Genomic DNA, 144,179 nt, shown 5'->3' on the forward strand with positions numbered 1-144,179 from the left:
GAGCAGCTATCTATGCCGGAACGACTTCAGACAGCGGAATCCACACTTCCTTGTCAGCCGCCAAATCACGATTCGCACCAAAGAAGAAAGTTTGCAATCCAAAACTTGAGCTTTGATCAATGGTTCTGCCTTGAACTAGTGACCCCTGTAACAAAATAGCAAAAAAAAATTATTGCAAAAAACATGGGATGGGGATTTAAAATGTAATGATGATGTTGGGGCACATACACCGAACCAGTTCCAACACTGGATTGATATCCTAGGACTTTTGTCTTCCCTGGCTGTACTTCGGTACTTGGTCAAGTACAGTTTTCGGCAAGTCAATCTTCGTCTCTTCTTCGATGCATCGAAGCTGACTTATGGAGCAGCCATCTATGCCAGAACGACTTCAGACACAGGACTCCACACCTCCTTGTCGTTTTGCACCAAAGAAGAAAGTTTGCATTCCAAAGCTTGTGCTTTGATTAAGGGTTCTGGGCGGTAAACTCCTGAAGTTTGTCTTGAAGTCAATACGGACTTTGCAATTGGTGGTAGATGTCACCACTTGGAGTGATTCAACAACAGCTCTTGCTTGGATCAGATTATTTCCAAACAGGTATTCTATTTTTGTGACCAACCATGTTATCAAAGTTCAACAGATACTACCAGTCGTCATAACCCAGGCGATTATACAAAGCTACCCGTAGCAGCAGCTGAACTACAAAATTTGCAGCTTTTGTGGTCAGGGCTCTCTTGGTTGCAGACAAATGAAATTTCTATTCCATCAAAACCAACAATTCTCGAAGCAAATGAAGAAAAGAACGAGCTCAAACTGTTATTCGACGAAACCATCCTGGTCACTCAGGCAAGCAGCATCATGCAAGCAGCAACAGCAAACAAGACTAAGCGTCGGACAGACAAAAAGAGCGGAAAGTTCATCGATTGGGAACGATGGCGATTTTTTAATAAAAAGTTCTGCGCATTGGAGCTTCAGTCGCAAGTTACGACCTGAAGCTTCTGAAGAAGAACACCGACGATCGTAATCAGCTTCGAATGTTAGGACTCAAACCTTCTTCAACGAGACGTTCAGGAGCAACATTTCGACGCAGATATGAAAACAATCAGAAACGGACAAGATGTTAGCCGGCCATCCAATCTCCTTCAGCTATATCCATTCATGGATTGCTAAAATTTGGTGGACGACTCACAGCTGCTGATTACTTAAATAAGACAGGAAAAACTCAGATGATCTTGCCTCCAAGCAGTCGTTTTTCGAGAATTTTGATCTGTTATAGTCACATTATTCAATTACACTGTGGACTGAATGCCACTGTTGCTCATTTTTGGCAGCAGTTCTGGATCATTCGAGTCAAGACGATGACGCGAGCAAGGATAGGCAACTGCGTCACTTGCTTCAGGTTCCTAAGCAGAGCAATGAAATAGCTGATCGGAGATTACCCCAGTGAGACAGTCAACCCATCGCCACCATTCTCATATGTTGGTATCGACTTAGCCGGACCAATGTACTATGAGGAATCCGATCAACTACTCGAGTGTTACATAGTAGTTTGCATTTGCTTTTCTACTAAAAAGTCTACTTGGATATTTCAAAAGCCTTGGACACTGAAGAATGCTTGAAGGTTATCAAGCAGATCTTTTCCGATAATGGAACCAATTTCATCGGATCACTCAACGAGCTAATTCAAGTAAAGAGACTTTTACAGGATAGACACAAGATTGACAGCCTACCTGATCATTTTTGAGACTTAGGTATCAATTAGAATACTATACCTGCAACCACTTAATGTTCTTTTTTGATGCTTCAACGTCTGTAAATCACTTTATATCAACTTGTTTAACCTGACGATGGACATTGTTCTGAAAACGTTTGAATTCACATTTTAATAAACTTTCTTCTTTTACCTGTAATGACTCTTAGCTTCGGAGGGTTATGGGAAGCTGCTGTTTATTCAATGAAACTAATGAATCTACTCTATCGCAAGACAATAGGCAATGGAGGAAAAATTAATCTTGATGAGATGTACACAGTGCTTTGTTAGATAGAAGCTATACTCAGCTCAAGACCGATCATAACGATCTCGGATGATGAAAAGACACTGTGCCACTCACTCCATCAGTGCTGCTAAACGGCTTCAATTTAAGTCAATTGCTCATTGTTGCTGATTGTACTTGAAAAGGGCTTAGTGAAAAAAAAAGCACTAGAAAACAATTCAACTACCTGCACAAACTGATTGCAGAATTCTGGAAGAAATGGACTTTAAAATATCTAACCGCTATGCAACAACGGTTAGATGAGTAGTTGATGATGCTAACCGCCTTTATCGTGGCTACTTGAAATAGTGTAAAATGTATATGCCGGCAGCGATAGTCTAGTGGGGTAGTGCAAGTAAAAACAGGGATTGGGAAGCTTAGTACACGACTTAGATCAGAAACAAAAGTCAAAAACAATGATTCGTCATCCAACTCCTCTTCCTAAGCCATCCTTCGAAATTTCCTATAACGATTTTTCTACTCCTTTTCTTCACCACAGTATCAGGGGGTTGCATCAACCAACTCCAGCCGCCTGAGGGCCACCCGAAACTTTCAATACACCTTCTCCACAACCTCCACCTTCCCCGCAATCAGTCAAGACAACTTCACACCCACCTTTTTTTTTACTGCATCCAAGTTTCATCTCCATCTGAAATATGAAAAAACTGATCAAATATCACCGGAGAAGGCCTTGTTGGAACAAACAAAGCATGTTTTAAACGGCAAGATAATTTGTTCACATGTAAACTGAATTAAAAACTCACCCATAAAATATTCATTTCATTTACCCGCAATTTATGGTAACTAAATCATCATTAATTCAATTTTCATACAATACAGTCGCTTTCCAGCTATCGCGAAGTATTCAGTTATTATATTTTTGCATCGAGTTTTGCCTTTGTAAATAAAGTAGTTCTTCTTTCTAGAATTTTACTGCGGCTGAATTTAATGCCTACTCCCTGTCAGCCTGGTTGGTCGTTTACCCCGTTGTAGAAAAGCTTGTAGAGTAACAGCTCTCGTAATTTCGATTAGTCGCGAGCCTTCATCTTGGTAACGTATTTTTCTTGCAAGTTTTTTTTTCAGTTTCGTGATGACTTGGGGTGCTTGTGCGTTAGTGTACCGATTCGGCTTGTAGAAGTGTTCTTACATTCCAAATAGCGGAACGTAATGATAGTTTGGATAGGTTTTAGATGTCGTCTTTGCTTGTTCACAAGGTACCACAGGTTCAAAATGTCCGAGTTCCCGTCCGGCACAGGTTTTTTTTTGATATGTTTTGTTGTAGTCAGAATTTTTTGATCCCGGAACCTCGTCAGCTTCCTACTTCTAACCTCGTCGCGCGTGTTAATTGCCGGTCTCACTTTCCGAATGTGCAACCCCTGAGGTAAGTAACTTAATGTTGCTGAGTCTAGGACAACAAGCCGACGTGATTTCAAGCCGAAGGGACTTCAGGCCGAAATTGAAACTTTATAAGCATTTCAATTTGTAAGAAATTTAAAATGTTATTTCAAACGTTTTCGCACATTTTGTGCATCATCAAGATTAAATTTTTTACAATATTTACAAAACGATCAAAGATCTGAAGAATGACAAACATGTCTAAGAATGCTTTAAAACGTTTTGACCAATCAAATTTAAACAACTGTAATTGCATAATAAGTTACGTAATCAATAGTTACGTTTTCCTGTGAATTTCTGATATTTCTTTTTCGCTTTTCGTTCTTTCATAGTTATAAAATTCAATTTGGGATTGTTTTTGAGTTTGACATGTCAGTTTTTTAACTTTTAGCCATGTTATTTGTAGACTTTTAGCAATTTGAGAGTTATACATTGACTTTTAGCAACTTTAGGGTTAACTGCCCGCTCCTGAATTCATCGCGTGTGTTGATCCTCAGCCTCTCACTCCAAATATGCAAAGCCTCTAGTGTGAGTAGCTTATGAGTGTTGGCTGTTTGTTTTATAATCTCTGACTTCGACTCAGCAGTACCGCCTACCTCCTTATTACACTCTACGCACTACTGGGGAGCCCCTTTGCGGTGTTCATCGACCCTCGTGGCTAAATGTCGGACTGTCTGGCCGACATAGGTGGAGTTACATCCACTACATGTAAGCTTATACACCACTTTGGATCTCAGTTCATGAGCAAAGGAAGTTTTGAAAGATGGCAAGCATGTTTTCAATTTTCTTGTTGTAAGAATTGTTTGTGCCCCTGATATTTGCCGAACCTTTGCAGCTAACAGTTGAGATGGATTGCCTCGATATTGCTTTGTGAAAAGGGGGGGAGAGACATCTAACCATTTATCATTTCTCGGTTCTGATGCCTTCACCTCTAATTTTTTCTTTCCCTCAAGGATCTTGTGAAGAGTTTCAAACACTACTCTTTCCGACCAATTTTTCGGATATTGATTTTCAATCAAATGTTTCCGATTACTTTCCAATACCTGCTCAAAATTTTCCTATGTTGAGGTACTTCTGAAAACTCTATGAACCGTCCCTTCAATGACGTTTTTTTTGTACTGCAAAGGTACGCAACCTCTGAAAAGTAGAATGGTGCCGGTATCAGTGGGTTTTTGGTACCACCCACGTGTGACCTTTTTTCCTGAGTCCACATAGACATTTAAATTCAAATAGGCCAAATTATTGTTACTATCAAGTTCTTCTATGGTGAACTGCAAGTTTGGATGCAACTCATTGGCAGCCACGAGAACTAACCCAGAATCAACCTTGACAGTTCTAATTATGCACCTTGTGGAAGTCAAAATTTTTCCACATATCTTAGAAAAATTTTGACGCCATTCTCAGCCCGATCTGCTTCCTTTTGTTTTTGCCAGCAATGCAATACCATACTGTTTCAGCGATGTCTGCGTATTCAGATTCCGATTTGTTACCACCCTAAAAGGTAATAATTCAAACAAACTTCGCATTCTACCCCTTTAGTCCGATATGTCACCTTTTTTGACATTCAGGGCAGACCTCTTTGTTACCCTCATTTAGTACAGTCAATTTTGGTATTTCTTTCTTTAATGCAGGTTTGTATTCTTTGAGCCACAAATTGGCCAGTATTACTGCAAGGGAGGCGCCCATTGCTAAACCGTACCTTACTCATTGCCAAATTCAGTAGTTTTTTCATATTCTTGCGAGATGTTTCATGAGAGTTGACTTGCTCATATAATCTCCTAAGGGCTATTTCAGGCGCTTGCTTGAGCGGGACATTAGTGTAAAAACTCTTTACATCAAGGGAGATTATACTCTGATCAGAAACCAGTTCAGTTTTCCCTAAGATCTCCCTTGCCAATTTAGTAATCGTTTCTATGTTTTCCCCGTCAATTTCATCAAAGTACTTCGCCAATGTTTTATTTAGGTTGTCATATGAGCTACCAGGTAAAGAAAAGACGGGACGAAATGGTGTACCTTGTTTATGTACTTTTGCTAATCCATGCAGCCTAGCCGGCTGTGCCTCCATTGATCTCAACCTAGTTTACAGCGCTTCGCTAATCTCGTCCTTCTTCTTAATGGCGAGTAATTCCTTGTTTATGTCTTTTTCCTTTTTTTTTTCATTATCACGCGGTCTGTCAGATTCTTCCTAGCACTAAATTGTTCTATATGTAATACATCTTTCAGTCTCTTCTCATATGTCTCCTTTTCAATAGACAGAACCCACGCCCTTATCAAACGGCACTGCCAGAAGACCGTTGTCCTTCAGATACTTTCTGGCTTTTTCAACATCTTTTTCAGAGGGGGTCTGTTTCACTTTCTTAGCATATCTTTTCGCAGCTGCTTCAATCTCAGTAATTTTTATCCGGGTAATCTATTTAATTCAATTCAGACAAAAAACTGTCAATGTCCGCAAGGAAGTGAATTTCTTTAAATTTGTCTCGTACCGGATGTTTTGGTCCAAAACTTAAAACTTCCCGCACCCAAACCGGCAAAACCAACATGTAAAACTTCATCTAAAATTCTAACTGACCTTTCAGCCAACTTATTAATGGAAGGTTCGCCCTTGGAAGGTTTTTTAATGGAAGGTTCGCCCTTGGCGTCTAGTAAGTGGTACCAAAAATCTATCCTATTACGAACGCCTTAAAGAACTGAATCTATCATCGCTGGAATACAGAAGGAAAAGAGGGACAATGGTAGAAATGTATAAAATCTGTTGTGGTTTTTATGATAGGAATGTCACTGCGGGACTATTCGAGCGGAATGATAGGGATTCTAGAGGTAACGCATATAAAGTAGTAGTACGTAAAGCAAATCTAGAAATGCGAAAAAATTTCTTCGCGATAAGAGCACCTCTCGACTGGAACAATCTGCCACAGGAAACAGTGCAAAGCAAGACAATCGACGAATTCAAGTGGAAACAGAAGGTCAAAAGTATCATAGTAACCGAGGTTACAGTCATAAGTCCCTTCATCATGTATTCCAGTCAAAATCCTTGGAATTTTTTCGATATGGAAGTGATAATGATAAAAGAAGATGACAAGTGTTTAAGTCCTTTTCAATTAAAATCGATACCGGTTACGTTTCTTCAATAAGAACACGCAACTCGACAAGAGATAATATAATATACAAGTGTTACAAGTAAAAATTTTCGTCGAAAGTTATTTTGTCATTTATTGTTCCGAGTACGCAAGCGGCGTTCGCAATCTGTATTGCCGGGGAGATTCTCTGTTTTAAAAAGCTGCCTGCTCCGGGTTCCTCAGTGCATATGCTTAAGTTCTTACAAAGCTTGCTCAAAAAAACTTCTGTGCTGGGGCCGGCCGCGCCCTGAATTTCAAAAGCTAGCGGTTGAAAAAGATATCCATCATTTACAAGATCTTTATACTTGTCAATTTTTTGCTCTTCCGCTTCAGCGGCAGCCGTACCAGGGTTACAAACAGACCCGGCATTAATCCTATAAGGAGCTAAGGAGCTACTACCGTTACATCCCACAAGAGCTGCTTACCATCAGCCCATGGAACGAGCGTCAAACCGTCTGGTCGCTTCTGATCGGTCGAGGTGTCGTGGTTCTAAAACAGACGGAATGTGAGTAGATGATAGACTCTGCTTTACAAGGGCATTCAGGTTTGAATGCCTAGAGAATCTCCCTGCACTTTTGAGGCAAGAAAGACCAAGCCAACCATCCTCGGTAACGTCTTTTCCGCACACGCATTTATGCAGTTCGCATATTTTTGATCCTAATCGAAGTCCTATCGCAATTCTGAGTTGTTGGTTTGACAGTTTTAACCTTAAATTTTTGCACGGGATGACGTTCAACCATTGGGAGCCAAATCTATCTTGGAACGCGTTGAACCTTTTTACGTCCGTTGGTTCGAGTCGTAAAATCAACTCTGCAATTTCGCTGTCAAAAATTGGCTCCGTATAATTTTTTTGGATTTCATTTTCCGGAGCCATTTCAATTTTTTCAAGGTCAAAGCACCGTTTAAGCGCATCATCATAGGTTCCATCTACATGCTCCAAACCAAAGATTTTGCTCAAGGCATCTTTCGATCCTACTGCTGAGGCTCAGAAAGCGGGTAAAGCGAGTAGACGAGCGGAAGAAACGCCCAAGCCACCTTTGGCTGCCGGGAGAACTGCTTGTAAAAACTGGTTATCATCCATTTTCACGTTAGTGACCTTGCATAACGAATTTCTTAGTAATTTATCGTAGCGTTCCAAAAAATCATTTTGCAAAAAACAAGGGCTCGTACGCAAAAAATATAAGAGTTTTGGAAAAACAAGGGCTCGTACGCAAAAAATATAGGAGTTTTGGTCTGGCATGGACAAAAAAAATAGGAGTTTTGGTCTGGAAACTGGACAAACAGTGGATAGCGATTGGAATTGACATGTGCGAATTCGAACGGAGATAGGAAAAAGAAACATTTGAAATGACCACAAGAGGCACTGCCTAATGGTCATAAAAAGTTGACTTGACTTGGAAGGTTTTTTAATGTCAAGCAACTCTTCGAAAAAATATCCGATCCTCTTTATGATTAAGTGCAAAATTTTTATTCCAGCTAGCGTTTTATTGTCAGTTTAATGAGATCAGGCGTTATCTGTGCATGCTAGAGTTGTAACTGACCTTTCATTCAAGTTTTTTAATAGAAGGTTCGCCCTTGGAAGGTTTTTTAATGGATGGTTCGCCCTTGGAAGGTTTTTTTAATGTCAAGCAACTCTTCGAAAGGATATCCGGTCCTCTTTACGGTTAAGTGCAAAATTTTTGTTCCAGCTAGCGTTTTATTGTCAGTTTGATGTGATGTTCATGCTAGAATTCTAACTGACATTTCATCCAAATTTGCCCGGAAGATACATATCGACGGAAAACAAAACTAAGTTTTAAGACGACTGGCTAACGTCTAAACAGAGCTTTATATGCTTTTCACCGTCTCTACCAAGCCAGTACTTTCGGTGGTCTTTCTAACATCGGGTCGACAAAAACGTTACTGCTTTCGCCTTCGGTCAAAACACTCAAACTAATTTAATTACATGCAGAAATAGTGAGCTCATGGCTGGGTCTCAGTATCCCCAGACCACGAGGTCACTCCTAAAAACAGGGCTACTACTACTTATTGAATTATTATTGTTTTTGCTCAGTAGATAAAAATCATCATCTCCATCGAAGATGGATCAACCTTTTCCCCCAACTCCTAGCTTCTCATCTTAGTAGAATGAATTCGGATGTTAATTAAATTCAATTCAGGACATGACAGGGAAGCTAAAAATTCATATAATATGATAAAAGTTTCAGTCCCGAAACCCCTCCGGATTCTCGAATCCACTGAATCAAGCACGTTAAGCTTGATTCCTCTGCAACCCGGAAGGCTGGTTTCCACCCCTCAGTGTTGTTAGCAACTGCCTTGCAACTATTGTAGCGACACAATAGTTGCAACTTGGAGCGGTCTCTGCTACTTCTGTTTTTCTCTGATTTTGATTCTCGATTTTCTCGTTGTTGTCGTCGTCGCAACTATCGTTGTTGTGTTGCTTTTCAGCTTTTCTGCCAAAATGGCCGTTTTTGACGTTTCTGAGAATTGTTACGTCATCACTTCGAAAATTTAAAATTTAGGAATTTCCGAATCCTTCAGCCTTCACGATTTGTCCAATCGTTCGAATAACGTTCTTATTCCTTCTAAATCGCCAATTCGGAAGGTTCGCTGCTAAAAACTCCAAATCGCCGAATCTGCATTTTGGCACATTCTGGTCGAATGTCACATACTCCCCGGACAGTCCGGTCAATGTCCTCATTGAATCTCGCAATGTTCGTAAAATAGATACAGTGTCATCGAACAGAATTTACAAAATGCACGAAATTACTTTTATCCACGTCATATCGACTCACTGCAGAATATAAATGGCATCATACTACCTCACTTTAGCCTTCAAATTCTTTCATCAATCTGCACATTGAGGATATGACCTAAGATAAAACATATTTTCCGACTTCCAATGTCAATGTCCTGATTAACAATTTTTTCTCCTAGATTTAAAAGGTGTTGGTTTGCAGGACATTCCAGCCAACCAACAAGCTATTATGCCTCTTCCCTTCGGAAATCTTGCTTGTTATTGTCCTGAATATTAAAACTAAGAAACTCTGTGGTTAGAAAGAACAATGAAACAATCTCCCTCTTCGAGAGATTACCCAAGCCTTTCATGTCACCACAAAGTGATCAGTTCTCCTAGCTGATTAAAAACAGTCATGTAGGCTGGAATATTTAAATATACTCCTTCACTCAAGCCTTTCTAAATAAATAGTAAGTAAGTGTCTCTAAAGCCACTCAACTAAAATCAAAATGCAAATTTATAAATGCAACAATTTCAAAACTCAACTAAATGTTTCAGTTTTCAATTACAACTTGGTTGCTTGGTTTCTCACTTGAGTTTTTTCACACACATAAAACAATTCTGAGTTTTAACTTTTTCATCATCACTCCTTTGTTTTCTTCTTTTTTCGTCGTTTAGAAGTTCTAAAACTTCTAAATTCTTCTAATTTCGTCTCTTTTTGCATCTCGTTTTTCGGCCATTCGTCAATGTTCCATTTCCTCCTCCTGTGATAATGACTCTGCACTCTCAGTTTCTGTGTCCTGCAACACGTCGTTAGCTATCCTGACGCTGTTGGAAGCCGTCCTCCAACACTTCTGCTCTTCTACTCTCTGTTTGCAACAAGGTAGGGGATCCACGTTAGATTCTCTGTTCCTGCAGAAGCTGTTGTGGAGACACAACGTCACATTTCTCTCCAAATCTTCCTTTAATATCTCTGCCTTCTCCTTTCCACTACGTTCGATTGTCCTGAAAATTCTTTTCACAACGGTGGTCACTGCATTCCGATGAGTCACGGGAGCTCGCTTGAAAGCTCCTGCTCCAATGTCCAGCTGATATTCACTGTACACTCTGCCGTGCTTCGACATATGCTTTTTCGCATATTCGTACAACCATGCAGTCATGTTAGCTCTGAACCATGGCATCAATCGTTTTCTTGCCCATATCTTCTTCACTTCCATCGGAATGTTTAGAATTTTGCACATTGTCTCAAAAAGGTCTAAATCTTTTAGACAGTCTAATTTCCGCAACTGTTCTCTCGTCGGTGCCTCCTGTCTATTATTTTCTCTCACATGAGCTTCCAGCCATCGTATCGCCATCATAACTCCCACTATCACTATTGTTATGGGCTGTGATGAGTCTGGTAAACCCATGGAGAGCAGCTCTCCAGAGTCCCAGATCAACATCAGATTACTACGCTTGGGATACCACCAGGTCTGCAGCAAGCAGTGGCAAGGAAACTCGTCATGTGTCAACATGATGCTCCTCCAATTACGTTTTCCCGAAGCTTCCAGTAATCATCACTCGGTGGACTTCATCATTCTCGTCTACTGTATTGTAATCTGTGACAGTTGATCCTCTCTGTTTCTGTCTCTCAAAGTCACTGAAGTTCCCGCTCACGTATCCCATGAACTTCTTTCCTAGTATTGATTCCAACTCTTCCTTGGTTCTCTCTGGAACTGCTGAGAACATCTTACATAGCAACTCGTAAGATTTCTCGAACATTCTCGCCAGTCTCACACACTTCGGCACTGAGAAGGCTTGGTCCCCGATCGTTCTCGTACTCTTTATGTCCACAGCTGCGAAATGTACCGGGTATCTGCTCGTGCACATTGGAGCCAATGTTGAACCCACCAAATATCGTGCTCCTCCTGATGGTCTACAATAAGTCTCACTGTATCTGATGTTCATTTCCGTCTCGATCGCTTCCCTCTATTTTCCTATGTATTTTTGCTCGGTTTGCAGAACTCCTGGGAACACTTCTACACTGATGGCTGTGACCATCTCATGTTTCTGCTCTAGATTCAATAGTGACTCTAAAGAACCAAAGATGCTGTAGAATCCTAGTGCAGTCACTAGAATCACCTCGGTTCTTTCATGGCAATCTGCTATCAGTTCCGTTTCTGTTCTTGCTTTCATCACGACGTTTCCAAACAGTACCGTCAATTGCTTGTGTTGTTTCTCTAGGGTCTTCACACAGTCCAGACCTCCACAAACGTGACCCTCCAGTCCACAGACTTCCGCCATACAGCTACCAGGTTTGACCCAGTCTTCTGGTCCCCAGCCAGGCAACTCCACTTTATCTTCTTCGTTGCTCCTAGAGGCCGTTATCATCACATTATACATGATGTTAAGGTCACGCAGGTTACAGTCTGCATTCAGTTCCCTCTGCACATCTTGTGTCGCCCGTAATATCGAGTCAGCATTGGGACTAGGACACCGTGATGGCCTCATCAATTCCCACACTGTCATCAAGCTCGTTCTCAGTAATTCATCTGAGAATCCCAACCCAAACTCCACTCTTTTGTCGGATTTTGGTACGGAAGGTGCAGTCACCTCTTCTTTCAAGACCAGTCCCAATTTGGCCTGTGGCTTGTTAACGCTCTTAATCGTTACAATTCTGGACGTCCAGAATCTTAGTAACACCGCCTGCTCGTAATCGAAGAAGCAATCGCGTATGTCTTCACTCAGGAAAGGGTTGTACGCTATCCCTATGATCCCGGATACGTAGCTATACGATTTCTTCTTGATCGGTCCACAGTATTCACTGGACTTCGGCAGTGCCCCCATAGATTCTTTAGCGAGTCTCAGCTCCTTGTTTGAGAATCTCCTGATTTCGTTTATCTTTCTCATGGGTTCTAATTCCTCGGGTTCTTTCAAGTTCACCCTCATCGGTTTGCTTTGCTGCATATCCAGCAGTGCTAGCAAGAGTAAGGCTTTCGCACGCTCATCGCCTTCCCTCAACATCTTAACACAAGTGTTCAATGCAGGTACTGAAATCTGCTCTATCAGGAATCGAATGAAACAGAGGGCATCTCTCCGCTTCGCACACGCTACTGCTGCTCCCTCTTGGACTATCAGATCCCTCGGGTTCGTCATAAGGAAAACCTTCTCTTCTTTTGACCTCTTCCTTTCTTCTGAATCATATTCTTCGCGAGTCAGTCCCATCATGCACCAGGCGAACCTGAGTTGTAACTCTGTTCTTACGTAAGGTACTGCCACGAGAGCATGTATTCTTGGCGTAGTCCTTATCTCTTCTTCGAAGTACCTTAATACCACTGCTTTCCATGGAAGGCTCACCAACTGCTCCATCGTTTCTGCCTGTATCTCAGACGACGCTAAAGTCGCGTACGCCTTCTGCCTGAGGGTGGTGCCTTGCAACATCGTTTCCAGATAACCTTCCATGGCCTTTTCGTCTTCCAGGGCCATCACATACCCTCTAGCCGAGTTTCGGTAATCTAACATCTCCATGTATCCACCGGTGGGTTCATCTATCGACACAGTCTCCGACACTGTTAGTCGGTTATATTCCACTGGTACTAATTGTCCTGCGACACTTCCCTTTCCGTGTTTCATGGGAGATGGCTTAAAGTCTTTCATTGTGCTCTCCCCACATTGGCTGAGTATTTCCATTTCTAAGGTTGCTCCAGTCAGAGTGCGGTCACTCCTTTTGGATTTATAACCCGTTGACTTTATCCCCGCCATGAGTGCCAGGCAATTGATAATCACCTTGTCCCAAATCCATGACCTCCTCGATTCGTTTCCTTTTCGCTGAGTTAACAGCTTTCATCGATATCTCCGAATCCACCTTTGTCTTTCCGACTCTCCTCGGTATCACTCTGCTGCCCAACTTCATTTTCATCGCATTGATTTTATCAATCACCAATTTTGATCGCATTGTCCCTCTCCTGGTTCTTGACAAATAGACCACCTCTCCTTTATCTTCCTGCGGTGTCATCTTGATGGGAGAATTCGCTTCACTCTCATCAGTGGCTGAGTCGATCAACAACTCACTCAGTCTCCCTTCACACTCATCAAGCTTGTCAAGCACTTTTCTCATCAAGGGTTGGTTGAGACCCGTTTTTAGAATAGACTGGTCCCATAGCTTTGAACCACTGTCCAGACTTCTTCCATGAACGCCACTCTGTTCAATTTGCGTCCCGTCCTACTCTTGTGGTCTCGGTGATGTACTTCCCATTCTTCTTCGGGCAGCGTTCCCAAGAAAGGTACTCTGGCTGAGGCCTCTATTCTTCTCCTTCTAGGTGATCCCATGAGGATTCTTTGGTCGTTATTTCTTGAATTGCCAGGAGAGCTGCTCTCCGGCAAATTCCGTTTCATTTCCATAAAGGCGGACGGAGGCTCCAGTGTCGAGATGCCTTCATCCGCTGGCTCAGTGGTCTCCAACGTATCTGCATTGTTCTCAAGATCACTGAAGATATTGAAATCCAGGCTGGATGCTCCTCCTGTCGATGCCCTGTCGTCTTCCCCATCAGCTTGATTTGCATCTTGTTGCATCGGTTCTTCGGTTTGACGGCTTCCTCCCTGACCGTCATCTCCTTCTGACATATCCTTGTTTGAGCTCGAGGGTCCTTGTTCATCATTGTCGGCTCCTTCCGGAAATCTCGGTATGATCAATGTAGGTCTCGCCTGCAGTGTTCCTCCCACTTTCAACTCCGGTTTCACACTAGTCAGGATCAAGGAGGCTTCAGGCAGTTCGGTCCTGCCTCTCATCTTCATCGGAGCTAAGCCTAATCCCGTCCATTCCTCGTCAAATCTTCCAGGCTTGGGAGTCGCAGCGTTGCTTATTCGCCTTCTCGTCGCTTGATCCGTATATGCAAATCGTGTGTATTGTAACACGGCGGCATTTCTCCCTACAAAGTATAGATCTATCGTTCCCATGAAATTCCCTACTCTCCTTTCATTGGTTTCGAATGCTCTCAACCTAGGAGCTTGTACCACGGAGACTGCTCCGAGCAACATCCTTCTTATCAGAGGGAATTCAGGGATTGCCTCCGGCAGCTTCTCGTAATCACCCCAGTCCTTTGTCTCTTCTCTCACTTTATGATATGCTGCAGTGAGACGAGGCACTCTGGTTATTTCACCATTCGTTTTATCATAGGGTCTCAGATTCCAAAGCTTCGGAAACACTTCGATGGACTTCGCCGTGATCCCTCGATGGTCGTCGTCTATTCCCGGTTTCAGCTTGAGCTGTCGACTGAAGTTGGACAGTTCCAATCCCAGCACCTCGTCCAACACTAACATGTGTAGCGCAGGGTCCTTGAATCCTCTCATCGCGTTTGAGATATCTGACCACACTGCAGATAGTTCAGCCTTGAGTGGCCTCAGGTTCTCCATCTCTATCATGCGATTCGGGGCTGATATGATCACATCATACTTTCCTTCCGAAAGCAAGGTCACAATCGCATACACAAATTTCAGTCCATCCGGGAGATGTGCATACCCCGGAGACAACGCGAATACTATTCTCGGTGTCACTTTGGTGAACGACCCCTCCTTCGTCGCATCCACCACTTCACACATCGACTCAAGGATATCTTTTATCGCTGGCCACACAGCGTTCTCTGCCGTTGTAGGATCTCTGATTCTGCTCAGAAAACCTCTACTGTGTAGATGGTCATTGATGCCAGCGAACACGATCGTAATTGGGTTCATGTCCGTCTGCCTTTGTACCCCTATAGCCAGAGATATCGATTGCAGTAGATCCAGGTCGACCGCTGCCAACATTATGACGTCCGGCCAAAACAGAGACTTGGAGGTGTACACGAACTCTGAATTCGCTACTATCATAATCTTGGCCTTCCTCATTTCTGCTTTGTCATAGGCGGCGAAGATGGTCTCATCTTTCTTTATCGCTTTCAATCCGCCGTATCTTTGTGCATCACCATCGTGATTCACTAGTTTTGGGTATATCCTCTCCTTCGCATGACCAGGGGTTGAGCTTACTTGCCAAAACATCTTCACATGTTGTCCGATCGGCGGCCTTGTCACTAGAAATCTTCCAGGTCTCTCTTCTCGATTCCCTTCGTCATGATTCAACCTCACGTCTTGCAATGGTCTCGCGTTCACTGGTCCCATTGTGTTGTTAGAGGGCAGTCCCTCTAGGTCAGCAAATCTCAAGGCTGTCGTGGAGCTGAAATTTATGCTAGCGGCTATCAACCAGTCTACGCCGGTTATCGAATACAATCTGCTGACGGATAGCGTCGCTCCATTCAGCATCCTCCTTGCATCTTCGATGAAGCTTACCCTCTGGAGATCCAGCTTCATTAACTCGTCTTTGTATACATGCCAGGGAGACGGTATGGGTCTTGACCACATCAACGAGCCTCTACCCGAGCGTCTCTCCTGTCGACTGGTACTTGTCGTCTCCGATCTAGTGTCCGATCTAGACGTGCCGGCTGTCTCTTCGATTGGTTTGACAGGTCCTAATCTTCTCCTAGGATGGATGGTCCTCCTCATCGGCGCTTCTCCCAATCGATCCTTTACGTCTGTCCTTTGACCTGGTTCGCTGGAGCTCTGTTGCCTGTAGTTCGTGACGGCCGGGACCGTACCCAAGCGTGTTTTCAGGCTAGGAGGCACAAAGGTGGTAATCACCGCGTCACTCGCTGTTCCTTCTTCCCTTAGCACTCCTGTGTCAAAGAGTTCCGCTTCTAGTTCGTCCAACCGCTCTTGGAAGACTCGGTTCAACCAAGCTTGTCCTTCGATACTGTCGAAGTGGATGCCGTCCGTGGTCAGTCTGGCCTGATCCATAGCTCTCAACTCATGTTCGATGTCCATGAGGATCATTCTTCCGGCGTTTCGACTTGCGAGGTTCCTCAAGATGTTATTCCACCTGACGACTCCCTCGTTGTGCCTTCGTCATGCTGCGGTCAAGCTTCTCGTGTTCATGGGCACATTGCAAACGGTCAGTACTGCGCAATTGAATTTCTGCCAGAGGGTAGTAAACAAACACACCATCATTGACTTCCTGCTCATCTGAACCTCTAGAGATCTCATTCGTCCCGACCAGGATCATCACATTGGGGATCCTCCCTGGATTCATCAGTTCCACCATTCGATATAACTGGGCTATCGTCGCGCCTCCAAAAGCCATCACCGTGGTGACCCACGAGGTCCTCAAATTCGACAGCACTCTGACCAAGCTGTCTCCCAGTATTAGATGAGATGTCCCGAGTGATGGTTGCTGCAGGTTTACTGCCGGGCTCCAAGTCGCTCAATTGAAGCAAGCTCTTTGATCTGTCTCCGGAACTCCCATGAAATTATATTTCAATTGATTATTCTTTTGTAAGTCTATTATGCGAGACACTTTCTTCGCTGGCATCTTCTGTATTCTTCTCTCTGGGGCCTTGGAGCTCCCCATGAGTGGCGTCACGTCACTTATCCCCTGTCTGATCACGGTCTGGGAGAGTCGTACTCTGCCCGTGTCGTCGATTGTTCCATAGAGTGCAGTCACCCCGGAACCTGGCGCATTCTTGTTGGCGACCAGTCGTCCAGCTGTCTCTATCAGCTTCCTCACTGTCTGTTCCACGACGGGGTCACCCAAGGTGTCACTAGGATCCGGGATCGTCACTCGATTTGTCTCTGTCGGGAGCCGTGTCTCTATTGTTTGACTCATTTCTCGAGGCGTCAAGAGCTCCATCGGGGACTGCCCACGAGGAATATTCCTTGCAGGTATCACTTTCTCCACGGCCGTTGTCAACGCCATCCGTTCCGATCGCTCATTGTAGTCCTGCCTCAAACGCTCAATTCCTTGACCCTGCTTTTTGTTGCAGTCTTCGAACAATTTTCTCCACATGTCTCGATCTTCCTCCATCTTGAGCATGCTTTTGGTCATCTCGTCCAGCTCCTTCTTCGTACTTTCCAGTTCATCCTTCATCTCATCCAGATCTTGCATGGTTTGCTTCGTCTGAACCTTCTGTCCTACTTTCGCCCTCTTTGGTGGCACAGCTGCTCTCAGCGGTGAACCAGACGAGGCAACCTCGCTGTTCATCTCCTGATGCATTCTCGTCAGCCCAGGTTTGGGCTTGGAGGGCATGGGCATCTCACCTGGTTGGTAAGTCCTAGAACTTCCCAATCCAGGCTCATTCGCCAAGTCACTCCCTGAGAGAGCCCCGTTTCTCCACCTCATTACTCTCATGTTCGGGCGGTTCAGTACTCCCCTCTCTCCATATGCTGCCATCAACAGGACTTCCGTGGGGCGGTCCCCACGGTTGTCATGTCCCAAGATGTTGATCAGGGCGGTCAGAAACATGACTACCTCTGGGTCCTCCAGAGCGAAGTCTCGATCGATCAGCCGACGATAGATCGCATCTACCATCGGTCCCACATATGCCTCTGCCAGGTCCATCAATTCATCCAAGTTGAAGTTATCCATTCTATTCTTCCAAGTTCGATTCGGTTTTGATTCAAAGATTTGACTCAAGTGAGTAATTAAACGATCAATCAGGATCTAGAAAAAAAGTTACGAATATCACACTTGTCAGTTTTATCTTAACATATATCGCTAAAATGCTAAAATTTGCTTAAAAACAGTTCAGATAAAAAGATATTTATCCTAGAATTTATTAAAATCAATCGGTCTCTAAAATTTTGGAATTCGACCTAAGATTGGACAGTCCAAACTTTGGATCTATTCCTAAGATCGTCATTCAGTTGTTCATGGTCACTAACTCCTACTTACCCAAGAGCTTAATAACGTAACACATAACATAAAATAGCACATATATCACATATTTACATACAACTTAGTCTTTAGCCTAACACCCTCTCGCCTGTCGCTCAGCCTATACTTGAGTAATATTTCTTATGTAAATATACTTGTATATTAGTATCAGAGAATATCACGTGTACAAGCGCGTACAATTCCCGAGGATGCAGTCTTCCTCTGTTTGGATCTTACACTGGGAGCGAGAGTTCCTTCACGTCCATTTCCACGAGGAAGTCCCTCAGCCTCGTCAAGGACAAGACTAGGTTCTCTAGGTCCACGTGCTGCTTCTCTGTTGCCCTCGTTACCAAGAAGCATAGGTATTTTCCCGGTATCTGCGACGCCGCCGGAGGTAAGGCCGCTACGCCCCCTATCCCTGGTCTTTGCTTCCAAAGGAATTCCACGTTTTTGTATTCTCTCTTAAAGTCTGCCGCTAACGCTGTCCTAAAACTCATGTCTGCTGTGTTTGCTATCGCACATGTTCTATTTGTGAGTATGAAATCTTTGTCTGTTAGTATTATGTTACTTGAATATTCATTTGGTAAGTTAAAATATGACAACTACCCTGCCTATGTCAGGTTTCTTAGGTTCTTCGCCTGTTTCTGCTTCTAAGTCTCCTGTTTCTCTTGCTATTCTTAATTTTTTTATTATCAAGTTTTCAGTGTGGATAAGTCCTACCCCCACTCCCCGGACAAAAATATCGGGTATCAAGTCGAGGTTAGAAGCTGGAATGAGTAGTCGTCCTTCCTGGGCAGCCCAGGAAGGATCATCTCGTTCGGTCTTGATGTATTTCATGCTTTCACGATCTACCTCTTGAATCGTGACGCTGGTCTCCTCAGGATCCGAGGTCGTTTCATTCAACCACTCTAAGACACGAAGGTTCGTCAAGTTTTGCTCGTCGTCGAATTCTACCTCGGGTTTCGACCAGTCATCAACCCACTCATCGTCGTGATCATCGACTATGTCAATGTCTTGTGACACAGTTATTTCCTCTAGACCCACTACTTCCTCCACTATCTTCTTCAGATCTATCCTATCCACTACAAAGTCGTCACCGTAAGGATTGTATTTCTTTCTTGGTCTCGTCTCGTCCTTCTGACGGGTCTGTATCGTGAACGGAAGATCCGGTTCCAAGTTCTTGGGAACCTCTATCTGTTCGGGATCCTGCCAATCTTCCTCTGCGTAGGGTAAGGTTTCATCGTCCGCTTCGATCTCCTCGTTTGGATCTAGGTCCAGCGGTGTATCCGTACCCTCCTCTACGACTTTGTTTCCATCGTTCTTCTCCCTGGTGCCCTTCTCGTTGACCTCACAAGCAGGATCCATCATTAGATAATCCCCTTCTTCCATATCTGCTGGTATACACTAGTCTTCTGTCGATGGATTGTGTGGCTTGATGTTCTCGTAGTGGGCGGTTCGGCCAGTACTCAGTCTATAAAAGCGTCCCTCCTGTTGCACCTCTGTAATCATGAAGGGACCCCTCCATTTTTTTAGGAGCTTTTTCGTCCCTTTCGGTGGTATGACGTTCTGAAATACCCATACGAAGTCCCCCACCGAGTAAGCCTTTGCACCAGCTGCTTTCTTGTCGAATCTTTTCCTCTGCCTTGCCTGTGCTTGCTGAGTGTTTCGTCTACACAAATCGTTCAACTCCTGTTGGCGTCTGATCACATCCCTCACGTAGACCTGTGGAGACGTTTTTTTCCCTCATACTCTGGGTAGAAGAAGGTTAAGGGTAAAGACTTTTCGTGTCCAGTTAGCATCATGTGTGGATTGACTCCGGTGGTGGAGTGTTGCGTGCTGTTGTATGCTCCCATCACCTGTGGAAGGTATCTGTCCCAATCGGTCATGTACCTGGAACAATATACTCTCAGCATCGAAACAAACGTCCTATTCTGTTTTTCCACTAAGCCATTCGTCTGAGCGTGGTATGTCGTGGAGTGAGCTTGAGCGACCTGTGAGCGTCTCATAAGCTCTTTCGTAAGCTCTCTTACGAAAGCTGTTACATTATCCAATTGAAACGTCATCGGACAGCCATGTCTCGCTATCCACGTATTGATCAGGTGGTCGCATGTCTCCTCTGCCGAGGCAGTTATGCAGGGCACGGCCTCTGCATACTTCGTAAAATGATCTATCATGACCAACACCTGATTATAACCACTGTCTGTCATGCATATTTTCTGGTGATCTATCTGCACCACCTCATTCAATTCAGACGACTCGATCGATTGTAATGGAAATCGCAACTTACTTGGATCCTTGACTTGTTGGCATGACAGACATGCTGTTAGCCACTTCTCGCATGCTTTTTTCATTCCAGGCCACTCAAAGCGCTTCAGGATCCTCTGATATACTTTGTCGATCCCCTGATGGCCCATCTGATCATGTGACCTGAATAATAGGTTCTGTCTGATAGAGTTGCGGTAACACTATCGCGTTATACTTGTATAGGACTCTGTCTTCTTCTCTTCTCTTACAAGCCACAATCCCGTCCTTGTTCAAATATAACCTCCCTTCCTTCTGCATGAAGTATTGTCTCAGAATGCGATAACTATCTTCCTCAAGGTCCCCTTTATCCGGAGAACCATTCTCAATCCACCTTTTCAGGTTGCTTGTCATCCGATCATTTCTCTGCGCTCTTAGAAGATCCGAGAGTCTGTATCTCGCCTTCAAGTACGTCTTCATGACCCTCATTTGACTATTCAGCTCATTAGGCTGGTGTGTGTCATCTTCCATCTTAACGCACCAAATCTTCGCCAACGGCTGTGTTTCTTGTTTAAACGGCTGAAGATCAGTCCTGAATACCTCTTTCTGCGGCAACAGGCTTATCGAACGTTTCGATACCGCTATTGTCTCCAAGTCATCCGCTGCGTTGTCAAAGACTCTTTCGCTTGGTATAAGGTAGCGATCGCTGTCAGGATCCTGGTACACCTCTCTGTCCAGATCCCTTGCCCGAGTTTCCACCAGTAGTGTGGGGATCGCTAGTTCTGATAGTTCTGATCCCGAGCTCGAGTTCCTGTCTGAATAGGTGTCCTTTCCTGAGTTTCGGGAATTGTCATCCGTTGAAGAGGTTGTGCTGGAGACTGCACGGTCCTCCAGATCATGTCTGTGCCTTCTTCGCATCCATCTGAACTCCCCGGACAAGACCTTGTTCTCTAGGTCCTGTTTTCCATCAGGAATTTTCTCGTCTATCTCAGACTCCCCGGACAAACTTTTTTGTCCCGTGTGTTGATCTTGTGATCGCTGGTTCTTCTCATCATTCGTCTCCCCGGACAAATAGTCTTGCAGCAGATTTTGTTCTACCTTTTCACCTTCCTTATCCTGGTCCACAAAGGTGACGGTTTTCTTTCGCTTGCTGCTCCCCTGTTCTTTCTGTCCGTAAGAAGTACTGGTCAAAATCTCGTGGGGTATTGAGGATACTAGTTGCTGAACTATTTTCCTACAATCTCTCTCGTTCTCTGCGTGCTGTCGTCTGGACGGCATGATCTTCACATTCTCACTGACTGTTAGCGATGCCACTGCTGCTGTCCACTCGGGGTCATCTCTGGTCACTTCTCTTTCTAACAATCCACCCCGCATCCGCATCACTTGCGGTGTGACTTGCACCGTTTTATCCAATAGTGAGAGGCTGTTTATGTTCATGCGAGAGAGTTCTTGCTGGACCAGATTTGAGCGCAGCAACAGATCCAAGGGGACCGGGTCCTCTTTGGATAGGATCTTTATCTCGGCTGCTTTCTCTACAGGTAACTCAGGATGCCCTGGAATTGGATGGCCAGACTTATCCAACCATCTCGTTAAGGGAAGCGCTTCATAAGTTTCTTTGTCCAGAAACGAGAATCCCTCCTTTATTTCCGCCTGATTGGCCTGCTTCTGCTCCAATCTTTCATAGAACTCAGTTTTCTTGCTGAGGCTGTCAGCATTCTGGTGTTTATCACGCATCCTATGTTCGATTATCATATGGTAGCCATCCAACCTTACTATCCATCTACCAATATAACTCTGATCAATCGAGTAGGTCTTCAACCAGGATAACGCTCTGTTGTCCACGCGTAAATTGAAGGGAGCGCTCCCCAAGTATGCACGGTACTTTTCCACGAAAGTGACTACTTCAAACATTTCAGCTTTTGGTGCGCCATATTTCATCTCTGTGTCACTCAAGACCTTGCTGCCGTATGCAATGGGACGGAGAACCGTTCTTCCGTTCCATTCTTGCTCTTGATGCAATATTCCTGAGATGGCTACTACCGATGCGTCTGTGTCAAGAACATACATGCCCTTTTCCGTAGGCATGCCTAGCACTGGCGCTTCGCACTGTTCCCGCTTTATGTTCTCGAAAGCAACCTGTGCCTCATCATTCCATTCGAACTTTTTCCCCTTGTTGGGCATCAGCTTCTGCATCGGATACACCTTGTCCGCATATCCTTTTATGAATTCCCTGTAATAATTGGCAAACCCTAGGAAGCTCAGGAGCTGTGTGTCCGCTCTGGGAGCTTTCCATGTCAACACTGCTTCCACTGCTTCCGGGTCCGGCCTCACACCATGCCTGTCCACCATTCTTCCCAGGTAATTAATCGAATCCCTAAGGATTTCACATTTCGATGGTTTGCACTTCAATCCTGCTCTTTTCATGCATCCAAAGACCTCATCGAGTCTATCAATGTGGTCTTCCAGGGTCGGTGTCGCTATGACTACGTCATCCACGTAACACATCACGAGATTCCCGTACTTCTTGGTCACTCCCGTCAAAGCCTGAGCCATCAGTCTTTGAAAAGTGGCCGTTGCATTGCACAAGCCGAAGGGCATCCTCTTCCACTGGTATAATCCCAATTCGCACGAGAATCCGGTTTTCTCTCTATCCTTCTTCCGCAGAGGGACCTGCTAGAAGGCAGAACCCAAGTCCAATGTGGTGAAGAACTTGGCATCACCAAGCTTAGAGAGGCTCTCGTCTATTCGCGGTATCGGGTACGCATCTTTTATCGTTACCGCGTTCAAGTAACGAAAGTCGCAACAAAGTCTAAGCTGCCCCCCCTTCTTTTTTGCCATTACTACCCCGCAAGCCCATGGCAATTTCGAGGGTTCTATCATGTCGTATTCAAGCAACATTTCTATTTCCGCTCGGCACGCTTCCGATTTGTGTGGCGTCATTCGTCTTGCGCCTTCCCTATGGTGAACGGCACCCTCTTCAAGTTCGATTTCGTGTTCGACGAAATTACAGCAACCGATATCCGCCTTATGTTTTGAAAATACATCTGCGTTCCGATTTAGGAGGTCTCGCAATTTTACGAATTCTCCCTCACCTATTTTTCCTTTTAAATGTTCTATCTCTGGCAAAATCGGTTTGTCAGATTCTAGTTCGTATGACGAGTGGCGTTCCGGAAAGTTCGAGCAGCTTGATAAGCCATCGTCCGTTTCGGATTTCATTGAAAACAATTTTTGAATAGATTTTAATTCATTAATCCTCTTTAAAATTTTATCCTTATTGGCATGATAAGGACAGTCTTTCACACTATGTTTCTTCAAGTTTTGTGTCTCCTCATAGTCGGTCCTCATCGGCAAAGCGTAGCCAAGCTTCTTTCCACGCTGGATTGAAACCGTGGTGTCCGGTGTGTTCAATAACACACTGACACACAGTCCGTTTCGCGTTACCGAGAAGCTCCGGCCTAAAATCACCGAATTCTGATTATTTGGATTCGGTACTAAGGAAACCTGTTTACTATCACTTAACGAATTCAAATTTCTCATTCTAAAAATTGCCACCACAGCTTGTCCTGGCTGTAGTTTTACTTTTCTATCTAAAAAAATTGGTACCTTGTTTTCGCCTGTTATTATCCTATTAATTGGTCTCTTAACCGTTGTTCAAGTCAATCATCACGTCAAAATTCCTGACAAAATCTCTGCCCAAGATGAATTGGTCGGCGTCGTCCAAATTCTCTACCACCAGGAAGCTCATCCAAAGATCCCGTCCTCCCATGTGGAGGACCGTTATTGGTGTTCTTCCGGCTACGTAAATAGCTCCTCGGTTGGCGGCGGCCAGTCGGAGATTCGTTGGAATTAGATCTTCCCTCGTGAAGCCCATTCTTTCCCAAGTTTTTATCGGTATCACACTCACTACCGCTTTTGTGTCCAGAAGCCCTGTGACTCCGATTTTTCTTCCGTTGGTGTCGAGCAGATGGGCGGTCACATCTGCTTCATACCCAATGTGTACTGCATCTTGTTCCATCATGGCGTCATGGCCTATCCTGCGGACTTTGAGTTCCTCCTCACCCAAATAGATCTGCCCCATTTGGTCATCATCTGTTGTTACATAAGTCCTGGTGTAGATACTGATTCCATCCACGTTCAGCATCACTTGATACGGCCCATAGACCTCTAGGTAGCGTCCATGAATCTTCTTCATGCGAGGGCCACCCGTTGTTAGTAGTGCTCGCACAGCTCTTGACTCGGTGCGTGGCTCCACTTGCCTCAGATAATCTGCATGTGTGTCCAAATACATCAAAGTGAATTCGGATGGTTCGTTCAGATTTCTGATTACCTGATGTCCGGCCACTGAGATTATCGACTCTATTTTGCTTCCTTGTGGCACCATGCCGAACCTCTGACCGGAGATTACATTAACTTTCAGGCTCAAACTGCTTGGTGCTTTAGTCTCCTCGACCTCCGTTGCTTCGAAGGTATTCAGTTGCTCCTGTAGTTTCTCATTCTCCAGTTCGAGTTTCACTTTTTGTTCGATCTCCTTCGTCACCAGTTCCTGCTGCACTCTTTTTAGAGCATCCCTCGCGGCTACCCTATAATCGATCTTGAAGTGATCAGCCGCAGTTGCTGGTTCTGGTTCACGAGTCTCTTCTGTTACCGCTAGCATTTTCTTTGCCGCCAGCTCTTGAGGTTTATCCTTTCTGCGTGCCTCCGCTTCACTCAACAGGCGAGCCTTGCTGGCTTTCACTCCTGAAAAAGCTTTTTCATGTCTTGGATGCTTGATGTCTGCCACTGCATCCCAGAATTGCGGACAATCTGATTTAAAATGACCTTCCAAGTTGCAAAAGAAACACCTTGGGCCAAATTTTGCAATTACTCCTCTCATGAAATCCTCATGGTCTAATTTGACGCATCTTCGTCCTCGAGGCTAAAGCCTATTGCTTTCATGCCTTGTTTGTAAGTTGGGCATGCTGACACATGATGGTCCGTTGAACTGCAATTGGCACAAGAGCGTCTCTTGTCCATATCATCCCTCGGTTTGTACCAATTGTTCCCTTGGTTTGCTGGTCCGTATATAAAATTGCCATAATTGTTCTTGTAGTACCCAGATCTCGAAGGAGGTTTCAACAAAAGATACTCTTTTGACTTGAGCCTCAACTCCTCTGGTATTGGCGCATTGGTTGATAGTGGTGTGTAATGCGTTGCTAGCATTGTTCGAATTTCATCATTCTTCACACCATCGATGAATTTTGAGGATACGGCCAAGTTCATCCTTCGGTTTGACTCATCCGGTTGGCTGCGTCTTCTCAGCATTTCCAAGTCATCGAGAAACTTGTCTATCGTTTCATCTTCTCGTTGCCTCCGTTTCTCGAAGCGCATCATCGCTTGGTGCCCCTGCACCCCTGATCCGAAACGGTTTAACAAGATTTCGAAGATTTTCTCAGCTGTGTCACGCTGATATTGCTTCTTGGCCATGACACAGTTCAGGGCTGTCCCTTCCAAGTTGCTGGTGAGCGCACTGCATTCCTGTCTCTCCGACAAAACCTCTTCCTCGAAATGCAGCTTCATTACCTCTATCCAGGTATCAATACAGCCATCAGATTCATCTTTATAGCATCTTGGTTTCTTAAAGACTCTTCTTGACTTCTCACTGCGTTCATTGGTTCTAGATAACCTTGTAAGGAATGTCTCCAAAGACCTGTTTAGGGGTTCAAAGGCTGTGGCCATTGCCGTAGCATCCCTTGAGTGTCCCGCCTGAGTGTCCTCACACCTTGTCAAAGGCTCTGTATGCGGTGCATCCCTGCAATCCGAATCGCCGTGAGTGTTTCCCGCTTGGCCCACATGACTCCTCCCCGGGCTTGCATGCCCCCTGTCACCGGAATCACTTCTCCCAGTCGCATGTGTGCCTTGCGTTGGTCGTTCATTAGAGGTCTGTCTGTTCCCCGTTGAACTTGCTCTACTGTTCGGGCCCCATGTTCTATTATCCCTTGTGGCATAGCCTGATGAACTGCCCCTGCCTCTAGTGGATCCATACGTCTTCTTCTGCTGGGACCTCCCGAGTTCGGTTCCCCTTCTTTTGGTCCACTCTTGCTGCTTAGTAGCCCGTCCAACCTATCCATGATAGCATGAGTTCGCCTCTCCATCATCGCGTCTATCTTTGTGTCAAGAGTCCCAAGAGACTGATCTTGCTGAATTCTTAACTTCTCCATGTCGTCTCTTAAGCGTAATTCTCGCTGTTCCGCTTCTCTTGTCATTCGCAACAAGTTCTTTGCCATATGCTCTTCCGTTCTTTCTTTCAAGCGTTTTTCGCTCCTACCAACTTCTTGTCTATTGCGGTTTATTTCTTCCCGCAGACTTTCTCTTTCAGTGTGAACTGCACTTTCTAGTTCACTCATTCTTATGGACATCTGTTCATTTTGTTCTCCTAAACTGTCCACTATGTTGTTTAAGGCTTCTTCTAGTGCTGCCCCGTTATCCACGAGTGGCGTCACTAGTGGCGGTGTAACCCTGTCGGTCCCAGGTAGCTTCGTGCTGGTCGAGATCCGGGCCTTGACTCTCTGCCTCGACGTCTTTTCATTATCCACCTCAGGATCCGCCAATGCGTTGCCTAGCCCTCTGTTTCTACTCTCCCCAGTTTGTAGCTCTGAATTTGTCATAATCGCGAAGTCTCTTGACTGGCCCGGTGTGTTTACCTCTTTGCTTATCGTTCTCACTACACCAAATTTGTCCATGGTTCCAGTCTCTCTTCCGACGTATGCCTCATTCTCCTGGGTCGAACTATTGAGGCTGACTTGAGACCCAAATTCAACTTGCTCTTCTTCGTCCTCCTCCTCCTGGGATTCACCTTCATTTCCTGCCCATGGTGAATGGAAAGATGTTTCCTAAGGTGTTCCTCATTCTTTCTGAGAACGATGATGACGTTGTTTGTTTCTCAGTCCCGCCTGCCATCATAATGTTGTCTGTTGGAGATGTTCTAGTTGCCGCTATTTCAGTTGAGATGTCGGACAGTTCCGATATCTCCTCTCGATCCAATGTCCCTGTGGAAGTGGCAAAATCATGGCCTTGTTCTACCGGAGTAGATTCACTCGCCAGCCTTCTGCCTCTCCCTTCCAGTCCATGTACTTTCTGGTTATCGTTCATGGCATGGTCCGTAATGACCTCCACTTCTAACAGTTCTTTTCGCTCTTCTGAGGTCTTTTGACTTCTCGTTTCAACCATTCTGCCTGAAACCGTCTCCCCTTTGTCGGTCCGGGCTCGTTTGATCCAATCCACGAAAGGATCGGTCATCGTTTTTCTTTGCTTTTCAGGTATAAATTTCCTAGAGCTATTACCTCATTTAGGTATCCTTGACTTGTCTAGACTCATTCTCTATTTGTCACTTCTTAATGCCTATACACTTAATTCGATTGCTAGTGACCTTATAGTTTGACTACCAATAATAATGACACAACACAATAAATTTCACAAGATTCTATAAAATAGTGACCACGAATCCCTGTATGTTATCAGAGTACAGTTTGTATATAATTTATTCACACTAACCGATTATCGGTCGTAAGATTTGAAAACTAGCACAATATGATGTTATCAGTCAATTTAAAAGATAGTGTACTCACTACCCAATCAAGCACAGTTTATGTTGATTCAAAATTTAGAACGAAAAAAATATATATATATATAATGACAGAATATGAATGCCTCTATGAAAAAACGTATGTGTATTGTACTTTTAGTCGGTCGCAGTACAATAGTCGAACTCGTCTTTTAAAGAAAAAGCTTTCCCTGCTCGGTGCTGCACGAAACAGACAAAACTTTGAAGGCAGTAATTTTCTCAAGTGGGCGTCTATTGCACCCACCGAGTACTGTGTTACCTATCTGCCTTCGGACTGCCCGAGCTAGACATACTACAATCCTCAGGGCAGTCACTTTTCACAAAAACGTATTGGGTTACAATCCACACCAATGTATGACGCTCTTTTAATTTAGACTTAGTGTCGCGAATATCCGAGTTCGGACCTGTTTTGTTTTGGTCTGGTTTTTATTGAAAGGCAAGTTACCAGTGCAGTCACTGGTTCCTAGCCTGTCTGCTAATAACCTAATACCTGTCACTGTAGTCTTTCTTCTGTTCACCTAAGTCTTTTAATAAAATAATACCCCTCCGGATTGGAAAAAAATATGACCCTTCCGGACTATCAAAATTTAGACCCTTCCGGATTGAGACCCCTCTGAGTTAGTAAATATAAGACCCCTCCGGATTGGGACCCCTCCGAATTAGAAAATATAAGACCCCTCCGGATTGGGAGCCCTCTGGTCTGTTATAGTAGCTTTTCGGAGATTTCCTTCTTTCAATCTATACCCTTCCGGATACGTTCTCCGATGCAATTTTGCTTTTTCAATTAACTAGGAAGGGTATGTACTGCTTTCCTAGACCCTTCCGGATTGAAGTTAAGCCTTTTATTTGACAATTCACGCTAACGGTGAGGGGTCTTATCGCTCGCCTAACTTCGGCTCGATTAAGGTTTTGCTGTGCCTTTAGCCTTCCCTTTTCGTCTAGAACAGCCTAAAGTTACTTTATTCAACCGCTATTTTCTTTTGGTAGGGGTGTAAGGGCTTTTCTAAAAAAAAAATTATAAAACGTGAAGGGTCTACCCTCCTAAATTGGTGAATTTGCTAAAAACAATCTCAAAAAATTTTCACGCTTACTTTTCCGAAAAACTTTTGTCCCTATCAGTAAGCTCAGCTAATTTCTGATCTATTGGTACCAAGATCAACTGGATATGCCTAGTAGTTCCAATTCCAAAGTTATTAACCAAAACGTCTTTTTTCTAAAGTCAAGAAATTTCTCTCTTATAGGTTCCGCCTAACTTTTTCCGCAAATCTGGTCCTTTCGACCTAAAAATTATTGATCCGAGCTCAGAAGGCCTATACTCTTCTAGTTTAATGCAAAAGACCCGATCTAAAACGCTTTAGTTGAAAAAATTTGCGGAAAACTATGCTACCTGTACCCCCCTGGATTGAAGAATCCACCAAATCAAACACGTTAAGTTCGGTTTCTCTGCAACCCGGAAGGCTTTCGGGTAGCGGGTTTTAAAACTTGTAGATTCACTAGTGGACGTTGTCCGAACAACTATTTTTACTGTTCTAACTCAAAAATTTCAAAAAATTTTCTGATTTTATAGTGTTTTGTTTTCTCAAAAATCACGTAAATTCGGTTTTTGGTTCCAAAATAGTTCCAACCACTTTCGAACTAGACTTAACCGGTTCTATCTATTATGGTAGTGAAGTTACGATGTAACACACTACTTTAGCGCTTTTTTCCGTTTCAAAAAATATCGATATCTCAAAAATCGCGACTTGTGGGGGAATCAAAATATCGCTAATTTGACCCTAAAAACCGGTCTGCTTTCTGTGTTTTTCACTGAAAAACGGTATAAGAGTATTAATATAGGCTATATTAGTAATAATATTAGTAATACTATACCCCTCCGGGTTTGTTTAATATCCGAATTAAGGTGCTTAACTCGGATATTCGCAGTTCGGTGAAGGGTCACTACAGTGCAGCACTGTCGACCCCCCCACAGTTTACTATCTTACTTTTTGTACCAAAAGGGATACAAAACTTGTTAACGATACCCAACAGTCGATTGTTGTTGTCCTTGAGTCCATTCTTGTTGCTCCTTGTACTGCTTGCCGGATCAGTCTTCTCCCAAGACCCTTCCGAATTGAGCGCAAATCAGCTGACCCTTCCGGATTGAGCGCAATTTATCATTAACGCGCTTAAATGCTCAAATAACCCTACAGTACAAGCCTCACAAACGGGCTATAAAATTGATCGTAACAATCCTGACTGATATAAATGTATGGTTTTATATATATCTTTAAGTGTTTTTGGTCACAAACCTCTCAGGGAACGACGGGACCGCGAATCCCCCCACCCTTCCTGGTTCGTGAATTTTCGGTCTTAACTAGGTTAAAAAGCTATTCACGATAATCCGGAAGGCTTCCGCGTTCCGAACTACCCTTCCGCCCCGGCGGTTTAGGCCTATTAAGGGCGTTAATGTGAGCATCCGCTCGGCGCGGAGTGCTCGTTAACGGTTCTGCCGATCATGATGTTAAAAAAGAATAACACCCAGGAGCGCCATAAGAACATCTATGTAACATTCGCCCGGAAGATACATATCGACGGAAAATAAAACTAAGTCTTAAGACGACTGGCTAACGTCTAAACAGAGCTTTACATGCTTTTCACCGTCTCTACCAAGCCAGTACTTTCGGTGGTCTTTCTAACATCGGGTCGACAAAAGCGTTACTGCTTTCGCCTTCAGTCAAAACACTCAAATTAACTTAATTACATGCAGAAATAGTGAGCTCATGGCTGGGTCTCAGTATCCCCAGACCACGAGGTCACTCCTAAAAACAGGGCTACTACTACTTATTGAATTATTATTGTTTTTGCTCAGTAGATAAAAATCATCATCTCCATCGAAGATGGATCAACCTTTTCCCCCAACTCCTAGCTTCTCATCTTAGTAGATTGAATTCGGATGTTAATTAAATTCAATTCAGGACATGACGGAAGCTGAAAATTCATATAATATGATAAAATTTCAGTCCCGAAACCCCTCCGGATTCTCGAATCCACTGAATCAAGCACGTTAAGCTTGATTTCTCTGCAACCCGGAAGGCTGGTTTCCACCCCTCACTGTTGTTAGCAACTGCCTTGCAACTATTGTAGCGACACAATAGTTGCAACTTGGAGCGGTCTCTGCTACTTCTGTTTTTCTCTGATTTTGATTCTCGATTTTCTCGTTGTTGTCGTCGTCGCAACTATCGTTGTTGTGTTGCTTTTCAGCTTTTCTGCCAAAATGGCCGTTTTTGACGTTTCTGAGAATTGTTACGTCATCACTTCGAAAATTTAAAATTTGGGAATTTCCGAATCCTTCAGCCTTCCCGAGATTTGTCCAATCGTTCGAATAACGTTCTTATTCCTTCTAAATCGCCAATTCGGAAGGTTCGCTGCTAAAAACTCGAAATTGCCGAATCTGCATTTTGGCACATTCTGGTCGAATGTCACATTGATGAGATCAGGCGTTATCTGTGCATGCTAGAATTCTAACTGACCTTTCATCCAAGTTTTTTAATAGAAGGTTCGCCCTTGGAAGGTTTTTTAATGGATGGTTCGCCCTTGGAAGGTTTTTTTAATGTCAAGCAACTCTTCGAAAGGATATCCGGTCCTCTTTATGGTTAAGTGCAAAATTTTTGTTCCAGCTAGCGTTTTATTGTCAGTTTGATGTGATGTTCATGCTAGAATGCTAGAATTCTAACTGACATTTCATCCAAATTTTTTAATGGAAGGTCAAGCAACTCTTCGAAAGGATATCCGGTCCTCTTTATGGTTAAGTGCAAAATTTCTATTCCAGCTAGCGTTCTTTTGTCAGTTTGATGTGATCAGGCGTTATCTGTTCATGCTAGAATCGGTTCTAGCTGAGTTTAATCTAGTAAACAAAATGATGGAATTCACTTTTAGCTTATGAATTTTAGAACTATGGTTTTAGGTTAATTCTTAGGTATTATAGACAAAATTGCAGATTCCACACACAATTTCAGAATTCTCCCAGTGTTTTGCGGGTAAAAATTTCCAATTCCATTTGCACCGTGATGAAGACAAATTCGGGTATCTCGAACAGGCCGGTAGAATAGCGCATTTTGGTCACGGTAAAGTGCTTATCTCCTATCTTGATTACATGGAGGAAGCTGGCTTTCAGTAAACAACGAAGCACGCTGCTTGCGAATTAAGGTCCGTTTTTGCGCCTACGCACCAAAGTATACTTGATGTCTATAAAATCGTTAGTATTCATGTGAAACCTCGATCGACATTGAAAATAGCAGCGAAAGAACGTTATTTTTATGAACGACGAATAGTGCGTATGATGTGAGGTGTCTCGTTCGCAGACCGTTTCCCCACCAAGCGACTCTTCGAAAGGATGTCCGGTCCTCTTTTTGGTAAAGAGCAACTTGTTACGATGGTTTCGCGACGTGTTAAAAGTTGCGCTGCAGACCCAATTCGCATGGCATATGGTTTGAAAAAAAAGACGCCCTCAAATGGGACTTATGGCGCTCGACAATCGAGAGGCGCCCCGATGACATTTGACTGGAAATGACATCTAATTTCACATATGATTCGTTAGGACTTCACAATTTAGATTTCAAGCCTGTGAAACAAGGAGTGATTTCCTCACTTTTTACTTTACCGTGAATCAAAGTATTGCATCAAATTATTGGATCAACTGGTGCGAAGAATCATTGCCTTGTTTTTTGCGCTTCATTTTTTGTTTCCATTTTCAGACAGAAGAATATCTTGCTGGTTGCTTTGGTATTCATTAGTCTTGCGATCAGCTAGGGCATTGCAACCAGTGGCTAGTCTTTCTTTTCTTAAATAACTTAGTGCACTACAATTTTTTTTTTCACAATTTAATAGGAATGGTAAATTTCACGCTGCATAGCTGACATTCTCAATTTCTTGAAAGATTGAATAGAACTAACTACCATCCCTTAGGGCAGTAATTATTTTTCAGGGCAGTAATATAATTTTCAGGCAGTAATTATTTTTTCAATTAAATTTTTGGTTCGTGGTTCTCCTAGTTTCAGTCGTTTCATTTTCCGTTTTTAAATTCCATTTTATCTTGTATGGTTTTTACACTCGCGATCAGCGTAGTGTATTAGAACAAATCTTCTAAGGCAAATTAAAGTGTTCATTAAAAGTATTCACTTACTTAGTGGCACTTTTGCTATAGTTAAGGTCTAGCATTGGAAATTTCTTCTCGTAATAATGCTTAGCCTCTGTAATAATGACTTTGTTTCTAAACCATTTGGTTTTATTTTAATTTAAACAGTTTCTGTAATTTGTAATTTCACCAATTACGATTTTGAATAGTTTTTTTTGTTTGGATGGAATATTTACCGGCTTATTTAATTTATATTGCTTAGTTTTGAAGGCAAAATATTTTCCTATGATTTATTGGGTTTCAGTACGGATGGGTTGTACAATCTCTCAACCTTATTAACTTAAATTTTTAAGTTGAGTCTTCCTTACAAAAACATCCTAAAAAGTGGCACCTCTTTATTATCAACTTTTTGTAGTACTGTATGTTTTCTAGTTTTTTATGTTTTGATAGATATTCCATTTTTTTTGAATTTTTTAATCAATTTCTTTTTTAACAAGAAATCTGATAAAGCATTTAAAAAAATTGGAACATTAATCAAACTATTCCGCTCTTTAAGCGCTAATGTGAAAGCGTGGGAAAATTTTCCTTTTTGGCTGGTAATTTTTTCCTGCTGTTTCGTAGTTAGAGAATTGTTTCATAGTTACTGTAGGTTTTAAATCAGTTTCTTATCTGACTGGTATGTCGATAGTGGTGCGAAGCTCAGCTTTGCCTTTGTGTAAAAAATCATTAAACGTTTTCTCATACCGAAAATTTTGTAATTCTTTTCGTCGTTTATTTTATGTTTAAGAAACTCACCTTCTCTCTAATAAAGTCAAGAAAAACCAACGATTTTCTTTGTCAAAAAATTGATTCATTTTATTTATGTTATATTTTTTCGTCTTGTTGATAATATTTTGCGACGATCAACTGTTATCGACATTATTGGATCTAGTTTCGCATTTGGTGGATTTTTCCCTTTGATTTATGAGAAAGAATTCCGAAACGTGCGTGCGCTTCCGACGAATATAATTTCGACGTTGTATGCTTTCTAAGCAGTTTTTGCCGAATCTAATTTATGACCGTTTTAAGCTCTGTAATTGTGAATTTTATTATTTCACGCTTTGGTGTGTGATATCTTAACTAGATCACGCGTGTTCTACCAACAAACTGTTGTTCACGTTTTTCATTGTGAAATTCATTTCAGATTTGTCGTTTGTCTGTTGAGTTGATTTATTCTTCTCCCGTTCATTCTTCGATTCATCAGTTTCGTCTGTGCCAATTGCGATGGAGAGGTAAGTTGTTAAATGATTCCGGATTTAATTGCAATGCCTGTTCTTATTACTGGTGTCTATCATAACAACTGACGTTTTAGTTACAAACTTTATAATGAACATCTTTCTAATCCTAATCTAAAGGTTTGGGTCTTTTCTTTCTGGTAATAAAAACGCTTAAATGTTGCAAAATCTTCAATCTGATTTCGTACATAAACAGTTCATACAAAGAATTTTTTGCAATATTAAAGGCGTTTTGATTTCGTTGAAAAAGATTTCATTCAGATCTGCCAAATGTATTGTTCGAAGTGAAAAATTGAAACCTTTGGTCTTTTTAATTAAAAGTTAGGTTTATTTTGGCTGGTCTGAATGGCGTTACTCGTTTAAGTTCTGTTCTGTCTAAAAAACTGTCTAACTGATGATTTTTATTCCCGATGGTCTCAATTCTGAAGGTGAATGTATGTATGTGTATTTTATCCAGAAAAATTTGTGAAATTGATTTAAGTCAGTTAAAAGTCAGCGTCTAAGTTGATATGTTTTTCACCGATAGAAATGCGATCTTCGAGAATATCTTACGCGACAACTCCTTGCATGATCTCTACGGTAATTTTGTTTTAGTTTCCAGTAAGTATTGAAAGTGATTTTACAATAATGGTGCTTTCATATCACTTCCTTAAAGGTCTTAATTTTTGATTGAAAATATGTTTGCGATGAATCTTTTTGAGTTCCATAACAGCTTATATATTTTTTGAATTTTCAAAATGAATTGTACATATTAGTGTTAGTAACGGATCTGTAAAAATGGCGATTTTACCAACATTCATTTTTTATGATCATCTAATTGTAGACTTGTTGTGACGCGAAAGTTCTTTAGCTTTCGAGTGTTTTCATTGCTGCATTTATTACTAGAGCACACTTAGCAGCGTGTGTTTCTTGCCAAATTAATCAGCAGGTTTTAGCAGAACTCATACATTTTTTCGTTTACTTTAGCAGCTGAGTTTTACTTCTATTTATTTTCGCATCTATCGAAAGTCTTTCTTTTCTCTTCACACTGTGCTTTTGAATAAATTAGATTTTTTACGACTTTATAAGCTTGTATTACGGGATTAATTATTAAACTATTCTCAAAACTATTCACACAGTTAAGGAATATCCACAGATTAATTTTGAACCGTGTTATGAGTTACTTTGATGAGGTTTGGATGAAGGTTAGTTGATACTTCGAATGTCTTCAAATTTTTTTTCTCATCGGAAGTAACTGTTTCAATCTTTCTAATTTATCAACTTACATAATTTTCAAGAAAACTTCTTTGTAAATGTTTGCATGTGTGATAAAAAAACTTAATTTAAAATTGAAATTTCGTGAAAGGCTTTCGAATTTTTAATGGATGGGCACTTAAAAATCAATCAACGATGAGTATCACCAAAACTTTCGCTATACAATTTTTTTGTTACGAATTTTAGCATTTTTCTGAAAATCATGATTTTCTGATTGGCGTTTCACTGCTATTTACTATCACCAATAACACGCTCGAAACTGACATGAATCGAAGCAACTGTGGCGTAGGGTAAATTTTTAATTCTGTTAATTTTTGTGTTCACCCAAAGAATTCTCATAGGGGGTAAACGAAGATATTTTATTTAAGCCTTATCATACAGGATCTGGGTTGTATAAAGAAATTTACAATAAATATCGGTCTCGAGAAAATCTGGTTTTTCAGCAATTCTCATTATTATTATTAATTATTAATCTTGCGATAAGCAAGTTATTGCAATAGGGTACTAGATTTTTTCCGTAAAAACATAGTTCACAATACTCTTCTAGACTCATCTCTAATTTCGTAGCTTTCCCGGCTTTTTTAGCCTAGAGCTAACGAATACGCCTGGGACGTCAATGGTGTTGGGTTCGAAACTGACCAGGTCCTTTTTTTTCGAATGGGAAATATTCCGTTTCAAATGAAGTTCTCGGCAAACTATTTGTCTGCTTATCTTTTTTCGGCCTAATTGTCACATCTTGGAATCGTTTTTTTTTTTGCTGTGCGCATTTTTCTTCATGTTATTTAAAGTGTTTTATTTACTCCTGCAAATTGTAATTTTACTTACCTTGACTTCGTATTTTTTTGTTTCTCTTAAGAACTTTACTCGGCCAAATTTTTTTCGGCCTTTCTTATCGGCTTAGTGACCTATTTTTGCGTGGTCGTTCACGATACACAATTTTTACTCTCCCCGCATTTTGTAAGTGGGTTGTGTTTTTGCCACTCGGTTTGTTGAAATTTCTTTTTTCTCGGCTTAGCAGATTTAGGCTGGTTTTATATCGGCTTAGTAGCCTCTTTTTGCGTCGTTTGATGCGCCTGTGCTATGAAGGGAAGGGGGACATAAAAAAAAATTTAATTAGTTTTGAATTTATTGAAGTTTCGGCTTGAAGAGTTTCTGCTCAGGTTTTTTTGGCTTTGTCGTTGCTTGGTTAATGTTCTTCTGTTTGAGCATATCTTTATTCATTTTGATAATATAGTTGTTTCTCAAGTGTGCGAAGCGCAGCTTCGCCTCTGTTTTATTATTAGTTTCTTTTTAATTTTTTATTTTTCTTTGCTCCGTTTCCATAGTCTGCTTTATTTTTTGTTTTGGATGCTTTGAGTTTTATTTTTTATCTTCAGAACAAACCTTAAAATTTGGTCTCGCGATTTGGATTCTTTACTCAAGTGATCTAGCATATTACGATTTCACTTTTTTAACCCAACTCGCAAATGAAAGTGCTCATTTACTGGGTCTTTGCTGGCATAGCGCTGATAATTAATATTATCTTTTGTATCCGCTATATTGATCGCTAGTGTTTAACGATTGTCAAGAGAAAATGGTGCAGATGCGATAAATTGATACTCTTACTCTGAATATTGGGGGTTCGATTCCGGTCGAAACTTTCTTGTTCTAATTTTTACCTTTCCATAATTTTCTTTTGTGTCTGTATTTAAGTTTCAGTTTAAATTCATTTTCTGAAAGGAAGACAAGAAACGATCTTCGAATTTGTGATTGGCCTCAAGTTTTGATAGTGATTTTTTTTCAGAGTTTCTAATGGAATAAAAAATGTCTATGATCCAGTTTTCTCTATATGGGTTGGTTCTTAGATAAAGTGCCAGTCTTTGAAATTATATATTTTTCTCCGAAATTCGAAAACTTAAGAGTTTGTTTGAAAAGTAATTCAATTTTTTCAGTTGCTTTGAGTTCATTGACTTTATTGCAACTGTCTGCTGGCTTTGTTTTGACCTTGCCTGTCTCGAAATTTAGTCTCATGGGCTGTTGGCTATTTTTCCGATAGAAAAAAAACATGATTCCGCCTTTCTCCTTTTGCGATTTGGATCGTTTGAATTTTCTATCGTAGGTAGTTTTCCGAACGATTTTGGGTTTTTTCGTCGGTATTAAGAGGATATTTTCAAAAACATGAAGTATTTTGGTATCGAAAAACAATGAATCGAGATTCTTTTTTCTTTTCCTTGAAAATTACCGTGAAAATTACCGCCCTTCGCTGCTGTTAGAGTGTACATCATGTGAGGCTTACTTTTTTCGTCACATTTGGTATTTACTGTTTGTTTGTAATGCCAGCAAAATTGCGCATTTAGCCTCAGTATGATTAATCGTACTGTGCTAGGTGCTGTTTATATGTGTAATGATTGCTATCTAATTTGGCCGTGTACACCTGCGTCTTAAGCCATTATTAATTAAGTCTTGCTCAAAGGTTCCGTTCTTCGAACAATCGTGCCGTCGGAAATCCTTTCTTGTAGTTGATTGAGTAATGTGGAACAAAACAAAAAGTAGAAGATTTAGTGGAATATACTCGGTTGCTAGACGGATGATCGATAGTCCGGTTGTTTGTTTGTTTTTCTTTTTTATTTTCTGCTGGTTTCCCCCTTTCCCCGTTTCATTTCTAATCCGGCCTCTATTGTTGACTGAAATTGAAAATTTATTAAAATTTTAATAATTCATATTCCTCTCCAGCCTTCCGCCTCTAATGTCCATACTTCATAATTTCGCTCTTTTGTGTATTTTCCAAGTCTATTTATCACCAGAGTTGAGCTGCGATACTATGTTTGTTGTTGTGTCTTATGCATCTTTTTTCTGTCTTTTGCTATTTTTGTACAGTACAGCAAGGATCAAAACTGTTAGTTGTGACTCCAGAAATGGAATAATAAATATGAGGCAAGAATATGAATGAGTGGCGCGCACAATTATTATTTTTCACAGTTCACTTCTGCAGTAGAGTTGTTTGGTGATGCGAGGCCACGGCGACGTCAGCCAGTAGTTAGGCAAGGCTAGGCAGGCAGGCAGTCAAGCTAGTACCGGCTTCTTTCTTTCTTTCTTTCTCTTTTTTATTTTCCCTTCTACTTTTGTGCCAAGTCTTTTTCCGCTATTAGCTCCCACTTTGGTTGTTTGTATTTACTCTATCCAGTATAGCTCGCTGGTACTCTTCAATGCAACTGTTTATTGGGATAAGATTGGGATCCAGCTCAGCTGATGAAAAATAAGAACACTCTTCAATTCTGTTCTCTGAATTATTCATAACGCCATTCAATACTTCAGCTTCTTTAATCTAGTTTTTTTTTTACCACAGCACTTAAATAGCTCGCCTTTTAAGTTTCGACTAGAACAAAAATTATTGTCTAAGTCTAGCAGTATTTACCTGTAGTGCCTTCTGATTTTTCGTTTGGTTTATTCTTGTTTTCTTTGGCGCGGTAATTAAAAAAGTGCCTAACCAAATGCGTCAAATACCGATTCGAGTTTAGTCTTGACAAAAACATAAAAGAGCTCATTTATACTTGATATACAAATCTCTAGTTAATTTTTGGCTGCAATGTCTTGCTGGTGTTATGAACAAAAGTAAAAATAAAAATTACGTGTTTAGATTTGGTTGAAAAGTGTATGAATGAGTGCGCATTGCATTGACTTGTTTTAACATCTGTGGGTGCGTGATAAGTTTCTAAGCTCCATCTGCGACCGCGCTTGACAATTCAGTTGTAACTTTTTCACTAGGAACAAACAACATCAATGCTCTGTTGGAATCATTAAACCATTCCTTCCTTGCAAAAAATAATAACTCAAAACAAACTATTATTTTTGCACAAACGAACGAAACTATAAAAAACACTATCCTCATATATTGTTATTCCATTCAACTGGATTACTTTTTATCATTCAGTCAGAAATCAATAGCCAAAAATTTGGCGCCTCTTAATTTCCATTTATAGCTTTATTTCGGCAAAATTATCAGCGCTTTAAATGAAGGTTGGTATGCTCGTTTTTTTTTCTTTATATATAATTATTAGGTCTATAAGGAAGTGATATTGAGGTGCTAATTTCAATTTAGTGGCAATGTAAGCTTCTCGGTTTGAGAACCTGCCAAAAGATTTGTTGATGTTTTGATATTTCTTCTGCTGCCAAACTTTCTGGACTTAAAAATTTCTGATCTTTGCTTTTTATCTGCTCCGCGTTCTTGCGTTGGTTCTGTTTGTTCTTATGATCCAAACCCAAATCTGTACTCGACCTGTCTTGTATTTCTTATTTCTGGGGGCCATTTTTGAATGAATTTCGAATATCATGTCAACGAAGTCGAGCTTTATTGAATTTTGGAGAAGCTAGATTGCAAACAATGAGTATCAATACGCTTATATATTTGTTCAAGTGTTGGGTTGCGATATTCTGAAATTCTTTCAACTTGGGAATTGGCCTCCGTGTTCTATCCTCTTATTTCCTGTCACGTGAATCTCACTCTCTTTTCTCTTTCCCTCTAGCGTGGTTCCGATGCAGACCTGTTCACCCCGACGCCGGCTGCAGTCGCCAGTGCTCCGGCAACCGCGGCCGGCCACTACGCCTCCGCCCAAAACGTTGCCCAGGGCTCCCAGCCTAACGCACAGCAAATGATGCATCCCCACCTAGCCAGTCAGCTGGCAGCCCTGGGAGCAGCCGGCGCGGGCGGGCCCGGGTCCCTGCCCGGCTACGGTGGAATCTCGGCTGCTAATATGAACATGTTTCAGCAAGGTAGGACTAACTTCTATCTATGTCATCATTGCGCTGTTATTGTACAATCATTATTCACAACTTTTTCTTTTCAAATCCTCATTTATCTGAATTTCGATGATTCTTTCTGTTAACTCAACATTTTTTAAGTGTTGGTACGGTTCTTGATTTCGCCCTGACCTTAAAGCTAGATCTGAGTTTGATGTTTTAGTGTCGCAGTTTGCAGGAAACGACGCCAAGAAGGTATGTTTATGCTTGATTCCCAATTTCAATCAAAACAGAATGTTTCGTTAATTGGGATGTTGATTGGGTGGTGATTTTCAGGTGAAACTGGACACATTCACAGGCGGCCCAGGAATCCAAGGAGGTCAGCCGAATCAAAATTATCATGGACCAGGAGTCCAACATCAGCAACAACAACAATTGGGAAATCTTGGAGGCTGTTTGCCTCCATCTAGATACGTGACCATCAGCAACCTCCCGGAAGGAACAACTCAACAGGAAATAATTGGACTGGGAATTAAGGATGGAAAAATCAGTGCGGCTCATGTTGAAGATATGAAGCGACAGGGGTATCTGGCGTTTGAAGAGGAACACATGGCTGTCCAGATGGTGTCCCGTTGCAGATCATCGCCTCCAATTCACAGGGGAAACCAGCTCTCGGTCTCCTTTGGATCGGCTAAGGATATGAAGCAAGTTTCAAACACGAACAACAGCGGTCATTATATGGTTAGTCTCAATTTGTTTCCTCAAACATAGTAACGTAGATTGATAAGCTATAGTTTTCAGGTTTATTCATTGAGTCTTCATTTAGTTAAATGATTTTTTTGTGAGATATCACCATCTCAATGAGTCGTCTTTTTCTTTGAGGGAATTAATTTTTCGTTCTTCGTAAAAAATTGCTTTTCAAATGATATAATGAAAGTCAATGGTGGTTGATTGAATCTGCTGTTTGCAGAGTTCCGGTAGAGGCGGAGGAAGTCCAGACACAGGTGCCTCCATGCACTATGGCGGCGGAGGAGGACCAGTTGGCGATGAGAGGACAGTGCTGCGGGTGATTGTAGAGATGGGCGAGAACACTAATATCTACAGTCAGGTCAACCTGGAAGTACTGCACCATGTAAGTGATTTCACCATAAATGAATGAAGTGAGTTCACGCTCAATTTCACGCTCACTTTTGTTCACGCTCAATTTTGATTTTTCTTTGTTTTAAAAAGAAGGCAAACTCCTTTATCAAACAGCAAAAATGTAAAAGTCAATAAAAACTAAATCGACTTCTAATTTCGAAAACGGAATTTAATTATCAGATTTTCCAGCGAAATAAAAACTTTACCTATTGGTCCAGTTTTTTTCAAATTGAGTTAATTTTATCAAGAAGTACCAATCATGAATTGTTCGTGAAATTCTAAGAGCTTTAAAGGAGTATATTTTTTCTTCAAAATTCGTAAGTTGAAGTTTTTTTCAAAAAACAGGTCAGTTTTTTTCCTGTTTTCTTGCGTTGATTACTATTTTCCAACTGTCAGTTGGCTGTGTTTACCTTTGCGATTAACAAGGCTTTTGTAATCAGACACTGGACTCTTTCCAGAAAAAAGTTTGTTCACAGGATTTTCTTGGTGGACTCCTCAGTTAACTTCATCAACATAGTGGTCCGGATTTCAATTCTTGTAATTTTTACAAACTAAAACTCTGCTGCTTCAAAATTAATTGTAAGGCTATTGTTTGTTTTTTGTCGGCTGACAGTGGTGATTTTAATTATCCGGATACAACTAACAAAACTTAAAATTAAAAATGTGAAAAGACAAAAAATGCCTAGGTTTTAGCTGAATTCAATAGCAGTTCAATTCGGGTCCAAAATTTCTTTATTTTATCCAGTCAATCAAAAATGACTACCGGCAAAATTACGAGCTCAATTGCTAACCAAATTATATCAAATTGGCCCTCTTAAGTAGGCAATTTCTTAAGTAGGCTCTTAAGTACGCAATTTCTTATAATCTTAATTATTAGCTCAATTTTTTTGTTAGTTGTATTTTTTCTTCGAACTCAGGATTTCATCCTATTTTTAGGCTGCCATGCTATTTTTATTGTATCGCAAGTGACGCAAAGCTCTGATTCGCCTCTAAGTTTAATTTTTAATATTTGTTCTTGCTGTATTATCTTCTTCAATCGCTCTGAAACAAGAAAAACAAAAAAAAAGATAGAAAAACATTGCAAATTTTGAATGTTTTTTTTTTCGCTATCAAATTCATTTTCATTTTTGTCATTAAAACTAGTGTGTTTGAAGCGTTCTGGCATTCTTTGTAATACTAGCAACCTTTAATACGTTCGGTTTCTATTGATATCTTCATTATGGCTGCAGGAAATCGAGTTTCCTTCTTAAATATTAGCTTTTTTCATCTACGGTATCAGAGCAATTTTTTCGGAATTGCATTTTGATTTTTCAATTTTTTTAGACGCAAGGCAGCTATGGATAGGGTTTCATATTTTGATCTATCTGATTTTCTATATTATCTGATTAAATTATTTTGAAAAAAAAATCCAGATTTTCCTTCTCACAAATGAGTACTTCGACTAGGTTGAATTTGTCACATTGGCAGATTTGCTTTTATGATTTATAAGGTTTTTTAAAATGCACGAGTTTTACTTAATCTTGAAAAACGTAAATGTATGTAGGAAGTCGCAGTTTTCCTGATTGACATTTTTTTCTGCCTGAGCGCTGGCTTTTTTTGAATCGCTAGTGGTACGGAGATCCCCTTCGCCCTCGTGCTCTAAATTCAGTTGGGCTCTAAAATAGAAATGTTAGCCTAGCAGTTCTTCTGGTTCCCAGTCGAGGAAAAACGAAGGTTGAAATTTCACCCAACCGTGGTTTCCAATCAGACAGCCACTGGAAAATTAAGGATGTCGTGGTGTTGGTTAATTTCAAAGAATTTCTGAGTATTATATGGACCGCCAGCTATCTTACTTCAATAAATGGAGCTTATCACCAATTTTGTTGGAAAGTGCTGTTATCTTGAGCGATATGTAAAAATATTAACATCAGAGAACACTTTATCAAATTATACGATAATAAATTCAAATGGTATTTGGTTTCAGTTGTTCAGCAGAACTGGCCAGGTGTTGAAAATCATCACCTTTGCGAAACCTGGATACCCACAACAGTTCCAGGCACTAATCCAGTACAACGAGCCCAGGTCAGCCCAGACAGCAAAGGAGAATTACGACGGACAGAATCTGTACTACGGGTGTTGTCCTCTCAAAGTAGAGTACTCGAAACTCACGAATCTGAATGTGAAATATAATAACGAGAAGAGCCGTGATTATACTAGACCAGATCTGCCGACTGGAGAAAACACAACACCTGTGATGGCGAACCCAATGGATCAGACTACACTGGCGCTAGGTAAAGATGTTTTAACTATTCATCATGTGAAAAAGAACTTCTTTCGATCTCAAGTTGTTTACAAGAATTATTTAACATTTTGTTTTAGCTGCTCAACAAGGACTTCTGAATCAGTTTGGAATAAATCCAGCCGCATTGGGCTCCCAATACTCGATCAATCCAGCCGCCTTCAGCCAGCTTACACGTACGTTGCTGTTACAATCAAGAAACAGTTTTGTGTTTTATTTGAATGATTGACTCAACTTTTGTGTTTCATTGAAACTCTTCAATGATCTTAATGTTTTTTCCAATGGTCTTAAAAAATTGTGCTCTATTCAGTTAAAAATTTTTTTTAACATATAAGTAATGCGTCTATTTAGTTCAACCGTCCGCATATTATGAGCCCATGAATATTCTGGTTTTCCGTGAGTGTAAATTAATATCTCAATGTTTCTTTACGTGTTTCTTTCTACTTCGACGTTTTCATACTACTTCTACCTTTAAAATTTCCAATTTTCAGAAATTTTATTGTTTCAGCGCAAAATGGTCTGCCGGCTGGAAACTCGACGACAAATTTGATCAACCAGCTCAGAGCAAACCAATTGCCCCCCGCCCTGACTCTCCCAATGGGAATGACCCCCGCGGGAATGGTGATGGGGGCGTCCCCGGCCAATTCCAACTGTGTATTGCTTGTTGGGAATCTCGACACAGTGGTGAGTCTTCTTTCCTCACTCAGTTTATTTTTTCCTTAATTTTCACCTGACTACCAGGTTTTCATTCCCAAAACATCCTCCTCCATCAATGAGTTTTCCATCAATGTTGTTTTGTTTGCTTTAACAATCTATCTGATTTTACAAACAAGTGTTTAGCACATACATGGATACGGAAGGCTATACTACTTTTTTTCTTGCCTCCTCTAAAGACGTTTATTTTTCTTTGACGCTGTAAATCTTTTCTGTGTAATTTTCAACTTTGCTCACATTTCTTTAGAAAGTCACATGCGATGGTCTATTTACTCTCTTCGGTACGTTTCATTTCCTTTCCATTCCTTATTGCATGATATCTGTTCTTCTGTGCTGCTAACCGATGACTGCAACCAATATAATCAGATCTCTTTTGCAACCCCCCAACTCCTGTTTTCATAATACCGAAGCACCACCGGTAAAAAAAATCAATACGCCGGTTGGTGTATTGATTTTTTTTAAGGTAGCTATCACATGAAAACTTAAAACTTGTAACGGGATCTTTACTCGGCTCATACCCGTTTTGCAATAGGGGGGGGGGGGATTGTTAAAAAGAGATCTGTTTAATCTAACTTTCGTGATTCTTGATTTAATGCATGTGGTCGGCTGTGAACCCAGGGTTGTGCGAATAATCACCACACTAATATTAATATTCTTGCTGTTATGAGAGAATATGCATGCGTGTAAGGCAGAAATATGGGCGAAATTATCAAATATGTTGTATCGCATGCAAAGTGGCCACTAATTAGCTAATTGTTTTGAGATCCCGTCAATCGGTGAGAGGTAGTTGGATATTATAGGGTTGAATCATCAATATAAATGATATAATCAGGGGGCCAATCTAATATTTTTTGGATACTTAGTGGGAGAGAATTTTAGGGAAAATATCTAAAATTTTGCAATTTTTTTTCGCGCAAATTGAATAATCGAGCTCTCCTAAAACAGTTAAAATCTCTTTAAAATAAGCATATATACGCGCGAAAAGCGTCTTTAGAAAAATTAGGGTTCGGCCATCAAAAATGGATGTCATAAAATAATGCCAAAATGGGAATTGGGAGTCAAATTCCTGAAATGAAGTCCCCCTAAATCCGCCCCTGGGTATGATCAAACTGAAAATTTAATTCCATATGGCCTTTGGATCATTATAACGACTGTATGCGATCCCTTATGTTGAGTACGAACCTGCGTCGCACCGAATGAATTGCATGCTTGGCGGTACTGCTGATACAAGTTAGAAAAATGGTTCCCTGAAACTAAAGCAAGGCTGAATATTTCCTCATCAGTTATATAAGCAAGCTTTTCTTAAAAGTCAGATGGTTGGATTCATATCGTAATCAGTTATTGGATCAAGTTAACATCCCCCCCCCCCCCCCCCCCCCCAAATGGACCAAGTTAAGATCCTCTCCACCCCAGCGCTTAAATTAAATTAAATGTAAAATGCTCGATTCTGATTGGCTGAAAATTCCCAACTTAGAACCAAGTTAACATCCTCCCCCTAAACGTGTTTAGGGGGGAGGATGTTAACTTGGTCCCAGTTATTTCCTGGAAGCCATCTGTAGTTTAGTAAACTATCTGCCAAACTTTCGTCTGGTACTATTTCTGCTGCCTTTTAGTGGTAATTGATAACGATGTTCATCTGTGATGTGTTCTTCAGGAGTGTATGGGGATGTGCAACGTGTGAAGATACTGTTCAATAAGCAAGATAGTGCACTTATACAAATGTCCAATGAAGAGCAGGCGAAGCTAGGTAACAAATTACGAATTATTTTTATAAACTTGATATAGCTCATTTTATTGTGCCAATTAATGAAGTTAAGACAAGTTTATATGAATAATGAACGTAGTGAGTACTCTTATATAGGTCTTACTGAATTTCAGGAAAAAGTCGAAATTTGTTCTCGCTCAATTTGATTTTTCGCGGTTTGACTTTAGATTTCTTTTTAAGTTCAGATCATTTTTTGTTAAAAGGAAGTCAAACTCCACTATCGAACAGCAAAAGTGTACAGGTCACGAAAATTGTGATCGACTTCTGATTTCGAAAATGGAAATTAATTACCTGATTTTCCAGTGAAATAAAAGTTTTACCTATTGATCCAGTTTTCTCAAATTGGGGTAATTGTAGCAAAAAAGTGTCCATCAGAAATTGTTCTACAAATTCGAAGAGCTTTAAGGCCTATTTTTTTCTTCGAAACTCAAAAGTTGAAGGCTCTTGTAAAAACAACTGTTTTTTTTTTTCAATTTCCTTGCGTTCATTACTCTTTTCCAACTGTTAGTTGCCTTGTTTAAACTAACATTTTTAAACGTTAATTATCTGAATTAATAGCTGATTCTATTGTAAATGAGGACAATAATATGGGTTTGTGTAGCGATGGACAACTTGCACGACGTGAAAGTATATGGACGTGAGATGCGTGTTTCCATGTCTAAGCACCAAGTAGTCCAGCTGCCGAAAGAGGGCCAGCAAGATGCCGGACTCACCAAAGACTACTCCAATTCGCCCCTGCACCGTTTCCGCAAACAGGGCTCAAAAAACTTCCAGAACATATTCCCGCCTTCAGCCACTCTCCATCTTTCAAACATCGCGTAAGTTCTTAACAAGTTTGTTAATGGAAAAAGAGTTATTCAATACTTGGGTGACTAAATGTATTATATCTGCTCTTTGACTTCTGAAACTTTTTGATTGGATAAGCTGTGGTAAACCTTTGATATTGTTTTGTTTCAGACCAGGAGTTACTGAGGAACAGGTGCTGGAAGCATTCAACAAGAAGAACATAGAGGTCATGTCCTTCAAATTTTTCCCGTAAGTTTCTGTCTGAGCCAAAATGAAAGGTTTTTGATGTCGAAAATTTGGTTAATGAGCTTAAAGGTGATATCAGATTTAACCGAAGCTGAATCTCATACCGCTGCTGGTCACAATTTATGTTTTAATTAGCAAATAGTGAAACATCATAATTGACGCCCTGTAAATGAAGACTCAACTTCATACGATCTTCGCTATATTTAAGTCTGAAAAGAAAAAAGTTTTTCTTGACGCAGAGTCGCTAAATGTAAGGCGTATTGTTTTTTTCGTTTCGTGAAAGTTTTTTTCCAGATCAAATTTTCTGTGTGTGATTTTTGGTTTCTTGGGTGTGATTTTTGGTTTCCAAGTTTTTTGTATGATTTTTGGTTTCTTCAATTCAAGTTCATTTTTTGTTTATTTCACTTTTGGTTTCTTTTAATTCTAGTTCAATTTCTAATCAGATGGCAAATTAGGCTCTCGGGCCAGAAAGGCTCGAATGGAGCACAAAAACGCGAATAACTTATAGCCTACAGAGTGAATTTCATATTTAAGAATTCTCAGCGGAATAGAAAATTTACCAATTGATTCAGTTTTTTCACATTGGGTTAGTTTTATCAAACAAGTTCAAACACAAAATATTCTCAAGCAAAGAGTTTTAAGATTTTTTCTTTGAAACTCAATTTATTTGCAATTTTTCTTCAAAAATTGTTTCGAAAAAAAATCGTTTTTTAAGAGTGGATGAACGCAGTGATTATTTAGGTCGCGATGATTTTCAGGAAAAGTCTTAACTTATTTTAAGCTCAATATTACTTTTTCGCTGTTTGACTGTTGATCTCTTTTTCAGCTCAGTTCATTTCCTTTGTTCAAAGTAAGGCAAACTCCACTAACGAATAGTGAAAGCGCAAAGGTCACTAAAAAAGGTTATCTGAAAAAGATTAGCGCAAAGGTTATCGAATTTCCCAGTGAAACAAAAACTTTACCTATTGATCCAGTTTGCTCAAATTGGGTTACATTAATCAAAAAAAGTGTCAGTATAGAGCTTCATTCGAAACTTCAAGTTTTTTTCAAAGATAAATCAGTTTTTTTTCTGTTAACTTGCGTTCATTGACTTTTTTCCAACTGTCTATTTGCTGTTTTTTTTGAAACTGCATGTTGGCTTTGTTTTGGTTTTTTGATAGCCAAAACATAATGAATTCGGTTGTACTATGATACCAGTTTGGGGCCAGTATGGATGTAAACATTACTCTTTTTCCTCGGCCCTTATTTCAAAGTTTCTTTTTTAGGCTTGAGATTAGCAAGCGTTATCAAATCGGAATATAGTCTTTTTCGGGTTGACAACTAGTTGAACAGAATCAATTGAAATTTTTCATCCTTGGCTCATATTAAATCAAAATCATGGCGTCAATTCTGGTATGATGCGTATAGGTAACGCTTTGCTTGGGTTGAATCCTTGCAGTGCGTTTCGACTCTGTGTCATCGCCCTTGCAATGTGCTCCGCTTCGCCTCTGTGTAATACTGTTCAAAATTGTGTTTACTTCAATTAAATGTATTTGTACCAGGGACGAAGAAGAAGGGTGAGAAGAGAATTCTATCTTTTTTTTGTTTCATATCTGTTGACTTTTCAAAGAGCTGATAATTGTCAATATTTTAGTTTAGAAAATTTAAGGAATTAATTTTTGTTTTGTTTCAGAAATGATCACAAGATGGCCTTGGTACAGTGTAGGAGTCGCGAGGAAGCTATAATGGCTTTAATTGTAAGTAAAGTTTGCGTGATGAGAAAATCTGATCAGCAAAAACAGAATACAATAGATAGCTACTGTGCCATCTAAATGTTCAGACCACGCAGTGCTTAATTCGCGGGGGTTGAAAATTACCAAAGGGTTGGACAGTTTATGGACAAGGGTGTGGGGGGGGGGGGGGGAGGGTTGTGTTCAAAATTTTCAATTGGTCCAGAGGTAAAGCCATCGCCTTTGCACTCTAAGATCAGTGGGTTCGAGTCACGGCCGGACTTGGTTGTTTTACAGTATGTGTGCAATTGAATTTTTTCAGGTAAAATTTGAATGGTCGGACTTTAATTTGTTTGCTAAAGTTTTATCGGCTGATTAGCCACATCACGAATTATGCATATGCTCTAAGAAATGTTCATTTTAGTTGCAAGTGAAAGAGTTGAATGCAGTTTCATTTAAACTATTAAAAGGTTGTCTGTTTTTTTTCTTAGTAAGTTCTGTATCGTTGCTAATTAAGAGTCGAGTCGATGAACGTAGTTCAGACTCATATATAGGTCGTGATGGTTTTTGTTCCAGGAAAAGTCTTCAAATTTGTTGAGGCTTAAATTTACTTTTTCCGGGTTTGACTTGATTTCTTTTTAAGTTCAGTTCATTTCCTTAGTTAAAAGGAAAGCAAACTTTAAACTTCACTATCGAATAACAAAAGTGTAAAGTTCAAGAAAAACATAATCGACTTCTAGTTTGGAAAGTTGAGTTTAGCTTTTTAGATTTCTTAGCGAAAATTAAAGTTTGTCAGTTCATCCAGTTTTATCAAATTGGTTGAATTTTATCAAGAAAATGTCCATTCATTTTTCTAGAACTTCGAAGAGCTCCTAGGATATTAATTTTTCCTTTGAAGTGCGAAAGATATGAAAAAAAAACACGTCAGTTTTTATGAGAGTAATGAGCGTAGTGAAGACTCTTATATAGGTCTTGCTGATTTTCTTTTATTTTTTTTTCAGGATAAAGTCTTAAAATGTGCATAAAAGTCTCTCATAACAATAGATGTGCGTTCATACATATTGAAGCATTTATGAATGCACTTAGATATATATGCACTTTTTGAGTTCAATTTAAATTCATCTGCTGAAAGTTACGTAAATAGCATTCTCCAAATACGAGCGTGGAAATCGCGCGAAAAAACATGAACGATTTCTAGTTTCGAAAGTGGAATTTATTTTTTAGAATTTTAACAATAAAAACTTTTTTTGTTAATCCAGTTTTCTCAAGTTGGGCTAATGGTATCAAAAAACCCCAGTCATAAATCGTTCTAGAAAAAGTTCACGCTCAATTTTGATTTTTCGCTGTTTGACTTGCGATTTCTTTTTAAGTTCAAGGCATTTCTATTGTTAAAAAGAAGGCAAACTCTACTATCGAACAGCAAAATTGTAAAGGTCACAAAAACGTGATCGACTTCTAATTTCGAAATAAAAATTACTTATCAGATTTACCAGCGAAACAATAGTTTTGCCTCTTGATCCTGTTTTCTCAAATTGGGTTAATTTTAACAAAAAAAGTGTCCATCAGAAATTGTTCCACGAATTCTAAAGTTGAAGATTTTTGAAAACACAAGTCGGATTTTTTTTCAGTTTACTTGCGTTCATTACACTTTTCCAACTGTCAGTTGGCTATGTTTCATTTTTTCGAATTCCTATGTTTTTACCGTTTTTGTTGTATCGCAAGAGATTCGAAGCTTGGCTTCGCCTCTGTGCAAACGGTTTTAACCAGAAAAAAATATTGCGGATTGAAGCCCAGCACAACTACTGAGTACTTTCACAATATTTGCTCGAAATATTTTAGTTTGAAATGGTTAATTGATATGATATGTTTTAGGAGACACACAACTACCAGTTAGGAGAGAACCATCACCTGCGAGTATCCTTCAGCAAGACCCAGATGGGAATGGGTGCAAACAGCGCTTCACAGCAGCACCAAAACCAGCACGGGCCTTCAATCGAGTCCGCGGGAGGGGCTGGGGACGCAATGAACATGCAACACATGGGCTGAGAAGTTACACCACTTTTAGAGGCAAACTCAACTGCATTCATTGCAGATTAAATTGAATTATTTCATTCTGGATGGAAAACAACGCAAAAACTATTTAAACACCGGAAAATTATTTTGAAATAGAGAAATTTACCCAACGTCGGCGCAAACATTTGTTATCATTGATCAAAAACTCAAATCTTCTCGTTGGAGCGATCAAAAAGAGCAGGCTTAGGGAAGTTAGCTTATACCCATTTAGATGTAATCGAATCAAACTTCCATGAAACTTCTTTATTATAGGGACCTGTGCTCAGCCAAATTATGAAATTCATCATTGTCATTACAATTACAAATCGAAACTCGTGTCTATTGCCTTAACCAAAACAGATGGTATTCAGTCATAAATTTGATTTCAATCATATCCTGATTCAGATGTGGTTCAGATTTTCAATGAACATGAGTTGTTTTGGTTGAGTAAATCGTTCATTGCAAAAAGTTCTTTAATTTTCATCTAATTTAAGTTCAGCTGGTGCTCAACGCTTCCGATTAACTATAATTACTAACATCTATTTCAAGTTAAATTATGTATGATGTTTAAGAAAGTAGTTTGCGCAGTGCCGTACGTATTGAAGTCGATGATGGTGATGATGTCACAAATTTTGACCGATTTATCCTGTTTTATGTTTTCCTGTCCTTCCTTGACCTTTCTTTGTCCTTTGACCTGCTGTGACCTTTGACCTTTTCTCCTCCTACCTGCTCCTCTTTTGTCCTCCTGAACTCCAGGTGGTCTCTAGTCATCTGTAAAGACCTCTTGTAGAATCAGAATCCTGCTATCATCAGTCGTTTTTTTTTCAGTCTAATCCCAATTGTCATGCGTCTAACACACACACACAACTCTTTTTCACGTCTGAATATCAAAGAATCAACGCACCCTTCACCCAAACTGCTATGAATTGAAATTTAATTTCTGAATACACCCTTAATAATTCAGTGCTTCAAGTGATATCGTGCTATCTAATTATAAAACCTTAACCTAAATTTGACCAATCTAGCTCTCAAGTTTGAAAAGTGCCTACTTGTTTTAACGCACCAGTCACTATTGTTATATTTATGGACCTAACGAGCCATGAATTAAAATAGAAAAAGTTAAATATAAATTCGGTGTTTTTTGGAAAGATTAATGTCCATTATTGCCAAGTGCTATCCCAGTGTCAGATCCATTCAATTTGAATCAATTCATTCCAGCGGTGAAGTAACGAAAAATTGTCAACCGCGTCTGCGTCTGTTTCCATTAAGTTTATTCTGTTCAAAGTTCAACGCGCATCCATCATTATGATAAGATGCACTCATTTTACATATCTAATATACGCTGCTAGCTGCGGCACTTTTACAATCAGTTTATGTGAGTAATTGGCATTTTGAATTATCAATGTTTTGGTTACTGAAGCGAAGTCTGTGTTTAAATGGACTTGCGAATGCTACTGTTTAATGGAATAATTGGACTAATGATACTAGAAATTTAAGTAAAAATTGTAATTTAGTTATTTTATTTAAATTAAAGTTCTGTTTAACTTTTTTTCTATTTTTCGTAGGATGAGCCTAGTCTATAATCTTCAGCTAAACGATTTAGAATGAATGTTTTCGGCAAAAACTACCTGGTATAAATCAAGGGATTTTTTAGAGTCAATGAATGTTTAATAAATTCAGGCTTTTACCCTCTGGAATGCCTGTCAAGGAACATTTCGCGCAACAATTTTTGTCCTCGTCAAGAACCGACTGGAAGGACATCTAAATCTCTTATATATATTTTTTCCGTTTTTATCTTTGTTTTTTGATGTTTGGTCGTGATTTTTTATTGATGTCAGTTTGTTCAGGCTAAATTTTTTTTGAATTTTAATTTCTTTTTAAGTTAGTTCATTTTTTGTTAAAAGAGGCAAACTCCACTATCGAACTGCAAAAATGTTAAGGTAATAAAAAATGTGATCTACTTCTAGTTTCGAAAGTGGAAGTTAATTTTCAGATTTCAGTGAAACAAAAATTTTACCCATTGATGCAATTTTCTCAACATGGCTTAATTTAGTCAAAATAATCATAAATTGCTCTCGAAATTCGAAGAGACTTGGGGTCATGATTTTTTCTTGGAAAATTACCAAATTGTTTGAAAAAAATGGACGCTTATTTGGTCTTGTATTGCAAATAGGGTTAAGGCCATATATTTTTATCTGTGAAATTCGAAAATTTAAGTTTTTTCAAAAATAAATCAATAAATATTTTTTCCCTTTACAAAAAAAAATCAATGCTTATGTCGACTTGTACTGCAAATAGGGTTAAAGCAGTATATTTTTTAATGAGAAGTTCGAAAATACAAGTTTTTGAAAAAAAATAAGTTTTTTTGTCTCTATTACAACAAATAACCATCGGAATGGGCCGAGTGACATATAATACTAATGCTCATTAAGCCGTGACTTGAGTGACGTGAAAATATTTCAATAATTCGGCCGAGTGTCGATAAAAATGGTTCAAAGTTTTTGAGTTCAAGTCAATTTTTGAGTTTAGGTCATATCGAATGATTAAGCGATCAAATAGCGTTTACTCTTAAAAATATAGGCTAGAAAACTAGGTGTTACTAACTAGAAAGAGTTTTTACTAACAAGTTTTAAGAGCTTCAAGTAGCTCTTTCTAGGCAAAATGTTTCTGAAAAGACTTTCAAATTCCTATGCAAAGAAATATTGATTTTTTTTTTCAATTTTTTGTTTGGTATTCATTTTTTTGTAGAAAGCTGTTATTGATTTTTCCTAATTCTCTAGTTTTTCACACGTTTGTATAGTTCTCTCCTTGCACAAAAAGTACACTAGTTTGAAGAAAAAGTTGATTAAATTATTTATGACCGTGGTTGGGAAATTCTGTGCTGCTTGCACAGCAATCTACCGTTCTTGTTTCAAGTGTTCATAAACTTTTTTATTAACAGATTTATGAACATTAAAAACAAAATTTATATCTTTCTTATGTAATTGCCTGCCAACGGATTTGAGCTGAGATAATTATGCATACTTGTCGGATTATTTTGTGCTCTCCGCGCAGCAACCGGCTTTTTTTTATTTTAAGACAATTTTTTGTGATGTTATGTTTTCGCTTTTTAAAACTTTATGTGACTCTCGAATTAGTTTCAACTTCAAAACAAATTTAAAAGATGATTGCTCTTTCAAACAAGAAAAATGTATTTGTTGCAAAATAGAGCTAAAACATGTCGTTTAAAAGTGAATTTTAATTCATTGGATTTCCCAGTGGAATAATAAAAAATCAAATAGACAAGCAATTTTCTCAATCTGAGTTTTTGCCCAATTTTTGAAAATTAACCTTAAGTCAAATATATTTTTTCTTGCATTTGTTCCAATGCCTGATTAATGTAACTTGAGTTCAGACTTTCGTCATTATATTTGGGGTGAAATTGATTCAACTAACCCGAACATCAAAAAATGCTGAAACGCTTGTGTTAACAGCTTGTTGCAATTTTCCTTATTTTTTGTTGATTTCTGATCATTTTTGTTTATGTCAAACATTAGTGATTTCTAACGGAAAAATCAGGGAACTCTTGACCGAAGGTACCCGTTGTGCGAATCTCGTGGTGCCCAAATTAATTGTTTTGAGTTCAATTTCGTGTTTACCTTTAAACAAAAAGCTGCTTTTCTCCAATGTTGGTATATCGCTTGTTTTGTCGATCTGTATCCGAACCTTTAAAACTTTTTCTTTCTGAATTTATTGAGTGTTAGTGAACAAAATAGTTTTTGGGTTATTTAGATTTTGTCTATTTTGTTTAAATTTTTATCTTTAAAAATTTTAATCTTATTTTCACTCATTTTTATTAGCGTTTTCACTTCGACATTTTTTAATTCATATTTTTAAAGAAAAAACTTGAATAAATTTATATCATTAAAAGAAGCAAACTACACTATCCAATAGCTAGCTATTTCAAGTGATGCTAAAAAAGTAAAATGACTTGTAGAAAAGTATTCAGTTTTCTTCGTAGATAAGGGCCTAGGCTCACAGCCGGTCAACACCTGTTTTTTTTAAAGCCCAAAATATTTTGTATTAAAAAAGTCATTGTCATGTAAGTTGTCTGCTTATGTTTTGTCGACTTAGTTTTCACATTTTGTGCCTTTCTTGTGCTGTAAGCTGACACTTTTCCAAATGAATGTGTCTTTGATTCTTTTATTAAACTTGCAATAAGCTAGGGTATTGCAATTGCATACTAAACTCTTATCCCGTAAATAACTTAGTTCACAAATTGGTCAAAATTAGAATTTAAGTTTTTGTTTGTCTGATTATATTTTGCCGGTTTAGTTGTCATTTCGCATAATTGTTTTTTTCTTTACGCAATTTACATTGAAGTTGCCCTTAGTGTTTTGATTTACTTCAGCTGTTTCTTATTTTTTGCTTTCGTACTTTTTTCGCTTAATTTTTTTTTCTGCTCAAATTGTTTCGGCTTCATTTTTATCGGTTTAGTGACCTAATTTTGAGCCGTTTCACTTTAACTGTAGTTTTTATGCTCACCTCTGGATTGCTCAAATTTCTAAAAGTTTTTCTTGGCAACAATTATTTTCAACTTTTTTCGCTTTTTTTCGGTTTGATTGGTATCGGACTATAATATATCCGCTTAATGGCCTCATATTGCATATTATCGAAAAAAAATTGTGTGTGCGTGTGTGTTTGAGGCTTTGGGGGACTTAATAACTTTTCGTAAGTCTTTTTTTTTGTTTTTAGTCGTTTTTTCACTTAATGGGTTTCGGCCTATATTATGTTGGCTTAGTGGCCTCATATTGTAAGCTTTGTGTTTGAGTGTGTGTTTTGAGGGCGAGCGGACTTGTTAACTTTTTATAAGCCGTAAGTCACAATTATTTTTTTTCGGCTTCAAGGATTTCTGCTAAAGTTTGTTACCGCTTGGCAAGTTTTCTTCCGTTGCTAATTTCACATTCTTTTGTCTTGGCTTGTTTTTTGTTTCAAAACTGAGATGTCTAGTCGGTGACCAAACCTGACAAGAAAATATATTTAATTTAAAAAGGTATTTTGGAGAAGTAACTATTCATATTGCTGGATTCCGCTAACAAAATGCCGACTCTGTTGACATTTTCAGCTTTGCAGCTCTCGCTTCCAACTTTGAGTTCCTCGATGGCGCAATTTTATTGCACACAGATATTTTCGAGTGTTTGTGGATTCCACCATATAGTCTGAAATTTGCATTTTTTTTGCAGGTTCCGCGAATTTGGCTGCGTTTGGAACAACTTAAAGCAAAACAGTGTTTTAAATATTCGGTTTTCTGACTCAATTGTTTCTTTTTTGGATGGATGAATTTGTGTTTGAACTTGAGGAAAATCAAATTGAAAGAACATGGGAAATTGAAATTTTAAAAGCCGCAGGACCTAATTTTCTTCAATTTTGAACTTCAAAAGACAAATTTGAACTTCACAAGACATTTTTGTTCCGAAGAAGCTCTGAGTTAGTTTTTGGTTATTCTAAAAAAAATATTTTTTGACTTTTCATGGATTTAAGGTTTTACGGTACAATGCTACCCCTTGCAAAAGCCTTGCAGTTTTCGGTGGGAATTTAACTACTTGAGATATAATCTATCTAATTGATTTCTTTCTGGAGTTTTTGCAGATTTTTTTTGTTGGTTGAATCATTTTGGAAAGTTTCAAAGAATACAATAAAGACACTTACATAGATCGTGTTGATAGTTTCTCGTTTCTTTATCAAAAAAGTTTTCAAAGTTGTTCGTTGTTCACGCTCAAATCAGAATTTTTGCGGTTTGATTATTGATTTTTTTTTCTTGATTCGAATTAAATTACGCTCTTGATTAACAAACCTTCCAATTGAGCAGAAAAATTGAATGAATTTAAGCTTCAATTTTATATCTCAAAATTCCTACTGGAAAAAATGATCGATAGATCCAATTTACCAAAATTACAATACGTTAAGCAATAAATTTTACTTAAATTCACGATGAGTTGTTGTGATACCGGCCGCGCTTTCCACAACAAAATTTCTTTTAAAACATCTCATAATCAATATAGTTAAAGCCTCAAAAGTTGAGACAAATAAGTTTGCGTTCATATGTAGAGCTGGTCTAATTGATAAGTTGATTTTTTAAACAGTTTTAGTTGAAAGTTTAAAAGTCGGATCGATTGGCTAAACTTTAATTTAATTCAAAAAAAACTTCAACAACTTAGCATTTATTTTTTTCAAAAATTAGTTTTCACATTGCGTTTTACAAAGGTCGAAGCATTGTTCACGCTCGCATTAATTGCATTATTCATGCTCGCATATATCGTTATGCATCAAGTTTTTTTTGTATGCTGCTCCAGATGCTTCGCTCAACTTAAAAACAAAAAAAGAACTGGCAGAAAAAAAGACTTTTTGAAAAAAAAATTGGCAGTGTTTTATAATAAATGGTAAAACTAGCAAAAAACCACAATTTCGGTAACAATTCTCCGGGATTTCAACCCAGCCGTATCCTCAATAAAATCAAAGGACACTGAAAAGCTCTTTCCCCGCCGGAAAATATCTGGAAATATATCAAAGATATAGTTGAAAAATAGTTACCAAGGTCAAAGCGGAATTGGCAGTAACAATCCAAAATCTGGCTTCCGAAATTTTTGAAGATAACTCTCGAAATGCAGCTATTTTTGGTGTTCTTTTAAGATGAGATTTTTCATATTGTGCAGAGTTGTGTAATTGTTAATCGAATCTGTTCCCTTCCTGAGAACACATTTTTTCTAACCCAATTGTGATTTCGAAAGACTAAATTTCAAGTCGTAGACCAATTTTTTTTTCCCCTAACTGAAAATTATAAACTTGGGCTGCGCCCTGATACCATCAGTCTCGTTTCAAATTTATTTTTTTTTGTCAATTTTCATTAAAAACTAAGGCCAAAACCTTAACGATACGACTTCTGAACACGAAAAATTGTAATATTTTCATTTTCTGAACAAATCAAATGTGTGAAATTTTAAAATTCAGATATTTTTATTGCACTAACTTTTTTTTTATAAAATGCCAATTTGTCTAGAATATAAAGATAAGTGAGATAAGTTTTCCGGTTAACAGAACAAATATCAATCTGGTTGACAATAGTTTTTTCATTGTTTTTCTGTCCGTGTTAAATATGTCCGAATAAAATAACTTTTCAATGACGTGTTCAAGGAGTCTTCCAGCGGCTAAATGTAGATTTGGGTGAGGTTTTCCTATTGAAATCCCATCCCAAGCTCTTGGCGAGTCCATCAAAATTTCATCTGTTTTGTAACTCGAAACAGTTGGTGAAAGCGTAGCACACCAATCCTGTTTTTTTTTGCGAGATCACATGATTGCGAGGTCACGTGATTGCGAGGTCACATGATTGTATGGTCACGTGATTTTGAGGTCACGTGAGCGTGATCGACTGCAGAAGTTGTCGTATCGATTCTCGCTTGAGAGGTCTCACGTCAGTCTGGGAAAAAATGTTTAATTCAACTACATGTAAAACTAATGGAAAATATGACAATTATAATCGATTATATATCTTTTAATCACCCTATTTTTGGTCATTATAATGAATTAAAATCCCTTATAATCAATTATTAAGCCTATACTTGGACGCGGATTTTTAACACAATTTGATCATCAATGATCAAATGGTCAAATTTTGGCAAAAAGTGTCAAAAACGCATTTTTCGCTCAGTTTATATAAAACTTGACAAGCAATACACGAAAAAATATGTTGGCAAAAATTTAATTTTCTGGAGGTGTCTGAGGTTTGGTTCCAAAATCAAACCACCTCGCAACGTTTAAGGCGAATACTGTCTTTGTGTTACGCTTAGTTACGGTGTTATTAGAGGGTGAACTTTATTTGGTTTTTTCCTCTGTTCCTATTCAAAATGGATTCAGCTGCTTACGCAAATTTTTTTTCCACTCTCCCCCCTCAGATCAGCCTTTTATGGGTTGATGGGTAGTTGATTTTAAGTTGATATGTGTAAATGGGGTTAAAGGGGGGGGTTACATTAGGGGGGGGGGGCAGTTGCAAATAGTTATTTTGAATTACTAACTGCACAGTGTTGGCGTCGGTTGATGAAGTTCTGCAGTCTGTCCACTGGGATGGGTGGGGACGAAGAGGGGGAGGGGGAGAAGTGGGCAAACCAGGGGTGGCCCAGACACCCGGAAGAGGTCAGCCTCAAACTGGGATCCTACAACACACAAAAGAGGTGAAAAAATTCCAAAAGATAAAGTGCTCTAAGGACCATCAGTTTGAGATATCGTGATCTTCGAAGAATGTAAGTTGGCTCGAAAACAACTGTAACCTCTATTTGAAAGCCTTCATTTAGAAATGTAAAAACTTTTGATTCTGGACAAATTATACAGGTTTTAATGCGCCACAATTTAAGCGGTTAGACTAACTAAAAGACTAATTGAACGAAAAACACGACTAAGTTCAATCTTGGCAAGAAATTATTCCCCCTCCATTACTTAATATTAAAATGAGTTGGCGAGGATAGGGGGGATAAGCGGGATAGAGGGGTGGGGGTTGTTAGAGGTGTGTCTCTGTGTACCCTGTTGAGTAGTGACATGATGAGGTGTCTAGCATGGGGGGAGGTGTCGCTGAAGTGTTCTTCTGGCAAGGCGAAGTCAGAGTGTAAAATGTGTCTACATGTCTCCTCTCTGCTGTCGTCCCCGTCCAAGAAGGGACTCAGCCCAGTCAGTAACACATACAGCACACAGCCCAAACTCCTGCAAAATTAGAAGCACAATTCAAAATCGAATTAAAGAATCTTCTGCAAAAACATCACTTCGTTGATAGAGCGCCATAAGATGCATACCTTAGTTTATGGCGATCTCTCAAGTGATGTTTTTGCAGACGAATTCTTTATTTTTATTTTTGTTTGTGTAGTGATTACACTTGAAAACAATTTATTATGGTTATTATTATACCTTATTTTGGTTATTTTTTTTTATACCTGTATCCAGCTGGTCGAAATATGATCAGACCGATTCGACACAAAAAAAATGTGATTCGAATCGAAGCATTCGACCGAAACCATCCATGTTTCGAGTTACCAGATGAAATTTTAATAATCGACTCAACTTCGACCGAGCATAAATGATTCAGCTGGAGCTCGACTGAAAAAAAAATTCAGACCCAATTTCCATCAATACAAAAATATGTTTATATAACTATGGCAATAATTTGATAAAGTATGAAATATATACCGTTATTATTATCATTGTTATTTTACCTGGGGTGAACTGGTCAAATTCTTGGAAAGAAAAAACTTTCCAAGAACGAAACGAATATCTTTCAGTATGTTATGAAAAATAGTGTCTGATTGTTGTAAAAATTACCCTGAGGAGTACTAATTTGGTTATTCCAAACATATTCGATCTATACCTAACTACATTTTGCTAAAATACACTATAAAACTGATGCTGATGCAAGGCGGAACAAACAGTTTATGTGAAAAACAACCTAAGCCGGGTAGGAAGTGTTATCAAACATGTTTTAAAACAATTCAAAAAAAACACGTTTTGAAACAGAAAATATAAAACAGGATTTTTTATTTTGAATTGTTTACCGCAAAAAATTAGCATTGTCTGGGAGTCGAACCGCGACGATAGGGGTATCAGGCTACTAATTGCTTTCAGTGCTTCTTAAGTCATGCTTACCACATATCGGCCTGACACGTGACCAGAAATCCGTTTCCACCCTCTGGGTCTATCAGTTCTGGGGCACAGAACTCAAAACTACCCAGAGGAGTACCCGGCACGCAGTGGGGTACAGCCGGGGGAGAAATAGGATGCGCAGGGTGGGGGCTGAAATGGTCCCCCCAAGGGGGAGGGTGCGGGAGTGAGAAGGGGGTGTGTGTTGTGAGTCTTCTGGCGTCTCCGAAGTCGATCAGTTTGACATTAGCACTTTGACTGGTCGCTTCAACTAGCAGATTTTCCGGCTGAAATGCAAACTCATAGACCCCATGTAAATGAGTTTTTTTAAAACTTCCAGGTATTGCTGGAAAATTTTCAAAATTTCATCTAAGCGGGCTCTACTATACCTATTCAGTACAGCAATCGAATAAGCCCAATGGGGGGAGAGGGTCGAATAAGCCCAATGGGGGGGGGGTACACTCTAAATTGTATCTTTTAAACATATTTCTAGAGTATATGGCTGAAAGAGACTATGTTTGTTACCTTGACATCTAGATGGGCGATGTGGTTTAGATGCAGATACTGGAGTGCTTCTGCCACCTGTCTGAGGAAGGAGCAGGCCACTACCTCCGAGTATGTGTGGTTGTCCCCGTAGTGCTCCACCAGGAACTCGAGCAGACGACAACTGCCGCGACCACCGCCCACACTAGAAAAAAGAGGATAAAAATAAAAAATAAATAATCATAATCATATAACAATCATAATAATCATAATATTAAAAATATCATAAAAATATAAAAAAAAGGTCGTCGAAATTTTTTTGAAAATCCCCCCCCCCCCCCCCCCCCCCCCTCGAGAAAATCCTAGATCCGCCCCTGAATATAATCATACGCATAACAATCATAATAAATAAAATAATCATAAAAGCAAAACTCCCAATAAAATCATAATCATCATAATAAACTTACATACTCTTAATCAGGGCGGATCTAGGGTTTCCTCGAGGGGGGCTGCGGATTTTCAAAAATTTTCAAAAACTTTGTCGTCTTTTTTTAAGTCGACCAAATTGATTTTCCGAGCTTTTTCAAATCACTAGAAAGACCCTAGAACCAAGTTAACACCCTCCGCCCTGAACGTGTTTGACGCGCATTCCCCTCAAGCGCACTCTCCTCAAGCGCACTCTCCCATCAAAAGTTAGTATGGATTGGCGCCGCCAATAGTATTAGTATGTAAAAAATTACGGGTCCGAGTCGGTCTACCAAAAATGGAGGTCTTAAAATAGTACCAAAGGCGGTACCCTTTGGGATGTCCAAAAAACGAATCCTCCCCCTCCCCCCCCCCCCCCCTATATCTGCTTTTGCGCATAATAATCATTATCATTATAATCTTAATCATAATCACAATAAAATTGAATGAGATAAACAGTGCATTGAGTTTGAATTGTGTATGCGTGCGTTGAACGTATGCACAGCTTGGCCTCATGAGCCAATGTTTGTTTCGCTGTTTTTTTCATGTCTCAGCTTTGGTTTTGTTTTCGTTTGTTTTGGTTTCCTGTTTATATATTTGAATCACAACCACAAAAACATTCTAAACGTTGAATTTTTGTTTTGCTGTTTTGTTTATTTCATGTGTTAGCTTTGGTTTTGTTTTCGTGTGTTTTCATTTGCTGTTTTTATATTAGAATCAAAATCACAAAAACATTCTAAGCGTTGAATGTTTGTTTCGCTGTTTTTTTTTCATGACTTAGCTTGGGTTTTGTTTTCGTGTGTTTTCATTTCCTGTTTTTATATTTGAATCTTTACCACAAAAACATTCTAAACGTTGAATGTTTGTTTCGCTGTTTTGTTTTCATGTCTCAACTTTGGTTTTGTTTTCGTGTGTTTTCATTTTGTTCCGACTTTCAATACGAAAGTAACGGAATATTTGTGCTCGGGGTGGGGTTTTTTTTTCTTCAGACAAATTTCGACTTTTTAACTAGCCGTTTTTGACGGAATTTTTTAAATATAATTCGAAAGGTATTGTTGCCTTGAGCTTAAGTTTGAAAAGATATTTCACCTGTGATCATTTTTTGTAAAGTTATGGGGGTTTAAAGATTGCCATTTTGGCCAATTTGGGACAATTAACGCGCGATATGTTTCGCACTATTAACGCGTAAGCGAGATTTAATCCGTCTTAGAAATCGTTCCAAATTGGTTCAAGGAAGCTTATATGCCATAATTGATTGGTTAATAGGAGCAAAATTTATCACTTAGTACTTATTATGACGTGTGGGGGGATGATTTTAAAAAAAAAATCAAATTTTAGAAAAAAAAAATTTTCATTTTGTTTTATTACATTTAATTTTTTAATGTTATTAGTGCTCCATAAAACTTAAAAGGCAGTCGAAACATTCAGGGCTTCGCCCTGATACGAGCAGTCTTGTCTGTTTTTATATTTGAATCACAACCACAAAAACATTCTAAACGTTGAATGTTTGTTTCGCTGTTTTTTTTCATGTGTTAGCTTTGGTTTTGTTTTCGTGTGTTTTCATTTCCTAATTTTATATTTGAATAATTACCACAAAAACATTCTAAACGTTGAATGTTTGTTTTGCTGTTTTTTTCATGTGTTAGCTTTGGTTTTGTTATCGTGTGTTTTCATTTCCTAATTTAATATTTGAATCATTACCACAAAAACATTCTAAGCGTTGAATGTTTGTTTCGCTGTTTTTTTTCATGTGTTAGCTTTGGTTTTGTTTTCGTGTATTTTCATTTCCAGTTTTTATATTTGAATCATAACAACAAAAACATTCTAAACGTAGAAACAATTTTTCATTAGCATACCATTTAATCATTGAGTATACTTTGTATAGCAAAATTGTTTTTTTTTTGTCACGTTACTGTTTTTGCTTACACAGAATAAGTCAAACAGTAATTACACTTAACATTCTGATTTGAGAATTGGTTTATACAATGGCAGCTTCAGAACTTCCAGCTGTACATTGCATAGTTCCTGGCGGAGCAGAATCGGAAATCAACGGCTTCAAATCAATGAGTGAGCGGTACATGGAGACGCATTTTCCACATTGTTTCAACGACCCTTATCCAAAAGTGTCCATTTAGTCCCCCCTCTTCCACAAAATATTCCACCTGAACCTCCACAAGGGCTCTTCAGGCGGCGACATAAAACCAGATATTCATCCAAACCACTTCAAAAACTTCAGAACAGGTCAAAAATCTTCAATCGACGAGTATAATTTGGTCAAAACCATTCAGAAATATGCAACAGAAAACGAAATTCCAATGTTTGTGTTCCACGGCTTCAAAATAGATCCACCAAAATGGGAGCTTGTCAAGTCCATTGTTCATTACGAGTTGTTGCGCGGAGAATCGTGGGAAGAAATTGAAAAGCTTATGGAAAAAGAAAAGTACCTTGATAAAGGGAAACCTAAAGAGATTGAAATTGACATGGTGACGGTTGATCCAATTAACGGCTTCATAGTTTGTGAAGTGGAAAGCAAAGAATCCGACGACGAAGCAAGTACATCTGACAAAAACAAAAGACTGAAAAGCGCAGTCAAAGAAATGAAAACAGATGTGGCTTTGTTTTCTTGGTTGTTCAAAAGTTTCGGTTTGGAAAAGATTTCTACAAGCATCAAAAAAGTAGCTATCCTACCTAACGATAAAATAACGGACGAAGACGACAGGAGATTTGGGCAAGCAGAGACTATACTTGTGGTATTGTGTTCGAAAGATTTCTGGAAACGATAATTCGATTGCGGCATTGAGTGCATCTGTTTAAAGAAATATAGTGCTAGTGATGGTTGGCTTATCGGCAACACTTGTTACAAATAAGGTCACTGGCTTAGAAGTGTCCGAAGATAAAGGATAATACTGGAAGGACCTGCAGGGTCGGGTAAAACTATTTTGACATTTTTTAAAATTCTTGAATTATGCGTCAGAGAGCCAAAAGAAAAAGTTTTGATTGTATGTAGAGGAGAGTATTTTAAGAAATACTACGAGATTCTGACAAATAACGGAATTAAATGCAGAATGGAACGAATGATTGAAGAATGGAATCTGAGTGGTTGCGAACTTGATTCCTTGCTTGGTTTCACGGAACCTGTGTTGGAATGCCAAGTAATCATTTTGCAGACTGAGCTTCTCCTGCGCCAGCTTGGAAAACTAAATAAGAAATGGCAGCACAATCTTCATGTAATCCTTGATGATGCTGATTTACTGCAAATAGCCTTAAATTGTCCTCAACAAATCATCCGAGCAGATGGTGAACGATTCCTGTCTTGGGTTGCCTTAGATCAGGAGCAGTCTCAATTTTTGCTAATAAATGAAGTTGGCCATGAAGAATTCAATCGTTTCACAGAATCCAATGTAGACAAACGTTTTACACTTGAAGAAGTACTTCGAAATTTAGTGGAAGTACAACTATTCAACGCTGCTCTCGCATCTCATATTGCAAGATTTCCCCAAAAGGACGGAAATCATTCAAAAATGAAGCAAATTATTATGACATTTAAAACCAAGCTGACAAAAGTAGAACTAGTCAATATTGACACAAATGAAAGATCTGTTTCCAATTTTGTAGGAAAATCATAAATTAGAAAACAAAAAATTTCTTCAAAAAATTGCTCTAAGAAACGTAAATTAGGTTTCTGTCTTTTAGTTCCAATGGCAGTGGATTAAGTTCAGGTCTGCAATTATTTCCCAGTACTATATCGCTTGTATTACTCATTGTCATTTCGAACTCCTATAAACGAGTGGTACTCTCTGAGAACATTTTCATAGCTTGTAAAAAATTTCATTAAGTTATAAAGTGTTGTTTGTTGTTGGATGAGAAAAAGTTTAATTGGATAAACAGTTTGCAAAATTCACTTGAATTTTTTTCTGTTAAAAACGGTGGGTTTGAGTTTCGGCCCAATTTCAGATAAAATTATGCGCGTTTTGAGCCAACTCGGATGCGACAACTAATTTAGTTTCAAAACGATCAGATCAGACGCACGTTTTTTGAAATGCAAACAATTGTTTCAACAGATGCGAAATGCATCAGTTTGTAGAACTTATTTTTTAGGATTCTTAATCACACCATTTATTTTAATTCTTATTTTTCATCAGTTTTTAGAACTTATTTTTTATGATTGTTAATAGCACGATTTATTTTAATTCTTATATTTCAATAATCACTTACAGTGGTAGTATGAGCACCAATGAGTTAGACTGTGGGTGTACATATGTGTGTGTGGCCTTCAGAAACAGATGGGGGGCACAGGAGTGGACACTGTTCATGAGGGTGACCTCCAGGCCGATGTCCCGCTTGTCCAACATATTCCCATTCACAATCTTGGCTGCCACTGTTCGCCCTGTCTTTTTCTGCTCACACTTCCAAACTGTGCTGAATCGACCTCTGCAGGCAAAAAAACAAGAGTGAAAATGGAGAAAATATTTCAGGGTCATGCCTCGATAAGCTGCATAGCTTTTTGCATGATCCTTGGTGGGTTTGATTTGTACATGCGGTTTATTGTTTACCTGTCTGTATAATATTACTCTCCTAAATAAACTATGAAATCAGGAAAAAAATATATTTAACCAGCCAACTGGCAGTCAGTAAAAGTATCATCTGGACCTCAACGAACCGAAAAAAAAACATAGTCGACGGACAGTTCGTAAAGTATCATAGAACTCCAGCAAACTGACAACTACTTCAGTTTTCAATTTCTAAAAAAATATATATGGTAATCTTGAATTTCTTTTAATTTCAAAAAACGTTGATATTTCACCTCATTTTTGAAAAAAAAAAACCAAATTGAAGGAACTGGATGAAGAGATAGTTTTTTTTATAGCGCTGGAAAATCTTATAATTAAAATCCACTTTTAAAACTAAAAGCCAATCAAGTTTTTGGCACAATTATTGCAATAAATAATCATAATAATTGAGGTTTCTGCTATTCGCAGAGGATCTATGAAAGGATATCAGGGCTGTCTGAGCATAGAACGTTTGTATTATTTCCCCGCATTCCAGACTGAATTAGTTTTTGCGACTAAAGGCCGTTACTTTTGTGTCTAGAGTTTTCACGAGGTACCACTATTGCAGCCGAATTTGGTCAGGCTGTGGTAGACCTCAAGCTAGAGGTCAATTGAGAGCTCGTCCTCACACACTATCATTGCAATCGTAGGGAAAATTTTAAATAAAAAAACCTATTTTAAATTAGTAAAACATAAAGCAGAGATTTTTTTAAAAAATCTTTATTTCTAAGTTAGAAATAAAAAACTTTTAGAAAATCTCAGCTTTATGCAAACATTTCATAAAGAAGTATTTATGGTCAGAATTTTAGATTAAAAAATTAAGTATTTCTCATAGAAATAAAGAATTTTTTCAATAACTTATGTTACAGGCTAGACTCACTTGGCAATTTCCTCGACTTTTGTGAAGTGATCGTCGAACTTCTGACTCCACGTGACTTTGTCAGCTCCATCGTCCCACAAGCGACCCCCTTTCTTCTCTAAAATGAACAAACAACACATATGAATTTTATTCAAGAAAATTTCCGGGCTCTTTTCCAGTCCCCCCTTGATAGTTTCTGAAACTCAATAAAGTCTATTTAAAGTGACTTTTCATGTTATTAACGGAATTAAAACTTTTATATCTTGCAAAATGGCGTGTGAACAATTTTTGAATAGCTGTATTTTGCAATTCAAAAGAGGTAGGAAAGTAAAAAAGAGCCTTAATCCGCACTTTTTCCTCCCCCCTTAAAAGTTTTCTTAAAAAAGTGGCTCCAAGAAAAGCCCGATTATAGTACAAATTATTGCACACGAGGTATTTAGTGCAAACCAAACCTAACAGGTCCTGCCCATTCCTAGTTACTGACTCAACTTGAGCTATCTTCATGCCCGAAGCTTCAAAAGAACTAGAACTCTCAACCAATCGACGCCCTTAAAATTTTCCAAAACTGACTGATTGTTTTTTGCTGGTTTCTTCGAATTTTTGAACACTGAGCTCTGATTGGTTGATAAATTATTGTGCATTCGGTCCCCCGCGCATGAGGATTTCCCCTAACTCAACGACTAACAACCCTTAAAATTTATTTTTTGGCGCGCGCTTCCCTCTATCAATTTGTCTGTTTTAGTACCAATTCGCCTTGAGAAAAAACTTGGCCTTGAGAAAAAAATTGGCCTTAAGAAAAAAACTTGGCTTGGAGAAAAAACTTGGTTTTGATAAAAAACTTGGCTTTGAGAAAAAAATTGACCTTGAGAAAAAACTTGGCCTTGAGAAAAAACTTGGCCTTCAGAAAAAACATGGCTTTGAGAAAAAACTTGGCTTTGAGAAAAAACTTGGCCTTGAGAAAGAACTTGGCCTTGAGAAAAAACTTGGTCTTGAGAAAAACTTGGCTTTGAGAAAAAACTTGACCTTGAGAAAAACTTGGCTTTGAGAAAAAAATTGACCTTGAGAAAAAACTTGACCTTGAGAAAAAACTTGGCCTTGAGAAAAAACTTGGCCTTGAGAAAAAACTTGGCCTTGAGAAAAAACTTGGCCTTGAGAAAAAACTTGGCCTTGAGAAAAAACTTGACGTTGAGAAAGAACTTGGCCTTGAGAAAAAACTTGGCCTTGAGAAAAAACTTGGCCTTAAGAAAAAAACTTGGCTTTGAGAAAAAAACTTGGCCTTGAGAAAAAACTTGGCCTTGAGAAAAAACTTGGCCTTGAGAAAAAACTTGACCTTGAGAAAGAACTTGGCCTTGAGAAAAAACTTGGCCTTGAGAAAAAACTTGGCCTTGAGAAAAAACTTGGCCTTGAGAAAAAACTTGGCTTTGAGAAAAAACTTGGCTTTGAGAAAAAACTTGGCCTTGAGAAAAAACTTGGCTTTGAGAAAAAACTTGGCACTGAGAAAAACTTGGCCTTGAGAAAAAACTTGGCCTTGAGAAAAAACTTGGCCTTGAGAAAAAACTTGGCCTTGAGAAAAAACTTGACCTTGAGAAAGAACTTGGCCTTGAGAAAAAACTTGGCCTTGAGAAAAAACTTGGCTTTGAGAAAAAAACTTGGCCTTGAGAAAAAACTTGGCCTTGAGAAAAAACTTGGCCTTGAGAAAAAACTTGGCCTTGAGAAAAAACTTGACCTTGAGAAAGAACTTGGCCTTGAGAAAAAACTTGGCCTTGAGAAAAAACTTGGCCTTGAGAAAAAACTTGGCCTTGAGAAAAAACTTGGCTTTGAGAAAAAACTTGGCTTTGAGAAAAAACTTGGCCTTGAGAAAAAACTTGGCTTTGAGAAAAAACTTGGCACTGAGAAAAACTTGGCCTTGAGAAAAAACTTGGCCTTGAGAAAAAAGGCGCATCGGTTGCATCGATTCCGTCGAAGGTTGCATCGATTTATTTCCAAGACCAGCCCCTTGTTTTTGACTTACTGTTGTTCTTGCCGTTTGTCTCTAGGTGGTTGTTGTTATTGTTGTGATTTTGTTGTTGTTGTTGTTTTGATGTGGATGTGGATGTTGATGACGAGGCACTGATGGTGACTGGATCTGAGGCTTCGCTGGGCAGACTGATGCCAGAGTGGTTGTGGGCACTGACTCTGAACTGGTAGCACACTCCAGGGGTCAAGTCTTCAACCATTGCACTCAAACTGTTACTGTTGGTGTCGCTATCCTTGCTAGTTTCAATTATGCCACCATATTGAGAATAGACACTCGAATCTGAAATAGGAAAACCATCAATTCTTATAGTTTTCCTTTTTTTATGTCCTGGAAAAACTAGGAAAATGAATGTAGGGAAAATGTAGTGACGAATCAAAAACGGTCAATTTTTTTATCAATTTTGTTGAAAATCCACCCCTGCTGATAAGTAAAGGATTTGACCAAAAGTTTTGAACGGGACCTGGCTACTGCTTCTCAGGGAAAGATTTAGGGGAGGGGTGGGGTGCAGACATTCCTTTTCCCTATGGTAGTTTTTAAGAATATCAAATTTGGCTGACTTTACCTATATATAGCCTTCGGTGCCAATGTTTATATAAACATATATATATATATATATATATATATATATATATATATATATATATATATATATATAGCAATCTAAAAAAACTAAATGAAAGTCTTTCTTAATGAACTAAAGACGCAACGTTTCAACTTTTCTATCCAGCACAAAGTTTAAAAAATTGCTCTCTAGCGAGAATATTTTGAAGTACTGATGAACATTTTCAAATTAGATAATTAAATGACTAACACCAAAACTTGACATTTCCGAACCTGTAGTGGGATGCTTTTAAACCGCATTCAGTATTGCAAGTCTTGCCTCCAAATGTGTCTGCTCAAACATTTTTAGCTTCCGAAATATGACTGTTTTTGAAAAATTTTCACAAAATTTAGATTAGAAAAAAACCTGCAGAAAATTTTAGATTAGCAATACTATGGTAGAGTAATGTCGGATTTTTTTCAGGAATTGAAAGTGTTTCCTCCAAATCATTGCCGTTTGAGATATGATAAATGTTCAATAAATTTAGATTTAAGAAAGTTCTTAAAATTTAAAACCGGCAATCGTATGGTGGGGTGCTCTCAGAGCATTTTCAGAGTTTACAAATTTTGGCTCCAAATACGTCTGCTAAATCGTTTTAGCTTCCAAGATTCCATGATATGAATTTTTTTGTGATTTTTTGAAAAATTTTCAAAAAACTTAGATTTAAATAAACTATGGTAGGGTACTGTCTAAGTACTTTCAGGAATTGCAAATCTTGCCTCCTAATTTATCTGCGAAAATCTTTGTAGCTTCCGAGGTATGACGTAAATTATATTTTTGCGAAAACTGTCTTGCCTCCAAAAATCAAATCTTGCCTCCAAATACTACTGCTCAAAGCCTTTAAACTTTAAAGATATGACGTTCTTTCTTTAATTTTTTTAATGTGCCAAAAACTTAAGATATAAAAAATTTTACAAAACTCGAAATTAGCAAATCATTGAATTAGCAAATCGCTTTTGCAAGACTGTTCAAGTAGAAATACAATTGGGTCCCCTAAACTTAGATGGGTCACTGAAGAAATTTTTTAGGCCTTAAAAACTTTGAAAACATTGTTGGCATTTGTTTTGAAGTTTTCACAAAAACTGCCAGGCCTATCTTTCATACCCGCTTTTTACTGGAAACCAACTATCATACTTGTACCTCAGTTCAAGTTAAAATACGTTTGCTTTCTGCGAGCCGATTGATTATTGAAAACGTACTTGAATAAATACTATTTTTGAGGGAGTGCGCGCCAAAAAAAAACGTGGTTTCTTGGTCAAAATTGCTCAAAACGTTTTTTGCCAGGTTTTTGAAAAACTTGCTCGCAGCGCAAGCAATTTTGTAATTCTTCTAGTGTTCTGGGAGCGCTCGAAAACTCAAAAAAAGCTTGATAAAATTTTTGAAAATCCGCCCCCCCCCTACATCGAGAAAATTGTAGATCCCTTTCTGCTGGCACTGACCTTTGCGTGCCAGTTCTATGGTGTATCCAGTGATGAGTTGGTTGCCAGTGTGTAGGGGGGCACTCCAGCCTATCTCCACACAAGTTCTGCTCTTCTTTAGAATCTCCGGCTTCCCTGGCTCACCCGGACGACCTGAAAAATATCGAACAGGATAATACAGAATTGGTTCATCAAAATCGGATGAAAAAGGAAAATGATTCAACAAAAATGATCTACTTATCAGCCTCAAAATCTCCCCTCAAGGGGCGGATTTAAATATTTCGAGGTGTGTTTTAAAATAACTTTCGAAAATTTTTTAGACTTTAGGTCGACCCATAACAATTTTTCGGGCTTTCCCAAAACACTATAAAGAGTTAGGTTCAAAAGAGATTAAAGGATCTAGCTCTAAAACACATTAAAACAGGTTTTAAGGCTTAGGTTGGTCGAAAAAGTGGGGAGGTTGTTAAGTAGATCCAACGAAAACTTTGAACAGAAAACGACGACCATGGTTAAACATGCACGATAGCATATCAATGAAATACTTCTAAACATTTTTTGTGCATGACAATAAATGTATTTGCAAATATGGAAATAAAGGGTTTCGAAAGCCCTGTTCATTTTTGTTGCAGTCTGCAGAATTGGGCCCAAAGCCCATTTGTTTACGAATCCAAGAGCAATTAATTAACTGTGAAACGCTCTTGATTTGTTGATAAAATCAAATTTATAGGTTATAGTGTAACTCATTATAATATATTATTTTACTATAGTAATGCATGAGTTTAAAGAATTTGGCAGAATTATTATTAAATAATTGTTCTATTCTAATAATTATTGATGAAACACTAAATGATTGAGAGGTGTTATATCGACAATGATCAATTACATTAATTCATGCAGCATTTGTGACGCTTATAACACCTTTGACAATCAGACAAATCTGTCTCATAGAAGAACCAAATTGATTGCTAATCACACACGAATATGTTCCTTGATCCTCGTGGCGACAACTGGGGATCTCGACAGTCGAGACTCCGTCTTCACGTGTTGCCAACCGAATGTTCCGACGACGCACCCGATCCCCTTTTGGGTCGCTGACACTTTCGCCGTTCGGCCCGAGCCAGGTTACCTTTGGAGGGGGCCATCCGGTGACACTACACTGCAACAACCCTTTCTCCCCGGCCTGGACGGTGATTACGGACTGCGCAGGTACTTTGAGGAAGTACGGAGCCCAACCTGATTGGGAGATGTGATCGGGGGAACGATGCTTAGACCCCCCGTTCGGTTTAGGGCAGGAGTGGGTGGGGCTTTTTGGGTAAAGTGTTGCGTATGGGTTTTCAGAGGAAGATTGGCAACATGATTGGCAAGCTGCATGTTGTTAAAATGTGCAAATTAAAATTCTGTTCAGCTAAATTTGCGGAAAAAGTTGCCATTACTTGAAAAATAAAGCAACATAGAAAGTGAATCTAAACTATTCAATCTAGTTTTGTAAAAAATGTATATCTAAAAAGCGAGGCCTACGCCAAGCAGATTGCGAAAAATCAAACAGCTCTCGGTTGTAAGATAAAAATAAAGTTAATAGGTTGAACTATTATGGAAAAATGTGATCAATTTCATCGAGTTAATTAGACTTTTTTAACGCGTATATATGTTCCAAAGGTCTTTTGAAACAGAGTTTGGATGAACTTACCATCTGCGACAGTGAGGTCCGAAGCACTATTCCTGTTGCCGATCTGAAACAGTCAGGGTAATCCGGGTAGAATTGGTACAAATCTAGAACTTATCCTATTGAATAAAAATGTAGTACCTGGCACATAACGGTAACGTTGAATATAACTTGTCATTTGATAAACTATAAACTATAAAAGTTGTAATCTTATCTTATAATAATCTAATAACAGAAGGTTGGAAAATTGTAGAACAAAAAAATGAAAAACTCTTAAACAATCGCCAATCCAAGAAGTCGCCAAAATTAATTTGAATGTGTTTCCATACCGTAATAACAGATAAAAATCCTTTTTGGAAATCATTTTTTATTTCTTATAAAATTTTTTAGATGGTGTTTATTATGTTTGCATTTTGAACAAAAAAAATCCGAGAAAAAAATATGAGTTTTTTTCAATGAATCTCTTAGTTATACGGAATTCGCTGATCGAAATTAATTTGGAGACAATAAAAAATCAATTTTGACGAATCATGTTATATAGCTGCGGACGGGTTGTATGTGGGGTTCAGTTGACTATCGACGAAATTTCTAATTATCAGCTAAAAAACTACTTCTGTAAAGTAAGTGAGATTTTCAGTAAACTCATTTAGCAAAAGGAGTAGTATGGCCGACGACTTTTCGTTATTGTACTCTGCAGCAGCAGAGAAATGTTGAATTTATAGGAAAATTTTTAAAATTAAACATGTAAAAAAGTTCTGAAAATTTTTTGTAGGAAAAGTTCCTATCTTACAACTTTTTCGTAAGAAAAGTAACAGTGTTACAATTTTCTTATGAGAAAAAGTCCCTATTTTGTAACATTCTAAAAGCCTAATTTTATAAGAAGTTGCAAGATGCTTACAGAAAAAGTTCTAAGATAGTGACTTTTGGTCAACCCGGGTAGACATTGTGAATCTCAATCAAAACTTGAAATAACATTGGTGAACACTCGAACGGTTAGATGAGATCTGAAGGACCTTTTTGTCTATTTCTCTAAATTCAGTCAGTGTTTTTCTCACTACACACCTTGTTGACATGAAAACTGCAAGACACCCAATGAGACTACTCATTCCTCTATTCAACCCTGTCTATAATTTGGAAAAAACATAAAATCAAAAACTTACAACATAATGTGAGCCGGGGTTTTCTCCTCCTAGGAACAACTGAAGTCTGGATGACGATGAAGCTCCTGAAGATGCTTTGCTGGATGACCTCTGGCGACTTTTACTCTTCCTTCTCAAAGTATTCACAACTGAATGCGACAGCGATGAAGCTGTGCCGTTGCTGTTGTTGTTTGTGTTGCTGTTGGGGTTGTTGTTGTTGTTGTTGATATTGTTGTTTGCTTTGAATAAGTGGGAAAGGGAGGCTGCACTTTTGGTCTTCCGTGTTCTATTGCTTTCTCGACCCCTGAAAACGTGATTTTAAGGTAACACTCGAAAGAACAGTGTGAGCTGGGACCAACAGACTTGGATCCAGGGGGCGGATCCAGGGTTTTCTCGAGGGGGTGGGCAATTTTTGAAAAAACAGGAGAAAAGGCGTTTGTTCGCCGCGAGTTCCCTATCAAAATCAGTATATATTGGGGCCAAAGGCGTTTTAAAACAAATTTTAGGGTCAGTCAGTCAAAAATGGATGTTATGAAATAGTACAAAGGAAGGAACCTTTGGGTAGGCAGAGGGTCGAATCAGGGGCGGATTTAGGGGGGAGGGGCGGTGGGGGCGGAGGGGTTTTGGTGGACGCCTCTTCTCTGGGATTCGATCCGCTGCCGATCCAAAGGGTCCCCCCTTTGGTACTTTTTAAGAAATCCATTTCTGGCCGACCGACTCTACAATTTTTCGAAAGACGCCTTTGGCGCCAATATATACTAACTTGAAGGGGAGCGCGCGCCAAAAAAAACGCAATTTTTTTTGTCAAAATTATCCAAAAAGTGCCCTAAAACGTTTTTGACCGATTTTTTTTTTCAAAATTTGCCTGCTGCGCTGAAAACTTGGCCAAAACAGCGTTTTTTAAGTGTTCTAGGAGAGCTCCGAAAATCAATTTGGTCGACCTAAAAAAAGGTCGTCAAAATTTTGAAAATCCGCCCCCCTCGAGAAAATCCTAGATCCACCCCTGGGTCGAATACCCCCCCCCCCCGCTACTTCTTGGATCCACTCAAAAACTTAACCAATCGACGATCCGAGATAATTTAGACACAAAAAGACTTAAAGAATGACAGATATTTTACTAATCAATCTAATTGAATACATTTCGAAGGTTTTTTTAAATAAAAGTAAAGCAAAATTAGCGGCAGTCAGAATATTCAGCGCAACTTTGCTTGAACAATTTGGACTTTTTCCAGCTGTTTTATTTGTAGTTGTTTATCTTCAATTGTTCATCCGGCAATATTATCACATAAATGAAACTTTGATCAAAGTTGAACTGTCTACAATTTTTGGCTGTTTTTTGATGCAAAAAGGAAAAAGAGAATGAGCGGTTCAGTTTTTCGAGTAAAATTAGTTTTATAGTCAGTTGTTGATTTTTGTGACTCCGATTATGATTTTTAGCAATTTTTGGCAACTTCTATTGAAAAAGATGTTTTTTTTTTAGCCTCACCCTCGTGCGACAAGCTCTAAAACAAACATCACTCCGTCCCCCCACCCCCTCACACCGTAACCAAAAATCAAACCACTTAGACCAAGCCTTCAAATAGTTCTACCCAAATCAAAAAAATAACAGCCTGTGAGATATTCAAAACTGACTGATTTTTACGCTTTTTTGTTGTTTCGAAGATTCAATTACTGAAATCTGATTGGCAGTCAAGATTTTCAAACCTTCGATTTTATTTGCTCTAACGATCACTATCTTCAACAGTGCTGATTGAAATTACCTGGAGCCTTTTTCTCACATTGGTTCGAGATTAGACTAAGAATACAGAAGTTAAAAGTGTTTGGACTTTTATCTTAACCTTTGCGGTGCAATAAAATTTGCGATGCTCCGAACCAAAAATTTACTCCAAAAAGTCATTTTAGCTTAGATTAATTTGTCTCAAATTTGTATAAATGAATATGCTTTTGCTTGAAAGCCGAAATACGTTGATTTAACAATGAAATTCAATTGTTAGCAAAACCCATATTTTAAGTTTTCGCGCAAACTTATGGATTTTAAACCAGCCATGATTTTTTTTGAGCTGTGTAAGAGACTGTTTTTGATGTAACTTGGAAGTTTTGGTTTAGGTCTTGATTGACTGAAAGAAACTGAATTTACCCATGTTTGGGGTAAATTTTCGGTTACATATTCTGCAAAATAAGTTTCACCATAGTAATTTTCACAAAATTTTATGCAATTTTGTCTCTTCATTTTTTGTTTATTATTAACCTAATTTGAATAAAGCGCGTTCAAATTTCCGTTTTTGTTCATTTTGTCCGAACGAATTAACTTAGCACTGTAGTCCCAGAGGTTTAATACTAATTGATTATATAAACACGGTTCTCTGTAACAATTTTTCGCAAAAAAACACCCAGTGAAGAGTATCCGCGTTTTCTGAAAGAGGAATAAATAGACTTTCCGCGAACAAAATTTCGTAGTCTATTGTCGTATCATGGTAGTCAACCAGTAAGAAAATCCTTATTTTTTATAAGACAAATTCAATAGTTAAGCATACGCGGTTTTGCTAACCAAAGAGATAAGGACCCTTCTATTTTTTGATTCAAAGAGATCTCTTTAATTTAAGAAAGTAGAGGGTTCGCTTTCAAATAGGATAGCAAAACTGCATATGCATAACTGTTGAATTTTTTTTTTATAAAATGAGGATTTTCTTACTAGATGACTCGGATCTTACTAAACCTCAGATGGGATTATGAAATTTTGTTCGCGGAAAGCCTATTTGCGCGACTGAATTCGATCGCAACATAAGTCGCGGACCTCGCCGGCCCCCGGGTATGCAGAAACACCGACCTTTCTCCATTGTGGTTTGTGTTGAACTGGTATTGACTGTTCCTCATCTGAGCTTCTCTGTATGTGGCCATGTTCACTGTCTCTCTACTAGCACCAGAACCAGAAGAATGTTCTAGAAGTTTGCCCTGGATTGTACTGTGCCACGAAGAACGTCTGAAAATGTGACGAATTCAAAATAGTCTTCTCAAAAACAAATGCGCCAGTTTTTTTCAGTTAAACCTCTTCTTTAGGAATATCACAGATTGAACCCTTTCTCTTTAGATATTACGACACCAACACGTAAGCTTTATTGGTGCTTATGCATTTGAATAACTTAAAAGCAATAACAACAATTTCGTAAACCTAGAAACACAAAACCAAAAAAAATCCAGCCTTATATCTTATTTTCTCCCGGCGTTATCAGCGTTGATCTAGTTTATTGGTGTTCAAATTTTCACTTGGAAATAAACGCTAACAAATTTGGCAGAAATTTTACTCGAAATAACAAAACTTGTGTTTTTTTATTTACTGTGCAGGCGGGAGATTCATATTGAGGCTCTGATTCAGCCTGTCAGTCGACTGTCCCCCCACCGGACTACGAGGGGAGAGGGACTCCTGACTGTTGCCCATCCCTGTGGACCCACTGGAGCCCCCGTTGATCACTGACCAGGGCACATAACCCTCTGCGTCCAGGATGTCCTGTCCGTTGCCCTCCCGGAATACGTAGTAGAGACGGGAACTGCTCACGCTTAACACCTGCATCACAAAACACAGAAAACAAATAATTGTTAATTAAGAATTTTTTGCACATTTTTCAGCCCCAAATTTTTGGACTTTTTGATGTTCCGGAAAACTTTTTGGTAGAGGCCAGAAAATTCGTTTTTCATCAAAAAGATATATAAAAAAGTCGACAAAATTTTTTTTTCCAAATATTCCTCGATCCCCCTTCGAAAAAATCTCAGACCCACTTCTGATTTTCAGATACCTTTCCAATTGCTTTCATTGGAACCTGGAAAAATATGCAGAATAAAAATGTTGCAATAAATCTGTCTTGGAAAACAATATATTGTGCTTTATCACTATCTCCCTGGATGGAGATTTTACCTCAACATTTCAGCAGTTATGACCAAAATCAAGTATGATTTATTGCTCGTCTAGGTCAAAATTGTATACTTTCGGGACAATCTTGGCCTCAATTAGGCATTTTTGGGTTTCTAACTTGTAAGATATTTATGTATTATTGAAACGATTTCTTCACAAGGTAAAAAAGAACCAGCATCCCAGCTTTTCAACTCTCAAGTAATATCCCAGTTGTTCGACTCTCAACCAGAATTCCAGCGGTTCGACTGTTCAACGAAGCGGAATCGAAATTATGCTTTGGGTTGATCAGATAAACTTAAAGTCTGTCAAAAAACAGCAGGACGCGATTTATAAGCACTAAAATTCTCGAATAAGAAGCATATACCTGGATAGTGTCGCCTGCTTTGACCGAGATGTGATCTTCTTTTGCTGCCTCATAATCACACACAGCCATCACAGTACAGGGCAGACTACTGCCCCCCTCTTGTCCCCCCTCCCCCACACCCACAGTGCCCTGAGAACCCCCACCACTGCTCAGGTGGCCGGTAGAACTGTCCAGGGCTATCTAGGAACACAAAACACAACATTGCTTATAAAATTTAGTGTAAATTATCACTAACAGCTTGTTCGTTTTTCTTGATAATTTGAGGCGTTTATTAATACTATCCATGTTTCATCTTAAAAAACGCAACTAGTTGGCAATTTTGACCTCTTTGGAAAAAAAAAACTTTAAATGAAGCCTTTTTAGCCTGTATTTTTTTACTTTAATTTTTATGCCACCCTAATAAACTTTCAAGTTTTGCTTGCAAAAAGTTTTGCAAAATTTTTCAGTACCAAAATTAAGGCCGAATACTTAACAAAGCCTATGAGTAGAATATATACTGCATCGAACTGCTTTCAAACCAAGTACAAACTGCAAACTTGCCGTGGAGGTTATTTCATTTTAGGTTAATGACACCTCACTACAATAAAAGGTGTTTACTGGGCCCTGATGTTTTCCCCTTTCTCGAACAGGCAAATAAAGTCGATCCATTTAGTCTGGGGACTTTATTGTCTCATTAAATTCTTTACGGCTTAAATCACTACTAAAAGTGAATCATGAAGCGAAAATGCTTCAAGCGGTCATTAAACAATTCAAAAGATCACATTTCAAAAATTACACTGCGACAAAAAAATGCCTGCAGAGAAAAAAATTATCGACTGGTCATCATGGATAATTCAAGACAATATAAACAAACTCCAGCAACGGTTTGGAAACGTTTTTTTTTGCTGAAATGGAATTGAATGTTTTTGTCTATCCTTTAGCTATAACCGAGAAAAAGAAACACGAAACTATAGATCTGAACCATTTGATAAACATTTGATATAAAATCTATAAAATTCCTTCAAAATGTAAAAGGGCTTTAAAAGTTTTTAATGAAAATTTTTGGTCTATTTGCCTCTTTTGAAGCCTTCTGCTTATTAAAAAAGTGATTTAAAATTTTCGATAAAAAAAATGCTTGTCATACAATATTCATAAATAAAAGTTATAAGATAATAATTTTGTCATAAAAAATTTTTCTTTCAAAAACCACCGAATAACGTGTCTGGGTAACTTTAAGTAGATTTAATTAATTATATCCAAGATAGAGGGCTTTTTAACAATCAAAAACATAATTTTAATTTCGGTCGGAAAAAGTCCTTATCATATAGATTTCATATATGACAATTGTGCGATATGCATCTTTTCATAAACCAATAACACAAATTTGAGGTAAAAATTTTTAATTCCTGTTTTGGTTGCCAACTTGCTTTTGTGCTCAAAATTTGACTTTTTGTGTTTATAACGTAGTCCAGGATGAGTTTTTCACCCAAAAAATCCAAAAATCACAAAATTGTTTCATAAAAATGAGATCCAGAAAAGTGCTTTAAAAAATATAGGCGTTCAAAAATGTCATTTTCGCCAATTTGAGACAATAACGTGCGATAGATTTCGTGCTGTTAATATAGGTGCTGGTTGAATCTGGTTCAGAAATTGTTCAAATTTAAATTAGGGCAAGGTTTTTGGTTCACATTAGTTTTTAAAACGCATGAGGGGAAATTTAGATTTACAATCAGAAATTTTATTAAAACCATGATCTCAAGCTTCAAAAAGCTCTCAGATTATCTTTTTTCGTAAATTTATGAAGGTTGGAAATTTTCTAAATTAGGAAAATCAATTCGCGATTAAGACCATTTTTCTTTTAACGCTTAGCGTAAGCGGCAAATTAAGCGGGCTCAGAAGTCTTTCCAAATTGAGGTCCCGGGTTGACCGAAAATGATACAATTTTCATATATGGAAAAATGCTAATCATACACTTTTCATGCAACTCCATAAGTACAAAAAATTGCAAAGAATGACTATGATTAGTGATTTTTTCTATATATAGAAATTGTATGACTAGCATTTTTCTCTAAACCAAATTAATGATTTTTGATACTTTAATATCTCAAAATTTCTTGGTTGTGTTGGTAACCGAACACAAGTGACAAAAATTTGGTTACTCAAAGTAGATCAAACAACGGCTTCATTAAATTTTCAACTTTGATTACTTTTTAAATTTGATTTTTAACTTTGAGACTTTGGTCAAGACATAAAACATACATGAACATGCCATACAAAAAATAAGAGTTTTCTGCAATTTTGAAAAAAGTTGATAGCGAAAAGCAAAAAAAATTCTAAAATTAGTGTATCCAGGACTGCGTTATGTATTCAAAAAAAAATAAATTTTGCATGCAATCAATTTTTTCAAATTTTTTAAAATTGTTTGAGTACAAAATTAGACTTGCGGTTGAAAAAAAAAGTATTTGGGATATTTTCAAATTTACTTAGATCAATTTTTGTTGTCGCCATCAAAAAAATAATTGTTATAAAATTTCCATATATGGAAATTGTATGATTCGCTTTTTCTTTGACAAAAAGTTTTTCTTCTTTATTTAGTGGGATACACCAAGTTTTAAGCCAAAACAAGAAAAAAATTCTTCGAAAACTGATGACACCATTTTTTTAAAATGTTTGAAATTTGTAAGACTAGTATTTTTTTTCAGAGACTTGGTTTATGGAATTGTTTGGTTAGCATATTTGGTCTATGAAGGTCAATCCGGGGTTAGGCAAGCTAATTAGTCCAATTATCGATTTGCTCTTGGCAAAACATCAATTTTTAATTGATATTAATTGAGAGGGAAGCAATCGCACAAAAAACATGCTAAACTGGTTCAGATATCTTAAGTAGCTGTGACAATTATCTAGGCTAGATCCTGACACGATCAATCATGTTTGACTCTCTTTTTAGCTCTATAACTATATTAAACAATCTCTGAAGTCAATTACGAATACCAAAAGCCCATCAGGAGGCAGAATAAAATTGGTTCTTATAAATCAAGAATTTTTAGAACAAAAGGAAAATTTTAGCGGCAAACTCCCTGTTTGATGCCTTAAACACCACAACTATGAAACTAAGACGGAAATCTTACCAAATATTAATGCGATACCTGAACTAAACCTAAGTCCTTACGTCAAACTGCGGCTGAAAAACGGTCGATATTTGATAGAATCGAGCATAACTTTGAACCATAGAAGAGATTTAAAAATTTGGCATGATACCATAAACAACAGCATCATGAAACATCGATCGAATCACCGTGCTTGCGACCTGGAAGAATTGTGCAGCTACTTTAAGGAAAATCAACACTGATTCAAAGCAATTGTCTTCTGTCAGGGAAAACATTACTCGGGACAGGCTGCCTTGTAAATCAAGTTAAAAAACACGTCATCTCCAGATGAAAGCAGCATTACAGCTGGGCGGTGAAGCACTACCGTGAACTGCACCAAGCTATGAAACTGGAGCTGCACACCCCTGACGGCATCTGGAGAAACAGAGGCAATTTGTCAGAGTTGCTGAGTTGTCCTTTGTTGTGATATTCTTTCAAACCATGGCTCTAACTGCTGCGCCAATTCTAACTTGAATATGGTTACGCAAGAAAACTGATGATTGGCGACCTCTGTTGCAACTTGTGAAACTTCTAAAAACATGAGAATGGCATTTGTCCAGTTTTTTTTCGATAAATGCTTCTTGAATGATGATATTATTTTCGATTTTTTCGAGTTCCGTGTTCCATGAACTGATCATTTCTCTGAGCAAGCTGTGCTAAGTTTTCAGAAAAGGACTAATGAAGCATGAACTAAAAAACAATGATGAAATAGTTATCGTTTGTTGAAATAGATAAAAAGTGGGTGCCATCGGTGGTTTTTAATTTAGGTCGAAAGCTCAGCACATTTTCTGTAACAAACGAAAACTAAATGAACGCTAAATTGCTAAAATTGTCAAATTTTCAGGTTAAACCTTTACAAAATACTGACATTTCAATGAAACATTAGATGATTTTAAATTGCCATTTTTTGATAGCGAAATTTTTTCGTATGGTCCAAAACGTCCCATTCAGGATATGCTTAATGAAATTCATTTTCCAGCTGATATTGACAATTTAAAAAAAAACCTGAGCGAGAATGAAATAGAGGGGTGAAAGTATGTGAAATAGAAGACTCAGCAAAGTTTTTAGCAAGCAACATCAAAGAAATATCAATTGATTGTGCACTTTCAAGCGTGGTGAAATATTTGAAATGAAAAGATTTTTTTGCCGTATTTTTTTGATAAAGGCAATCGATTTTGTGTCATGAAAAAACATACTTCTGACAAAAAACAACAAGAAATTTTGAATTGCTTACAGTTTACAGAGAATGAAAAGGGCACTGATAGTTTGATCTGGAATGTAGAAAAAGATATAAACATACTCGAAATGAAAAAAAAACTCCTCGCTAGGTTATACGGTTTGGTTAAAATACATACAAATGAAACACCACTCCGTCCGGTTCAACCAATTCCTGACGGTAGTTATCATTAGCTGAATAAAATTTTGACTCCCTTTTTGAAAAGGTTCTTGGTGCAAACATTGAAGTATCTACGGTAGACGCTCGAGAAAAACTCGAAAAACTAGTACTTGACGAAAATGAACAAATTGTTTCACTAGACGTTAAGAGTTTGTTCACCAACGCTCCCTTATCGGAATCTGCCTTACGTAAATCACGTAAATCGTGTAGAGCTGATTACGCCCCAGATATTGAGTGTTCAACTCTTGAATTGCTGCTTAAGTTAAACGTAAAAGATGTTTCATACAAAAGCAATGAAAAATGGTATTTATAGAAAGATGGGTTAGCCATTGGTGCATCCCTGGCAGTATTTTTGGCTAATATTTGGATGCAATTGCTTGAAGGAATATTTGATAAGAAAAAGATGGCATTCACCAAATAACAAAAAAAAATTTGAAAATTGTCCAAAATGCAGTAAAAATTTGTTTGGAACAGTAAAGGTGTTGAATGTGAAAAATGTGAAAACTGGTTTAATGCAAAAAGTCAAAACACCAGTAACAACAAATACCAAAAACTGGTAATATAGTATGGTATTGTAAAATTTGTCGCGTTTACCAGACATTTCAACTTGTAGTATTGAAACAAAACTGTTCGAAAGATACGTAGACGACTTTATTTGTACTGTAAGATGGGACTCAAACATGTTAGTTTATAGAGTGATTTCATTGCATAAAAACTTCCAATATACTGTAAAAAAAGCCAACGAGAAAGGTGAATTTGTTTTTTGGATATGAACGTTGTAGTAAAATTACAAAAGGCGATCACAAAAAAATGGTTTCGAAAACCAATGGATACTGTAACTATTTTGAATTTTTATAGCTGTGCTCCCGTTCAGCACAAAAAGAACGTTTTGGATGGAACAATACATAGGTTGTTTCGATGTACCACTAACAGAAAAATTTTGACGAAGCGTTAAAAACTAACGAGGAAATTTCGAAAAAAAATCAGTACCCAGTATCCCGGACATCAAAAATTGTAAATAGTGTATTGGAAAAATCATAAACGAAACATCAAAAACTTCACAGAAAACAAAAACTGAAACCAATCGCAAGAAAATTGACAGAATGATGTTTTACAGTATCGAGGAAACTGAAGTTTGAAATTGAAAGAAAAAATTCTAAGGTCAAGCCCGCTATTGGTCATTTTGACAACGCGCAAAATGAAAACTTGCCTGCCGTCGCTTAACGTCAACTTTTGATTACAAACTGAAGTCTCATGTGGTTTTTGAATGACAGCGTAATGGATGTAGTTCCACCTATAATGGGCAAACGTGCCGACATCTAACCAAACGGATAACAGAGCATCAAAAGAATGATTAGCCAGTAGGACAGCATTTCGGAGAATGATGCGGACAATCTAAGGCTTCTGAATGGTGATTAATTGACAAAATCAATGACGTTGATAAATTAATAACATTGGAAGCCCTATATATAAATAAGAGCAAGCCGCAACTGAACACGGGTGACGAGTACAGGAGCTGAGAGCTCACACTAAAATATTAGTTTCACATTGAGCATGTCAGCTTGATTCGAAGTAAAACATACAAAATGAGTGAAACATAATTTCAACCTAGAATTAATTTCAATAAAGTGAGATAATTAGAAAAAATTTCGGACATGTGTTGGAGAACGAAATATCTTCAAAAACCAAATTTCCAAAAAATCGTATGAATAATTATGTAATTTTCTTAGATACTCGTAAGCATTAATACTAACCATTTTGATTGTAAATTTTTTTTAACTGTAAATACTTTGACTTTAAATTGGACATACCTGATGATGCTAGTTATAGCGAGAAAGTTCTTATTTTAAAAAGAATTTTGTTGACTTATAACTTTTTTAAACATCTCTTTCAGTTAAATTTTTTTTGAAATTTTCGAAATTGTTCAGCGGGACACTATCTGTGGTTGCCTGGATGAAAATTAAATAGGATGAAACACATGAGCTTTTTAACCAGCTGAAACATGCTTTCTTTATAAATGGCTAAATCTCACTTGGAGGGGGCTAGGGCGACTGAAACCCTAATGCTAGTTGCCGAAGTTCAAAGGGTCCCTCTTTTTGGAACGATTTTATGACAAAAGTTTCAGCCTGACTAGCCATGAAGGTTTTTTATTAACGCCGTAGACACTATTTTACACCATTTAGAAAGATTGAAGGGGCGCCGATAAGTACCCAATTCTTTTTTTCTAAATCAAAACATTCACAAAAATGTTCAAAAAAGGCGTTCTTCGACTGTTTATTCAAAAGTTTGCCTGCGGCGCTGAAAAATGCCAATAAAACATCTTTATATTGTTAAACCGCCTTATTGCAAACATCAATAGGTACAACAGCTCAAAAAACAACACCAGAAGCAAGATAACTCAATTATGTAGAATTGGAAAATAAAAGCATAATAAAATTTCGCTTTTAAAAAGGAATTTACTTTTTTCATAATGTTCCACATATGATTAATTGATTGAACTTACTTCCTCGTAAACGCCTTCTTCACTCATTTCTAAAGTCTAAGATTCGACAGAAATTGAATAAAATAGATGCTTCAGAAAAGATAAAAAGGACTTGGACGCTCCAGGTTGAAAAAGAGACTACTTATTTTACAGCCTCGAAACCTCGTCAGTAGAAAGAAAAGGATAATAAGGTTATACGAAGCGTGAACCAAAATATTTTTAGCTCCTGATTTTATGTAAGTTTTCTGTAACGGAACTGTTTTTTTTTCAATCTGTGTCAAAACATGGTAAATGATTTGAACAATTTTTTTTCCCGGTACCCCCCAGACAAAACTGACAAAACTGAGAGATAAAAGACCAAATTAGAGTAAAATTTTGAGGTACGGATTGGAAATTTGAGATCAAATAGACTAAAATAGCTGGCAGCAGACGTAATAATCCGGTAAATGGCAAGGATTTGGACCTTATTGTTTGAGGGGTAAAAAATACGGGTTGTTTTGTTCGAGGCTGGATAAGCGACCGATTTGAGGGAGTGAATTTATAAAGGAACAGAGATAATGGATAGCTGCTCTGATCTGATAGAGTCAAAGCGATCTTATACCTAAGGGTTGAGTAATGCAGAAATAAATATGATAGAAGACTCGCAGGCAAGGCTTCTGGGGTGGGGGTTTGTTAATAGGTTACAAAAAGACAATAAACAATAAATACTTGATATCTATTGGTATTAGAAAACTAATTCTACAAAAAAATAGTCGGTAAATAAACGATGCCAGCCATTTTTGGCTCTCTAGAGGGTAATGTTTTTTCAAAGCACGTAGGAGACCAACGTCTGAATATCTGAAATAATCATTTTCAATAGGCAAGACACAGAATAAACCAAGTTAGCAGAATAAAGGTCCAATTTTGATGAAGTTGTTCACAGTTTGATGGGTTGTAATAATTTAGAAGAAATAGTATTCTGCGTCATTTTATGATTAGATTTTGAGGATTGTTTTTTTTCTGACTCTAGAATTCGAGTTGAACTGTAGGATGCGGGATTTTTTTCTTCGTTGAATCGTTTTTACTGATAATAATTAATTAAAGGTTTTCATCAATAAGTTTTCCACACGATTAACTGAATGCATTTAACGGCAAATATTTGAAGCCAATATCGAAATATATTTTTGATATAGTTCTGCTTCAATCATTTTTCATAAGTTATATCTCGATCAAGTTATTGGTGTTCACGCCAGATCTCTGGAATTTTTGGACTTACATAACATCAAAGATTGTGAGAAATGCTGGTGTTTTCGGGTAATTCATGTCACCTTCAAAGTGAATCTGCCAAAATTAAATCGATATCACGGGAAAAAATCTTTGAAAAGTGATACTTCTTTAATTTTCTTTCACGTTGAACCTAAATCGAACATCACAACAAGGTAATATTGTGAGAACAAAGCCAAAAACCGAATAAATCCCTCAATCGAACAAACGATTTGGTAATATGAATCTAGATTAATAATTGAGAAAGTGAACTTGATTTTTGGGAAAGCACGTTCATTTTTTATGGCATTGAGTTCAGTTTTATCATTTGGTGTTCTAAGTGAGGGGTATTAACGTTACACCACGGATGTTGCATGCAAATAATTTCCGTTCTCCGGGGAAGTTCAAATAGAAATTTCCGATTTGTGACAAAGATACAGGAAACAAGGAAGACAGCCCAAATGCTGACCTGATTAAGGTTTCACACCTTGTCAATAAAATTCTCAGAAGGAGAATAAAACTGAATAAATTAATTGTAATTTTTCTGGCGCCTGTTGATAATAGGCGATAAAATAAATAAAAGGGACAAAAAACTTGCTGGTGTTTTCGGGGTCATTTTTTATTGCTCCAAAGAGAAAACTTTTTCATTCCAAAATCTGGCTTGGTGTACATCATACTCAAAAGTGAGCCCACAAAGCAACCCCCTTGTCCCCTTCTCCTACTACTTTATCACTTTTTTGGCCAATAACTTCTAAGTTTTCTTTAAAAACAATTATACACTATTTTAAAAGGGCATGCACGCCAAAAACCGCAGTTTTCTTGTCTAAAGCTTACAAAAAATTCAAAAGTAAAATTTCTTCACACAGTTTTACAAAGCGGAGGAGCTCCAAACCAAATTTCCTATAAAAATTTGCTAACTTTTTTTTTCAAAACTGGTCTTATCACTATTTTTAATATTGGCGATTTTAGATATTGTAATTAATTTAAGACAGTGTAATGAAAAGAAAATAACTTGTTGCAGAACCGAATAGATTTTAGAAACACAAGTGATGAAGTTTGGCCTTTTGGGCTTTCGATAGCTCAACTGGCTTTGGCCGATGCGAAGGAATCTGACAAATTCCCGGAGTTCCAACCCAGAGAAGATTAAAAGTACCGTAAAACAAATTAAACGGAGCTCCGCAATCCCAGAACAAAGATAAACACAGAATTAGCAAAACTAAGTGGAAAAAAAAGAGGCTGAAAAACTGACGAAGGAAAAATTGGTGGTAGTTTTTTTTTGTTGAATAGCGCAAAAGTATTTTGAAAAAATTCATTCAATAGAAAAAACCACACCTCCTATGCCATAAAATGCGTGAAATCAGAATAAGGACTGAATTTAAGTGAAAGCTTTTTTTCAGGTGGTAAAAAGCGAAACAATTTGTACCATTATAGTACAATAAAATGCAAAAATTGGTCGTAAAAAGAATGAATTAAAAATAAAGGGGTATGATTTCTGAAAACAATCAAATCAAGTCGACATTGTATGTATGGCAAAACACCAAAATGCTAATTGTTCGTATGTAACTTCAGAAAAAATTCATTACAAATGGCACAAATGAAGCTGAGCGTTGCAACCAGAAAATAAGGTAAAAATGAGCTCAAATTTGAATTAGGCGGTAAATTAAAACAGTATGAAATACGAAAAGAAGTGAATTTTTGTCTGATTGACGAAAAATATTAAAAAAGTAAAAATAGAATATGTATTTCAACAACTCCCTAAAACTGTCAACAGCGGAACTGATTTGATGATAAAGTTACGCGAAACAGGGTGAAAGTATTCAAAATATAGAGTACATGAAAGGTAAAGAAGTAATTCTATAACTCAGACTAAAATAATAAATAAATCAGTAGCATCAGACACAAATAATTTTTTCCAGGTCAAATTATAGTAGGATTTGACTTGAAGAACATCTTTTCAACAAACGGTTCTCTGAGAATTTGCGAAGGAAGGAATTCAAAAAATGGGCTCAGATGTTTTCTTATCACAAATGAATTTGAGGAATTCGTTGTAGCTCCCTAAATTGAATTTTCTTTTGATGGTCAGTTTTGTTTACGTTGTTTATCTTAAGTGGGCGGAGCATGTGTCGTCTTTTATCAAATATTCTCAAGGAAAAGTAAATGCCGCTTGTCTGCGTCAGGATTCCGAGTAACCAATTTATCAATTGTAGTTTTCCAAGTTTGTCACAGTGAATTGTATTTGCTGTCAATTCGAAGCAAACGCAATTACCTGTAACCGACCAAAACTCAGCATCTTATACAGAATGCAAGCTAGCCTTCAATCTTTAGATATTTGTTGTGAAACACGAAAGGCATTTCCTGGGCTTCTTACAGAATGATCGAACTGGTAATAATAAAATTAAGGCTAAAAACTCCTTTTTCTTTTGTATGGCATATTTAGATATGCCTTGATCAATGTCAGATAATTTGAAAATTCTAATTTTAAAAATAATCACCTTTGAAAATTTTTAGCAAAATTTAAAAGTTTGATGTTTTCAGTATATGATTTGTGAAAAGAACTCTTACACAACTCCGGTCGTTTCAAATGCGTTTTAAATGCCAGACGATTAACCCTTTACTGACTCTAGTATTGAGTAAACCATGGGTTTAGTCACTTGTGTTCGGTCACCAACACATTCCAAAATTTTTGAGAAACAAAATTTAAAAAAATCAGCTTTTTGGTTTATGAAAATAAGCTTATACTACAATTTCCAGACAAAAAAAAAAGCTTATTTTAGAGTTTTCTCAACCTTTTCCGTATCTTTTGAGTTTTACGAAATTGTTTGATAAGCATTTTATCATATATGAAAATTGTAGGACAATCATTTTTGGTCAACCCGGGTAGCTAAGAAATGTTCGAATGATTTTTTGAATGTTTCATCAAAATTCTTTTTTTTCTACTTTGAGTAATAATTAGCTTAAAAATGAGAATTGATGTTTCAGAACTTAAACTGGAAAAAAAGAATAATTGAATTTTCCACCACGAATATTTTTTTGAAATATTTAAATTTAAAATAATTCTACAAAACTTTTGCAATAATTACATTATAAATATTGAGTTTTTTTATGAAACCTTTATTTTTGTATTGGAGCCCACTTTCATGTTTGCTTTCTTGTTTTAACATTCCACGGCGGTTGGCGATGAGCTGAAATGCTCCTTCAACAGCCATTCCAGAGAAAAAATTATTTTCATTATTTTCATTATTAATGTAATGTTTCTGGATAAATGAATTCAAGTTTGGCAAAAGTAATAAAAGATTGTTATCTCTTCGTATACTTATTGTTTTTACTCCCGACCCCCACCCAACGATCTTTCATGTTTTCTAATCCCAACACCTCAAAACCCTGGGGGTTGAGAAGGGCACGGAAACAAGGAGCAGGAGGAATGTTTTACAAATTAATTACCCTAATTTCAATATGAAAGAAAAGAGCTCTAATGATTTTTCTAATAGTTGCATCAGAGCTCCTAGCCAGTTCTGAAAAATTATTAGGAGAAAAAAATGTAAATAACGTTTCAGAACTGAATTAGAAAATTTGAAAAAAGTTTATGAGTATTTTTTTCTCCCTAATCTCACTTATTCGCTGCCCACTCCACTCATCAATATTTTCCTACCTCAATGAGTCTTGATGTACAAACTAGGTCCTCAAAATTCTCATTAATTAATCAATATTTACAATAGTTAAAATAATTCGTACCTCTAACTTTGTAATTGAACTAAAGAAACAAACAGAAAATAGAACTATTTAAGTAATTTTTTGCTGGTTGTAATCTTTCAGAACTTGCTAAGAGGACACACTCTGATCAAATATGCCTTATTTGAGCTTCGCGTTTTGATAAATTTGAATGAATAAATAAACCCTAGATTTTTTTCCAGTTTTCGTATTTCATTTTTCTTAATTCTTTTGATAAAGAAAAAATGCGGGAAAGTACTAAAGATTTTGAGAATCAATTTATTGCAGCTCAAAAATTGCTTCAATTGAACTATTTATCAAGTGATTTACTCTCTGGAATCTGTTGTTGAAATCATAACTTGTGACAATTATATGAATAATGCTAACTGAAATTTTGAAAAAACGCCCCAAACATTCAATGGAGAATCAAACCATTCAGAATACTCATCAGACTATAGAGATTGAAAAGCCTTGTTTAAAAACGTGAACAAGCATGGCATTGAAAACTCCATGGTTAATTTCTTTAGCAATTAGGAAAACTTTTTCATAATGCGAAAAAAGTTCTTCGTAAATTTTAAATTATTATTGAAAACTGCTGAGCTGACGAATTTTTTCTGTTTTAAAGAGAAAACTAAGAAAGGGTGATGCAAAAATTTTACTGCGACAAATTTTTGCCGAAAATTTTTTTTCAAAAAAACACGCCAAAATTGTCATATTTGGTCAAGTGGTACAAAACAAAGTTTGTCTGGAGAAAAAGCTGCAACTCAAAGCTATTGAGAAAAAACTTGGTTAGAAAGCTGTTAACTAAATACAAACAGTTATTTGATTTCAATTTTGAAAAAACTTGCTTTTCGTTTTAAGTATTCCATTGGACGAATTTTAAACTCACTCTTGCTGTAAAGTTTTAAGTTAAAATTAATATTCATAAATTACATTAGCCTTTTCTCAAAAGCACTTGACTATAAATATAAACATAGAATACTTGCAGTTAAACAATTTTGATATGAATGTTACCAAAGATATTTGGTTGGTTTGACGCTTGGAATACAAATTTATACGAAATATTCGATAGTAGCAAATTAGAGCTATTTGGATTTAGACAAGTAACTCGAAAAAAATTTGATCAAGAGTCATTTTAAATACAGCTTCGTTTTTCTAAAAAATTTAAAATTCAAAAAAACCAAAAATTTTACAAAATCCAAGTTTGTTATCGAAGTAAGAATTGGTTGCAATATTACAAGAAAGATTCCTAAAACATCTAAAGATGAAAAAAAGACTCCTCAAGAAAACAAATAAATTAGAAAATTGAAAGGCACTAACAAAACAAAAACATTCGCTCTGCAAATATGTTTGAAAATGTGTGTGACATCGCAAGTCACATAAAATTTTTTCTGGTTTCAACTAAACTCTAAAATTAAGAGGTAAGATTTGAAAACACTAGAGAAAAAAATCATTCCCCACTGAAGACATAAATGATATTTCTAAATGCAACGTTTTTGGTTGATTTTGATAGTAACGAAGGTTTTATAAAAGCTCAAAACTTATAAGCAAAAAAACAACGATTTTTATGGACCTTCAAGTGTTCCTACAAAGACATTAGCTGTTTAAATTTCCAAATTTGCTCAAAACTTATAAGCAAAAAAACAACGATTTTTATGGACCTTCAAGTGTTCCTACAAAGACATTAGCTGTTTAAATTTCCAAATTTGCTCTGAATTTTTGAAACAGAAACAGAACTTGAAAAAAAACTTGCCATCCACAAAAATGAATGTTGCTGAAAAACTCCACTTACAAAAAGGAGGCAATTGATTAATGTTTAGCCCTTATCTGCTAAATTCTTTTTTCCAATTTTTGGAAAACTGTTCGAAAAATCAATTAAAAAACACTTGAGGAGGTTTTTTTATCAAAAATTACCGATTTAATTACGGAGATCATTTGTTTGATTCTCGGGTCTGATTATATCATTGATCATAGTCGCTCTGTCCGTGCTAAATTGATACTCATGAAACCAGATAATTTGAAAAAGTTGATTAAAACGTAATGCTTAAAGTTTAGAAGAAACTTTTCATCTATTCTTAACAAAATCCAAAGAGGGGGTATTCTATAGCATTTTTTTTCAGCCTTTGTCTTCCTATATTTTTGGAAAGAAAGCAGATAGAAGGTTGAAGGAGAATGGTGTCCAACTGTTCATATTGAAACAAGATGGTACATTCTCTTTTTTCTGGTAAAAATAATTGTCCTGTCCATGGGTGTTGATTAGGTTTTCTTTTGAAAACGTTTTAATTATGTTAGCAAATTAGAATCACTTAAAACTTTAAGGGCTGAGTGAGTTCCAAAAAGTATTGAAAACATTATATTTCAGAGATAGAGTAACTAAAATCAGAGTAAATTCGACCATCTCTTCGGGAAAAAACTAGAGTCACTGAAAAATGCAGACCGACTCATGCAACAATTTAAGTTTGGTTTTCCCTGAACCTGTAATTAGACTTCACTCCTCTTTTAATATCTTATCCTCCATTTGATCAAGAGGCAGACATTTGCATTTTTTACTCGATTTTTGATATAAAAGTATCAATTTTTAGTTTAACTATGGAACTCATAATGTTTTCACCTGCCTTAGTTAGTTTATTTTTCAGAGCAGTGGGGGATTCGTCTTTTTTCAAAGCCAAAACAACAGTCACACTCCGCCTGACTTTAAAATTCAGTGACACTTTGCTTAGTTGAAGTCAGACTCAAGTGTCAATTTCAAAACGCATTCTTATCTCTCAGTATGAACAAATTTAATATTGGAAAGAGTCTACTCCAATTTTATGTTAATTTTTAACACAATGGCCTTTTTGTAGTGTAGCATTTCCAATACAACATCGCAGAATCACCAGAGCCGAAGAAAAACGAGCATGACGGTATATTACATTTGATAATTTGGGCTTAGTTGAAATAGCGTTTATATCTTAAGCAGATTGATTTGCAATACGATTCCTTTTGTCTCATTTCAGTTTTTTTTGCGTTAGATACAAGTCTTTGAACATGTTCCAAAACGTTAGTGGATTCCACTTCAAAAATTTCGGTGGATAGCTGTAACATAAATTTTGTTGGCAGGTTGATTTTCTGGCGGATTCCGCAACGAGCGAATATAAGTAGTTGTTCCGGATTCCGCAAATGCAAGAGGATTCCGCAAATGTAAGCGGATTCCGCAAATTAGCGGATTTTGCTTACAATTTGCGGAATCCGCTTACAATTTGCGGTTTTCGCTAAAAATTTGCGGATTGCACTTAGAGTTGCGGATTCCGCGACAGCTCAAGTTTACTAAACACGTATATTATAAGTTTTTCATGGATTCCACAAACTGGTTCCGTATTCCACATATTTTGTTGCGGATTCCGCAAATTTTTTTGGAGCAATTTTCACCAACACAATGTTTTAGCTATTTGTCCGTGGAATCCAAAACAGCAGAGAAGATCAAAGAATTATAGCAAGGTTGCGGATTCGGCGAAAAATCTGGTTTTTGCCTGTTGCGGAATCCGCTTACAAATTACAGAATTAATAGGTTGGCCTCGTAATGTTCTATGGGCAGTAAATTTTTACTTAGTGCAAGACAAATAACAATCTGGATTACTTGTTGTGTATTTTCAAAAGCTGCGTTTAAATTGCTTTTAAAGTTACAATTTTTTGTTCCGACTTTCGATACGAAAGTAACGGAATATTTGTGCTCGGGGTGGGTTTTTTTTTCTTCAGACAAATTTCGACTTTTTAACTAGCCATTTTAACGGAATTTTTTATATCATTCGAAAGGTATGGTTACCTTGAGCTTAAATTTGAAAAGATATTTTACCTGTGATCATTTTTCGTAAAGTTATGGGGGTTTACAAATTGCCATTTTGGCCAATTTGGGACAATTAACGCGCGATATATTTCGCGCTATTAATGCGTAAGCGGAGATTTAAACCGTCTTAGAAATCGTTCCAAATTGGTTGCTGATTTGCTGATTTGCTGATTTGCCATAAACTGATTTACCAGAATTGATTTGTTACAAGGAGCGAAATCTATCCTTTTGTACTTTATATGGCGTGTGGGGGGATGATTTTAAAAGAAAAGTCAATTTTAAGAAGAAAAAAAAATTCATTTTTTAAATTTTATTTTATTTATTTACGTTATTACTGCTCCATAAAACTTAAAAGGCAGTCGGAAGAACATTCAGGGTTTCGCCCTGATACGAGCAGCCTTGTCTGCGTCTAAAATTACCCAAAAAGTAATCCAGATTTATCATTTTTATTTGGATACGCTTTGCACTCAAATAACAGATGCGCATCAAACATTTTGCATAAAAGAAGATAATATGATTGATATTGTTTTGAAAACTTTCAAAAATGAAAGAATATTTAACAGAGTGTAATAAAGCAGACTGTTCCGCTTTGTGTTTTTTAAGACCACACGAACGTTAGTTGTCAATCTTGGTTGACTAGACTTTTTTATGAAAAAAAAAATGCCAGTCATACGATTTTCAGAGAAATTGTATAAATAACAAGAATTTTTCTATATTTCCCAAGTTTGAAGTTATTATGAGACCCTATTTAAATTTTCCACAGAACCTATGTATTGAAATAAACGTATGAGAAGCATTTCCAACTCATGTTTAGTCAAGCTGAGCTGAGATGTTAAAACTTCAATGGAGAGAATTTCTCTATCTTGAGCACTGGAAATGGATAAGACGATTGTTATCCAAAGTGTCTTTGTTTCAATAATCGCCAAAACTAATGCGCCAATTTTGTTGAAACATCGAAAATTCAAAAGAGAAACAAATTTTCAAACAATTATTTTCAATTTTCAAAAAAACTTTAAGGCTTTTTCTGTTTTTCTTTGCTGTTTTATCAGGGACAGGGATAGATTGCGCGTAAAGTTTATAAAAACGGGCAAAAAGTTCAATTTAACGTTAATTGAAAGTGATCATCTTACCTGACAAGTTTTTGCCCGCATCCAGTTTCAAGCGTTATTAATCGATTATAATATGATTTTTTTTACCAGTTTTACAAAAATTGGGGAAAAATGATTTTAATCAAATGATAATCGTGTATAATCTCTCTTTTTGAAATCAAATATAATCAGTTATTATACAATATAATCGATTATAATTTGTTTGCAGAAAAATCCATTATAATCGATTATAATTGTTTATAATACCTTTTGTTTGCTCATTTTGTCTTCGACCTTCCACCTGCATTGCTTATATTTTATGCTTTTCGTAGACGTTGACTTAAGTGAAAAATGGGAAAATTTGTTTTAACAGCTTTCAAATCAATTCAAAATTAAAACATTTTTTTTTTCATTTCTTCTTGATTATAGTTGTTTCATGATGCACATTTTATGTTTTTTTACCACCAAAATATCAGCACACTGCTTTAGTTTCATGATTTATATAGAAAAGTTATATTTCACATACCGCGGGACTCTTTCGACTATTATGAAGGGATTTCTATGAAACTTTTGTTTCGTGGTAAAACTTTGTGTTCAGGTGAACCAAAGAGTGACATGACATCTCTAAAGGAAACCCTAAAGTACAATTAAAATTGTAATATAATCGATTATTTTCTCTTTTTACTGAGTGCCGGTGCGACATTGGCGTATCCAATGTACAATTTAGTTTTTTAAGGTTTATTAAAACTTTTTCACGCGACGAAATACTGTAAAATTTGTAGTTTGCTGCAAAATTTCATTTTTTGTGACTTTTTTCGGGAACCCAATTTGCAGAAAAAACCATACCTGAATCCAAATTCTTTCCAGAAAACTGGTGGTCTGAAAACGTGCTGTGCCATTTAGTGTCTACGGAGCAGTAATAACATGAAAAAATTAAAAATAAAAAAAACAAATGATTTTATTTATTTGAGATTTTTGTGCAAATCATCCCCCCACAAGCCATATAAAGTACGTGATAGATTTCGCTCCTAGTAACAAACCAACTTTGGCAAATAAGCCTCCTTCAAATAATTTGAAACGATTTCTCAGACGGATTAAATCTGCACTTATGCGATAATAGCGCGAAATATACTTCTCGTTTATTGTTCCAAATAGGCAAAAATGGCAACCTTTAAACCCCCATAACATTACAAAAAATGATAACATGTGAAATATTTTTTCAAATTTAAGCTCAAGACAGCAATATCTTTTGAATGATATAACAAAATTCGGTCAAAAATGGCTAGTTAAAAAGTCGAATCTTGTCTGAAGAAAAAAAAACCACCCCGAGCAGAAATATTCTCTTACTTTCGAAATTCGGAACAATAATAACAAATACTACGACAAGTATTTTGAAAGGAAACCCTAATTGTACACCAAAAACCAACCTAAATTTGAAGTTGACGGGTTGTTTGACAAGAATGAGCCACTGAACGTGTATTACTGACGTTGAAGGATAATGATAATGTATAACTACATGACGAAAAAAAAACCACCAAAGCGTGAAGAAGCGCCAATTTTTTATGACAATTTCCTTTCAACACAATAATTATTTATCCCGACCAAAAAGCAGACTTGAAAGGCATCTTCAGGTTTTTGATCCTTTTCCACTTCACAACCAGGTGAAAAGTGTGAAATGATTTATTTTTTCATTGACTTTGAAGCTATTATTGCAATCCTGTTGCTTCCGATGTTTTCACACTTACAATTGTATCTTTATGACCATACCTCCTTTTTGATTTTTTGTGTGTGTTTTTTTGAATAATATCCCGGGTTGACCAAAACGTTTTATCATACAACTTCATAGAATTCGATACGACAGAAAATTGAATGAAAACTCTATGATAAGCATTTTTCAATATATCAAAATTTTATGATAGATGTTTTTCCATAAACCAAAAAATTGATTTTTTGTTTCTAAACTTAATTTTTGTGAAATTTTGGTTGTGTTTGTAACCAAACAAAAATGACAAAGACCTTGGTTTACTCAGAGCACCATATTTGGACGGTCATGCATATCCAATGCATAGAAAACGACCTGCATTATCTTCGAGTTGTCTATCACAAATGATATACCAAAAGTAACAAACTTTTGTTTTTTGGCAAAATTTATCAATGATGATTATTTTAAATTTTTGAATATTCAAATTATCAGATATTGATCAAGGCATACATAAACACGACATAGAGAATAAATAGAAATTTTCAGCATTTTTGAAAAAAAATTTAAAGCGAAAAGGAAAAAAATCCCAATATTAGTGAATCCAGGACTACGTTATGCACACAAAAAATAAAAATTTTGCATGCAAAAAAAATGTTTTTGGAAATGTTTGCTTGCGTACAAAAATCGATTTGCGGTTGAAAAAAAAACAAAAAAAGTTTTGGGCAAATTCAAAGTTTTTGTTTCGCCATCAAAAAAAATGCCAGTCATACAATTTCCATATATGGGAATTGTATGATAAGCATTTTTTTCAAAAAATAAAAATATTTATTCATAGTAAAATTTTGGATTTCTTTTTTGAAGTATGATGTAGGCGAAGAATGAATAAAGTCAGCAAATGTACCAAAAAGACAAAAATTAACAGAACTTTTAATGTTTACTTGAAATTGTATGAAATGAGAATGCAGGATAATCATTTATTAAAATGAGTGGTTCAATTATTACAGATTATAGGCTTTGACCCCTTTACCTAAGCACACATTGACAAATCTTTTGGAAGATAATGTTGTGACGGACGATTCAAAGTAATTTTCTATGTTTTACTTGTTTTCTATAAAAACTTTTGGTGTCATAAGTACCCTTCATATAAATTCAAATAATATCTAATCAATTTTTAACAGTGAAAACAGGAACCAAACTTTCGACAACATTTTGTTTGCAAAGAATGCCAAAATATTAAATAATATTTTCAGGAAACCATTCTTCTGAAAAAAAAAACGAAAAAATATTTCCATTTACACTAACTTTGCTGCTGTAAGTTGGGGTTGAGAATAGAATGTGATTGTTCTGCTGGCCAATTGGGGGCTCATCACTCATCGAAGACCTAAAACGAAACATTGAAAACTGATTGGCTAACTCTAGCCTATCAGAGTGAAGCAAAAAAGTTGAAAAGGTTATTCAGTTCAAGAAATATTGGGCGGAATTAGTAAAAAGACCCAAAGCATTTAATCAAAGTATAATCAAGATCAGAATGCTGAAATATCGAAACTTAACTTTGTATTTTGTATCGAAAAAATTGCAGACTTAAATATATTAATTGCTAGAATGGTAAAATAACAATAATTTTTTGCCATTTTCTTTTGAATAAAATTTACATTGGAGAGAGAGCGTTTGCAGTCTTTAAAATTTCATGCATAAAAAACGTGATATCTTAACAAACATTTGATACTGATAATGCTTTGACAACCACTTTTCTAGTGTCGAGGTGCTCGATTAAACATGTTTCAAATTTTGTAATGAAAACTTCCGCCGTGTTGACCAAATTTTGATCAGCGCGATCCAGCTAATCATGGATGATTCGGCCAAAAAATCAAACCTGATAAGTTTCAATAGTCTCAAATGGCATTGGATATTTCGGTTTTTTTACCCTAAAAGGGGTTTGACTTCGCTCAAAACTACAAGGTTTTGTTTCGGTCGGCTCGACCGAATATTGGTATGTTTAGACAAAAATTTTTGTTCCAGACTAATATAGGGAATATGGATAGGCGAAGAATTTTGTGTATAATCCTGGATTCCAGAGACAAGTCTTTAAACATGTTCAAATTTTGTCAGAACGATTAAAGAGAATGAATTAACAAAGGAAGAACATAGGAAGCGTCCTTGTTGCAGAAACCTCTTACAATTCACGAAATGCACAGTTTGGTCTCGTAAGGAAACGCGTTAAAGTTTAATTTTTCCCTCGTCACCTTGCCATGTTTTTTTGCAAAAAAAATTTAGTGCCACCTCAAATGAAATATCATTTTATGCTATCGTATCGATACTAAGTTTTTCAAGATCTTTCTGGATCCTTTTTTGATTTGAAAAATCATTGAAAAAATCACTTTGGTTAAATTTTTCCTCAACTCTAGCTTGACGGGTTTTACGAATGGTCAGACCTCCAAGTTGTGAAAAGTTGTCCTATTTTAAGATAAACTGAATAGTATCCTCAACGAGTGTGAAGCCAGAGCAACACTCTTAAAGGAAATTTACTTAGTTTTCATCATTTTTTGCTCAAAAATTACAAAAATAGTACTTAATTTGAGGAATTTGACCAATGAAAATTTGACCGATTGCTTTTCTCATTGTATGTTTCGAACCTATCTGATCTAGTTTTCGACCATGCTCGAAATGTTTTCACCACCCGCTGTGACAAAAATGGATAAAAGTTCATAGCTTTCAGAAAAACATACAGATTAACAAATGAAAAAAATCAAAAACATTGACCGGCCAAACTAAATTAGAATGTAGACAAGGCTGCTCGTATATCAGGGCAAAACCCTGAACGTTCCGACTGTCCCTTTATTCAAATCGAATAGTTTTTGGGTAAAAAGAAAATTTTGAAAATCTATAAATTTTGGACAAAATCAAAGTGTAAAGTTTTGAGTCGTACGAAATTAATAGGACCAATTAACTAGCCTCAGTTCAATTTGGAACAATTTTGTTGGGCCGAATAATCCGCCACACATTAATAATTTGTGTTATGCTCTCAACAAAATGAATAAATTCTTCAAAGCGCGCATAGTTTAGTCCAGAACATGGCCAATTTGGCAATTTTCAAACCTCCAGAACTTTACAAAAAATCATCGAAGGTAAAACATCTTTTCATATTTGAACTCAAGGAGTCAATATCCTCAACGGAGCATAAAAAAATTGTCGGAAACTATTATTTCGATTGGCGAAATTTGACTGAATAAAAAACCTCACGTAGCATAAATATTCCGTTTTCTTCGAAAGTCGGAACAATAAGTATTTTGGTATATAGGGAATTGATTGCTAACTTTGGTACAAACACAGAAAGTTACAACTTAGATAACTCCCTTAGAGATTTTTTGATGCGTCTGGATTCCACAGTCGTCTCAGACCAACAATGTTTGGCTAGATAAAGGAATATGGAAAAGAAAGATAATTTTTTTTGTAGTATTTTCCATTAAAACGGTAAAAAAATATGATTGGTTTGATAAAAGAATATAAGGAACCGTTGCTTGATAAAGCACTGTGTATAATACATTTATTGTCTAACACTCAAGGTGTTATACAAAGGTTTATTTATTTAAAGTTGCATATGTTCACAAGTGTTTGCAAATTTGTACTCAAGAAAAAAACCCGTCAGTGTTTTAGGTAGCTGAAGTCACTTGAGGGTAAATGTTTACCGAAAATCAAAACCGCCGGGTTGACAAAAAATGTTTTTCATGTTATTTCATTTTATCATACTATTTCATACTATTTTATAGACCAAAAAAAATTTCATGAAAATAGCATGATGAGCCTTTCTTTCCATACTATGAAATATTATTGTTGGCATTTTTTCCATACTATGAAATTGTACGACAAGCATTTTTTCCATAAACGAAAATACCAAGAAAAATTTGTTTTGAAAATTTGTGTTTCATCTGAAACACTAAACCTGGACTTTTTGTCATTAGAAAACCCAGAGTGTAACTGGCAGTTACTACGCAGATAAACTGCATTTGGTGATTTTTGCCACTTACATTACTACTTTATACTTTTTCACATGAAATCATATAGCACAAAAGGAACTCTTTCTATATGGCTAGATAATTTTTGGTTTCAAAATTTTGCTAGTTAAGAAAAAAAGGCCTGTTTTTTTTTTTAAATATATTTTTATCCAAGCAAATGAAATAAAAAAATAATAATCGTGTTTACAAAAAAAAACATTTTTTCATCTTTCTGGATTTTTTGGGTGAAAAACTCATCCTGGACTACGTTATAAACACAAAAAGTCAAATTTTGCTTGCAAAATTATTTTTCACCAAAAATTATATTTGAGCACAAAAGCAAGTTTGCAACCAAAAAAGGGATTAAAATTTTTTTACCTCAATTTTTGTGTTTTTGCTTATGAAAAAATGCATATCATATAAATTTCATATATGAAAATTATATGATAAGCATTTTTTTAACCAAAATTAAAATCATGTTTTTGAAAGTCAAAGTGCCTTTTTTTCAATAAAATTTTTTGAAACTCATGTAAATTCATCCAGAAACGTCGTTAAATTAATTTTGAAGATTTCTATTTTTTCTATAGCAAAATGCTTGTCTTACAATTTTTATATATGAAAATATTATGACTAGCATTTTTTGACCAAAATTAAAATCATTTTTATTGAGCAGAAAGATTCAAAAGATGGAAATAGAACAGATGTGTTTCTCCAAAAACGTTTAATACAGTTTTTAAATTTGTATGAAAACTGTATGATAAGCATTTTTCCATAGTCACCATATATGAAAGTGTATGATAAGCATTCTTTTACGGAAACTGACAAGTTAGCTAACGTTAACTGGAAAGCATGTATTATATATTTGAGAAAAACTAAGAAAATCTGTATATAATCTGCAGATAAACTGCATAACTTGTATATAATAAGTAGATAATCTGCTTATTATTTGTAAATAGTTGTAAGTAAACTGTGTATAATCTGTATGTAATCTAAACATCATCTGTTGATACTAGGTATAACTTAACTGGGAAAAAAGTTTTGACAATGATTTTCTAATGAAGTTATACAGTGTAACATTTTACCAAAAAGAAATGCAGTCTAATCGATTACTAAAAAATATATATGACTATATGACTGTATACAATAACAATAATTTTGAAATCTGTATATTTTTTGTAGATAATAGTTTTTTATCAATTTTTGTCACTGAGGGAAAACTCGACGTTCTTTTTACCATACTTGAAGTATTTTGACCATGTTCGAGTTGTTTTGATCATGCTGGACGTATTTTGACTGTGATCGTAGTTTTTTGATCAGTCTCGAAGTGTTTTGACTATGCTCGACGTATTTTGGCCAAGCTTGAAGTATTTTGACCATGTTTGGTGTATTTTGACCATGCTTGAACTATTTTGACCATGCTCGACGTATTTTGACTATAACCGATGAAACTCTTAGAAGCACTTTGCATGGTAATAGGGCGTTCACTATGATATCGTGTATTCGGTTTTGCCATAGTAAAGATAGTGTGACCTTTAGCTTCAGTTCTGCCTCTACCTGACGGCTGCAAAAGTGGTAACACGCGAAAGTTCTAGACTGGAATAAAGAGTTGCGCTCAACGAAGCAACTCAGTCTGGAATGTGGGAAAATAAAAGAAATGGACTATGCTTAAACAGGCCTGATGACCTGAATCGCCGAAACGCCAATTAATAAAAAAATATTGTTACTTTAGAACCTGCGCGAATTATGTTTTGAGCCGTTCACCTGAAGTATGTTTTTGAAAGTGATCGGATTATGTTTTGAGTGCTCTAAAAGTGTGTTTCGACAGTGCCCCCCCCCCTCCCGTCGATCGAGAAAAACCACAACCATATTTGGAACATACTCAACGTATGTTTCTATCACGGTCGAGGTGTGTTTTTTAATCGTGTATGATCTATCTTTGCATCGTCGTGCTTGAATTGCATTTCGATGCTTGAATTGCATTTCGATGCTGCTCGATTTGAATTTCGACCGTGCTCATTGTATGTTCTTTTTAACATGCTTGGGTTTGATAGTGTAAAAAGTACATCTCGATTTTGCTCTAGGTGTATTTCTACATCATTCCATCGAACTTACATAGAAATGCTAGGCTGATATTCTGAACGTTGAATAAACATCATAGAAAAAGGCCCAAATATTGAAATTGACGACAATTCAAAACTTATTTGTGCTTAATTTATTGAATTTTTGTGAAGAAATTGGCAAAAAAATTGAAGAAGCGAGCCAGATTGAAGTCTGATTGACTGAACTGCTTCGTTTTGACTACATTACGAGGCCAAACTGTGCACTGGATAGGCGGAAAATTTGGTGTCTGTGTTTTCCTGGAATCCAAAATAAAAGTAAACCTGTAACGTAAATTTTGTCGGCACATTAGTTTTGTTGCGGATTCCGCAATGAGCGAACATAGGTAGTTGTTCCGGTTTCCGCAAATGGAAGCAGAGTCCGCAAATGTAATTGGGTTTTGTAAATTTACGCGGATTCCGCTTACAGTTTAAGACTCTTCTTACAATTTGCGGTTTCCGCTGACCATTTGCTGATTCCACTTACAGTTGCGGATTCCGCGACAGCTTAAGTTTAATAAACACATATATTTAAAATTTGTTTGTGGTTTCCATTGTTTCCAATTGTTTGTGGCACTAACTATTGCCTGATTTTTGAGAGATTTTGAGCAACACAGTGTTTTAGCTGTTTTGGCAAAGATTTTCAAAAGCAGTTTTCGCAGCAATTTAGTTTTTATCCTTGGAATTCAAAAGAACCAAAAAGGTTTTAAAAACAGCAATGTGCGGATTTCGCAAAAAGTTTGTTTTTGGCCTGTTGCTAAATCGGCTTAAAAGTCACAAAATGCACAGTTTAACCTCGTAATGTAGTCTTATTTTACTATCTCGCCTTTCTGTAATATAAATCAAAATTTCATGTTAAAACTTTCGTTTACACATTTTACATCACCTGGTGGGGGGGGGGGGGGGTAATTGAAAAGACTACGAATGTTTCAAACTTGTACTTGGCTGAACTGAAACAATTTTCCATCTTTTGTAATTTTGGTCGAGCACTGGCAGTATTCTTGACTTTGACAGTGAAAACATTAAGTGAAGACATCGTCGTGTATTCTCAAATGAAAACTTCATGTAACTTCAAGCAAGCTTCCATTCATCATGGTGTTTTTTTTCAAGGTGTATCTACAAGGCGTCTGCAGGTATAAAAAAATTTCCAATTCATTGACGCAACAGACGAAAAATAAGGCTGCGCTAATAGTGAGTTTAAACAACTTGATTGAGTTGTTACAAATTTATTTCAAAAAACTTTGATGGACATTTGGAAAAGAAAGTCTTGAGGTATTGATATTAGGTGAAAACAGCAGCGCATGTATGATATTTTCCCAAAATGAGAGTCTGTCTCGGTTTGAAACTGACCTGAAACTGAATCTCTCCATATTAACCATTCCCCCTCCCCCGACCACCTCCATTTCCACACTCGACTGCAACGAGACCCTATCTCTGCTCCCACCACTCAGGTAACTACTCCCCCCAACAACCCCCAAATGTTCCCCCAATTGGCCAATCCTGTTCAGCTGCGACGCTTGAGAGTGGAATTGGGAGGGGGAGAGGGGAGTGCTGCTACTGATGCTGCGCATGTATACGGGGACGCCGGCGAAACCAGATGCCGGCAAGGATATCGCGGGATCCATAACTGAAAATCATAATAAAGTTTCAGTTATTTATAACCAACAAACACTAAAAATTTTGAATTTATTAATTTGAGGCTGGCTTTGCGATCATTAAATATAATGTGAGATAGAAACTGAGCACGCGTAGTGATTTCAGTTGATCAAAAGTTTGTCGCAAAAAACTAAAGAAAATACAAGTTTGCTAAGTTAAATCTGATCATAAATTGGTTCATCATTATCAGCGACAACTTGAAAAATGAGCAATTTACAAATGAAAAACGTACCTGGATAATTGGCGGACTGTCCCGCGTTCTGTTGCTGCGTTCCGTGCTGGAAACTCGGGGGTTGTTTGCGTCCCCAAGAGGCGAACAGCGACTGCTTCAACTCCTGTAATTTCCTACCCGCTCTCGGTGCGGTGTTCGAATTACCCGGTTGAGCTAGATAGGTTGGGCTGTGGAGCGGTACCATGGGGTACGGGGAAATTGGGGGAGAAAAAGCGCCCGGGTTTCCTGAAGGGGAGGGAGGATTTGAGTGATGCGGATGATCCCCCAGTAGCATTTCTGTGGAGTGAAATGTGAACTTGTTTCCCAGGGGCGGAACACTAGGCGGCGGTCGGTTTGGGGGACCCTTTGAGGTCCGTTTCATTTGCGGGTGCATAATTGGGTTCAGTTCGGGGTGAGGGTTGTTTTGTGTATCCATTGCTTCTCCTATCAGACTCATTTGGGAGGCGTTGGCGTTTCGCGGAAGCGTTGAGTACGTCCAGGGTTCTCCGCTGCTCATTGCTTTTCTGATTCGCTAAACAAATGGAACCTTGAATTCTGACCAAAACACAAGGCCTCAGGGCAGGGGAGGATCTAGGATTTTCTTGAGGTCCTATTTTGTCGACCTTTTTTTAGGTCGACCAAATTGATTTTATGAGCCCTTTCAAATCACTATAAAGACCCCATTTTGACCAAATTTTTTGCGCCGTAGGCAAATGTTTGAGAAAACAGGCCAAACAAGGCGTTTTTAGGCATTTTTTGGAAAAATTTGACCAAAAAGTCGCGTTTTTTGGCGCGCGCTCCCCCTCAAAAATAGGATATATCGGAGCCAAAGGCGCTATTAGAAAACTTTTAGAGTCCAGCACTAAAAATGGATATCTCATAATAGTACAAAGAGGGGGGACCCTTTGGGTCGGCAGGGGGTCGAATCCCTGAGTGGGAGACGGCCCTAGAACCCCCCCCCCTTCAAATCCGCTGGTGCCTCAGGGCCTCCTAAATATTTTAAGATGATGATTCTTTAAAATAGTTTGAAAATATTGATGTTTTGTTTTACAAAAAATAAATCGATTATCGATCCAAAACTGAAAAAGGGGAAGAAGTTTGTCTTCGGGTGTGTTTGTTTAAATTTTGTTTTTTTCTTTTTTCCACGCTAAATTTTCCACAAATAATCTTTGGAATGGGTCGAATGATATATCATATTGAAGTTCTTGTAGCCGTAATTCTTATGACAATGGAAAAAATCCTAAATGTTTTCTCAGTGTCGATAAAAACGGAAAAAATTGAAGCTTTAAGTCGGGTTTATATTAGGGCCATGAAAATTTAGTTGCTCTACATTAAAGCTAGTTTCTGAAACTTTTTGGCGCCTTCTTGAAAATAAAAAAAAATTAAAGAAAAACTCAAAAACAATTTCTGCAAATCTTTTTTATAGTTATAATTTTTTTTTGATTTTTTCGATTATTTTCAATTTTTTTGATTTATTCGATATATATTCATTTCTTGAGAAAAACTAGCCGAATAAGAGTGATTCACTAATGTTATAATCTTTCGTTTTGTTTCTGTCATCACGCCAAGCACGCAAAAAAACTACACCAATTATAATTTTTTTCTTATGTTAATGTGGTCGGATAACCAAGCCCTTTTAGCACAAAAATCGTCTGCTGTTGTTTGGAATAATCATTTAATCATTATAATACTATTTTACAAGTTCCATTTTAAAGTATGGTTCGTATAACTTTTGTTTTGTGCGAACAAATTGATTTTTTAATCTTTCACAAAACACTTGAATTTCCTTCCATACGCGGAGATTTACATCACTTTGGGTGGCATTTTTTTACCCCTCTGTCACTTCAAGTTTATGTTATTTATAACGATTGGTTTAACAAGGTTAGTAGTGATAACCAAATGGGTTTAGGTATCCGCGTTAGTCATTATGGTGTTTGAAAAATGAACAATACCTGTTCTCGTTTTTGTGCCCAGAAGTTTCTCTGTCGTCTCGTCGAAGATCCCCTGCTGTCGATCCCACTTGGACCCTGGATGTAATAGGGGGCTGGTTGGCGTCTATAGACCACACTTGCAGCACTATATGTGCTCGTATCTAGGGGCGAGGGGGAATGATATAGGTACGGGTAGTTTGGGTCCACAGTTGGGGGTTATTGGTTAGTGCTCCCTTAATGAGTGCACTATTTTTCACTTTTAACCAATTGGGTACGACCTTCAAATTGGGCTGTGAACGATGGTTTGTTTGCATCAGACACAATATTTGTTATGCAAGCTCGGCTAATTTTGATGAAGAGATAGCTCCGCCTAAATAATTTTTTGAAAAGTAATCAAACTTTAAAGAGGAAAGGCGTAAACGAAAACGGATGAGTTCAGAAAGAGAGCAAATATTCTTTTCTGATAATCAAATTTTAACTTTCTGACGATCAGCCTAACCATTTTATGCTCTTATCATTAAACACAGGTGACCCCAGTTTTACTTGATCAAAATGATACGTTTTAGTTCTAACGTAAATTCGAGGATTTGGGGAAATGGATCTTTTTCACAATTAGGATATTTTTACAATTTTTAAAACTTTTACAATTTTCACAATTAGGCGCCGGAAGATCAGAAGCAATAGTTGTTAAAAACTGGCAACATTTGTAAATAATTCTTTTTTACGCTTATCATCCACCCATGATATGAAAGTTTTATTCAGTAAAGTGGTATTAAATTGATTATACGCTCTACGCCATAATTTTTCTCGTAATAATCCCTAATGGCATGTAAATTTAAATAACAAAAGTTTACAAAAAGTTTAAGACAACTGCAAAATTGTGTCAGAATGTTCGTATGTGTTGATTAATGAAAATTAATCAGAAAAAAAAACAAATTTTCTTTGTTTGTTAAGCAGCATACGAAGTAACTATGTAAAGATGTTGAGAGGCTTTTAAAGATAGTCGAAAAAGTTCAAGCTCAGCTTCAAAAGGTCAGCTGCAGGGCGCAAAGAGAGATAATTGCATGATGTGTGTTGAACGACGCATGAAAAAATGCTAAATGTTATTACTTCGTGCCCGTGTTCAGGCAGTCGAACATAATGTATCGATTAAATAGGTCAAACTATCTCCTCCCATTCTGTGATTCGATCATTTTTTCATAGTCCACTTGGTTCATTTTTAATCAACTTGGTCATCCTTGGTTGACTTTGGTCAATTTTAGTATATCCGGAATTTTATTATTTATGTAAATATTTATCTAGGTATTCTCCAAAATTAATGATTTTCGTTCATAAGTTTTATTTTCTTTGTAGTTCATTGATAACAAAATCCGACCAAGAGTGAGAAGGAGCTATGGTTTATTCTGCATTTTATCCGCATGACTTTGAGTACCTCAAACAAGCTCCTAGGGTATCAAATATGGTATCATTTTAGAATCATATTGTTCGTATTTCTCATAGTAACTTATCAAAAATATGTCTCAGTGGGTCAGAAAAAATGGTCGGATTTTTTTTTGCTTTCCAGACAAAACTTAATGAGAAATTGATCTCCCAGATGTAGCTTTTCTATATGGTTATTTCCATTTCAGGTACCGGTATTTACTGCATTTTTCTTATGAATTTTCCCTTTCTATAAAAAAAGTTTTTATAATTTTTTTTTTTTAATTTCTTTTCCTTCAACTTCAAAGCAAAACTGGTTTGGTATGAACATTAAGTGTTAATGGCACACCAACCAATTTTATTTTGATCATTATGAGATGATTGTACGCTATGCGTTATATTTTTTTCTTACCACCTAAGAACATGTGAAACTGTCAAACAACTGCAAATCTGCGCCAAAACACCTGACTGACGAAAAAAGTTGATCATTAAGAGTTTTTAAAATTAATTTGTTGAGTAGAAAAAAAGTTTTTGAAGATAGACTAGAAAATTCAGGCTCACATGGCCAATTGCAAGGGGTCAAAGAAAGATAAACAGGTGCCAATGTTTGAACTGAGTAGCAAAAATTACTTAAGCTTATTACTTCCCAGATTCATGATGCCGAAAATAATGTAATGATAAAAAATCAGATGTTTTCCGATTATGGTTACTACATTTTTTTAATTGACACTCTTGTTCAACGTCGTCGACTTTGAGTGACTTCGTTCAAGCTCAAATTAAAAACTGAGCAAGGTTTTTCAAAAGTATTTGTTTTCACTTAACTTTTTTTGTAGTTATTTGATAACACAATATTTACCATGGGTGGGAACTAACTCTGCATTAGTTTGTGACTTTCCGCCCAATTTTGACAAGCTCAGAAAAAGTTCGTTTGGGGTCAAGTGTGATATCATATTAGACCCTTATTAAAACTGAACGGTTCAGAAAAAAAAACAACTTGTTAGCACTTTTGGTCCGAGAATTTCCGAATATTTTCCAGTCCATTTTTTCACTACAAAAATGTGGAAGAAAAATTATTTTTTGAATTCATTTTTTAATCATTTTTTAAAAAATGTCAATATTGTCGTGAAAAACTGAACCTTCTGTAATAGTTTCACAGCATCTGGCTGTTTTTTTTTTGAATTTGAACATTGTTCTTTAGCTGCAAGCTGCAGTGTCTTTTTGTTTCAATTGTTAAAGTACAAATAAACAAGAAAAAATGTGGGGGTACTTTGAACGTCGGTGGGGGTGGGGACGGAGTACATTGGGGGTTTGCAAAAAAACGAAGTAAATAAAAAACATAACCACAAAATTTATTTAAAAACCTGATTTCGTTCAGGAAAAGTGATACTGAGTAAGATTATTAATTTGAATTTAGTTTGCTTTGGAAATAATGAAAATAACTCACAAAAAGAAGAAATTAAAAAGTGAATTATAATCCACTATAACCACCAATAATTGATAAAAACGAATAAATTTTCATTCAAAAAAATCGAACTAAGTTGAAAACAATCAATTTTAATCAATCAAGAATGTATTTTGTTGTTTTGTAAAGTTGTAGCTTTATAATCTACTTTTAAATAATTATAAACTAGTATTTTTGAATTTAAGAGAGACCTACCTAAGTTGACCAACATTGACCAAAAGTGCTAATCATACAATTCCAGTACTTACTCTATGGAAAAAACTAGTCAAATAAATTTTATTCAGTATTTTTTTTTCATTTTTTATTTCATGTTCTTTTATATGTCCTCCGTTTGAGTTATCGATTTTCAACTCATTTTTAAAACAAAATTCATCCTAAGAAAATTAGCCAAAAAAATGAATGTTGGTTTTTTTAATATTTTGTTTGTACGTTTTAACAAGTTTAATGATGGTCTCAATGCATAGTATGTGCGAGAGCTTCAATGCCTCAGAGGTTACAAGGTTTTGATTAACCAGAGGGTTTGTCACTTGTGTTTGGCTACAAACACAGCCAAACACGATGAGAAAAAAAACGTGGAAAAAAGAACAAAAACATGATTTTTTGGTTTATGGAAAAAATTAGTAATACATTTTCCATAACCCAGGAATTTTAATCAAAAACCTTTCATGCAATTTTCTGTACTTATGGAGTCGCATGAAAATTGTCTGACTAGAATTTGTAACATATATCAAATTGTATTATTTGCATTTCTGGACATCGCGGGTATCAAAATCCAATATAATCGATTCCAATCCATAGCTATAATCGATTCTAATCCATAATCGAAACTACAAAGCGGGATAGGTTGACATGGACGCAGATCTAAGAAGTTCTCGAAGTGGTAGATACTAAAACTAAAAAATTCAAAAAAATTGCCGACTATTTTTTGTTGCAGTCCAAATTGATTTTGAAGGCTTTTACGAAACACTAGAAAGAATCTTTTGTTCACCGCGGCCGGATTTCTGTTTTATGGCACGTTACTGAAAATGCGTACTTAATTCGGCACGCTCTCCCCCCTAAAATTTCAAATCTTCAAGCTTTCAAAGTTTTGTTGTCATTTTTAATCAGTAAGGGGGGTGGGCATAGCCAAAAGCATCAACTAAAAGTTTGTAACTGGCAACAATGTTTCCTGTAAAATTAAATAATTCGTGATTATTATCGCGATCAGAGATCAACCCGGGCTTATAAGGAAGGCAGGCATAATTTGTCAAATGAGTTGTAGCTATTTTCCTTGTAAACCCATCAAACCATCCGAAGGATTCGTGAGCTATATATCATATCCCAATAATCATTTCCAGTTCTAATTCAGGCTTCAAAAGGAAGCGTGAAAAAATTTAAGCTAATAGCTGAAAAAAAAATCTGCGTAATTTTGGCAATCAGACCAAAAATAAAAAAGAAAATAGGAAAATATGAAAAGTGAGCGAACACAGTTTCGCTTTGTTTCTCATCATAGCTTCCAGCAGTTTTGGACTGGACCCTCCGGATTAGTAATTAAATACTCGGGTTCCACACTTTTCGAAGATCGGCTGGGGAATTTATAAGAAAAAATAGAAGCAATTTTGGATGACCTTCTTGTTCATGATTTACAACGAATTAGATTTGGGTAATTCTTAAGCTTCATGCTGGCATTGAGACGCCCTGATATTTATGGTAATTTCAGAACTAAAATTGATATGAAATGCGGATCAGAAAACAATGACCTTGAAGGACCTTTAGTACGCATTTTTGTCAATTTAAGGTGTGAAAAAATATGAAACATGAACTCTGCTCAGCAGCCGGGTAATTTTTTCCAAAAATTTTCTCTGGTATAAATTTGTTTCTATAGAGGCGTTGAAGTCAGACAATTCAGATGATTTTTCCTTGAAAATTGTGAAAGAGGTCCGATCAATTCACGCACCTACTAGACATGATGATGGCGTTTTTTTAAACATTAATTCGTGTCTCACCTTATTTTTGGAAATGACCCTCCGGTTTTTGATTAAAGTGAGTATTAGATGCAGATGGAACGATGGAACTAGTAATTCTCTAGCTATATTATCCACAGTAAAAACAAGAAAAATTAAAACAGGAAAACATCAGTGGACATTTTAAAATCTCAGGTGGAGCATTTGAATCACATGTTGGGAAGAACCAAGAAAGATTATTTTTAAAACTCCAGGCTGGTTCTTACTAAACATGATGACTAAAGATGCTGCGCTTTTCAACATGGCAAAATAATCTCTTGATGATTATGACTGCTCATATTTATATTGATAAGTGCTTTTGATTTGGTAATAAGTAAAGGTTAGAAATAATGAAAAAAGGGGAAATAGAGGAAGTTAAGATAAACAAGGATCTGCGAAACAAGAGCAAGACAGTTCCGCTTTGTTCGAAAGGCATCTGGAAGCTAAGAATTAAGATAGGCTATGCTAATTTGGATGTTGACCATTGTTCTTGTTTCAATCGATATCATTTTTGAGTAAGTTTATTCAAATCGCGGATCGTGTTACGTGCTTTTACTTTCTGGTTTGATTGCAGATATTCATTACACCATCAACGCGATTTGTTCACAATCCAACTCAAGTTATAATATATTAGCATTACCAACAAATAACTTGGTATAATTTATACATATACAATTAAATGTATTGTACACCTGTGCATGAAAAATAAGAGTGCAATATACATATTATGTTTAGCTGATGGTTAGAAAGACTTGGCTATAATAAGACGCCAGAAGCTATAATAAATCTATAAATTCATCAGTATAATCGATTATTACATGCCGTGGTTTTTGACTTGTAATAACAATACACCTATCAACCATATAGTAAAAACTCTTTGCAAAACGCAACTGCTGATACCATTTCTTGAATAAATGGCCAACAGTCCATTTATTACACGTTTAACTAGCCAACAAAACTGTCTTTGATTGTGTTACGTTGCGTAGACAGAAATGAGAATAATCTACAAATCTGCTCTTAAGAATGCATGCCAATTAATTTTGCAGATTAATCGCGTCTGAAGTTCACATTGAGCAAACAAAATTTTGGTCAAAACGACAATGACACACGTTTTCCAGGTTTTTTTGCCCAAGCTAGCATCAGTTGATAATCTGATTTGTACTTTGAGGTGCTTTGATGTTCCAGGTTTGGTGGCAAATTTTTGTCTTTCAAATATTAAATGAGATAATTTCTCAGCTAATTTTGCTTACCCTGGTCGAACCCTCAGTTTTTTCTAATGTCGCCCCGTCAGCTTTTTTCGAGTCGCGCTATCAGTAATTTAATACATCGCGCAGTCAACTATTTCGTCAAGTCGCACCGCGTACCGTTTTTAGACTGGACATCGTAGTCGGGCCGTGGGTTAAAGTCGCGCCACCAGTTTTCTAATAAGTTGCGGCGTCAGTCTTTTCATAAGCGCACAATCAGTCTTCTCCTAAGTAGCGCCATCATTCTTCGCTTGAGGTCGCGCTGCTAAAGTCGTGCTATATACCGTTTTTAGACTGAGTTTTGTGGTCTTGACGCGGGTTTAAGTAGCGCCGTCAGTTATGTCTAAACTCAGGCTGTCAATCTTTTCTTAAGTCGCGCCTCCAGTTCTTTCTTAAGTCGCGCCGCTGTTCCTGGGTTAAATCTCGTCGTTAGTCTTTTCGTAAGTCGCGCCATCAGTCGCTTCTTAAAGTGCGCCAGTCTTTTTGTAAGTCTCACCGTCAATCTTTTTTAATATCGCACCGCCAGTTTTTTTGGGTAATGTCGCCAGTTTTTTGTCAGTCGCACCGTTAGTGTTTTCGTAGATCGCACCTTCACTCATTTCTTAAGTCTCGCCGTCAGGTTTTTCTTATGTTGCACCGATTAAGTCTTTTTTTAAGTGGTGCCACCAGTCTATTCGTAAGTCCCGCAGTCAGTTTTTTCTAAGACGAGCCGATTGTTTTTTCGTCAAATCGCTGAAAAAAAGATTATCGTCTTTTTTTATGTTTCGACCTTTAAGTCTATTCGTAATTCGTGCAACCAGTCTTCTATTAAGTCGATCTGTCAGTCATTTCGTCATTTCGCTCCGCTGAAGTCGCGCCGCATTCAGTTTTCAGAGTTTGTCAGGTCGCTGAAAAAAAAAGACGTTCGTTTTTAGACTGACTTTTGTAGTCGCGCCGGGGGTTCAAATTGCATTGTCAGTATCTTCTTTTTTGCAATGTCATTGATATCTTAAATTGTGCCGTCAGTATTTTCGAAAGATTATTCTGCTGAAACCGCGCCGCATACAGTTTTTATATTGGATTTCTTAACCCCGCAGAATTTTTTTGCCGCGCCCGCAGTTCTTGTCGCAATGCGCGTCAACAGACTTTTCGTGAGCGGTGGTGTTAGTCTTTTCTCAAATCGCGCCGTCAGTCTTTTCTCGAGTCGCGCCTACAGTCTTCTCTTAAGTAGCGCCGCTGAATTCTTCTCTTAAAACTCGCCGCCTAAATCTTTTCGTTAGTCGCGTCGCCAGTTTTTTTTTGTAAATAGGGCAGCCAGTGTGTCCGTAAGTCGCGCCGTCACTCTTTTCGCGCCGTCAAAATTTTAGATCACGCCGTCAAAATTGAACAGTTTTTTTTTCTGTCAGCTCGCTGAAAAAAAACTATCGTTTTTAGACTGACTTTTGTAGTCGCGCCGCGGGTTGAAATTGCATTGTCAGTATCTTCTTATTCGCGATGTCAGTGTTTTCTTGAATTGTGCTGTCAGTGTTTTCGAAAAATCATTCTGCTGAAGCCGCGCCGCATACAGTTTTTATATTGGATTTCATAACCCCACAGAAGTTTTTTGTCGCGCCCGCAATTCTTGTCGCAATTCGCGCCACCAGTCTGTTCGTAAGTCGCATTGTTAGTCTTTTCTCAAGTCGCGCCATCAGTCTTTTCTCAAGTCGCACCGTCAGTCTCTTCGTAAATTGCGCTTCTTAAGTCTTTTCCAAAGTCGCGCCGCGTGTCTTCTACAAAATCGCGCCTTCAGTCTTTTGTTCAGGTTGCTCGGATAAATTCGCTCAGCATACCGTTTTTATAACGCTTTTGGTAGTGGCGCCGCGGCTAAAAGTCGCGCTGTCCGCCTTTTCTGAAGTCGCGCCGTCAGTATAATCGTAAGTTGCTCAGTCAGTCTATTCTAAGACGCGCCCCTTGTATTTTCGTCAAGCTGCCGAAGAAAAAATATCGTCTATTCGTAATTTTTGACCGTTAAGTCTATTTGTAATTTGCGCCAACAGTCTCTTTATTAGTCGTTTATCAATTTTTTTTGTCAAGTCGCTCTGCTAAAGACGCACCGCATGCAGTTTTTACACTGAATTTTGTAGTGGTGCCGCGGCTTTGATGCGCTGGCAGTGTTTTCGCAATTGATGCGGTCAGTCATGTCTTAAATCGCGCCGCTAAGATTATTTCTTAAATCGGCTTTTTCTCAAGTCGCTGAAGAATAGACTATCGTTTTTAGACTGAATTTGGCAGTCACGACACGAGCTCAAAATGTAAAAATCAGTCTGTTTTTATGTCGCGACGTCAGTCGTTTCTTAAATAGCGCCTCCTAAGTCTATTCTCAAGACAAGCCACCAGTCTTTTTATAAATCGCGCCGTCAGATCGTTTTATCAGATCGCTCTGCTGATGTTGCGCGAATACCCATTTCAGACTGAAAATGATAGTTGCGCCGCAGTTTTATATCACGCTGGCAGTCTTCTCACAATTCGCGCCACCATATTCGTAGTTTGCGCTGCTAGTTTTTTCTAAGATTCGCAGTTAGTTTTTTGTCGAGTCGCTAAAGGAAATACTATAGTTTTAAGACAGAATTTTAGTTGTCGCACCGCGGGTTAAAATGGCGCTGTCAGTCTCTTTTTATGAGCGACGTCAATCTTCACTTATATTGAGATGCTAATTTTCTCTTAAATCGCATCGTCAGTCGCTCCGCTAAAGTTGTGCTGAGACCCATTTTAGACTGAGTTTCGTAGTTGCGCCGCGGCCTTATGTCACGCCGGCAGTTTTTTCAAAACGCGCTGTCACTCTGTTGTGAAGTCACGCCGCCCGGCTTTTTTTAGTTGCGCCGTCAGTCTTTTCTTAAATCGTCCCTCAGTTTTTTTAAGTCGCGCCGATATTTTTTTATTAGTTCGCACCGTCAGTAATTTAACCAGGTCGTTCATTTAGTCGCGCCGCATACCGTTTTTAGACTAAAAATAGTAGTGGCTTTGCGGCTTTTATCAATTCAGCGGTGTCGCGCTGACAGTCTTTTATCAATTCGCGTCGTCAGTCTCTCCTCAATTCTTGCCCTCAGTCTGTTCTTATTTTCCTTGAGTCAGTTTTTACCAATTGGCGCCGCCTTATATTTTCTTTAGTCGCCTTATCAGTCTTCCCATTAGAGATGCCGTCAACCGTTTCTTAAGTCAGGCGATCGATTGTTTTGAAAGTCACGCCGCCAGCTTTTTATTACTCGCGCCGTCAGTCTTTTCGTAAGTCGAAAAGTCCTTCCCTTCTTAAGTCGCGCCGTCAGTTTTTCTTGAGCCGTGCCTCCAGTGTTTTTGCGATTGCGTCGTCAAACTTTCCGTAAGCCTCATCGTCAATCTTTGTCTAACTCGCGCCGTCAATCTTTTCCTAATGTTGCGCCGGTAGTTTGTCCGTGATTCGCGAGGCCAGTCTTTTTATAAGTCGCGCCGTCGATTTTTTCGTTAGTCGCGCTGTCAAATTTCTTTTTAGCGACGCCTCCGTCTTTTCTTGACTTCATGCCGCTAAACAAGCGTGCGGCATGACGTTTTTAGACTGAATTTCATAGTGACGCCACGGTTTAAAAGCCTGCCTTTGTTCTTTTCTTACTTCAAGTCGTCAGTCTTTTCGCCCTCAATCGTAGGTCGCGCAGTCAATTTTTTAAAGTTGCGGTTTCAGTTTTTTCATCAATGCTTGTCGCTGAAGATGCACTGAATAACGTTTTTAGACTGAACTTTAGTCATTTCTTCATTCGCTCTCTTAAATTTTTCTTAAGGCACAACGCCGTTTTTTGTATGTTGTGCCACCAATCTTCTCGTAAGTTGCGCTGCCAGTCGTTTGGGAACTTGTAACCTCTTACTTTTTGTAATTCGGGTCTCTAAATTCTGATTTTTTAAGTCGCGCCGTCAGTTTTTTGTTACTTGCACACTCAATTTTTTCTTAAGTCGCGCCGCCTACATTTTTTCAAGCCGCGCCATTAACTTTCTCCTTAGTCGCGCCGACGGTTTTTTTTCTCAAGTCGCGCTAAAAAAAATTTTCGACTGAATGACGTAGTCGGGCAGCTAGTTGAAATCGTGTCGTCAGTCTTTTTTTAAGTCGCTCGTTAACTTTTTTTAAATTCACGGCGCCAGTTTTTTCGTAAGTGCACCTTCACTATTTTACTAAGTTGTGAGGTTCAATTTTTTTTTGAGTCGCGCCGTCAATGTTTTCATAATTCGCGCCCCCAGTATTCTCGTGAGTCACGCCCTCAGAGATTTCGTTACTTGCGCCCTAGTTGTTTCACAATTCACGTGATTTAAGTTTTTTTTGAGCCGCGCGTCAGAATGTTTGCAAGTCGCGCCGTCAGTCTTCTCGTGAGTCGAGCCGTCAGTGTTATCATAAATCTTGCCTTATTCTTTTGTAAATTGCGTCGCTCAAATCTTTTTTTTCTAATGCGAGATGTCAGTCTTTTTGAAAATTGCGCCGTCAGTCTTTTTTTCAAGTCGCGCCGTCAGTGTTTCCATAAATCGCGCACTCTTTTGTGTCGTCGTAATTCGCGTCGATGAAGTTTTTGTTTAATTTCCAAAGTTAGTTTTTTTAAAGTCATTCCGACAGTCTTTTCGAAGTCGCGCCATCCGTATTTTCTCCAGTCGCATCGCATACGGTTCTTAGATTGATTTACGGAGTCGGACCTTAAATTTCTCCGTTTTAATGTTTTCTTTAATTTTCCTTTTTTTAATTTAATTTTTAATTTTTTTACCTAAATCGCTTGGTCAACCTTTTATTATGTCACGAAGCCAGTTTTGTTGTAAATCGCATTATCCGTCTTTTTGTAGGTTGAACAATCAGACTTTTAATTAGTCTTGCGGTCAGTCTTTCTGCAGGTCGCGCTGTCATCTTCTTGTGAGTCGCACAGTCAGTGTTGTCACAAATCGAGCCTTTTTTGGTAATTCGCGTGGCTTAATTTTTTCAAGGCACGCCGTCAGTCTTTTTGAAAACCGAACCTTTAGTAATTTCATAAAAAAACTTACCTTATATTTCGTAATTCGCGTCGCTGAAATTTTTTTATGTCCCACCGCTAGTCTTTTTCTAAGTCAGGCAGTCAGTTTTTACGTAAGTCGCCCCATCGGTCTTTTCTCATCTCACACCACAGGCCGTTTTTAGAAAGCAAACGAGGTCGGACTGCTGATTAAAGTCGCGCCATCAGTATTTTCTCAAATCGCTACGTTAACTTTTGATTATAACACGAGGCCAGTTTTGTCGTAAATCGCTTTGTCTGTCTTTTTGTAAGTTGGAACGTCAACGTTTTGATTATTCCTGTGATCAGTCTTTTTGCTTTTTTGCAAATTGCGCCGTTAGTGGTTTTGTGAGTCGCGCCCTCAATCTTCTCGTGAATCACGCATTCAGTGTTTTTGCGCCTTATTTGTTTTGTAATTCACGACAATTAATTTTTCAGACCCGCTGTCAAACTGTTCGTAAAACGGCCGAAAACGCGCTGTGATGTACAAAATTGCTTAGACAATCACATGCTAATGTTTGCGCTTGTCACAACCTGAATTGTTTTCCCCTTTATCAGTTTATCCTTCGCCGTTTCTGGTTGTCGCAGTTCTTAGTTTTTATAATCAAAATTTTTCGTTTTCCTAGCAAAGTAGTAGCACAGCATAACTTATGACTGAATACACTCTCTTACAGAAACATTGATCCGGATCCGCAATCATCAGACAAAACATCTAGTGTTGTCTCGCCAGTCTAAGCCTAATAAAGAACATCAGTGGTAGAAATCTGCTAAGTTGTATCCCACTCGTCAGACAACTTTTTTCTCGAACTCATCACAGATAAAGCGTGAGTTAATCTTAGTTAAACGGTGCCAGGAACCACCTGAAAAAAAAACAAGTAGCAATGAGATTTAGAGAAAAAGTCTAAGAGAACTTGAATGATTGGCCGGAAGATCATAGGAGGAAACTTGTTGAAATGGAATTTTAAGTAAGTGAGTTGAAAAACAGTTTGTCTGAGTTAAGAGAAAAACTTCAGAAAACCAACCTCACTCTACCTAGTCAATTGGCAAAAAAGCATGAATAATTTGTCTCCGCTCAAAAATCACCACCTGAAAGCTCTAAAAGGCCAGATAATTTCTCTAAGTTTTTGAGTAGAACAAGGAAAATCATGTCCCGCTCATGCCTATTCAAAACCTTAAAAAAATCTTCTTTTCAAATCCAAAAACAATGCTGGACTTTTTAGATCATTGATGGAATACTGTATTTGAAGACTCCAACTGCCTATCCCAAACAAGCCACGAGTTTTATTCTTAAAAGGATGCTGAGTATCACTCATTGCAGCAAAGTTATTGGATTTACTATGTTTATCAAAATTAAGGTTGTTCTTCTGATAACTGAATGCCAGCTGCTTGCGAATTATCTGATTTGGCAATGCATAGCCGCAAAGGTTGTCTTCCAGAATGGAAAGTAGCCCAAACTGACTGCAACCTGCTATACAGGTATGAACTTTTTGGTCGATATGAATCAGCTGTTGTTTCTGCAGTTCTACTTAATAATAAAAAGTTTACCCACCTGAAAATGTTTGTTACAGGAAAACCAAAACAATAATGACCGAATTCTTTATGGTGGGGTGATGAACAAAAATGCATGAGCTGCAAGGCAAAAATGTTTAGACAACCACACGCCTTGTTTGCGCTTGTCACGAGCTGCATTGTTGTCTCTTTATCAGTTTAACTTTTGCCGTTTCTTGTTTTAGCGTTTAAAAGTTTTTTCATTCAATGATTATCTTTAAAATGTTTATCTGCCAAAGCAAACATTCAGTAAGCTTCTAATTAAGCTTAGTCTATGCTTACAGATAGACATAAACTGAAGCGAAGAAGAAACCTGGACTTCTTTAATTGACTGAAGGAAAAAGCAGTAGGCTGTTCGGTTCAAACTCATCACCAAAAAAACCTGTGAAACCCAGAAAAACAAAAACTTTTCGCTGCAGATTCAGAAATTATTAGGAAGGGTCATGGGATTGTGCTGTTTTTAGGAAAAAGAACTACCCTCAACTTGCAAGATTCAAATAAAGTATAGTTGAAGTGACAATAGACTGAGCAAGTCTGAATCAAATAAGAATAAAGATAGAAAGAACATCACAGAGCACGCCACTGCTGGTGATATATGAGAAAACGACTCATCTGAAGTGTTTTTACCAATTGCAACACTGGGTTTATCTTCTTTGAAACCAATCTCGAAGCTTCATGTTTTGTAATTGTGCACCGACATGTTCGAGAATCTTTTCTACTCTTTATAATCGACTCAAATTAGTTGGCGAACCTGTTAACTTAACAAAAAATGGTTTCTACCAATTTACTCAGGTTCGATTCAATTTATCAATTTGGTTAAAGCTGAGTGTTTCTTTTATGCCGAATAAAAATGATTTCATGTCAAATTTTGTGCATACGTAAAAAACAACATTGATATTGGTTTGCCGGATACATATCCATAATATGCAAGCGTTCGGACTACACATCACAGTTATGAAGTTTTTTGAATTGACAAAAAGACAAGTAAACACAGTGCCCTCAGACTCATTGTGGTGCTTCTCCTAGGAAAGATACTTTGCTCACCTTGTTTTTCGTTCGGCTGGCGACAGAATGGGTCATGAGTGGTCCAATGCCGTCGTCTGATAGTTTAAGTTCCTCGTGCTTCAAGTGCGTTGTTGAAATTTGTTCGCCGCTAACTGTCGAGACGAAATGTGCACAACCAATTAACGAGATGGAGGTTTTTAAATAAGTTGATAGACGTTCTGCTGACGACAAGCGCGACTTGTTGATTCTCAATTCTGAAACAACTCACGATAGTATAAAAAACGAGGTGTTTGTGCTTTGGGCCAAGAATTTAATTGACCTTCTAAAACTATTGCTCGTTTCTCGCAAAGTTCAATAACTTAGAGTGAAGGTTTGGTGAAAAGCTGAGCTGCTTGAAAGAAACGCAGGCTTAACTACGGTAGGATATTAGCAAAGCTTATGTTGTTGCCGTAAAATCACATGAATCATATGCGAGAAACAATCGCTGCACACAAATCGCTTTCAAAACCGAGTAAGTCGTGTAAGGAGCGCCGAGTACTTAATGGCGTGCCTGGATCTGCTTCAAAAATTAATTTCCGTTCTTTTGCGTATGCGACAACACCAAAATTCCATTTCAGCAGATATAGAGTGGATGCTTCTCCATTCGAAATACTCGAACACGACAAACCTTAGTTTTTTGGTGACAAGAGGATGCCACAACCGATATGGTAGTCCACCAAAACACTGTGTACCCTGAATCCGCATCAGTGGTAACAGAGAAGTTTTTATCACCTAGGACGATTACCTAGACTTGATCAAAGACGTTTGACAAGCGCCTAGAACTAGTCGCGATTGATTTTTTTTGTTTAAGTTAAATGCGTTTAGTTTGACTAAATTTGCAGCTAACGTTAAGGATGTTAGTTTAAAATAAGATGTTTAATTGATGAGTGACCCGAATCGGTCTGATGACTAAACGGAAGACATTAGCTAAAAATTTTTTATAGTTTTTGTGTAGGGCAAGACAAATCATGTCCTGCTCATGCCTACATAATACATCAAAAACTTCTTCTTCATAATTCCAAAAACGATGCTGGATGTTTTATCTCATTGGTGGAATTCCGTATTTTGATACTGCAACTGCCTATCCCCAAAAAACCACGCGATTTACGGTTAAAAGGATGCCGAGTATCAGTCAGTGCACCAAAACTATTGGATTTACTCTGATTATCAAAATCAAGGTTGTTCTTCTGATAACTGAAGGCCAGCTGCTTGCGAACTAACTGATTGGGTAATGCATAAACGCAAAGGTTATCTTCCAGAATTGAAGTAGCCCAAACTGACGGCAATCGGCTATATAGGCATGAACTGTTACTGTTCGGTCAACATGAATGCGCTCTTGTTTCTGCAGTTCTACTTGATAATAAAAAAATTGACTCACTTGAGTTTGTTACAGGAAAACCAAACAGCAATCACCGAATTTTGCATGGTGCTGTGATGAACGAAAATACTTCAGCTGCAATGCAAAAATGCCTAGACAACCGCACGTCTTTGTTGGCGCTTGTCATAAGCTGATCTGTTTTCTCCTTCATCAGTTTCTCCTTGGTCACTTCTGGTTGTCGGATATCTTGAAAATATTTTTCTGCTAAACCGAACAGTCTATAATATTCTACTTAATCTCATGGAAGCGTTTTCTATGCTTACAGATAGACATACAAATGACAGCGTCAGAGACTCCTGGACTTCATTAATTGGCTGAAACAAAAATCAGTAGGCTGCTCAGATCAAAGTCGAGGCCAAAAAAAATTTGTGTAGCCCAGAAAACAAACAATTTTGGCTGCAGGTTCAGACACTATTAGGAAGGGTCCTGAAAATTACAAACTTCAGCGACGGTCTTTGTGCAGAAAAAATTATACATTGTGGGATTGTACTGTTTTCATGGTAAAGAACGCCACTCAACGAGTAAGATTCCAAAAAATATATTTCAAATGACTACGTGACCAACCCTAGTGCTGAGATTTTTTCAGACTTTGTTTTTCTATTTGTTCACTGTCTCAACGTGTAACATATTGTAACATCTTGCCCTGACCGGTAATATTTTTGAATTACCAGACAATTATTTTCAGGTTTTTGAGGGTCAAAAGTCCTCAAAATCGGAAAACAGACACCGAGTACTAGCAATTGTATGAGCTGATCTGTAGACGCACACCCTCCTTTCTACAATATTTATGTGAAAACCGCAAAAAAAGAAAACTAGTACCAAAAAACTTTGAAACGAATTTTAAATGATCCTGTAGTGCAAAGTCCGACAAGGTACGCTGTAGCTGTGCTTTTGTTTATCCTCAGGTTTCTTCCGGGTAAGTTGGTGGAGTTCAACCGACCTTTTTATTTACCTAGCCTTTAGGCAAAAACAGCAAAACTACCGGCGCATATAGATTTCTCAGTCGTATGCTATTCGTTCTAGGATATAGTTTCCTAAATTAAGCTCTTTGCAAAGTTGCCATTCCGATGCAAATTCGTAGTTCACCCTATAGCTTCAACAGGTTTTGCATTGTGAAGGTCTTGTTATTTGGAACGATGCCATCAATAAGTCGATAAGTTGACATCGAAGCTAATTATCATTCAGCTTAGCGATTCGCGTATATAGTACAAGAAAAGCATCTGTGCAATTGTCTGCGGTCAGAAAACAGGAACCAAGAGTGTAGAAAATTTTAGTTGATACAGGCATCACTAAACTCAATGAAGTATCAGATTTCATTTCCAAGCTTAAAGCTAAGGATCAGATTTTTGTCCAGAAGTACAGAGACAGAGAGCTTCATCAGCCCTTGTAGCTCAAACTAAAGTTTCTTCTCTTGCTTAAGCGCTGCAGCAGTAAGCTAGTTTTTCTCTATGTCAGCCAAAAAAAGCAAGCGTTTAACTTAGAGAACCGTAAAGCTGTCCACAATAAACTGAGGAAGCATGCTTTGAGACGGTAAGCTGATTGCGCTTACAAACAAATATTGTTGTGGTTTCGTTGATATGTTCAATTTGAAATTCAAAATTTTCTTATAAATTTCGTTTGTAATTTTTCGTGAGAATAAAAGAGTAAAATCAATAATTAAAATCACTGAAAACAAGGTTGAAGGTTGAAAAATTAATCAATTTTTTTCAAAAAAAAATTCAGTTCTCCAAAAACTCTTTAATAACTATTTGCACAATTTATTAAATGATTTTGGATCGGAATTAATTTCGAAGCTAAATAATTGATACGGCTGTGATTAGGAGTAAACTTTCCCTGGTAGACGCTGTTGAAATACACGAAGAACTGATTAAATTATCAGAAAAAAAAACAATTTTCCTAGCAAAGTAGTAGCACATCATAAGTTATGACTAAATACACTCTCTTACAGAAAGAATATTCCGGATCCCCATGCACGTGTCAACTGCCATACAAGAGTTGCTTCGATACCGTGAGCATCTTGTCACATACGACGGAGTTATTATTTATAAAAGTCGAGTGATAATACTGCCATCGCTTCGGCAGAAAGCACCCACTTTTTGCAATCCACGACACATCAAGGTGTTTTCCAGGGGATATTGAGAGCCGAGGCATCCGCCTTTTGGCCTGGAATGATTCCAGTCATCACTTCTTAGAGGGAGAGAGGGATGCTCCACATGCAATAGAAATGCCCCATCCCAGCAGAAACCACCACCAACGTCGACCTTTCAACGTCTATACCCTTTTTAAAGTATAGTCTTCGATTGCTTCCGATATGGTGGACAACGCTACCTCGTGGTTGTAGACCGAAACAGTTATTGATCTTTGGTAGAGCGTTCCAACGGTGGTTCTAAAAAGTTTTTAACTTGCTTACGACAAATTTTTGTAATTTGTGATGTAAGCAACGAGCTATCGTCGGACGGATGCACGGAATTCACGTCACATGAAACTCAAACGTTCCCCAAAAGTTGAACAATTCCGCACCGCTTTTTGTCCGTGGCTTTTCAACACAGCATCTCTCGTGCAGAAATTGGCGTGAAAACTGTCAGACGATTCATTCTGATAACTCCGATAGAAGCGGAAGCTTGGACACTGACAACTTCCATCGAGCAATGCTTCAGTTTCGTAATAAGCGAGAACGCACTACGCAGTTATCTCCCTCGATGCAGGCCAATTAGAGACATTCTTCTCATTCACCCTGGTAAGTACCAATCACAGAAAATTTGGCATGTAATCTTGGTACCATGAATTTCAGAAGGACTTGAAGATCCCACCAGTCATCTACAGCCGCTACGTGAAGGTGATAATGTCCGGATACAAAACCAAACCGGTCGAAAACCGACATAATGGCATGAGACAGGTATTATTACTGAATTTCGCCAGTTTTACTCGTTCATAATAATAGTGACTGTTTGAGGTCGTGTAACTCTGCGCAATAGGAAGTTTCTGCGTAAGTTCCTTCCAGTTTTCTATGAGGCCACAGAGTTCAATGTGAGCACCCTTGACCAAGTGTCACGTTGGACGCACTGTCCGCAGGTAAAGCGTTCAGCAATGTTAGTCCAGCCACTATCGGTGGTCCAGCTAAGTGCCCAGAAGAATCCTTTGGACGTCTGCGAGCGATCACAAGCTGCAACACAGTAAATCAGACCACTTCAAAAGGAAATCCCCATCAGCAGTGTTTTGGCCTCTGGAACATGCGAGTCAAACAGAGTCATGAGACAGAGACTGTTGTCCAGAGACTGGATTCCCCGTGCGCTCAAGTGTCTGGATTCCTACAATAAACTAGGTTTTTGCGAGGAAGTTGTTTGCACAAGTCCTCATCAGCGCATGGGTTTTATTTGAAACGTTCTTGCTAGTCAGTTTTTTGCAAAATGATTTGAGAGGGCTTACTGGACCTTCGGAACAAGTTTAAAACTAGTATTTATATTGAAATATGTTATTGATCAAATTAAATCTATAAAAAAAATTTCTAAGTAACCAATCATGAGCCATAATTAACACTCAGAATTATATTTAACGCTGAAACTATTAATAGTTTCAGCAACTTAGAAGACAGTTGCTCTTCTTCAAGAAAGTTCCTCATATCTAACTCGCAAATACCAGTATACACTAGATCTATTGAGACTAGGAGATATAAGATTAAGATTAAAATTGGTATTAGACTTAAATTTTGCACGAATCTATCCGGCTGAAAATAAGATAGCGTGGCGAACAGACGGTGTATGTTATCTGAATTTACTCGATGAGTAAGCCACCCTGGTCTTTAATGTCTTCAATTATTTTCTTATACCTTTGTCGTTGTTATATCTAATATGTTTTCAAATCATTTTAAATATTGCAATATTTGTTCTAGTAATGATTTTCAGGATCTACTTAACAATCCCCCTATTGTATCTACTAAAAAAATCTCCATGAAAAGGGGTATTTTAAGTAGATCCTTTTGTCCTTCTAGTAATAGCTGATCTTTTTTTCTGTTTCAATTAGCTTCTTTTCAGCAAATTTTATTTCTGCGGCGGTGCCATTGGAACAATTTAAATGACTCAAAACGCAAACACGACAAAACGCTTAAAATGTCTATGTGGTGGTCAAGAAAAGCTGAAAAAGTTTCTGACTGCAATCTAACAGAAGTCAGTGTTAAGAACAAAGGAAAACAGGTAAATATTTACATCACCAGCGCTATCGCAATTCCCTTTTTAATTGATTGTTTTCTATAAAGAGGTCAAAATGACAGACAGTGTACTTGCAAAAGCAAAAACGACCACTCCTTAGGGTTTAAGAAAAAATGTCTTTTTCTATTTCATAAGCAAGGCCTCTTCTCTCTTCTAAGCAATCGTTGATTATTTTATTCTGTGCATTTTGACACACATCTAGGAAAAATAGAAAAATATCTGAGCTTAGCAGCAAAACGGAGCTATGCGAAATGCACGATACCCTCCAACAACAGCCAGGAACGTCAAACTACATGACAGAAAAGCAGAAGGAGTGCGCAAAATGGTTTTAGTTGTTGGCTACCAAGTCGAAAGATCTGACTGTACGAAAGGGAACTGAATGCAGCTTCTTTATGAAAACTTTGTTTTTGAAACTAACATTTCGATATATAGCCAACAGACGGTGAAAAAGAGCCAATGTACGCAAGGAAACAGGAAAAATACTTGGTCTTATATTATTTGGTTGAAAAAAAACGTATTGTTTTAATTTTATAGGAAAATATATGTCGTTAACGCTCTTTGAAAATTATCTCTTATTCAGTTTTTTCCGCTGGGATATTGAAAAATTAAAAACTCTTATTCTAACTAGACGTCGTTCTTTGTACCACTTAATTATTAGGAATGAAGTCAAGACACTTATTTGGATCATGATGACTTTATTTTTTACTTGTTTTGATGATTTTTTGGATCAACTGCACTTGCGCTTGCTTAGATTATTTCAATAAAAATTGCAAATAGCAGATTTTGTCAGCAGATTTAGATCTGTCAGCAAATAGTAGATATAATCAGCTTAAAACTTTTTCAAACTCAACCAATGACTTGAAATTTTTTCTCAAATAAATCGATGAGTCACTATTTCAAACAAGCCTATCCTCTCACAAAGCTAGTAAGTTCAGCCAATAAATGATTTTCATATTTGACCTCTAGTCAATTCAACAGTGTTATCAAAACAAAACTCCCTGCACTTGTTGGTGTGCCTCTGACGCTTGAGCTTGCGTGTTCCCGCCAGACAGTGTTGTGATGATATATCGGTCATTTTTCAGCAAATGTGTTTTACTGAGGCTCAAAAAAGATGCTTAAAACTTATTGTCATAAAACAAAAGCCTAGTTTACGTCTGGTTTTTGAGATTTAATTTGACGGAAAAAATTTTTTAGGCTTAAATTTGTATAATAATTCTAATTTGATCTTATCAGCATCAATTGAAAACTTTTGTTGTTTTCTTTTTGTCTGACCATGTTGGAGAATTAATTTTTTTCAATATTCAGACTGTTTAAAAATTTGGTGTTTCTTGCACATTTTTAATGAATTAGAAAATCAAATCAGAAGCAAACAGTAAATTTTCTTTTTTTCAACTTACAAATTTCAATCTCGAGCAGTTCGTCACAACTGCAGTTCGTTAGTTACGTTTTCTTATAATTACGTTTTAACTATGTTTTGGTTACGTTACTTTGATTCTCAAAAATGAACATTTTTTGTCACTACAGTTTGTTTCGACTAATTATTGTAATTTTTTCCAAATCACAGGGTGTGAAACCTATGCTGGAAGCTCTCAAATTATAGAAACTACTAATTTTTGGAAAAATGGATGGTTTAATAAAAAGCTTGTTACCTTTACTGAATTTTTGTTGAGTTTGCTACCAGGGAAAGAACTAAACCACCTGAACAACCTGCATGCTCTAAATATGCAGAAATTGCGCTAGATTGGAAAAAACGAAGAGTGGTAGTCGTATAACACTACGTTCGTACGTTCGATTAAATTTCCAATTAAAATTTTTAAAGAACGAGAGAAGTTTCAAGACGCATAGAGACACAGTTTAAAATAGTTGACTTTAGAAAAACTCAAAAACGACTGCAAGAAGTGTATTTTGTGAAGTTAAAATTACTTCAAACACAATTAAAGTTTTGAAATTTTTTTTTCCAAATAAAGCAATACACCGTTTAGTTAATTGATCTCGAATCAAATTAGCAGTGTTTTCAAGAAAAAACTCTGAAGTTGTTAGTACTTTTCCAAAGCTTGAGCTAGCATTTCACCGCGATTCGGTAAAAACAGTTAAGATAATGATTCTGTGTTCTCATTTATGACCATTAAGTTTTCAATAATACAATAAACTTTCTTTATGACAAAAAATCACTCCTTGTGCGGTTTTTAAGTTTTCTTTTGCATGGAAGTTTATTCAGAAAAACCTTTTTTTATTTACAAAATTAGTAAGAGAAAAATTTTTAAAACAAAAAGAATCAAATTTAATCTTTTGAAAGAAATTGTTTTTTTGTCGTAAGCTTGTCTGGGACTTTTCAAACCTTTAAAATAGTAAACGTTACAAAAGCGCATATTAGTAGGTCAACTTCGATTAAAAACCACTAAACAAATTATATTCAATGTTTGAATATACAAGAACTGCTTGAAACAAAACTACATTCAAAAAATGAAAAGGTTAAAACTTTTCCAACATAAATAACACAGCTCAATTTCTACACATAATGGTTATCACAAATCGAAGAATTTTGTTAGAAATACTATTTAAACAACCAAATATTTGTTTATTTTTCTGTACTTTTAAATCGGTTTTTCCTGTAACCTCGTTAAAATTGCGGTGAAATTTTTGACGGCGAGTGGAGAAGGATTCACATCAAAACAGAATGTTTTTCAAACATTTTCGTACAATTTTTGTTACAGTTTCAAGAAAGTTCTGGACACATTTATAATGAGGTTGGCCACTGTTTTTTCCTTCCCTGAAAAAAAAGAATCATCAATATCATCAGAACATTAATGTAGGACGCAGTAATTCTTTTTATTGCAAGAGTTTCGTTGTCTATTGCATCTTACATCTCTTTTTTTTCTTAATCTCCATGTGTTTTAATTCTTTTCTTTCAATCAACTTTGTGTTTTTACAGCCCGCTTCTTATATGTTTCAAACCATCGAATCTTAATAATTTTACTTGATGAAAATACCTTGTTTTTTACCAAACAGTTTTTTTCAGTAATCAAAATCAAACAACTTGTCAGGTAAAAAAAGTAGTTTCAATTGAAACTCACTTTGAAAACGGCATTTGTACTTTCAATGGACTATCAGATAACTAAAAATTTGGAAATCGATGATTTTTGTAAAATTTAATGCTGTGTCTCTCAAAGCGAATAAGTCAAAATAATTGTGGCGAGTACAATTTTGAGCAGTTTTGTTTTAATTTTGGATCGTATCCGTTGATAAATTTTACAGAGTTTGCTCTTTTCAATTTGAGCATATCAATTGATTGCGTTCAATCGCTTGTTTTTTGTATGAACATGTTGGAGAAAGTATATTTTGGCTACTCGGCGTGTTTAACTTCCTCTTTTTTGTTAAATAGAGAATCAGTTTGGAAAAAAAGCAGACTATTTACAACTTACAACTTAGAATGTTCACACTGGAGTTCTTCGCAAAAACACAATTTAATGTGTTAATTACCAAATTTTATCCTCCTACCCTGCTTCCCGCTCACTCCACTAGCGCTAGTTTAGAAAACTTCTCACAGCAAATTTTTTTGCGATGCGTTGGCAAGGAAATCATGATATAGTGGATAGACTAACGCAAGGTTAAGGTTTCAATGGAAAAATTATCGAAATATGTACCAATCCATTTCATTTTTCGAAAAAAAACAGTTAGTGCATCTGCTGCAAACGAAAATCAATGGAACCTCAAGTCTCAGCTTCTTTGATTGTTTCTTTTTCTGATTTTAAAAAGTTTAAAAAAAAACAAAAGGATTCACCCATTGAAAAGTACCTACAAAAATTAAATCCAGTATTCGAAGGCAGATTTTTTTTCTAGTTTAACCTGTTGAGACCGCAAGAGCCTTTGTAAGTTGTACTTTTGACAGACAAAACTTGCGAAGGATATCTAAACCTAACTATAGCCCGATTAAAGTACTTCAAATATTTATTGAATGAAATTTTAATTTTTTGGTCTGCACTGAAGTTTTCCGGTATGTATTAACAATAAATTTGCAATAGGAGTTTTTATTGAAATCAGGTCCCTGAATTATATGATTCAATCATGCTAGGAATCAAGTAAGTCCTTCTCTGACATATCAACTCTTTCATACCATGAGTGGCTGTCCATATGATAATCAGTCAACAATTTTTTTGCCTCTGCCAGCTTCTCCAGTGCCTTTTCTTTGTCAGAAAAGCAGTTCGACCAGTTCATCAGGACTAGAGCATTGCCAGCAGGAGAAATTGTGTTTGCTTTGTTCATGTTGTACGCTTTTTCGTAGAAGTTGGCAGCCTTTTGTTTTCCATTTTCTAACTTGATAACCAAATCTGCGAAATCTTTGAATGCGATCGCTGTTTCGCCATGACTGCCTAATAAACAGTTTAGCTCATTGACACCTTCTTCCGCTCGTTCGACAATTTTTTTTAATTTGTCCTCATTCTTTTTGTCCTCAAGTATTTCGTCTTGAAACTTGGATCTTAGAACTCGTTGTTTCTCAACTTTAACGATTTTTTCTATTGTTTCTTTTTGTTTTTCATCCAGCCCGCATATTTCTGATTGCCATTCAGAAAGCTCCCGAAGCGACTCATTCCAGAATTCTATACTCGGTTTTTCCTCCCACTCGAACTTTTTCTCCCATTTTATACCGCGTAAAGGTTTTTGTACCATCTGCTGAACAAAGCGACCCTTTGAGAAGCTCAAATAAGCTCGACAAAATCGCGAAAGTTTGTGCCGTTGTAGTAACTCAGACGCTTCTTCATGTATTTCGGATGCTCGGCTGTTCAAATCTTTGATAAAACGGACTTGATGTGATATAAAACACATACACATCATAGCATGTGAAAAGTATTCAATTCTGATGAAATACTCCTGCAAGCTTTTTGCAAAGTCGCGTTGGAATTTTCTATTTTCAGCTATTGCGCCTAAGAACCAGAGAGAAGCGAGCAGCCAGTATACCCCAAGGAGGTTCGAGTTGTCGAGCCTTACTGAGTGTTTTTGTGTGTAATAGATTAAAGTTTTCGGTTCAAACTTCAGAGGCAGAGGAACAACTCGTCGCGAGGATCGAAAATAGCTTTATATCTATTGATATTACATGCTGATACATCTCGTGATGAGGAAAAAGTATTTAGTTGAACTTTGATATTAAACCAATTACTCGCATCGAACACAAACAACTTAAACGTAAACAAAAAGACTCGAAAGTCAAGGCAAGGTGTTGGATCTCCTACTGCCGCTGGAGGCAACATAAAACGTTTTTGCTTTAACTTTGATAAATTAATAGAGAAACAAAGCAAAAAAAAACCTATTTTTTTCATCTCACGGCACGATTTTTTCTGTAAATCTGTATGTATTTTGTTCCTCATATCCTAATAGTAGGACCTGACTTGCCTCAAGTAGGAAATGAGTTGCCTCAATTTATTTTGGAGCAGTTTCATTCGCTGCTTATGCGTGTTATCAGAACGTAGTACATTGCTCATTGACTATCTTAAATTGGCCCAAATAGCACATTTCAAACCTCCATAGTTTTTGCTCACAAAGAAACTTGAGCTCTCGGCAATATTAAACTGGATTATCATCCGCTGTGGAAAAATCCTTTAGTTAACCCCAAGAATAAATATTTCTTTTTTTTCGAAAGTTGAAGCAATAAGACTGCTCATTTTCCGAGGCGAGGTCATGAATGATCCGACTGTCTTTTTAGTGATATCGAAAAGTTTGAATTTTGAGCTGACAGTATCAAAAATAAGTATTTAATCGTGTTATTACGACCAACCAGCTTGCAATAGTTTAGATAGAATTGTTTCGGATCGACTGTAGGGCCAAGTTAAAATAGTGGTGAGCGCGTTCCTATAGCAAACACAAAGTTCCACAGATCTATCCCACGTTCTTTTTAAAACTGTTCTAAACAAAAAGCACCCCTATCATATCTAGTCCTCATTTTCGTCGAAAAAACGGAAAATCAACATAAATTTATCAAGGCGGCGCCCTGAATGATCCGATCGACTGCATTTCAAGTTTTATTGATTAGTTCGCTTTAAAAATTGATGAAAGGTAGAAAAATTAAAAGATTTTAAGAAATGATTTCCTAAAATTTCTCATTTTAAGGTAAAAAAGGATAAATTTAGCTTGAAGTAACGTAAAAACAAAATTTTGTTTTGATTAAATTCTGAGCTTTGTTAAATTGACGCTCATGTTTTTGATAAATTGCGGCTTCCGACGAATTGTTTTCTCTCGACCTTCAAGAGCTCATGGTAGTTATCTATGTCGCCGAGAATTGTTTCGATCGCTCCGTTAAACCCACCCTTTTTAGTTAACTGATCTTGAGTAATTTCCATTAGTTTCGAATAATATACAACGAAATATAAATATTTCGCTTCCTTGAATCTTTCTGAACACTTCTTTTGAGTGTATTCTTGAATGTACGGGTGCATGTAGTATTTCTGGTTGTTAGAGTTGTAGTGAATCAAACTCAAATCAGCCAATTGCTGAATATCTGTCACTGCAGAGGCATCTTTAGTATTGGCTAATTGTTGAAATATCCACTTCAAGGCAGACTTGTTGATGGTTTTAGGGAAAACACTGGCGCTTTGCATGAAAAGCTGCAAGTCTTGTGACAGCGATTTAAAAGACCAGCTGAGAACATCGTCGATTCTTTCCTCATAGGTTGTGCTGAGTTTTATGTCCGCTATCTCGCCCATTCTGATAGGCGGTCGGTTCTTGGCATTGAGTCGCGACCCGAGCAAGTTCATTAAGAGTGGAATTTGATCAGATGCAAGAACTGCCTCTTCTAAAATATTAGCATCAATATTTTTAGTATTCTCGCTGAACCATGCCGAAACATCATCTCTGGACTTGATCCGGTCTAGAGCAATAATTGTACTCGAAAAAGTATCCACGCCTGTCATCCAATTCCTGGAAGTACAAATAAACTTGATGTTTCGCTTGGTTGGACACAGACGGGTAATTAAGTTCTCCAGAATTTTTTTAGACTTCAGCTGGTTAAAACCATCGATATTATCCAAAATGATGAAAAGCTTTGCGTACTTTGGAAAGCTGTTGACATAGCCTTCAAGAATTACAAATGCGTCATTAGGCGATTGGCTAACAGCTTCGCGGATCTTGTCGAAGTGCTTTCCGATAACACTGCTTATTTCATTTTCCAGTTCCAAAACACTTTGTTCAGTTTTGATGTTTTTGAATTCTTTCATAGACACAAACAGACCAATGATCGATGGATCCGCGGTTTGGGCTTCTGCAAATTTCTCAGCTAACGAGGTCTTGCCTATTCCTGCTGGGCCTGTTACCAAAACCACTTGCGATTTATTCAAACACTCCTCGAGTTCTCTCAGTTCTTCAACTCTTCCGGCTATTTTGGGAACATGACGTATATTACCGGTAGGAAGGTCTTCTGAGAAGTATTTTTTCTCTTCAACGTCCTTCTTTATCTTCTCAAAGTTTAGATTGGGGTAATTCTTTTGGAAAAATTCAATTTCACATAAGAGCATGGAAATTTTTTTAGAATGTTCTTCGGCTGAAATAGAGACCGCCACATCGTGTGCCACTAGGTTTCTGAGGTTTCTCAGTCTTTTAACACTCTCGTTTTTACGCGGGTTAGTGTCAAACTTTTCTATCAGACAAGCGAGAAAAGTCGTGTCTAATTCTTCAAGGCGTGGTGTTCTGTTAATGTGACTTTGTAATTGTTTGAATTTTTTTGCTTGAGGACAATTATCAATAAACACTTTTGTTTCATCAACGCATACGAATTCTTCCCAAGTTTCTCCGCGCAATTTTAGAATGCCGTCCATCAAGAGCTGTGAAATATCATCCGCGACACTTTTGGTTAAACCGGTCAAAAATATGTCTTTATCACGCCCAATGCCTTCAAGAGTTGATGAATTCATAATCCTCTGGTTTAAAAATGTAAACAAATTACAACGAAAGTAAACTAGAGGCACATTTGGTAAGCGCAAAAGAGATTATTTATATATAACGCAGTTAATATCACTAAAAGCTGGATTAGTTTTTAAACCCGCACCGAGCGCCCATGGATTCTAATCGATTATAAGGGATTCCTGAGACAAAAAAAAATTCATTATAATAAATTAAAGATGTAAATTTCAGAAAGCGAAATCAACAATATAGCCATTACAATCGATTATTTTTCAAAAAATCTTTATAATCCATAATAATCAATTAAAATCCATTTTATTTGTAGAATTAAATTCGATTAATTTTGCAAAATGTATTTTGCAAAATAAATTTGCAAAATGTACGCCCCGTCTTTTACTAAATTTCATGTCTCAACGTAACCCTCTCAAGTTTTTTCACCTCCTCCCCAACTAAAGAGAGATGCACATAGCAAAAGTCATATCATCAGAATGTTAGGTCCACAAACTCGCCTCTGGGACCTGGCCAAAAGAGAACAAAAACTAGTTGAAGTTTCATCAAATTTTTCACAGAAAAACTTGAATGGAGAGCTCTAGGACTTTTAATTCACAAAATTTTGGCTCTGGAGAACTTTTTGTTCACAACAAAAATTTGTCTTTTGATAAATTTTCGACGAGTGTTAAATGCAAGGAAATCAAAAAGTAATTGAGGAACACATTTTTGCCGTATGCAAAACAAAAGTTTTGCCAAAAAGATACCCTCACTCAGTAAAAAGAGAAAAAAAATTAGTTTATAATGGTTTTTTTTCAGTCTCCATAAACTTAAAAAATAATTGATAATAATCAATTATAAGGTATTATTAAGGTTTTTCGAAACAAAAAAAAAGATAAAAAATCTATTATTATCAATTATAATCGAATATATTTTTTAAAAAAATCTGAAAAATTATTGAATTATACTCCATATTATTCAACAAACGTCATTTTTCATCTTGTTTTTTTTTGTTTTGTTTCGTGTGTTCTTCAGTTGATATCTTTTCTTACTGTTTACTGTTTACTGTTTACTGTTTACTTTCTTACTGCTTACTGTTTACTGCTTATTTTGTTACTGTTTACTGTTTACTGATTTCTTACTTCTCACTACGTTTTACTGTGTTTTCATGTAGAATTGCTAAATTATAATCTTGTCAAATAATGTTCGATAAAAAAAGGATTATAATCTTTATAGTAAATTAAAAGAAGTTTTAAGAGATTAAAAGAGATTTTCAGAAAAGTTACAATCAATTAAAAAGCTTTATAGTTTTCATTAAAATATCACCAAAATGTTTTCATTATAATGTATTAGAAATTGTTTAAGCATCTAAATTTGGAGCTTATAAATAATTATAACTTTGCTAGAAGTAAATTATAATTAAAATATAAGTGATTATTTTTTCTTTCTACTGAGTGCGTGTATAACGAAATTAATTTAATGAACGCTGAAAACTTTTTTAAATTTTCCGATTAACGTGCTTAATCAGGTACAAGAATCGCAATGATTCTCGAACTTGACAATTTATTTCTTGATATTTTTGAGTCAACGGATATTCGAGAAAAAAATTCCTCAGAAGCAGAATACGAAGTAGATTACGCATATTGAAAACTTTTGGTTTGACAACCAAGAATGCATTTGTCGTGTTTACAAATATTCAAAAAAATGAGTTCAAATAATAACATGAAACGCATAAAGAGAACTTATCTGTGTTTTATAAAGAAAAAAAATGAAGTTTTCGACGCTCAATGAGGAGTCTTCATCAGACGCCGATGCAGCCATTGGAATTTTCAAACGCAAAGTTATCGAATAAAACTCACGCGAGCTGTATCTTCTCAGTTCGTAACAAGAGAAGTTGTTTTAATAGAAAGAAAAAATTAAGAATAATCAAAATAAGCCGTTTTTACCGTGGTTAGTTTCTAACGAACAATATTTTACTCGCTTGTACGAACATTAAGCAGCAAAATGTCCACGTAAAATCATAAAACGCAGCTGTTTGTGATAAAAACGCAGCTTGGTCTAGCAGTCTCTGTAATTATGAAAAAAAAACAGTAAAAGCAATTTGCATATCATGATAAAAACAAGTTAGTTGTGTGGTTCTTTGTCATCTTTTAACTAAAATAATACAAAGTTCTCTGCTTCTGCAATTTACGTATTGACTTGGTTGGATATGGTGGTTTGTTGGAGACAAAAAAGAGGGGGGATTGGCGGTAACCGCATGGGGAGATAACGCTGGGAGGTCACATGATTTGAAGGTGGGGGAGGGGGGTTGTTGTCGTATCGGGTTCCAAACACTTTCTCCACTGTACAGCTGACGTGGGTGGTTTTGAGGGTTAAAATGAGTATGTAGGGCCAAGAGAGGAGGCAACAGGTGGCAATCCAGAAGCCCATCTGGCTCATGTACCACGGAAGTCTGGATCCCTCCTGGAACAGAGTGAGGTCTTCCTGCCATTCTACGTCTGTCAGATTCATGCCTGAAACCAAACAAGCTTTTTTATATAGTGATTTTGTCCAATATTGAGCTGTTAAGCTCTTAAACAAGAATAACTTATGAACCCTTGGTTAAAAGATACATACAATCGATTTGATAAATTTCTTGGCAGAGCAAGGTAGCCTCACTCACAGCACCAACCACGGATATAACCATGAGCCTAAAACCTCGCTAACTCTCCCTCAAATGACCTTTTTATATCTCGATGTACTTTTCGTTCGCTTCAGTCTTCTGATAAAATGGTCTTTCAGCAGCAATTGGTCTTTCTCTTCTTTGCCATTGGAATATCCTTCTCCAGGGCAGCCCTGAAACCTGCTCTCCACTGCTTCTGTCCTCCTGTCAACCCAATTTGAACAGTCCTGCAAATCGACTAGTTTACCGTGACTTTCAAAGCTCGACATGCAATCCCGAAAAGCTATGACTTTGCCTATTACATAAACACAACAATTTAAAGTCAAGTAACTGAAAATAGACAAATGATTCTTAGACAGAAGACTTGAAAACTTAACTATTATTCAAAAACGATGCTATAAAACAAATTGATAGTTGAAATGTTACCTTATCATACGCTTTTTAGCTTACTTGACATTTTAAGTGAACGATCCCACAACGAACCCTTAGCTCTACAGTTTACAACCTTCATCTCCTGCCAGAAAATTTTTTGCAACTTCGAAAATAAAACAGAGATTCGGGTTATCTTGACAATTCCGTTTAATTTGATAATTTTGTCCTCTTCACAAATCTGCATGCTATTTCAACACGATACACCTTCCTTACGTCCTTTGTATCTAAGGTTCTCTTATCCTCCAGTCTTTCGAGGTACAACTTACTTCCATATTTCTCTCTCGGGTTGAGATTTAGAGTGTAGCATGAATTAACAAACCAACTTACCAACCGAACTACCAGGAAAAAAGTAAGCCTTGATCAACGCGAACGCGACATCACACTGAAACGCCTGCAAAAAATTTCAGCGGATTGAAAAAGCAAGAAACGACAAAGATACGGATGTCAGCATCATCGAATCGAAAACAGAAAAAGCAGCCTTGCTGCAGCAATTCGAACAGAAGACACTGTATCTTTTGACCATAACTCTGAAGATGCAACAAGCAGAAACATCTTCGTCACCGTCACAGAAAATAAAAATCAACTGAGCAACAGTATTGACATCCCCCGCAAAATGATGAAAAGTCTAGAAGCATCGCAATCACTTCAGTAATTACCGCATCAGCATCTGCAACGACACTTCTTCACCAATCACAGCTCTCACGACATCAAAAACTAATGAACCAGCAGCAGATTCAGCATCAAAAACAGCCATCAATTTTCAACAGCAACATCAGCAAGAAGATAGGAAATTAATTCAGACGACAACAATCAACCCACTTAATAGTTTCAAAATCCCGATCAGATTGACCATCATCATCAATATCAACGGCATCATCAACAACCTCAGCAAACATTTTAGCCTGATTCTTTGGTTACCAAAGATCAGGAAGGAATTGTTTGACGGCGACCATTAAAATTGAGAATGTAGTTCGAACCATATCAAGCGACAGTGCACAACCAACCAATTTTGCTGATGCCGAAAAATTGAACCACCTCCAGACACTGACCATAGGAAGAGCAAATCAATCAAAAACTGGGTTTGCCTGCAACAACCCATTGTATACGACAGCCCTGCAAGAATTTCTGAGAAAACGTGGACAACTAGACTTCCTTGTCAACAATTTCATCAGGCAAATACACAATTTTTGATCGCCATCGACTCATCCCAAGGACCCGCCCATTGAGTTCGCTTTTTGTCGGCAGCAACCTTGTTGAAACCTTCCAGACTGTTGTATTTGCAAATGACCTCAATTCGACCATCTATGTACAATTGCAGTCAACAACCTGCATCACACATGAACGAGTACAATTTACCCAGAGTCTATTGAACAACAGTATCCGGCAGCTAAATCGTGCAATTTAACGACAGTTTACGCAAGCTTTTCTTAACCTGTGACTACCTTCCTCATGAAAATCTCTCTAACATCAGCAACAGTTCAAACATTCATCGTAAATCGACTGAATCTAACCGTAAAAAGGACAACAAACAATAAAATCGAAACTAAAGCAACAAAAGGTTTTAATAGAAATGACGCAACGTTCAAGCAATCTGCCAACTGGACCACTACTTTTCCTTTTGCGCTAAAAAAATTGTTTGTTTGAGTACGAAAAATAGTTTGCGGTTGAAAAAAACACGAAAAAAAACACGAAAAAAATTGGGGGGGGGGGCAATTTCAAAAATACTTCGTCGCTATCAAAAAAACGCTAGTCATACATTTTCCATATATGGAAATTGTATGATTAGCATTTTTTTTGACAAACCTTTTTTTTCTTTTTTATGAAGTACGATATACCAAAACAAGAGAAAAGTTTTTTCAAATTTCGACGGCAACATTTCAACAAAATGTATGAAACTTGTATGATTAGTATTTCTTCATACACTTAGCTTATGGAATTGTATGATTAGCATTTTTGGTCTATGGAGGACAACCCGGGCTTTTATCAAAAATGTGTTTTTCGACTTTAAATTTTTTCTCATAATTTCTGGGTTCTGGTCGTAACCGAACAGACGTGATAAAGAACGTAGTTCTTCATTGTTTGAAGTACCAAAGGCTTAACGGTCTAATATGTACAACCTGAACGAAGAATTCTACCACAAACAAACAAACAAATATTTCAGTTTAGAATTTGAGTGTTTTTTGAAGTAATCTTGTTCATCGCTCAGGTTTGAAAAAAGTGAACAAAAAAAATGGCACCTCTGAGTATTCAGAACTACGATACGCATACGAAACTAAATTAAAAACTTGGAGAAAATGTTTCTTTGAGAGCAATTGCATTTTGCACTTAAAGTAATCCGAAATAGTTTTTTGGGCGCACTTAAAAACTGTTTTTTGTGGCGTGACCATTAAAAAAGTTAATCATACAATTTTCATTCAAAGAAAACTTATGATGAGTTTTTTTTCCAATTTTTTTCTGAGACGATACGCCGAGTTTTTTTGCTACAACAACGAAAAAAGTTTTCCATAGTTGTTCAAACCATTTTATTCAAAATTAAAGATGTTTTGGACTCGAATTTTTCAACGACCCAGTTTATGGAACTGAATGAATGAAAATTTCCCACAGTTTTCAAAGTTTCAAATAAAAAGCCTCTAATAAAGCTAATTTTTTAAAGCCTCAGATACAATTTTCTTCTAATGAATCATAGGCACTCGCTTTACATGCTCAAAACAAGATTAAAAACAAAAGTTTCAAAGATTTTCTCACTTTCTCCTAGTAGCCCTGAGCTGCGACGTGTTCGTTTATGCATCATTCTGTCAAAAGCTTGTAAGATTCTTGAAATATCTTGCTTGCTATACATTTTTTTTGTAGAAATTTTGTACGATAATTTTTTCTTCTAGGCATGCATCCTACCAGATGAACAATTTTACAAGATGCACAATTTTAGACAATTTTTAAGAAGAACGACTCCATGGACATTTCAAAAGATAAATAATTATTGTAGACATCTTTCATTTTAAACCTTTCATGCACTCATTTTGAAAAAGCAATACTACTTCTTCTAGGCATCTTTAAATATAGGCTTTTTTCTACTGGTTAATTTTTTTCTGACCGCGTTGAAAATTTATCCTACCGAATTGAGAGGAGGTCAGTCACACCAGAAATCTTCAGTACCATTGAGATACATCCCACGTCAGCACACACAGCGCCAGAATCTGGAATTTGCGTCTGTTTTGGACTAAAAGATTTAATCGATGTTAGTATTCGAGTCAAAGATTTTCGAAAATGATTCAACCACATTGATTTATTTTACAATTGGGCTGTTTTTCCTTTCCCCAAAAGATTGAACGACAATTATTTATATTACAATTGGGCTCTTTTTCCTTTTTCCTGTCACTTTTCATAATCGGAAAATGTGAGCAAAAGTTTTACTTGAAAAAACTAAAAGTTTGCTGGTGGGAAAAGGGAAAGAGCCCACAATTGCTCATTTGTACAATAATAATAGATTTTGGAGGTAACCAGGGGTAGGGGTGGGCAAACCACAAACCACATGACTGGCCTCTACTCGTGTACATGAAAGAAGAGAAGCCGAGATTTGTTCTTTCTTTGATCACAAAAAACAGAGATGTCCTCAGTAAAATTACCTGAGGATCTGTGCGTCTTAGCAAAGCTAGCGACCCGTCTTGTCAAATCCTACAGCAACATAATGAAACGAGTTATAATCTTCGATTACTTCCGAGTATAATCTTCGATTACTTCCGATATGGTGGACAAAGCTATCTCGTGGTTGAAGACCGAAACCGTAGTTTACCTGGGGCAGAGGTTTCTGACAATGGTTCTAAAGAGTTAATAACTTGTTTAAAACAGCTTTTTGTAATTTTTGATGTAAGCGACGAGCTTTCGTCGGACGAAGGCACTGAAACCTCATCACATAAAACTCAAACATTCCCTAAAAATTGAAGAGTGTTCCCTACAGCATCTCTCCTGCAGAAATTGGCGTAAAAACTGTCAAACGACTAATTCTGATGACACCGATAGAAGCGAAATCTTAGACACGGGCGAGTTCCATCGAGCAAAAGCTTTAATATCGTAATACGCGAGAACGCACTACGCATTTATCTCCCTCGATGTAGGCCAATTAGAGAATTTCTTCTCATTCACCCTGGTAAGTACCAATCACATAAAATTTGGCATGTAATCTTGGATTTCAGAAGGACTTGAAGAGCCCACCAGTCATCTACAGCCGCTACGTGAAGGTGATAATGTCTGGATACAAAACCAAACCGTTCGAAAACCGACATAATGGCATGAGACAGGTATTCTAAATGAATTGCGCCAATTTTACTCGTTCATAATAATAGTGACTGTTTCAGGTCGTGTAACTCTGCGCAAAAAGAAGTTTCTGCGAAAGTTCCTTCCAGTTTTCTACAGAGACCACAGAGTTCAATGTGATTCCCTCAACCAAGTGTCACGTTGGACGCCCAGTCCGCAGGCAAAGCGTTCAGCAATGTTAGTCCAGCCGCCATCGGTGGTCCAGCTAAGTGCCCAGAAGAATCTTTTGGGGGTCTGCCAGCGGTCGCTAGCTGCAACACAGTCAACCAGACCACTTCAGAAGGAAATCCCCATCAGCTGTTTTTTTGCCTCTGGAACATGCGAGTCAAACATAGTCATGAGACAGAGACTGTTGTCCACTGGTGCCTGGATTCCTACAATAAACTGGGACTTTCCGAGGAAGTGATTGAGAACATAACACTGTTGATCGCACAAATCGTCAGGCTTCTGATTAACTGGAATAGAAATAAGCGCATGAGACTGATTCGAAACGTTCTTGCAGTCAAATTAATCAGTTCTTTGCAAACGACTTAAGAGGGCTTGCTGGACTTGTTTATATTATATTTATAATAGCTTCCTATATACTGATGTCATTTAATATATTCTTATATCTTTGTCGTTTTTTTTAAATTGTTTTTAAATCATTGTAAACTTTGAAACATTTGTTCTAGTAATGATTTTCCGGATCTACTTAACAGTCCCCCTTATGATATCTACTAAAGAATCTCCCCCCTTTCGTGAAAGGGGGATTGTTAAGTAGATCTTTTGTCCTTCTAGTAATAATTGATTTTTTTTTCTCTTTCGAATAGCTACTTTTCAGCAAAAATCATTACTGCGGCGGTGCCATTTAAACAATTTAACGACTTAAAACACGAACACGACAAAACGCTCAAAATGTCTATGAGGTGGTCATTAAAAGCTGAAAAAGTTTCCGACTACAATCCTTTAGAACACAGTGTTAAGAACAAAAAAACTGGTAAATATTTACATCACCAGCGCTTTCGCAATTCCCTTTTTTATTCGCTTGTTTTCTATTAAGAGGTCAAAATGACAGACAGTGTACTTCCAAAAGCAAAAACGACCACTCCGTAGGAATTAAAAAAAGGTCTTTTTCTATTTCATAAGCAGGCCTCTTCTCTCTTTTAAGCAATCGCAGCGATCAATCTATTCTGTGCTTTTTGACACACATCTAGGAAAAATAGAAAAAATCTGTGCAGAGAGAAAAAAATAGAAAAAAAATATATTTCAAAACGGAGCTATGCAAAATGCACGATATCCTCCGAAAACAGCCAGGCACGTTAAACTAGCTGACAGACAAGGAGACGGATTACACAAAATGGTTTTTAATAATTGGCTACTAAGTCGCAAGATCTGGCTGTACGAAAAATTCCAAAGGGAACTGAATGCAATTTTTTTTGAAAAGCTTGTTTTTGAAACTAACCTTTCAATATATAGCCAACAGACGGTGAAAAAGAGTCAATGAATGCAGGGAAACGGAAAAATACTCGGTCTCACATTACTTGGTTTAAAAAATGTATTGTTTTAATTTTAGAGGTAAATATATGTCCTTAAAGCTCTTTAAAAATTATCTTCTACTCAGTTTTTTTTCCGCTGGGGAAGAGGAACTTTTGAAGAATTTTGAGTTTTTTTGAGGTTGTTAAAAAATCAAATGAGTGCTAAATCTTAATGCTACAAAATTGTACCACTCAATAAGTAGGAATGTAGTCAAGACACTTATTTGGGTCGTGATGGTTTGTTTAGTTTTTTTTGAAAACTTGTTGGAGTTGAAGCTAAACTTTGTTTTTCGCGGCCTGACATTCGTTTTTTTTGTTTAGATCAACATCTATGGAAAAACCAACGACTTCTTGTCACAATAAGAATTTTAAAATTTTTAATTTCCCAGCGGAAAAAAAACTGAATGAGAGATAATTTTCAAAGAGCTTTAAGGACATATATTTTGCCCTAAAATTAAAACAGTACGTTTCTTAAACCAAATAATGTGAGACTGAGTGTTGTTTCTGTTTCACTGCGATCATTGACTCTTTTCCACCGACTGTTGGCTATATATTGAAATGTTAGTTTCACAAACAATATCTTCAATAAAAAATTGTATTCAGTTCCCTTTGGAATTTTTCGTACAGCCAGATCTTGCGACTTGGTTGCCACGTTCTAAAACCACTTTGTGTACTCTGTATCCTTTTCTGTCAGCTAGCTTAACGTGCCTGGCTGTTTTTGTAGGGTATCGGGCATTTTGAATAGCTCCGTTTTGCTGCTCTGCTCATATTTTTTTGTACTTTTCCTTGATGTGTGTCAAAATGCACAGAATATAATGATCAGCGATTGCCTAAAAAAGAGACGATTTGTTGTCAGAATCCGTTTGCTTAACCGTTTTTTGATGGCACACAATTATTTCGTTCGACTTCTATATTTAAATTGTTTTTTTTTTAAATATTTTATAAAGTGTTAGTTCATAGCTGGAATTCTTCCGATTGTACAGATTGCCAAATTTTGTAAAAACAATTTGAACATCCTAACAAATTGCATGCTCCAAAATATGCAAGTTTTGGGCTAAAATGGGAAATATTAGTAACCAAATAACACTATGTTCATAATCTCCTTGGTGATATAAATATATTGATTGTATTTTTGTATAAAATAAATAAAAGACAAGAAAAAACTCAAGGTTGTTCCATTCATTAATTATGGTCTTATGAACAAGCACTCTTGTACAAAAAAAATATATCATGAAACATTTTGGATCAAATACAGTTGCGTTTGAATTAGTTCAATGAAAACTTCAATGAGTAGATTTTGTCAGCAGATATTGATCTGTCAGCAAATAGTAGATATCATCAACTTAAAATTCTTTCAAACTCATTCAATGACTTTCTCAAATAAATTTTTTCTCAAATAAAACGATGAATCTCTATTTCAAACAAGGCAATCCTCTCACAAAGCTGGCAAGTTCAGCCAATAAACGGTTTTGGTATTTGACCTCTAGTAAACTCAACAGTGTTATCAAAAAAGATTTCCTGAACTTGTTGGTGCGCCTCTATATATCGGTTATTTTTCCTCAAATGTTTTTTGCTGAGGCTCATTTATGATGCTTAATTTTTAAAGTGTCAAAACATAAGCCTAGTACTTGTCTGGTTTTTGAGATTTGTTTTGCCGGAA

At 37.2% G+C, this 144,179-nt stretch overlaps 3 protein-coding genes across 9 annotated transcripts; 1 reads left to right on the plus strand and 2 right to left on the minus strand.

Annotated features, from left to right (window-relative positions):
- Positions 1-34,130: 34,130 nt before the first annotated feature.
- LOC134840620 (polypyrimidine tract-binding protein 1-like) lies at positions 34,131-52,427 on the plus strand. 3 transcript variants are annotated; one of them, XM_063856554.1, is made up of 14 exons: positions 34,131-34,220; positions 39,980-40,226; positions 40,417-40,448; positions 40,530-40,934; positions 41,164-41,325; positions 43,297-43,603; positions 43,692-43,787; positions 44,120-44,295; positions 44,573-44,606; positions 45,980-46,072; positions 46,692-46,908; positions 47,048-47,125; positions 48,795-48,858; positions 50,704-52,427. In XM_063856554.1, exons 2-14 carry the CDS (start codon positions 40,106-40,108, stop codon positions 50,875-50,877), a joined length of 1,959 nt encoding a protein of 652 aa, XP_063712624.1. In that variant the 5' UTR covers positions 34,131-34,220; positions 39,980-40,105; the 3' UTR covers positions 50,878-52,427. The 3 variants fall into 3 exon arrangements, with proteins under 3 accessions (XP_063712624.1, XP_063712622.1, XP_063712623.1); XM_063856552.1 differs by lacking the exon at positions 34,131-34,220 and adding an exon at positions 35,054-35,407; XM_063856553.1 differs by lacking the exon at positions 34,131-34,220 and adding an exon at positions 37,906-39,473.
- Positions 52,428-57,857: 5,430 nt separating this feature from the next.
- Positions 57,858-112,164, minus strand: LOC134840621 (kalirin-like). Of its 3 annotated transcripts, XM_063856556.1 has the most exons (20): positions 111,322-112,164; positions 106,477-106,825; positions 104,546-105,056; positions 104,008-104,284; positions 97,872-97,950; positions 78,004-78,183; positions 77,068-77,294; positions 76,560-76,712; positions 73,754-74,036; positions 72,618-72,660; positions 71,849-72,295; positions 70,952-71,083; positions 68,906-69,190; positions 66,916-67,012; positions 65,701-65,916; positions 61,063-61,225; positions 60,544-60,824; positions 59,433-59,610; positions 58,932-59,069; positions 57,858-58,336 (listed from the first exon to the last, which is right to left on the minus strand). In XM_063856556.1, exons 3-20 carry the CDS (start codon positions 105,039-105,041, stop codon positions 58,271-58,273), a joined length of 3,741 nt encoding a protein of 1,246 aa, XP_063712626.1. In that variant the 5' UTR covers positions 105,042-105,056; positions 106,477-106,825; positions 111,322-112,164; the 3' UTR covers positions 57,858-58,270. The 3 variants fall into 3 exon arrangements, with proteins under 3 accessions (XP_063712626.1, XP_063712627.1, XP_063712628.1); XM_063856557.1 differs by lacking the exon at positions 71,849-72,295 and having other exon boundaries at positions 111,322-112,163; XM_063856558.1 differs by lacking the exons at positions 97,872-97,950; positions 104,008-104,284; positions 104,546-105,056; positions 106,477-106,825; positions 111,322-112,164 and adding an exon at positions 85,028-85,662.
- A 17,543-nt stretch (positions 112,165-129,707) lies between these two features.
- LOC134839402 (uncharacterized) lies at positions 129,708-135,552 on the minus strand. 3 transcript variants are annotated; one of them, XM_063854936.1, is made up of 3 exons: positions 135,460-135,552; positions 131,959-133,629; positions 129,708-130,753 (listed from the first exon to the last, which is right to left on the minus strand). In XM_063854936.1, the coding sequence occupies exons 2-3, from the start codon at positions 133,621-133,623 to the stop codon at positions 129,794-129,796; spliced, it is 2,625 nt and encodes an 874-aa protein (XP_063711006.1). In that variant the 5' UTR covers positions 133,624-133,629; positions 135,460-135,552; the 3' UTR covers positions 129,708-129,793. The 3 variants fall into 3 exon arrangements, with proteins under 3 accessions (XP_063711006.1, XP_063711007.1, XP_063711008.1); XM_063854937.1 differs by having other exon boundaries at positions 131,959-133,726; positions 135,460-135,540; XM_063854938.1 differs by having other exon boundaries at positions 130,635-133,629.
- Positions 135,553-144,179: the final 8,627 nt, after the last annotated feature.

This window comes from Symsagittifera roscoffensis, chromosome 2 (assembly GCF_963678635.1).
Source record: "Symsagittifera roscoffensis chromosome 2, txSymRosc1.1, whole genome shotgun sequence".
Lineage (NCBI taxonomy): Eukaryota > Metazoa > Xenacoelomorpha > Acoela > Convolutidae > Symsagittifera > Symsagittifera roscoffensis.

Bases quoted from the DNA above. Each gene is read 5' to 3' on its own strand.
- LOC134840621 (XM_063856556.1), bottom strand. From the start codon at position 105,041: ATGAGCAGCGGAGAACCCTGGACGTACTCAACGCTTCCGCGAAACGCC. The intron at 104,285-104,545 runs GTACGTTTTTCA...TATGATTTTCAG, and splicing joins ACAGTCCGCCAATTATCCAG to TTATGGATCCCGCGATATCC. The intron at 71,084-71,848 runs GTGTTATAAGCG...GATATTTTTCAG, and splicing joins GATTTGTCTGATTGTCAAAG to GTCGTCCGGGTGAGCCAGGG.
- LOC134839402 (XM_063854936.1), bottom strand. From the start codon at position 133,623: ATGAATTCATCAACTCTTGAAGGCATTGGGCGTGATAAAGACATATTT. The intron at 130,754-131,958 runs GTCGAGAGAAAA...CTGCCTCTGAAG, and splicing joins ACTACCATGAGCTCTTGAAG to TTTGAACCGAAAACTTTAAT.
- LOC134840620 (XM_063856552.1), top strand. From the start codon at position 35,378: ATGAGTTACTTTGATGAGGTTTGGATGAAG. The intron at 44,607-45,979 runs GTACGTTTCATT...TGTGTTCTTCAG, and splicing joins TGGTCTATTTACTCTCTTCG to GAGTGTATGGGGATGTGCAA. The intron at 48,859-50,703 runs GTAAGTAAAGTT...GATATGTTTTAG, and splicing joins AAGCTATAATGGCTTTAATT to GAGACACACAACTACCAGTT.